Consider the following 134,744-nt stretch of genomic DNA (forward strand, 5'->3'; position numbering starts at 1 on the left):
CGCGGGGTGATCGCGATGAAATTCCAACTAACTAAAGCTCGACTAACGGCCGTTTCCAATAACCTATCTTCAGTTAGCGATAGATTGGTATCCAAGATAAGCAGTATGTTTCTATCTATCTTTCAATTACGTCTCACGAACTTAGGTAACGTTAGTGACAAATGGTCAAATATCTGTTTTAAATAGCACAACGTACAGCAAAAAAATCTCTTTTAAATGTTTATAAAAGAGAATTTTTTTAAATTTGTTAAAATTAGTTACGTGTTTGACTTATCGAAACTAGCCCTAACGGTACATCGTTGAAATACCATCAAATAATATCAATATTCTAAAACTGGGTTATGGTTTCTTGTGATATCTCAAATAAATATTTTGTCACTTAGCCGCGGTCTTAGTCAGCGGACGGCAGTATATTTCTCCCTCTTTTTCCCTTGCTCATTATTGCCAGCTTACGACCTTTATTCTCACTACCTTGAGTCGGCTGGAAGAGATCTCTTTTAGGGATAAGTCCGCCTAATTTTTCTGTTGTATTTTTTTGGTGCAATAAAGAATACATAGAAATTGCAACAACTAAGTATGAACTGATATATTTTGAACAAAAAGTACAGTTAGTAAGAAACAAAGAATGAAATACTCGTTGAAACGTCGAGTTAAAATTCAACACGTTCTTGTTGTTGTCAAGGACGTATTGCTCCTGTTACGTGCCGCGACAACAGATATTTGATGCTCGGAACAAGAAAACATCTGAATGTCGTCGACGTTAGTCCATTGAAAGTATTCGATTAAAACAGTATCTTCCTTGTGGAATAGATCCATAATAGATCTCAGGTGAGAACGATAGCATCATGTTGGGCGCCATTTCTACTTTCGCATACTATCAGGGTTCGAAATAATAATTGTCATTGAGAAGTTTTTTTCGTGTTTATTTACTTTAATAATAATAATAATAATAACGCACACACTCAACATAGCCCCGCACTAGGGAAACCCTGTGTCGCGGGTGCCATGGACACACACATAGACAACCTCAAATTACACCCAAACTCACGAGAAAAATAAATGTAGGCCATACAAATATTTCTCTCGGCCCGGGAATCGAACCTGGGACCTTTGCGTCGCAGTCCGGCATGGTAACCGTTCGGCCACAGAGGCAGTTAAAGTTTAGTGATAGTTTGTCATTTTTAATAAAAAATTTAAAGAGAACACTATGAATCAGCATGGATAATCAGAAATATACGTATTGATAATTTTGAAATTCAATTTCAATTTACATTACAATTTTATTAGCTTATTTTACACTACAATTTTTGCTTAAAATTCCTCTGAAGCTGTAGTAACATAATATTCATGCATCCAGGAACCTTAATTATTCGAGCCCACTCACTGTTTAATGCGATGTTAAATACGATGCGACATGCGTAGCGCGTAAGCGACTTCTTCAATTAAAATTATTATCAACTGTTACCCCCAATTTGACGCTTCTGTGAGCAATAACTTGAAACGTCAATCTGTTACTGGTAAACAATAATAATATATTTTTCACCTCACTAGCTCGGAGAGGCTTTCTTTCTCATTATAAATCTGCGTGCGTTTTTTTAGCTAGCGTGGAAAAGGTTGACTAAAACTGAACTTCGACACCCGCGGCTCCGACAACATGTTACATCGACATGATTTTACTCAACATTACGTTATTACAAAAAAAAAAAACAAAATCATATAATCAAAAAATTCTTTTATTAGTTATATAAACTGTAACAAAAAACTTACTTTACTTTACTACACTATTTCATGTATATACAAAAACCTAATTACAGTAAACAGAAAAACATAAATTATTATTTTCGGGACGGAAGAAAATTTGAAACTGCTTTTCGAAGCACAATTTTGGACAATGGATTGGACTTTTAAAATAGTATATTTTATTTAATTTTAATATTTTTTTTTTGTTTCACTTTATACAGAGTGTTTTTTTTAATGGGACAATTGGGGAAATCCGAAACCGTACAAGAAAACTGTCTTAGGAACCATAAAGTTCTTTTTATGAAATCCATTTCGGCATTTTTTTAAGTCAAGCGTGGTTTGTCCATAATAATTAATAAAATTGATCAAAATTTTGTTTAGTGCTGATCGACTCAGTACTAAACCGTAGTCTTAGAACGTAACATTTTCGGAATGAAAATGGGCCACACACAAGTACTTTGTTTCCTGGTAATGTTCGTCCACATCATAACAACTCTTAGAGAATATATTTTTTTATGTTTTTATGAATTTATTAATGTTTAGTTCTGTTTTTAAATATTCTGGTATTATTTTATAGATTTTATTGACATAGGACGAGGTCCGGAACTTAATATCGGCTTAAATTTTTTTCCGATTACGCATATGTTTCTTTAACGTATAAATTTGATTAACCACGACGTTGACTACATACCATTTTAAGTACATAAGGAGGGAATTAAATAATGATAGCAAACATTATTTTAACCTTAGGGATGCAAGAAAAAATACATCGAGCAAATTCCGCACTACAATTGCGTTGTTGGTCTACATTGTTAGTTTTAAATTTCCTCGCAGACTTCTATATAGGCCAACGAGGTCCGCTCTTGTTCTACATTGTTTGTAATGTAATATCTTTTGAAACAGTGGAAACTGACGACTTGTTTGCTTGTACATGTCGAACGGGAATTTCAAAGTTGAGATATTTTTTAACCAGATGTTATGAAATTTTAACGGACACGGGATTTAATTCAGAACTCGAGAAAATATTACAAAAATAGGATAGGTTCACTGTGTCTATACAATATACAAACAAAATAATTTAATTTTGTATAAATAATTATAATAAACTAGTGGAATAATTTCACAAAAAAGAAATTAATATCGTGGTAGTAAAACATCATATTATTCAATAAAATAATAATTGTAATACGTTGTTTTATATTAATTTCATATTGCCAGCCCCGGAGAACAAAAAGATAACCGCCATTATCACAGTTTTAGTGTTATATATATTTAAGATCTTCAGGTAACCAATACATGTTTTCAATTTTTTTCGTGATTTTTAAGCAGTTACTTGCGGAATAACAGAATATAATAAAAATTAAATATAACAAATATTATTCAAATTATCTACCCATGCCCAAGTGCACAAGAATAAGGTTATATGATAATATTAAACTAAATGAGTTACGTTTCTTAATATGACAAATGACAATAGAATTATGTGTACAAAATATAATTTAGACGTTTAGAGTAATTAGCACGCTCCAGTATTGGCTCGTTGTCGCTTGCTTTACCATGCGGCAATTTAGCCGAATACAAAAAAATGTTTTAGGTTTTTTTTATATTTTTCTTTCCAGTATTAAAAAAATATAAGAATTGACAGTCAGTGTTAATGACTTTGTTTTCATTTTATTGTCGATTATATATGTTTTCGTAACTGGTTGGGCTTTTGTTCGCAATATTACAATTTTATAAAACATAAACCAACAATAGTCAATAAAATAACAATTCGCCGTAAACAATGTATATAAAGAAAAGTTAACTTTATTTCATTGGCTCAGCAAAAATCTTTTATTCAAAAAATGAATTAATTTTGTATTTATTTATTCAATAAATACAAAGCTATTCGTCGCTTCTAATAACACCCTCTGTACATATTTTAAAATAATTGCTTTATATTGTTCTATAAAACAAATAAGACATGCAGGGATTCCATAAAATTATTAAATGAACAAACATTGTTGTATTTAAAATTTGTGTCATCAGCAAACGTGCCTGTGTCAACACCATGTATTATACGTTATCGTACTTAGCCAATATTTTTGCCACGCTGGTATTATGTAATTCTAGGAATTGTACATCAATGTTATGTTTTTTAAAGTATTTTAAAGCAAAGTCGATAAAACTGGTGTTGCTGTAATTATATAGTGCCTATTTATTATGCTACATGCCTATGTACATTATTGTAAACATTGTTTATGTAATTTTTTCTTGTTTAACAATTGCTATGGCTATAAATTGTACTTATTATATTAGAAAGCTTATATCCATAATTGTACATTTTGTTACGTAATGTTTTTTGTGTTTTACGCATTGGTATAGCTATAAAGAGGAATTGTCATCGTCAGCACCGTGGCGGGAGGAATCAATTGCATTAATAATGGAATGATTCTTAAGGTGATTTTCTACCGGCGAGGCGAGACAGGACGAGGAGAGACGAGAATTGAAATCTCGCCGGCCTATTTCCGCCAAAAATTGCCATTAATAGCTCGCGCGAACATCACAATCTCGCGCTGTGATTGTGGATAGTGAAGATCCAGTGCTGTTCAGTTCATCCAGCGATAAATACGCGGTTAAAGTAACATGTCCTGTAAATTATTATTATTAAAATGTTAACGGAAGACGAATCAGATGAAACCATTTTTTTTTTATCTAAAATCGTAAGTATCCCACAATCTTGCGGTTAATGTCAATAGCCATCGCGAGATTGCGCGAGCTCGCGCTAGACTGTGCGAGCACTCGCGAGAAAGTGTTTCCGTTGTAGAGTATAATACTCTATGTAGGCAGCAATACGATTCAATATTACATCAACAAATATTTTAATTCTTGCCTCATCCATCCTCGTCAATCCAGACCATTTCCACCGAATATGAGCTAGGAGAGAATTGATATTTTGTCATTCAAATTTCAATTCTTAGCTCGCCTCGTCTCGTCTCGCCTCACTGGTGGAAAACCACCTTTATTCACTTTCGCGTTGCATTATACTTTTCAAAAAAAGAATAAACGCTATTAAACACTTTTCCTTCCTTAAATCACGTAGCCTATCGAGGCTGACTGGAGAACAACGAGTCACCAATCAGCTTTAAACACGGCCAATACAACCTGGCCGAAATGTCGGGCCATGTGCAACCTATTAAATATTATGTATACCGGAGCCAGTTATGACTTTAAACGTAATGTAACAGAATTCGATTTATTGTTTACGTAATGTGGTTTACGAAAAGATAAACATTCGTTAATATTTATACGTGTTGTTTTCTAATGTTTAGAGAAACGATTTATTAAGCCATCTATGAACCATATTAACTAGTCTCGATCGTCGGCTTTTTGTGCGAGTTACTTGGAAAGTGAACAAGCGCGGCCGCGCCCTGTGAACTTGCCGAGTGATATTTAAAATCCGTTTCAACCTGATCCATCTTTTCGATTTAAAAAAAAATAATTACTGTGAAAAGTGATAGTCGAATTTATTGCAATCAGCTGACGTTACGAACGAATCGTGAATAGGTCAAATTATGAAATAATTTCTGACTAAATCAGTAACAGGGGTATTTTTTCCTCAACGTCTACCTCACGGTTATATTCTGACATATGTACACATATAATACCTGTTAAATTGTTTAATCGCGTATACATTATCATTATTGTATATTTTTTCATTAACGATTTGTTAATGTTGTGTATTATGCTGCCGCTGTTAGTTGAAAGGCCGCATGTGACATTTAAAAAAATTATGTGTATTGCTGTGATCATTAAAAGAAGCCCGATCTGTCACTATATTTTCCTAGGTGGATAAGGTATGAAGGTACTACAAGAGAAAAGTGCATATTTTCTTGATTTCATTTCTTTAAACGTTATTTTCTCGATTTTGAGTTTTTGTCACAAGCCCTTCCTCCTGTTTGTTTTTGGTTAAAGGAGAATGGGCAAAATACAAGGGCCTTGGACCTGGAAGCGGCCACTTCAAAAACATAGTTTTTATAATTCTTTATGTTACGACAAACAATACTTAGTATGGAGTCAGAGTCGTATTTTGTGTGTAAAAAAAGTTATGACCAATACAATTGTCCAAGTAATAAATGAACACGTGTTACATTTTTGACAAATATTCCTTTGTCTACTGGATATTTCTATAAAATAAAACAATGCTTTGTGGAGTCATGCCGCCGGGACCTAAACTAGCCCCCCCCCTCCCTCCTACCCTCTTATGTGCACGTGCATCCAGGTGCATGCGTGTTTAATTAACTTAGTTTAGTTGTTTGTTGACTTGCTTCACTAACAACTGTTCTGTGCTGTCGATTCTTTGCTGATCCTCATAAGACCTTGATTACTGTTTACCGGACTACTGATTTTGCTTTGCGATTTGTATCGGTGTTATATTCTTGGATAACAACTAGGCTTGATCTTGGACATTCTTGTTTAGTAAAGTGGTGTGTGCGTGACTGAAATGGAAACTTGCATTACATGTCACGTTTCAGTTCGAAACAGAAGACGTTATTCTCTCTCACAAGAAGTTCTTGATGCTAATCCATTTTTAATGGATTATATTGGTGACCGCGTGGATCCTAATCCTATATTTGAAAATAGAAGAAACTACATCTGTCGCCCTTGCTGGCAAAGAGCTGAACGTGCTCAATCAAGAAACCAACCACAAGAATCGGCTCGTGATGAAATCTCGACAGATCAGGTCCCTGTTTCTATACCTAATTATTACCGTCTGCCAAACACTGCTTCACGTTGTTTGTTTCCGGGATGTGAATCAGAAACGCACTTGAGGATTCCACATGGCATTAAAACTAAAGTTTTTTGTGATCACAATATATACATACCTGACGAGGCTAGAATATGCCCAGAACATATACGATCAAACCATTGGGAGATATTAATTGGTTCGCCTATTTTATTAAATTCATTTACCATAGAACAAGTCACGGATGTATTTGAAATGGTTAAGAGATCTTTACAAAAGTCTGCACATTTTAATTTCGAAAATATCGAAAATATTGATGCTGATGAATTATTTTTCTGGACTGGAGTTACACCGGCGCAGTTTCAACAAATTATAGAAGAGACACCTTTATTGACTCAAAGGTGTAAACGACCTAAAGTTGCTCTGGGCATCTACCTTAGTAAGCTAAGAACGGGAGAGTCAAATACAAAACTGTCTGATCTTTTTAATATATCTCGACGCACCTTTGAGCGCTTATTAAAACAATCAAGAGAATGTTTAAGCAACGATTTTGTAACGCGTCACCTCGGAATTGACCATATTACGAGAGGAGAAACCTTTTAATACCTAATGCTATTTTTGGGAATCCAGAATCTGAAGAAGATAGAAGATTAATCTTTATATTTGATGGCACGTACATTTATATACAAAAGAGTTCTAATTTTTCATTCCAACGTCTTACATACAGCTTACATAAGTTTCAAAACTTGCTAAAACCATTTATTATTACGTGTAGTGACGGATACATAATTGACGTAGTTGGACCTTTTGCGGCAACAACATCTGACTCAACTATTATGACACAATTAATGTCAGAAGACTCGGTATTTCATTGGTTTTTTAAAGCAGGGGATGTATTTATCTTGGACAGGGGTTTTAGGGATTCATTACCAGTTATTGAATCTTGTGGTTACACAGCTCATATGCCAGCGTCAAAGCAAAACAATGAAACGCAGCTCTCAACTAGTCAAGCAAACAAGTCGCGGCTTGTTACAATTTGTCGATGGGTAATTGAAGCCATTAACGGGCGTTTTAAAAGAGATTTTAAATTGTTACGGCAGAAGTATTTTAATAGGGCCGTACCACACATGTTCCAAGATTTTAAAAATGCCGCAGCCATTCTTAATGCTTTTCGGGAACCTTTTACCGATGGACCTTACGCAAATGATATATTAAATGAAATTCATTTGAAAATTAATCTTTTGAGAGGACGTATTCAATCAAGACACACCAGAGCACGAGTATATTATGTATATATAGTAGTAAATAGGGAAGGCGTTGGAAGAGCGCGCATAATACAACACTATTGTACGTGCCTTACTGGTAGACGGACCTTGGGTTGCTGTGCTCACGTCATGTCGATTGTATGGTATTTAGGGTGGGCACGGCACCAAGGAGCTCTTAATCTTCCAGCATCATATTTAGATGAAGTGATAATAGACGAAGTAAATGAGTTTTGAAACAATATATTTTATTTTATTTCATATCTTTTATATTCCCTAAAAAATATTATAACAAGAAATACTGGACCAGATTCCAAAATTGTGTCATAATTCCACAGCTCACAGAACCCTTTTAAACTTAAGACACCATTTGGGTAATCATTTTTAACATACACACCACACAAACAAAATTCCAGACAGAAGTTCAAATATTAAGTATCTACATTAAAAAATAAACATTTTTCAAGATATTTCGAAAACTTGATGACTTACGTATTGGTGCCCATAATATTTTTTGATCGTATTAATGATATCTATTGATTGAAAGTAGTTTTTGAAGTGGCCGCTCCCAGGTCCATTTTGCCCATTCTCCTTTATTTTTCTTCCGACACAGTCAGGGATCGTGTCGAAAGAAAACTGCTATTTAAATAAATAAATAAATGTTTGCATTGATTCCAAAGTAAGTAACTAAAGCACTTGTGTTAAGGAAATCGGAAATAATATAGAAAAGTTAGTTTTTCTGCATTGACCCGGTCGGGGATTGAGCCCGGGGCCTTAAGAGTGACACTGTGAAAACCGATGTGCAAGCCACTCGACCAGGAAGGTCGTCATAGTTATGGAAATGAAAAAATAAAAATACTATGAACAGTAAAATTATTGTAATCTTGTTACAGACGTGGACGTCCTGCATGTAATACCGAACCCGTTCCCGCCCGTATGGCACACGCCCGGTGACGACCTTTCCGCCTTGGACTTCAACACAATCGAAAACCTCAACAAGGTCTTCCGCGTGTTCGTGGCCGCGTATTTAAACATCTTCTAGCACACGATCCCACTTCGCGAGGGCCCGAAGCGCCTTCGTGCGAAGCCCCCACTCCGGCCGAAGCGACTTCGCGTACCACCGCACCAAGTACGTGCAACACAGCGCACGTACTGGACGTTACACAGGGTTATTGTTACTTAAAAAACAACGATACTTAAAAACAAAGGTTGTGACGTCACGAACGAACATTGGTCGTAACGTCATAGCAAAGTTAGTGACTGCGTTCCTAAAAATAAAAAAGACATTTATTTAAGACAAAAAGGGCATTCCACACGGTCAACGATGATATTTATTTAACAATAATGATAAATAATGCATATGTAAACTCCTTGTCCTGTCCCTGATCGAATATGATTTATCACAGAATTTATACAATAATATCTACAGAAATTATAAATAGGTGGAGGTAGTTACCCTATGTAATGTAAAATAAAACATTTGATATAATTTCTGTGTCGAGTTGTAACTGTAAAATCAATCTAATGTCCCCTGTAATGAAATACAAATAATTTATTTTAAATGATACGGTATATTTTTTTTAAATTATATACTAGATTATTTTTTTATTACAAAAAAGAGTAACTGTGAAAAGGACTATTAAGTTTACAAAGACAGTGGCGGTATATCGCGTTACAGCTTAATAATTTAATATGCCATGTCCGATTTTTAATTAGAGATAAGAAACTGACAAACATTAGTAACACTTTACACAAAAATAAAGTTGCTATGATGCTATGTTTATTGCATAGTGATGCGTTTGGTTGTTTTTCTTTTTTTATTCATTTATAAACATAACAGAATTGATTGGGTGTGATATAATTGTACTGTGTCACAAAAACCAAGTTTGGTTGTACGGTACTGCCACTCGTCAGCTAGTACAAAGTATACATTATATTTAACAGTAAGTTGTAGCTGTTATAAAGTATTCTAAATTATCAACTCGGCAAACTCTTCTTAATTTAGTTGTCTTGATGAACTCAGTGAAACAGAATCACTTCAAATTAATTGTTTAGATTCTTAACTATTAATCTGGTAAATAATGTTTAAGAGTTCTATTGAATGTCAGGAGTTACTCCACTAGGTTGTTATAATTATGAATACAAAGATTCGAACCAACGTCTTCTAGCAAACCGTGCCAGACACTATGCCAACTAAGCCACGGAACGAATCAGCGGACCTCACGAATTTATCTATGTGCTTGTTTTGTAGGAACTTTGTATCTAGTTTTTAACGACTTTTTAGCCGTAGTATCTATGAGAAATCTTCCGAACCGCCAAGATCGAAGGAATTTTTTCTAAGTATTCGATTTCTGTATTAATAATTATAACTAATATTTAATTTACTTAGTCTTTATGATATTTGAGGCTATCAGCGAAAATGAGTGTAATCCTCATTTAATTTTTTTTTATACAATATTATTTTAAATGATACTAAAGTACATAATTAATTTACCTATATTTGGATGCTATTTTCATATAAAAAATAATAATAATTATGTCCTTTAATATCATTTAAAGTATATTGTAGAAAAAAAAGTGGGTTACACCATATTTTTGCGCTGATAGCCCCATTTAGTCTATATACACTTCTATCATTATATATTTCCGGTATTCGTGATTTTTTTTACAAATAATATTTGCATCGATTAATAATAATAATTACTTTGATTACTTACAGAGTGAATCAGTGAAGTCGATTCTTTAAGACGCTATTTTTAGTTAAATTAAAAACTGGCAACCCATTAAACGTCAGTTTACTATCTCTAATTAAAGAAAGTATGTAGCGTGTCTTAAGTTATGACGCTTTTCAACGTTGTGGCGTTAGTTATTTTTGCTATCGCATCACATGTGGCACAGAAGTATTTATTTATATTTCTTTGCCATGCCTTGTTTTATTTTATTTTGATTAAGTACAATTATACAAAATAAATGAAATTAATATATATGTATATACGACGAAGAGATATTATATAATAGGCATCACATTTATATTTTTAAATATAACGACCTTATTTACTGTGAATTTTAATGCTATTTACTACTGGTTACTTGTATTTTATTGGGTGTTTAAATTATATTGTTTATAGTTTTAATAACTTATATATTGTTGTTTATATTGATGTTAATACTATTCTGCGTATACTTTTATGGCTATTTAAAGCCTATGCCTTTAGGTTTATAATTTTTTTTTTATTTCAACAAATTTTGCTATAATTGGACCCAAATGATTACAGAAGAATTACATCTATTTTCTTATAACTTTTTCAGTTTTTCAGAGTTCAAATGTAGTAAAAACCACATGCTTGCTTTTATAACATTCCTGTGTTGTATATTGGCGTATAGATATAGCGTGTAGTTGCCTCTTATTTGTATTACCATACAATCTCACGCATGTCCATCTTTTTAATAGGTTTTTACCTAATATCTTTGTGAGTGGACTTTGTTTTCCACAAATCACCACTTCGTAGTGGGAATGGGGATTTGTGGAATAAACCACCTCTTTCACTTCCCCCGCTTGCCGCAATGTTTTCTACGCCCGTTTATTCTGGCCCTTTTTAAACGCGTACTCCGTTGTTTAAATATGTACGAGGTCGAACTTTCCCCGTTTCCCTTTTTTTCGCCATATTTTTATTATTATAAGACCTTCTTATGTATAGTACTATTTTCTTGTTGAAGTAATAAAGACAATAGTACATTTATTTGTTCCTAACTCAGGTTGTGTGAATTATGTATGCGATTTTATTAATTACTATATTTTCTGAGATTTTTATAATAGTAAGCTTAAATTGTAAATAGTAATGTTGATTATGTAACGTATATTTCTAAACAGAAACAAATTAAATATGTGATTTCATTATTATAGATTGACCAACACCAGCGGTACGTCAAAGATTTATGTCTAAACTTGCAACTTGGAATTCCTTTTCCTAAACCTTCCCAAAATCCCCATACGTGGTACGCCAGAGCCGCATCAACAATGGCGCCCATAGACAACATTTTTTCTTTAGTTATCTATGAATTCTTCTAGAGACACTATGGGTTCATAAATTGTTTGATGATGTTATGATTCCTTTCCTTATTTCCTTACGAGCTCACTCTTTCCTGCAGCTCTGAATGAGCTATAGGAGGTAAAAAATTAATTTTCAAATGCGCCGTCCATAACAATATAGCCACAACATATTGACGTTTTCTTTTTCCACGTTTTCGTCAACATACTGACGACAGAGAGCTTTAATCATTTGTTCCCTCATTGGACCCTCAGTCCACACACACAGTTCAATTAGTTTATTTTAGAAATACCCGTTGCAGAATGGACTGTATTATATTTATTAAAGAAACTAGATGCTGACTTTAAAGTTTTTATTATAAAATCCACATTCCATTAAAAAGTACTTAATACATAAAGTTGTCTTTATTATTTGATCTATTCTTCCACCTTTATTTGATCTATTCTGCCACCTGTGAAGTTCCTGCATAATGGATCGATGAGTGATAGAGTGAGTATAGATCATAGCGAATGCGCCGCAAACACAAATCGTACTACATAATGTATGCGCGCAGCTCGCGAGCCTTTCACAAACGGGCATTTGTGGCGAATTCGCTAGATCTGTACGCACCCTTAGATTACATCTCCCTGTTTTTTGACTAATTTGGCGGGTTATAATCGGTTTTAGCGTCAGTGTTACCGTTTTATATTACTACCAAAAGTATTTCATTTGTGAGAGTGGTAGAAATAAATTAAATGGTAATACTGGCGAAACGTATCAGTCACAAAACGAAGATTTCTCTTGTTTGGAAATACTTATTCATTATTAGCTAAAGTACAACGCTTACGTCATTGTAATTTAGCTCATGAACACGCATAATATGCAAATACAATTAAGACAGCAGTTATAGTATCAAGTTATTTACTCGATGCAGGGGGTCTACTCTCGATCTCCGTCCGAAACAATTACTGTCAAATAAGTAATATTCGACAAAATTAAAAGACAATTATCAAGTGTGAAGCTTCATTCACATCACGCGTGTTTTCATTTGGTCAAGTATTGCTTATTTGGCAGTAATTGTTTCGGACGGAGATCGAGAGTAGACCCCCCGACTCGGTCATAAATCATAGTTAAAATTATTGCCGGAAATTAAATTAAATCAGTGTTAATAATTTGATCTCAATTAGTAATATACATTTTCTGTGATGTACATTAAGAAATGCAAATAAATAAGAATCCCGTGAAGGAAGTATTAATTTCGCACGCCTTCATGATTTTACTAGTTTTTAATATTGTAAATTTGTATAGTATTGTAAATCTATATCGATAGCACTTATCAACTGCAGTAATGCACAGCCCTGCCATTACACAAAATGCCCGTACCTGCCCGTATCCTACTGTTAAGTGGGGAAGAGAGTGCAATACTGCTCCGATAATTTATAGCCTATAACGAGAAAATAATATCACTATATTGGTATTATAGATTTTATTGCACCGAAAACCCAATTTCATAGTTCTTTATCTCTCACCAACGATATCTATGCACCGAACCAATGATCTTAGAACTAATTTAGATAGAGATATGAAGAGCACGCTATAAAATACAATACAATTTATCACAAAAATACAAGATGTAATTAATACACATCGAAAAAATTCGGAAACCACGAATTATGCTGCTGCCGCATCTTTAACTAACAACGAGGCATTCGCTTCTGAAGTAAGTACACAAATGATAAAAAGTTAATAAAAAATGGAAAGGGCGTAATTCTGCTCACATGTTATTTCTTTTAAATACGCAAATAATTAAATTTTTCATTTTAATTTGATGTACGTAATTTTCAGGTTAGTTTATTGTACCTGTTTCGTTTTTTATTTCACGCCAAATAATTCTTCCAAAAATATTTCTAAACGAAAGAACATAATATGAGCCGTCGAATTATATTTTTCCAATATTTAAAAAAAAAACCAATTTCTAAGAAAAATAAATCCCAAAAACGTTTCCTCTACGTATATGATAACCGTCAATTTGTCTAATAACCGCTAAAGTATTTTAATAACCGGCAATCTTATCTCACCATCTCACTGAATCTTTATTAGTTTAGGGCAGTTTTTCAACCCTGACGTTGGCCAAATAATGCATACGACAAGTTGACCTTTTTTGGACGTAGTTTTAAATGCCATAGATCTTTTTTTATTAAAAATTACAAAACAAACTTACATAATTCGTGAACTTGAAGTTTGGAGTCACGAACAGAATAATACATCTAAATCCCAATTAATAGTTAATAAAAAAATTTCACTGTATTAAACATACAATAATTTTAAAAGTTACAAATTTCAAACACTGACAATTTCTAAATAGAATTCGACAAAGATTACTAGTTAATTACTCTTACGTCAAACTTATTTCCTGCTTTGCCTAAATTCCTGTTTAAGATACACTACACGCTGTTGTCACATTTCGATATTGGTTTTGAATTACATTATACACATGTACATCAATGGTGAAGACTAGACATCGGAAGACGGCAACCCTAAGTAGAAGGTTCGCAGAAAATATTAGTTGCAAGCCAATGGGAATTGTGAATCAAATTTCGTTGAAAACGATGGGAATCGTGGATTCTCTTAGTCAAGCCGATGGGAATCGTGAATAATTTTCTTAGTCAAGCCGTTGGGAATCGTGAACGAATTTCTTAGGCAAGAAAGAAATGAAAAGAGTATGGAAATGACAGCGGATAGGGGAGAATGGAAGAAAAAAATACATATTGTGCCGACCCCACCTAGCGTGAGGTAAGAACAGGAAGAAAAGAGTTAACTGGCAGCAATCATTTGTGTCAGTCCATTGCCACTGATGTACATATATTGAATAAAAACAAATAACGTATAGGTACTCAAGATATAATTTTCAACAATAAATATTTCACAGTCTTATTAATTTTGTGACGTTTTAAGTCAACATTTATTGAAATAAAAATGTTTTCAACACGGACGCCATAAAACTAGTGCCCGTATTTAAATATTGTATAATAGTTGTATAATAAAAAACAGAAAATTAACCATTCAAAGCAATCCATAAGTAGTATTGTCTTAATTATGTATTTAGAAACTTTTATAAAATACATCATTAGGTATATCTATAGTTCATCTCCATACTAACTGTCCGATATTATGTCGTCATAGATTAAGGGAGCCACCACACTTACTATCGCAGAATCGGCTTGAGCCGGTGAAAAAAGTCTTTACGTCCATGTAATATGAGTTAAAATTGGTTACGCATTAAGACCTTTTTGGAATATACAGTAGAGGTCTGCTCTTTAGTCGGCCGCGTAAAAAATAATCATTTCCTCGCCGCAATTTTCAATTAAGTAAATATAAACAGTTTCACAAATGGGCAAGCGCACGGGTTTTAACCCGGCGTTTTGTTAACGCCGGGATTTAATGAGGTTAAAACCCATTAACGCCCAAAATCGAGTGCAAAAACTATTTACAACTAATTGAGTTTTGTTCAAATGTTATTACAAAATGTATAATGCTTCTTATTTTGCCTTCTATAGAATGGATTCGCTTGAAAATAGCATAGCAACGAATCGATACAAAAACTCGTTACCGATATGCATTGAAAATCGATTTTCATAAAAACGGAACGGTAATGTGTACCACTAGTAGTAAGTGAGAGTACACAGGATTGCAATGTGGGTGTTATATGGAATTGCCTCTTTTTCGTCTAAAAAGATTTTTTATATCAGAATTTCTAATAAGTATGGAATTATACCAAATTCAGTATTTGCCGTTTCTGCCCACAATTTAGGACAGAAACGGGCTAAACCCTGGCGCTTTGGATAAAAACCCGAGCCATTAATCGAGTTTTAACCCATTACCCATTTCTGAACAGTTTTGTGTGTCCCGCATTGTAATTCATTGTCAGTGCGCGGCTATGGTCAGGATTATTTTCTCGCTCCAGACTCTCCCGTAAATCATCGGAGCAAAAGTGTCAAGATAATTTAACCATAAATGTAAAAAAAAGTACCACAAAACTAAAATATTTTTTTACAGAGTTTAAATGTACCTAACCATGTATTTTAAAACTTCAGTCTTGTTGTAGGTACTCAAAATTATGCGTCGTAAAGAGTATTGGATATATAGTAGTTATAGGTACTATAGTGAGACCGTTTAAACTTTGCTGTCTCCACCGATCATTGGTTGTAAATTTTCTGTACTATAGTTATAACAACAACTAGGTACGACAAAAAGTTTCAAAAATGCATTTTCCTACCCTTTCCCTCGTTGCATTTCTGCCTAAGCCTAAACAGTCACACTACCTTCCTACAACCTATTAAATACTAAGTCAACATTATAATATTACAATAAAAACATCTCATTACCATTTATAAACTAGACATATATAACATCGAATCCACAAAATATTAAGCTTATTTTTATTAGCTTTAAGGTAATATGAAAGCTTGATATTTATATGTAGGGCCCGGATTAATATGTAATCACATATTTTTGATATCATTAATTGACGATCTTTAATTTGTTTTCTTCTTATATGTATAATGATACTTAGAGAATAACAAATTTCAACTTTTCCATAATTTCAAAAATCTCATTTCACATATTTTTACAGGTTTGCACCATATTTCTACACGAAACTTGCAATAATCCATATTTTCAATATTGCGTGATATTTTATTTAATTAAAACAAATAAAGGTGCGTGCGTGCTTGAAAAAAAAAAAATTTTAATACACTAAAAAAAATTAACAGTGTACTGGATTCGCTCTGGACCTTTTGGAGGGAAAAGTGTCGTTTTTATTTTGACTTTCAATTATTTTGTGAAATCTAGTTTAAAGTGGAATAGGATAGTGCTAATGTGCCTTAATCGAAGATTAAAACGCGAAATTATACGAATCTCGAACTAAAATACCCGTATCGGCCCGTTTTAAGGAATCCCGAGTCAATCCAAGCACGCCGCCTCAAATTGCCTATCCTCTTTGTGGCGGCCATATTTACAGAAACATATTTAAACTTCATGTTTAGGTTGATGGCTTTGCCAAAGCCTTAATAAATAAAAAAAAAAAAAAACAGTGTACTGTGCGGAAGATTAGAAGACAACCTAGACGTGACATATTCACCTGTGGACTTGTGCAAATTTAAGTTTGCTCTAGTCACATTCTGTGACGTCGAAAGGTCATTCAGCCAGTACAAAGCGTTGTTCGGACCAAATATGCAAATTTTAATTTTGAAAATTAAAAATAACATGTACATGTGTTTTCTAACAATAACAGTAAAGAAAATATAATTGAAGTGGAATAAAATGTGTTGATTTTTTTTTTTAATAAAGCGTAGTCCATGTGACAACAGTTGTTTTTCATCTCCATGTTTATTCCATATGTTAAGATTTTTTGCCCATACTATATGTACATATTTTGTAGTTTATACTACATATATAACCGAGCCCTATTTATATGACTTATCGACTGTGTACTGGTAATCGGTACTATCTCAATTTTGACAACTTTACGGGATGAAGAATAAAATCATTTATCTGGTTTATTAAATAAAAATACGTACATGTGTAATAAAAATATTTAAAAACTACGTGTTTTTATTTAATAAACCAAATGCTATATAAATGACGCAAGCAATTTTTTTCTTCACCTGTAATGTTGTCAAAATTGAGATAGTACCTAATGCCAGTTCACAGTCATTATGTTAACATAATGTCGTGCAAATTTACTATTTTAAATAGCATTATAATTATCGTAAAATAGCGTAATCCCCTGCTTTTCACGATTTAAGTATTTTACTAAGCACAATTTTGTTGCAAAACACCGTTTTCGATATCCAATGACGACATAATAAAAAATAAAAAAATTAAATTCTCATGTGACCTGTAAAGGGCCCGAAATGTTGGTTTGTTTGAAAAAAACAATTTTCCCGCGATTTAATTCCGGATATTAATAGTTTGATTAATAGTTTCATTTCCTATGTGTAACAATCGCGAAAACCCAAGAACTTGATTCATAAGCATTTTTAATTAAAGTCTGCCTTTATTGAAGACGGAGTAAAATGACCGTTCATTACGCAAGTGTTGCCCGCTTGTGAGCAACTAGCGATTGCAGTCGATAAATATTCTGTCAACAGAACGTTGCTTTCGCTGATGAAGTAAATAGGCGAAATTGTTTAATTTGATTCATCATCGAACCATTATACGTCCAACTGTTGGGCACAGGCTCATTTGAATTGTTGATTTTTGAAAATTCATTAATGCATACATTAAATTTAGAAGTATGTGTATTAAAAATGCAAATAGGAGACATATTTTAAAAAATCATTTTAGTTTAAGATACGTGTCGTTATTAAAATGTGTGTATATAAAAAATGATTTTGATAATATACCAACTGTCAAAATAAGAATAAATAATACAGTAATGCAATTAGTAATCAGTCACAATTCAATCATTTTTGACAAAATTCGTCCTACATTCACAATCTATCAATAAAACTGTCGATAACTACTACATGACCATTTCAAATTTTACGAAAGCAGGCAACCCTGCAAATGTCGTTTTACTCCATCTTAAAAAAGACAGATTATAGAAAACCACCATGAGTCTCAGACATATAGGTACTGCGTCTTTGGTTAGTGTGGATGAGATTTTAGAAAGTGACGTTGTTAGTGTAGTGTGCAATCTTGCGTACGACTTTAATAAAAATAAAACAAACGAGGGTAGTTCCTCGCCGCCGCCGCCGCCGCCGCCGCCGCCTGCACCCGCAGCCGTACTGAGTGACCGGGCTGTCAGGGCTTTGGCGCGCAGTTTCGGTCGAGTTACCGCCGCGGAATCGCATGACTAAGAACCACAGACTGGTTCAAAACATGTCGAGCAAAAATTCGACTTAAATACGTGAGTTATCCGTTAGTTTAGTTAACGTTCATAAACATATCATTAACCTAATTTCACGTTATAATTACAACATTCTGTCCAACAATGACCCCTTAAACTGATCCAATACTTGCTTTTCTAATTCTAACAGTTTTCTTTCTACGTCATCACTTTCTTCGCTTTTTGCTTCTGGAACATTCGAATCTTCAGTTTTTGTTGCATTTTTGTTGTTTGCATTATTGTCTCCAGGTTTGCAATGTACAATACTAATATCTTCATCTACTTTGACAGTTTCTGGAACCTTCAATTCATCGTCCGATTCTGTGGTATCGGACACGTTATTAGACTTTTGTTTATTATTTGAACATTCTTCGACGTGGTTTTTTACTTTTCCACTGTCGATAGATACATCTACATATTTCATTTTGTCACTCTTCGCGGAGGTATTTATTTTAATCGTAGATGTATTGTCTCTTATTCCATCTTTTAAAGTTTGTATAGGAACAACTGCATTAACTTCAATCATTGGTATATCAAATTCATCACTATTGCTTAACTTTTGCGTATCACTTTGGCTATAATTTAAATTTGTGATATTATCATTCACTTCATTAATTATCACATTCATTTCAGAATTATTTGTGTTACCTTCATGTTGAGAAGCGTTATCTGCTTGAACTAATTCATTAACTGCATTTTGAAATTCTAAGGTAAACGATTCTTCAGTATCTTCAGTTTTAAATGCGTTTTCAGGTAAATTGTTGTCATGTATATATTTCATTGTACCTTTGCAAAAATTACCTTCAGTGTTATTAGTAAAGTTAAACATTTCGTTGCTCACATCATAAGTGTTTGTGTCGTTGTTATGAATACTGGGTACCTTTTGTTCTAGAGCTTCCTGGTTCGCCACTTCGTTATCTAATCTCCTTTTCTTGGTGCTCTTCACTTTAGTCCCGGTGGGATCTTTATTTTTACGCGATACTTTTGTAGATTCCACCACTGGTGACTCTATTATTTCATGAACCTGAAATATTGTAAAAAAGACTGAAAATCGTTTTCAAAAATCATGTGATCACAATGCCAAACCAAATTTATCAAAGTTGGCCCAAAAACCAGAGCATTAGACCTCTACTATGACATTGACGATGATTAGCAATAACGTAAACAAATTTATTATTATTTATTACAGCGCCACCTAGCATAGGAACTAAGACATTGTTGCGGAACTTGAATGCATTTGCATAGAGTTACCCTACTTGTGTTATTATACTAATGGTACTACTTCTAAAGCAATTGTATTGAAAAACGAGGTTTTACTTTGCGTTAAACTTACTTGAGGCTTGACAAAAAGCGGGCAAAAGTCATTTCTTCTAATAAGAAAATCTTCCAAATAGGCGTCCAGCAGAAGAGATTTAGTGAGCATGTCTAAGTAATCTTTTGGCTCTGTTTTGAAGTTATCAAGATTTATTTCGCTGTTCGGGTGTAGCCATTGGTAAATTAGAGACAGTTTGTGTAGTTCTTCCTGAAAAGTTGATGTATTTTCATTACAATACAATACAACATTATTTCAATTGTCATTTTCCACCTTAACAATACTTTTTAAAGCAAGGAACATCGTACATTTACATTGCGAGGTGGAACACTGGTGCCTAAACTAGGTTGGACCTGTATACTATAGGTCACTATTATTATTATATAGATTTTAAGACTTTCGTGGTTATTCACTAAATGATTATCACTAGTATCAGGTTTCTTACCACGGTATGACTTCTTTTTATTTTCCCGATATTCCCGATATTTATTATAAAAAGAAGTCATACCGTGGTAAGAAGCCTGATACTAGTGATAACTATTATTATTGTTAGAGTGGGTTACTCCGTCGCTCTAACGATGTTTTATGTAATAATAATAATAATAAAGCATAAGTAACAAGCACCAGGATCTCGGTTCCGACTACCTATTTACAGCCTTTGCAGTCGAAACCCTTCATTTGTACAAAATTTTATTCAGAAAAATTAATAGACTGTCTGGGAAACCTAAGGGCCGGGTACCTTGCCCAACGCATAGCAATAAGTCTTTTTTACCTTACCTGTACATTATCAAAAAAAAAAAAATAAAAAAAATAAAGTCTTATTTAAATTCCAACAAACATTACATATTTCTTATAAAATAAAAATTGTGACACGTAATAAACATAACTTAATTGAATTCAAATCATAATTATAAGATTATGTGAAAATTACAATATTAAAGATTAATATTTTCTTTAAACGCGAACCATTCATGATGTTTGTTTTCCATTACGAGTTTACAATTATAGCATGCGGTGTTTACCTGTAATTAACTGTTGCACTTAGCATTAAGGCAATATTGTACTTTCCTAGTTGTAGTTTTTGTTTGTCTAGTTGGTGAACCAATAAAAAAAATTCAAACTTGTAATTATGACGTTTGAAGACGCTAAAGAATTGTTTTAACAATAATTCTGCCACTGTTCTTTTATCATATCAGGCATATATTTTTTCCCTCACCTTTAAATTCATAGAAGTGACCCAAATCTTGTAATCGGCGTTAAAATTTATCTGCAGCATTTCCTTGGCGATGTGATTGTCGTGCACCACCACCATTCCCCAGGTGCGCCGCGAGAACGAGGCCCCGTCTTTCTTGCTGTTTATGTAGATAGAATTCTTTGCAAATGGATTCGAGGTTCGAACTGCAACTTCTGGAATAATATAAAAGGAACAATTCGCACATGACAACTAACATGGTATTATATAAAAATGGTTTTAATTTATATTCATATTACCTATTTAGTTTCAAAGCGACAGTATTGTCCTATGACTTTGAAATTAAATCGTATATGAATGACACATCAATATAGCGAAATTTTGTATATAAATTATTAATATAACGCAATTTTGAGATAAAATATAATTTAACGCCATTTTTGAGGTTATACTATGTTAGTGGTCAAGTGCGAATTGTAAAAACGATGCCTTACTTTCTCAAATATTACAGAGAGATTATTCAGGAGATGGCTGTCATGGCCAAATTTTCTATTTATTTTAAATTTCTTATCAAGGGTGTTAATTTGCATGCATTACTTTAACAATATAGCTTTTTACCAAAGCTAATGTGTGAATATGAAGGAAATTGATATGAAATCAGCCTGCAAAATTTGCATATACAATCCATTCTTTGCATTTCAGTAATTTTGTGCTTTATGATACGAGATTGAGAAAATAAGGCGACGATAAGTAGAGCTAGCAAGAGCTTGGGTAGTGTGTTGTGCAATCACAGCGAGTATATAACCAGAAATAGAGACGAAATAAGGGCCATCCATCCCTGGCAACTCATCAGGCAAATGGGCCTTATATCACACTTTTAAATATCAACTCTCGTTTGCACTTAAATCACTAATTAGAAAGCTGAAATAGTACAGCGCCAACAACTTGTGACGGTGTGACCTCCTTACACCGTCATCTCACCTCTTTGTATCGCCTCTCTCCTCTTGTATCTTATAATTTTTTTTATTTTACTTGTATTTAAATTTTAAATTTGAATTGTTTCATCTTCCTTCACTTTCTCATTTTGTTTTCGTACCACGGTCACTCCCAGCTCGACCGCCACAACAGTCAGAGCTGTTAATAAGCTAATCATGTGTAATAATTTATAAGTCTACACCCTTCATGTATCTATTTCTGTAATTCAGTTTCTCGGCCCATTTAGGGATTAAGTGCCTTAATAATAAAGTGTAGGGAGTGTTTTATACTGTTATCCGCTCACGCGATGCGCTCCTCCTACCGCAAAATGGCGGCTATTTGGTTTCGCAAATTAGAAAAGCATTCAGTTTAAATACAAGTTTTTATAAATATTTTTTTTTATTCTGCATTGCTAAATAAATACCCTCCGCACTACCAACAAAAACATCTCAAATAAAATGCAGTAATACACCGCAAATCCTGCACTTAAAAAGCACTAATGAAATTTTTGGTGTACTTGGATAAATATGATAATATTCCGTTTGAGTGGTTCTAACGTTTACCATGAAATTACTCCTTAAAGTATAGTTTATAAACATTTATATTCAGGGTAAACTTAAAAAACGCTACTTACGGTATGTTTACAATAAATAAACACCGAAATCACCAGCCCAAACAATAACACACACGATTCTCGTGACGTATTTTTGAAGTTGTTTATTTTTTTAAATGACAGACCCAGGCATTAAAAACTTTATGGTTTGCTAGAGTAGTTACCGAAATAGCAATTAATATTAGTTCTTTTACCTGTTATAACTTCGATATCCGATAAATCGGTATAAAATCATCACCTCTAGGTGTGGTATGCGTCTACGGCTGCATGTATCGCGTGAGCGGATACCTTTATATTGTTACAGCCTTTCGTTAAACTTTACTTCTTTAATAAATTTTGTGGACCGGAAGTTTCCCATTTCATTGCCGTGAACCTGTTCACGGCTAGTTAGGGTTACAACCCTTTCAAACTGACCCGTGTGTAAGTCTCTGTATATTCCAAAAATTTTCTGTATCTATTGTAACAAAGATAATATCTGTAACAATGGGGGCTGTTCCATTCGGTGGTGTGGGAGAAACAGCAAAACATTTAATTACAAAACAAACAGAATCACATTTCATCGGTAATTAAATATTTAATTTTTCAATTTTCGTCCATTACAGCAAAGCTCAAGTTAAACTGGACAATTTGAATTGAAACAATTGACGATACTCGTCAATTGTTTCGAATTCGGACTGGCCAATCAGAGCGCGCGCAGTTGTCATGGTAATGATTAGGCAGAATAGTTTTCAAACAAATTAAATGACATTTCGTCTCTATTTCTGGTTTATATACTCGATGAGCAATCATGACTTGGATGTTGATATATACAATTGTAATGTTGATGTGCAAAACCGTAAACTCACGGTCATTCTATTTAATTTTATTGAATAATTTGTGACTGTTGGCGCAGGTATTGGGTTATATTAATGTCGTGATATATGAATGTTCGTATGCTTAATACGCGTGTTTGATTTGTCTGAAACTATAGGTGGAAACCTGTAAATAGCTTTATGTTTCTATTCCTGTTTTTATTTTTATTATTTTATAATATCAAGTGACGGGACTAACAAGTCGTGCGCCTGATGGTAAGATACACGCCTGTCCATAACGGTTGCAGTGCCGCGCAGAGCTTTAAATCGCAAAGATTTGAGGGGCACTGCCACTGCGCCCGTCACCCTGAGACATAAGTTGACAAGTCCCATGTACCTGTAATTTCACCAGCACCCTTACCCTTGTAAACCGGAACGCAGTAATACGCATTACATATACATTACTGCTTTGTGGCAGAAATAGGTAAGGATCTACTACTGCTAATTAAATGTTTTTGTTGGTTTTCCATGAATAAATAAATAAATATGTTATTCACGTAAATTCAAACAAATTGGTATACTCCAGACAGAAGCTAAAGGCAAAACTAAGAAACCTATTTCAATTAAATATAATTTCATATAAACAAATAGAGTCTGTAGTTTCACGTATTTTACGTAGAAGTGCAAGTGACAAAACTATTTCTTTTTCAATTCAAAGGAACTGGATCGTGACGACAATTGATCGGTTCACGGCAGCCGCCTTGTCGTATAACAGAATCGTTTGATGCACAGCCGAGGGCGCGGGGACCGAGAGGGGAGACCACACGTGCAGACAACAATAAATAAAACTAGACGACGATAGTAGCTGCGATTATTTGTCGTCACGTTTTTATCCAACGTTTTATTTATCGTCAGACGACTGTCGTTCTAGCTCTTCCCGTTGTCTCGACAGTCTGTCATCGTAACGTCAAAAAAGCCGTGAACGACAGTTAATTGTGTTGTAATGTGAACAACTTCATTTAAATATACAAGCCACAACACTTTAAACTGCACGGTTATCTATCGTCACGACATAATGGGAACGCGCTTTTACAATGTGCAGTTAGCACGACAGTAAAATGAAATATAGTTTACTGTTTGGGTAAAATTGTAAATTCTTCCCTCACCATGAAAGCAATTGGTCCATATCTCAAAGTGTTCCTTCCAGTTCTGCACGGCGTTGTCGTCGCACAGAATGAGAATGGGTTTGTTCAGTGTGGGCCGCATGGCGTGGACGAATAGTACCACTTGGAGGCATTTGCCGTAGCCTGATGGGTCGTTCAGGATCACTCCTGGGTTTCTCTGTAAAAGTAAATAGAAGAAATTTTATTCAAATTAAACTTAAATGTGTATTTTAAGAAAGGCCTTGGCAGCCTAAGACTAAGAGTATCAGGGGGTCGATTCCGAATCTTACGATAACTCTGTTGTCAACCGATTCGATTAGACATCGTACGATTTCTTTTAATTTTTATTCGCAATAACCGAATCGAACATCACACGATCGTATTCGAAACCGAACCGAAATGACGTCACACCCGTACGATTACTCGAACTTCTCGACCGGCAAAGGCTACAAACGTTATTCAGAACACTGTTATTGAAAGAAAGTTACCGAACGTCCTATTGTTTATAAAGCAAGAATGTAATATGGAAATCTCTTATATTTTAAATAAAGTCTGGATTTTGTTCAATTTTATTAGTTTATTTTAATGTACGACTAATACATTCCTATATTTTAGGTTTTTAAAGTGTTAAAAATGTATATAAAAGGATTTTCATTTTTCTTATAATCTATTTATTAATAAGCGCTGTTGGATAACGATATCGTGTCCATAATCCGATCGAACGTTTAACTCGAATGTTCTGAAGACCTCGGAAAGCGCCCTTCGATTCGAGAACGATATCCAATCTAACGATTAAAAAAAAATTCAAAATATTTCATTGCTTCACTGTACGTGGCATCATTCAGGGGCTGATGTTTCCTTTTAAGCTTGATAGGGCCTGTGTTAGGAAACATCGCTCTTCTTTACAATTAATAATTAAACATTGCTCTTACATTAACCTTAATAAACTAAGACTAAATTAACCTATGTGTTACTTTGTGTGAGTTCATGTCCGTGATATATGCATGAAGTGTGTGTGAATGAGTGTTTGTGTGTGTAAATGAGTGTTTGTGTATGTATGTGTGTGCGTGTGTGTGTAAATGAGTGTTTGTGTATCGATTTCGGTTGAAATATCGAAGAAAATCCTTTTATGTACATTTTTAAGACTTTAAATTGCATTAAAATAACTTAATAAAATGGAACATAATCCAGACTTTATTCAAAATAATAAAAGATTTCCATATTACATTCTTGCTTTGCAAACAATAGGACGTTCGGTCACTTTCATTCGATAACTGAGTTCTGAATAACGTTGGTAGCCTTTGCTGGCCGAGAAGTTCGAGTAATCGTACGGGTGTTGTGAATATAAATGAAATGAAATCGTACGATATCAAATCGAATTGATCGACAAACTTATCGTAAGGTTTTGAATCGACCACCAATTCCGAATCCGAGAAATGACGGTCCGAAATGTCACGGATCATTTTATCTCTAGGTGTACATGCAATATTCGAATCGAAGAATCACAACACTCGGGGAAAATGCGAAGTCCCCAACCCGTATTAGGCCAGCGTGGAGAGTGGCGGACTATAGCTTAAAACCTTGCCTGTGAGGATACCCGTGCCCAACAGTGGGCTTGGTCCCCTCGTGTGTGATTTATACGTATAAATGGGTTAATGACGAGGATGTATTTTAAAAACACGGAACAATTTTTTTTAAATCAAGTTTTATTATAGTATTGTAATATAAAGGCGTCAAAATGGGTGTATAATGTTTATCTATCACTGTAGATTGCCCTATTTGTAATTGTAAGGCATTCTAGTGGCGGATGTTCATAATAAGAGACACGACCGCACCCAGGAGTGTCGATTTTCATCTGTCCCACGGTTTTTTTTATATAATACCATGTGATTATTTACTATTGAGAGTTTTCTCTCACACTAGGTCTATGAATGACTAAGGCCTCGTGCAGCGTGGCGGCGATATTTCGCGACTGCGGTCGCACTTAATCGTCGTAAGTCGCTTGCGACTACTACTAGATGATCAATTAGGCTCAACTCACACTGGCGTCGCGTCCTGTTTTTCAATTACAACGCATGGCGACGCGGGTAGTCGCGCGACGACGGCCGAATCAGTGTGGTCGGCATCTGACGCCTCACTGCGCGCAAGGAACGCACGGCGACGCGCGATTCCATATTTGCATAACACAAATTTGTACCTTAATGATGGGAAAATAGAGATGAATATGCTATAGGCGAAAAACTTGACGCGTCGCGACGCTTCGACTCTGCGCCAGTAGAGTTGAGCCTAAGTCATTTCTAGTTAGTGTGGTGTCGTCAAACTTTGGCTTTTATGGAGAACTATCTTCGAAAATACCAAATTCCTTTTAACACAGATTTTACTACATTTTTACATATTTTCGAGTTTTAATTAATTCTTTGACAGTAATTGTTTCGGACGAAGAACGGGAGCAGAACCCCCTGAACTGTGGTACTGTTGGGACCACAGTACAGTTGTAGCCCCTTTCCAACAAAGAAAAAAGAATCATCGAAATCGGTCCACAAATGTCGGAGGAATCGCGTAACAGACACACAAAAAAATACAGTCGAAATAAAAACCTCCTTCTTTTTAACAGACTTCAAACAAGGGGGACGTTCTTAATTTGACTGTTTTTCTTTTTAGTATGTATGTTACGCATTTGTGAACCGATTTTGATGATTCTTTCTTTCCTTAGTCCCTAGTCCTTCAGTATTGGTCCCATTTGAATTTCAAGAAAATGTTCCATCTCTAATGGTGGCAAACTAGGGAATGAATCCGGTTTCGCGCACTTTCAGGTAACCGATTTCAATAAAACTTGGCAAATAGATGTAGTTCCACGAACTTTTAAGGTCGGTTTTATTTAGTACTCTGTACTGAGACTATTATTTTGAAGTCGGTTAATAAATAAATTTAAGAAATATTACCTTCTTGAACTGCCTGTAAAGGTATCGGATGCCGTCAAGCTGGTGCTGCGGCAGGAGCTGCGGTAGATCGATGTATATGTCCTGTTTGTCATCGCGGACGAGGTAGAGTCGCTCGTACGAGTCGCGGTCTATCATTCTCAGAACACTGCTGGTGATTAATAAGAAGTAATAGCACTATTACGAAATTTTAAAATTATGCATGTGTTAAAGAAATACTGACAACCTAGGTGGCCTAGGTTGGCGTTGTGGGTGCTATGTGAGCCGGACTCGGTTTAACTTCCCATTAGAACCAATTTGCGAAATGAACTAACTTAAATGGTTTTATCTGTTGGTCTGGGTGTTCGGGGTAATGACGGTCTGTTAAATTTGAAACCTCGTAACTCCGTTTTTGGACAAAATCCTTTTTTTACTCTTCAAGCGCAATTTTGTATGATAATGTATGAATATATATCTTTATTGTATTACTAAAAAAGGGCCTACAAATTCTATTTTAAGCTTTAATTATATAACAAGAGTTTCGAGCTTTAAATTTAGCTAATGCATTGCTTATGTAACACAATAAAAGCCATTGACATAACTTAAAACGTGAAATTCAGGCATATAATTTTGAACATTTACAATTATAAAAATGTGATTTTAACAACATGTGATTTTTATGTCGAGGCAATTGTGGCTGTAAGTACTATCACAGAAAAAATGTCAAATGTGGGTTACACCACAGGTTTTGTGCTGATAGCCTCAATTAGAAATGTAATTTATAACATTTTAATTACATAGAATTGATTAAAATAAATCTAATATTTAAAACACACATATACAAAACAACATAACCAAATGCCTTCAGAGCATTCCTAACCAGCGAAACCTTTTTCTTTCAATTTATTTCTTACTTAATATTTCAAGATTAGACTAATAACTATGTAGTCTATTCACCACATTAATTTCAAGTGTTAGTAATGTACAGTTGCGCCGAACCGTTTTCATAAATAATATATACAGTGGAAAGGGTGATAGATCGCTAATGACATGCTAATTTGTGTGTGGTATAATTGAGGAGCAACAAAACAAAAACTTGTTCACATTTTGACTTGTTTTTTAAAGCCAAACAGCAGATTTTGTATGTTTCTAGAATTGACTTTTTATTTGTAAGTCAATGGTTTCTAGGAATATTTTATCCAACCCGAACACCAATAGCAAAATCCGTGTTAAAAATATATTACAAATGCATGAATTTGAACACGTTTCAATTAGACTAGACGAAATTAGAATGAAAATTTACCATTTTCTGTTCTAAAGCTTCTCAATTAATATAACTAATACTTAATGAGTTATGAGTCAATACAACCTTATCTCGAATTCAATGTTTTCCCATACTAATATGGTTCATTTTGCTAGGGTTGAGTGACAGCATCGAGTATATAACCAGAAATAGAGATGAAATAAGGGCCATATATACCCGGTAACACATTAGCGATTCAGCTCTTATAAATATCAACTCCCGTTTGCATTGAAATATACGGGCTAACTACTAACCTGTGTGTATGTCTCCATATATTCCAAAAAATATTCTGTATTTATTGTAATAAAGCCCTGCCATGATAACAATGCCGTGATGTTCTATTCGGTGGTGTGGGAAAAACAGCAAAATATGTAACATCTAAAAATTTACAAAACAAATGGAATCAAATTTCATTGGTAATTAAATGTCATTTTGTCATTTTCGTCCATTATAGCAAAGCTTAAGTTAACTGGCTGATTTGAAGTGAACAGTGAAAGTGATCAGACAGTCAATTGTTTTCAATTCAGGGCCAGCCAATTGGAGCGCAGTTGTCACAGTAATGATATGGCAGAACAGTTTTCAAACAAATTAAATGACATTTGACAATGACAATGCCATCAAGCACTCATGGAGGTATGTATACAAAACCACGTAACTCTTCAGTGGATTAAAGGACATAGCGGCTCACGTGGCTATGATGCAGCAGATGAACTAGCCAGGAAAGGGTCGGAGACGGACGCTGTAGGACCAGAACCGATAGTGTCCCTCCCCTCCCAATGGTCCAGAACAACTATACACAAAGGTACAAAATCTTCACATAATAATACATGGACCACCCTTACGGTTTGTAGACAGGCGAGGGAAGCACTCCCAACGCTCAATGCCAGTCTATCTCGAATACTAATTAAACTTAAAAGGCAAGAGCTTCGCACTCTAACTGCCGCCCTAACAGGTCATGGTCCATATAATAAACACCTTTTCAATTTAGGTATCACAGACAGCCCTCTATGCAGAGCGTGCATGGAGGGGGAGGAAACGGCTGCGCACATCCTACTTCAGTGCTCCGGCGTGGCCAACTACAGGGCAAAATACCTTGGAGTGCCAAGGTCGCTCCCCGAAGTCTTCAGCAAACCAAGGAGGCTGCTGAGATTCCTGGAGGAGCTTGGGTGGCACGAGTAGGACCCTGCACCCACCACACGCAAAATAGGCGCTTTGTCGTCGAGTTGCGGATACCAGCCCGTTGCACCAAGTACCAAGTACCAAGTAAATGACATTTAGTCTCTATTTCTGGTTATATACTCGATGAGCGACAGGGACACTGGCTTTATTTCAGAATTTATTTTTTTACAAACGAAATTAAAGCAATTTGAAAAACGCACATTGTATACTACTTATACATGTTCCAGTTAATCAGTTAATATAAAAAAAAAATCATTAGTATATTGTAAGTAAAAGTACCTAATGAATACAGCAGTGTTCTTGTAAAATTGAAAGGTAAGTTTTTATTAGGTAAATTTTTAGGAATTGTGTTTCCACACCATATACTAATCAGTGAATATCTTCAATTTTGCTATATATTTTCCCAAGGTCATTTGAGGTTGTCTCGACCCCTAATATGTTTTAACAGACATGTTCAAACCTGTTACCATAAGTTCATAAGTAATAATAATAATCTATAATCATATGTGGCAGAATAGACTCTTCCAAACTAAAGAGTGTTTATAGTATTAAATTAATACAAATATACAAATTTTGCACCCATTCATATCCCCGCACAGGTAAGCTCTGTATTCCATATGGCAAGGGCATGCACATAGACATCCACAAATTACACCCAAATTCATGAGATAAATAAATGTAGGCCACACAAATATTTCTCCCGGCCCGGGAATCGAACCCGAGATCCCTCTCGAGCCTGGCAGATCAGCTTGGTGACCAACCAACTTGGGCCATGGAGGCACATAAGTACTGAAATAAAGAAGTTAATTTTACAGGGAAATTGTGAATTAAATTGAAGAGTTATCGTCTATAACTATAGTCTATACGCCAAAATTAACAGAAACATAATAGCAATAGATACTTACAACTGATATGCAGTGTTAAATCGAGCAATTTAGGAAAGTAAGTTTTGATTCAATCTATTGAGAATTGATAGCGTCATTATCAAAATATACAGCATTTCCAGATAGAATAGAGCTACGAACACAGACACGCTAGTTTTGTGCACCTCTACATCTTCAAACTCCTGCATAATCTGCCTGTTTCTGTATACATGATCCCAAAACATGGAAATTTACTTCTAACACGACTTGCACTTAAAAAAACTAAGATATACATCTAATACGAACTTCGGACTTATCTACATATTTATATATATCACCATGGAACAGTGAATCATATTCATGCAAATTAATAAGTGTAAAAGGTAAAAAACTTATTGCTTTTCGATAAACTTCTTTTTGACACATCAATTCCCTTGATGAATTAAAGATGTCGTTTCGTTATTTCAAATTGCGACTAGTTTCTACAGATTTGTTACTAAGGTTTGTTAGTTCTTGCACAAACCCTCGAACAACTCGATTGGGTTGGGTTATAATTTGACAGTTCTCACTTCTTTTTTTATTAATTTTCGCCCATTTGGGTAGGCAAAGGTTTTACCATACACAGTTCTCACAATATTGACAGATATGTGTCAAACTTGTAGCTAGTGTAGCGTAGTAAGTGGAGTTTATCGATAATACAATATATCATAATAGTCGACGATGTGGGTAGTTGTATAGGGCAATGGAGCTACTCACATTATGAAGTATATTTTACTGTGACTGCCATCTTGATTCGAGTAATTATGTTGTGATAAATAACAATAATAATAAGTATTTATTTCGGACTTGAATCCATGTATAATAAATTAGTAACAGGCTAAATTATGGTAAGTGGGTACGTTAATTATATTATATTTATTTGGCAGCCAATCAGAGGGCACTACACGCAGTGTCAGGAGATTATTGGTACTTGCGCGTACCCGCTGCATCAAGGAGAGTTGTCGCTTTCCTATTATAGAATGGAAGCTATCCGAATGTGCCTCCGTTTACGTTATTGATGCGCTGCAGTAGCGTGATAGCCCCAACAGCATCTTGAACGCATTGTCATGTCGGACACGTAGGGCGCTGTAGGCTTTTTGAGTAAATTCATCCACATATTGTAAAACGATTGGCAGTAAGTTTTGAATAAAGTGACCTTCACGTCTACCATACACTCGCAAATCTATGGATCAGCGTATTAATCCTTGATTAAGATGAAACATTTTTTATTTGTTTATTACTTACGGTGGGTGGGTAATAATAACTTATGTCTAATATACAGAAAAACCGGTGAAGAATGGCATTGATTAAAAAGATATGTTGCAACGACCGAAAGGATACAAAAGTTAAGGTTTATTTTTCAAATTTTAAAGACTAAAATATTATTTAAACAAAAATAAAAAGGTCTGATTTTTTTTCTGTGTTCTCTATCCGTGCTTAGAATATTGACTTGACTTTGAATAATTTAATCTCAATGTAAGGTAATGTTATAATGTTTTTTCTTTGCTGTTAAAGCAATTTAGTAAATAATATAACAATTGCAAGCTAAGCATAATAATATAATAATCGATATCATGCATCCCTAAGTTTGTAAGAAAACTGTAAAATTAGATGTTTTGTCAAAAAAATATATTTACTATATTCTAACAATATCAAAATCATCATAAAAGCGAAGAGTCGCTAATCAATATTTATTTAATTTAATTAAGGTGCTTTCATTGTATAACTGAATAAAATTTATCAATGGCAGTTAATTTGTAATGCCAGCAGTAAAAATAACTCCGCGTAGGAGGGAAAGCTGAAAATCAATGGAAATAATACTTTCATACAACCTTCAGACTATTGATTCCCATTCGGCTGTTGCTGTGCTAAAAATAACTTGAGCGAAAGTTATTAATGGGAAAACGGGATGTAGGCTCAAGAACCATCATTTGTAGTATTAAGAGACATATCGACTAAAAGAAGCTAGTTCTTTTTACTTTCAGAATATTACAATTGTCCAGCATCTAAATTAATAATATATCAATACTAGCGGATAGTCAAATATGTGTTGAATTAATGTGTCACATACACAAGACGCGTTTCGTTGGCTAGGCTTTAAGCAACACTTGTACGTTTAATACAATAAACCAGTTTTTTAAACGGGAACATAACGGGGGCATAACTAACAATTTGATCATTTTCACTTATGTGAAATAAAGCATTTCCCACAAAGAAGTGAAAATGATGAAATTGTTAGTTTGGCCCTTATACTTAGGACCTGTAGAAATGCTTTGTGCAAGGCGTTTTGTGTCATGGATGGTATTTAAGGCTGTGCTTTATCGTTGTCCATAACACGAAGGTTATGTTGATGCCAGTCACGGAAGAAAGAAAAGAATGGAAATGGCATCAACCAACATTTGTATCAAAACCGGTGTCGTCACACGCACACATTTGAAAACCTAATATTACATTAGTATTGTACTAAGATAATATAATTTTGATTGGTTAAAAATTATCAAACGAAAATAGACTATAATAAAAAACTTTTGGTAAAAAAAATTGAAACTTATTTGGATCTAATAAGGTTTTATTATTACTAGTCACTTAGAAGCTAAGAATCCTATGAACATAAACTTTTTGGAACAAAAACAAAAGTTGACAATCTACAGCTTAATCTACAGATAGGGATATGACATTTAATTGACATCGACATTATGTTTCATAACTAGCGGAATATTGAACTAGGCATTGCTTTATACTTGCTATAATTAGGGTTAAGTACGGAGTATATGGAAACGGCTTTTAAAGCAATTTCAAGCAAGAACTAGCGTAGCTGACTTTTACACGCACACATTTGTTACCAAATACGCATAAGGTTTTACGGTTTTACGCTAATATTAATTGATATTAGCTACGCAGGCGTGTGCGTATACGTAGCTACATGCTACAATCACAGTATTAATGATAATACTGTCATCGTACTTTCATTAACCTACTAGATTTCAAGCCAATCCGATCACTGGAAGGGTTGAAATATTAAAACACAGTCATCATAAAAATCTTTATTCTCCCTGAAATATGATAGATATATTTGTTCAACAATTACCTCTTTCTGAACTGATTGAACATGACTACACCTATAGCGTCGACGAGCTTGTCAAGAAAATGAAGATACTTATTTCCGAAGGCGAAGAAGCGAATAATTTGTTTCATGAAAACTTGACGAAAAATAACTGACAATGCTCCAGAAACGTTTTCACATTTAGATGTGGTCTATAATTTGTGAAGGCGACTTTGAGTTTCAGGTCCACCTGATTAACCAAATGATTTATTTCTTAATGAATTTTTCGGTTGTTATTCATATGTACATAATTTAATGTGATATCATAAAATGCCTTACAGCAAATGCAAATTTTATTATTACATAATTATATTAATTTATTAATAGCAAATGGTGCTACATTTAGTAGGGACCCAGCTTTTACTGCCTGTTGCTTCAGCCCATTTCTCCCTTAAAGAGGATTCGGCGTGAAACTAAAAAATCAATACAAAAACTGCAAAATAATCATATATCACATTTGAACGACGACTGACGCGCTGTTGACTTTCACATGAACGTCTGTTCATAAGCTAGGTAATGCGGACCCCGCCACACCAGTCTATTACTTATTATTTATATTAGTATTTATGCGGTCTGTGATGCCAGGCATTGCCGCTGTATAACATAAATGCATTTTTAGTGTGAAGTGCGCCTTATTAATGAGATGTGTCTTAATTATGAGCGATGTTATTTGTCCATCAGCGTCTGCGGCCGCGGTGGTAATCGATTATGTAGATTTGAAAATTGCGGTGGAGTGTGGTGATGAACGAAAAACATATTCTCCAAAGTATAATTAAGCGTTACATTTTTTCCCGAGCATTTCGTAGCTATTTACTTAGATATTGGCATAAAGTAGTCTCATACTATTAAAAAAAACTTACCGCTTTCTTGAATATCGGTGCAGTTACAAGCACCCCACATAACTATTTATCTCGCGTATGTAATAATATATCGATACACTCAGCACTAGTCTAAGGTTAAGCTATTTGTGGTCGTATTCCAGAACTCTACTCAATGCTCCTATAGCCCTGTGTCGGTCGATCACTTTTGAAAACCTGGGTCGATCATGACCCATGCGTAGTATGATCGGGTCAAATGATACGAATGCTCGATATTTTATCGGGTCACCCGTCCATCATGACACTTCCATAAGGCGTTTAAAAATGTCAAATTATACAACTAGCTTTTATTCTTTCCTGCTGATGGGTAATGTGTCTATAGTTAAAAGCATCATTGATAAACTACACTTAGGACACTAAAATTTCTTTCTAGAAAAGTAACAGTGTTACAAAACAAAAATACATAATAAAATACTTATGAGTATTCAAAACTACTAATTATTATACATTAATATTTTAATATTAGCTAGTACACTCTTAAATAAACACAACATACCGTGAATCAAATCAAACTTACAAAATTACCTTGTAGTGGACACCATGAATAAGGATGAATGAACGATTGATAGACTCATTGATCCGTTAACCCATTGACTCGTTGGTCGAACTAAGGTTCTATTGAACGAATGCTCTATCGAACAAATGTTCGGCCCAAACGAAGAGTGAGAAGGCGAACCGTGTCGTGAGCGGGGACTTCACGTGAGAGTGAACGAGACAACAATAATATTGTCAATTGTTGAATAAACGCTTAAACTTTTTTCTAAACGACTTTTTAAGCGTCAAACTAAAAAGCGTTTTCTAATACAGTTGCTCAAAACGTGGTATTTTTCGTACTACAAATAATGCCGAAAGTTGGAATTTTCGCACTAGTGCTTTTTACTTTTACATATTTTTTTTTAATTTACTGTTGTTTCAAATCTTAAGCACAGAACTAAAGAAGTTGTATATTTATTTAATATTTACGTGCTTTGTGACGTAAGTCATTCGTCATTAAAACTTATATTTATTTACAAATACTATATAATGAACGTATCGAGTGGAGGTCCACAGTCTCTGCCTACCCCTGAATGGGTGACAGGCGAGATTTTTATGTATAAATTTGTTTTATGTATTACAGATAAATTGTATCTCACTACCGTGCACGGGTTCCTAAAGAAGTTTAAACAAAAGTACCAGGACGTCATAATAAGAAAAGTGGTTACAGACCGATTTTACAGAAAATAAACAAAAACAGCACGTTAGAACTGGATTTCCATAGACTTTTAACTAATGGTTGCAGTGGTTGTATTTCATTATTTTAATTTACTAGCAGAAAATGAGTTTTGTTTAAATACTGTTTTATTTTACTTTCAATGTAGTTTTTTCGCAAATGTATTAAAAAACGTCGTTTGATACACGTGCGGATTTGTCATTTTCACTTGTCTCGCGTCTTGACCCTCGCCTCTGGCTCGGGCCAAGAAGCCTCGAAACTCGTGAATAATGACTAACTTTCCGCACTTATATCAAAAATAACTATACTTTTACAAGTACGCTTTTTAAACATACTTTTTAACGTTAACAAATTGAGAAGTTTTTTCCATTTCAACGGTTAACAACTACAAAAGTTAAATAATTTATGTTTTTGAACGCTTTTAAATGCCAATGAACGCCTTACTTATCTTAAAACCTTTAGTGATCTACTCTTGCGTTTCGCTATCAACACAAACGTTGCAAGCTTTTTTTAACATAAAAGTGTATGCGCTTAAACGTTTTTTAAACGGTTTTGTTAGCTTCCAAGTAAAAAGCGTTTAAAAAAGCACGCTTTTTTAAAAAAGCATAACGCTTAAACGTTTAAAAAAATAAGCAGTTTTTCCCATCTCTAGTCACAGGTGCAGAATCATTTTGATTCGATCGAACATGATCAACACACATCTAATGCTCAAGTCAGGACTTGAGTATGATTTCTAGTGCTTGAAATCATGCTCAAGTCATGACTAGAGCATTGAGTAGAGTTCTGGAATACGACCCCTAGACACTTAAGGTCAGTATTTTAAATTGGCGGGATGTCGATTACTTACCGAATTACTCATGTGCCGATGCCCAGCAGTCTTGTATCTGTTTTTTATTTTTATTTTTTCACAGTTGTGTACACTTGTACACGCAAAATTTTACATGAACGTTTTCCCATAGACCATTACCAAGGTGAACCTTGCTTAGAGGATGGAAGACCCTTGCCCTCTGGTCAAAGACCGAAATTAAAAATGTAAACTTCCAGATTTGCCGTTGGCTGTTCTAGCGTAGATGTGGCCGTTTTGGCGTCTCGACGCGGGCCGTTCACGCGTCGGTTTCTGATCGTGAGAGGTATTAACTGCGGCCTTCGCACCTTCGGAGTCGATCGGACGCCAAACCGCCCACCCATTCGGATTTTGAAGCAACCTTTGGGTGTCCACGCTGCCGATCAGTCATCATCGGCTGCAATGGCTCAATTTACATTGCGGCGGAACGGAATGGAAGCGAATTTTAGTAACGATATTATACATAGCGTAATACTTTATGGTCAATTGTGTAACGTGTAAATTATATACGTGCCAAAAATCACGTCGCGCGCCTTTCGTGGAATTCTGCGCGTGCTTGAGAATGCTCGCGCATTTGCGAGAATTCCACCGTTGCCGTCGGCGGAAAGTCGCGCGAAGGCAGGCGCAGTGTGATGTCAAACGTCGAAATACTACAGCCTCAAGGTGCAGTCGCGAGAAAGCTCGCGAATTCTCGAACAATCCAGCGACACCTTTCCTTCTCGCGCAGCGGGGCGAAATTGGCGTACCGTTCCATTCCGTTCCGCCGCAATGTCAATTGAGCCATAGGCACGCGATTGCAAGTTCGCTGAAATCAAATGCGAAACATCTTTTTCGCTCTTAAGTTTACGGACAATACAGTATTGTGCGATTACCGGCTTATTTGCGTGGTGACTCCCTTACTTGGACGCATTAGACGGCTTTCCACAGACACTCCGTCGCGCATGATACGGCAATCGTTGGATAGAAAAGGGAAAGACTGCGCGATTGCACTCATCAGTCGCGCGCGTAATCGTGTCAAAGTTGCCTTTTACACGAACGCTCTTCCTTTTTTAATAAAACTTAGACTAGCAATCGCGCGTGAAAGGAGGTTAGCTTAAAAAACTTCAAGCAGGCAATCGCGTACGACTGCGCGTGCAGGCTTTCCTGAGCGCAATCCTGTAAGTTCCAAGATCACGCACGATAGAGTTTGTAAAGGGGGCTAATGTTTGGGTTTATTATGGTTAGGTACTTTCAGTCGGTCTCATCCACAGATGGTGTATCGGCGAGTGGTTCTTTAGAGAATAAATTTAAGCAAATAAATTGAAAAATAAAATGTATATTCAGACATTATATGATTCAATATCAACAATTTTCTATTCTTGTAAACGACGCTCAATCATTCTTGAAACGGGGCGCTCTCTTTTCAACAAATGCAGTCATTCCTTCTTTGCGATCGTTCTGAAACAGAAAATGTAAAACATATATCAAAGTGGTAAAGACAAAATAACATTTAAGGTGGATTTAAGGATCTTTGTATTAATAATTATTATTATAACAAACTAGTGGAATAATTTCACAAAAAACAATTGAATATCAATTCAATAAAAATTTAAAATACAGCGAATAGCGACATATCTCGCCAGGACTGGTAGCTGTAAAGGTACTAACTGGGTAATAAATCTGTAATAGATTTCTCATAGACGGCGCTATGACTAAAAAGTCGTTGAAAAACCAAATACAAAGACACGACGCAAGCACATAGAAAAATTCGTGAGGACCGCTGGTTCGTTCCGTGTCTTAGTTGGTATAGCGTTTGGCACGGTAAGCTAGAAGACGTCGGTTCGACTACGGCCGGATCGAAGGAATGTTTTCTGAGTGTTCGATCTTTGTATATTATTTATATAACATTATATGTTCCTTTATGAAACAAATCTAATGTGATATGATCAATATTAGAGCCCTCGCAGACTGTAGACTCTTTATCGGCCTATAGTTCAGTCAGATTCTTAATTTATATGAAGGTGTAAGTAAATGTGCACATTATGACGCTGGCACTCGCTTCGAACTGAGTTTTCGGGTAACAATCGGCCGACAGCTAAATCAATATGGCCTCCTTGTGAGTGTAGTGTTCTGTGAGTATAACGGCGCTCTTCCACGCGCGCATATTTGCCGATTATTTAGTCTGCCGTTGCACCCAATACTCTCGGTATTTTTGCTTGATCCTTTTCCTTAATTCTATAAAAGCAACACATAACATTTAATTTTCTGAGCAATTTAATTTTCACTACGTAGTTGACCTCTTCAAGAGCAGATTATTAACTAGCAAAATTTTTCGAGAACAATCGGCTGACTTTTCGCTGGTCTGCGCTCTAACCATCAACCAGACTCTTTAACCGGCCCAGTGTGTGCCCTAATAGCCCTAATTATCGGGCGGATAGAAAGGCTGTATGTAGTTTGTGGGAGCCCTTAGTGTTTAATTGGAGCAAATGTACGAAGTTGTAATAAGCTCTAAGTTAAGCTTAAGTTAAGCTCTCTATAAGATAAAATATTTTGCAGAAAAAATATTGGGGTTAATTGTAAAACTTACACTTTTACATCTGTGCATATGAGGCACTGGATAGATCTATTACTCATTGCTGCTTTTGCAGAAACGATTGAATATTCATTTTTACATGATGTTTCACATAATATAAATGTTCCTTTATATTAATTATTTAGTTAACGTACCGTGGCAAATGTGCCGTAGAATATGGACTTTTCATACAGTAGACCAGCTGCAAGATTGGTCTCATAGGCCTGGTTGACGGCTTGCTTGGCCAACTTGACGATAAGCGGCGAGTGCGTGCCGATGCGCTCGGCCAGCTTGATTGTTTCTTCCAAGAGTTTCTCTACAGGGAACACGCGGGCCACTAGACCTGGATGGAGATTGATTTTCTTTATAATTTTGTTCATTATTTAAGTTGTAAATATCATACGGATCAAAAAATATTTTGGATGGAATTGTATTCTTGCGACCTAAGATTGCGGCATTTGTGATGTGTACGATATACCTGCTGAGGTAGTATCATAGTGCATAACAATTTAGACATTTCTGTTTGCCCATTTAACACAGCTATTTAAGGGTCGTATTACAGAACTCTACTCAATGCAGCACTGGAAATACGACCCTAATGGCAATGACTTGAGTATGATTTCCAGTGCTTTAAATCATACTCACGTTCTGACTTGAGCATTGAGTCAGGAATACGACCCTTAGGGTCGTATTCTAGAACTCTACTCAATACTCAAGTCAGGACTTGAGTATTGCAGTGAGCACTGAAAATCATACTCAAGTCCTTGCCATTAGGGTCGTATTTCCAGTGCTTGAAATCATACTCAAGTCTGCTCAAATCCTGACTTGAGCATTGAGCAGAGTTCTGGAATACGACCCTGAGTCTTATAATATCAGATTGTTTTAATTGGCGTTAGTACTCAAATTTCATAAACAATATTTTAATTTTATTATGAACATAATCCAATTCATTAAATGTGCTACTTTTTTATGAATAAGATGAGGTTTCCATTGGTTAAATCATAGTTTCCCAAAGTGGTACTCATCACCCTCCAGTGGGAGCTGAAGAGTCCTAGGGGTGCATCGGAAGCAATTTTGGGGGGTTAATGCTGTCCAGAGGGTGCTACCGCATTTGAAAACAAACCCTGAATTATCTATATAAACTACACTACACAATATATATACATTTTTTCTTTGTGATTTTTATGTTAGATTTAAATAAAAAAAAAGTGTTTTCAATTATTCTTTGTGGTGGTGAGCGTTGAAATTTTTTATTTAGCTTCAGTGGGCGGTGAGCCAAAAAGATTGCGAACCTATGGGTTAAATTGATCATGTATTGGGCTGGTATGCGATTCATCGGCTTTGTGCACCAGATGCCTCTCAGTTTCTTTAACTATAATCCTGATAAATTATAAAAAAAATAGGTAAGTATTTTCGAGATCGCTATTCTAGAAAGCTTTCTTTCATAATTAAGGCTGTTTTATTGTCATACCCATTTTCTCCGCCTCTTGCGCACTGAAAAAGTTGCCAGTGAGCACGATCTCCATGGCTTTAGACTTGCCGACGTAGCGTGGCAGGCGCTGGGTGCCGCCGGCGCCGGGGATGGTGCCGATGTTGATCTCTGGTTGACCGAACTGGGCCTTCTCGCCTGCGTAGATTATGTCACAGAGCATGGCTAGCTCGCAGCCGGCACCTAGCTGTCGAAAAGGTGATAGATAAATTTTTTCTCTGCTTGGTTTGGTTGGTGATACTTTGGTACCATTAAGGGCCTTAACACACTGGCAATTCACGAACAACTTCAAGGTGACGCGGCTGCGCGAAGAGTTCAAAAATTTAGTAGCATTCGAGTTCCTTGTGAAAGAGTTCGTCCAGGCAAGTAACTGCCTCCTTATCTATTTCTGTCGCCAAGCAGTAATGTGAGGATTATTGCGTTCCGGTTTTGAAGGGTAAGGGCGCTGGTGAAATTACAGGCACATGGGACTTGTCAACTTATGTCTCATGGCGACGGGCAAGTGGCAGTGCTCCTCAGAGCTTAGTGATTGAAAGCTCTGAGTGGCACTGCAACTGTTATGGACAGGCGTGTCGCTCACCATCAGGCGCACGACTTGTTCGTCACTCGGTAACATAAAAAAAAACGTAATGTTCTCGTGCAACTGCTAGTGTTAAAGCACCGTAAAGACGATTATTATTTTTTCTTGTTGTCATTATACTTCTAATTTATTTTTTTCATGATTACCTATAGATAAAGGAGTGATGAAATGTTTATTATTATCCGTTGTGTATTTAGTTTTACACAGTTTACGGTCGTTGACCGACCAGCGGTAAATGACAGTTTTAAAAACTTTTTAAAAACGTTTTGTCTACCTCTTATATAGAGTATGAAAAAAAATACAAAACGTCCTACCCTTAGAGGACGAAAAAAAAAAGGAAAGGATGTCTACCCTTTCGCTGTCAGCGACTTCTCTCATGTCGATTAGGTACTTGCGGCGTTACCATTGTAATCTCAGATTACAAAACAATTGTAATCTGAGATTGCAATTAACTTTTTTCAACAAACCACACTCACTGTAAAAGTTGCGAAATACGTATCGAGAAAATAAAAAGAAAACATATCGTCGTCAGAAACCTGTTTATTACCATTAGTGATAACTTACAGCGATCCCGTTGATAGCTGCAATGACAGGCTTGCCGCAGTTGGAGACTTCGTCCCACCCCTTAAGGGTTCCAGCTCTCTGAAGTGAACTGTATGTCTGATTTTGCATGTCTTTGATGTCAGCGCCAGCTGCGAAAACCTTCTCATTGCCTGGAATTTATAGATCAGATTTCTTTCTTTTTTCTTTGATAACATAACGCGAAACGTTTAGCGATTCAGTCACGACACGATTTTTGACATTTGTCTTTAAAACGGGAATATTTATAACGAAAAGGAAAGTTGGAATCGCGATTAGTAATGGGGATATACATAGATAGAGTATGTATATAAATTCAATATTACATTGGCAATAAGACTCAATAGGCATAAAGGGCAAAATGTCAAAAATGGGTTAGAAATGCAGTTTTGGTCAGTTTTTTGAGCTCTTTCGAACTGTATTATATATATTATATATTTTGATATGTCTAAAAAACGTACTTTATACTCCATTATCTTTTGTTGTCTAGAATCAAAATTGTCACCCCGAAATCGCAATATTTTTACGTGAAACTTTTTTAATTAGGGTGTACTAGACACAGGTATATGTTACTTTTGTGCAGTGTAAAGGACATTCAACTGCTAAATGCTCGTAATGGCAATTTAATTATGGTAAAAAATCAAGAATGGTTAGTTTTTCTAATAAACTTTAAAAAAAAAATAGGTAGATGAAGAAACAAAAAAGTTATAACAAGTTTTCGGAAGAAAAAAGTTTTTACTTTTCCTAAAATGTTGCTATTTTGTCTTTTACACGAATTGATTCTTAAGGTATCGATGAATAATTAAGTGTTGGTTTAGTTAAATCAGCCACAAGTATTTTGAGTATCACTGACGTTCTTCATAGTACCTACTCAATAACCGATATAATGTACAATTAAATACGTGAGCGCATTTTGTGCGTGGTTGGAAGCAGAACTAAATTTTGTTACCCTAGCTGCTTCGGCAAATATGAGCAGCTACTGGCTGGATGTGGCTTAAGAGCAGACTTACCAGTAATAATTATGGCAGAAATGGTACCGTCGGCGTCGAAGTCTTTGACGGCTTTTCCGAGCTCGATAAACAGCGGCATGCATAGGGCATTCAGGGCCTTGGGCCTATTCAGTTGGATCAGACCTACATTCTTCTTTGACCCCACTACATTTATTTTAATGTTTTCGTATGTTGGTGCTGCGAAAATAAATAAATAACAATACTTAGTTGATGAGCAAAACAAAAATTTACTCGCTGTTGGATTACAATTAGCAAAATTAAACAATAAGAAATGGTAACACCCCAATGAGTTCCGCGGAGTCGGCGGCGTCGACGGTGCTCACGTTCCGCAGCGTTGGCATTAACCCCATGTCGCAATATTTAGTTAATACCTAAACTATATGCTCACCATTGTTTCGAGCCTACTAACAACCTGTGTAAATGTCCAGAGATTGCTATTACTAACAAGATAAAGTATTTAGGTGTTATATTAGATGATAACCTATCCTTTAAACACCATATCGAAGCACTAAGCGCCCGACTCCGTAAGTTAATGTTTGTGTTTAAAAAACTACGCGTTTCTGCTGATTTTAAAATAATCAGGCAAGTTTATTATGCAATATGCCACTCGTTAATTACTTACTGCATTACATCATGGGGTGGTATAGCTAAAACTACTTTACTAATCGTTGAAAGAGCCCAGCGAGCTGTCCTAAAGGTTTCTACCTACCGCCCTTTCCGTTACCCCACTGACCTTCTGTATAAGTCATGTAAAGTATTAACTGTAAGGCAATTATTTATTAAGTCCACAGTCATCAAACAGCACGTATTGCTCCCATATATTACTGAAAACACTGATAAAAGACGAAAAGATATTGTTTGCCCCAAAATTATATCATCAAAACATACTTTTATTTCAAGATTTTTTGTGTTTCTTGGACCATTTTTGTACAATAAATTAAACGCGAAATATTCCATTTATAATTTCTGTTGCTTTAAGGTAAAGAAAATTCTCAGAAGCTCTTCAAAATATGTCCTGTGAGGATACAGAGAATTTATTTATTATCGTAAAATAAATGTTGTCTTGTTTAAGTGTATATTTTTTTGATTGGCAATTTATTGTTTAATTGTTTAATTTTATTTCATAAGATTCTCCTAAAAAGTATTTATAATATTAATAGTATCCACGTTTATAATTAGTAGTACTTTTTACCTGAAATACAGGAATTTCCTAGTTCAGGTACATGTGTTATTTTTACATTAAATCGCATAAGTAGTCTTTAGTTTTCTCTGTACATTATGTTAGTGAATAAACAATTTTATTTTTATTTTTTATTTTTTTTAGTTGCTAAGACGGCATCATTGATCTTCATATACCCAGTATGTGTAATTCACGTGTACCTACTTACCAAAAGTTTACATTGCCAGATTCGGTGTGCAAGTAATCAATTTTTGAAACTTATTTTAATTCAGTGTATATTCTAACATTGGGCCAGTGTGGAGGACTGTGACCTAAACACTCGCCTGAGATCCGTGCCCAGCAGTGGGATGTATAAATGGGTTGATAATGATGAATTGTTTAAGAGCGCATAGAAGTACACAACAAACAATGCTTGTGTAAGTCAAGAGAAAAACATTCTGAAGTATTTATTTTTCTATTTATCTCGACACCGATCTCATACTGACAACTGCAGAGCTGTTGATAATATAACCGGATAATAAAAGATGACTTTGGAATCAACGTAACCCGATGACGTAATAGACATACCTACTACTTACTACATGTAAATTTGTACTAAGTACGCGATTACGACTTTGTACTAAGTTGTAGCTTAGGTACTAAGTACGATTTGATAAATTAAAATCAAAATCATTCTTGTAGGTACGGTGTCTAGGGTAATGGGTGAAAAAGACGAGCTTTTCGTGACGTCGGTCTGAGGTTGAGCTAAACGCGCAACATCTTTTTCATTCTTATTGCATGATACATAGTTTTTTCTAACCGGCTCAAGCCGATTCTGCGTGAACAAGTGTGGTAGCTCTTTTAGCCGAAAGACTTCCACATCTAGACATAACGTCAGGGATAGTGCAATTACGTAAATGTCAAAATTAAGTAAATGTCGTGGCAACCAAATTAGCGTGATTTACGGGAATCTGTTGTTATCAGTCCGTAGACAACATACATTAATGCATACTGTGCAAAAATAAAAGTCGTAGCTATTGGAATAATAACAACAACAACAATGACTCTCCTGTAAAATTTGGTTTGGTGTAGATACGCGCTTCTTACAGTATTGGTAACATATGCGGATTTGCACTATCTCCGACGATAAGCCTGTTTCAAAAATCGCCACTAGGACCGGTCTTGCGCTGCTCGCATTCAATGATTTCCAGCAACCTTCTTCTCATCTTTCCAACCTGCGCATTTCGGTACGTGCTCATCACATCGGCCATCCACGTGTGTGCTCCTTCCACAGACACATTTAGATTAGGTATAGGCAGATTTTCACTAAATTTATAGACTTGAGATATGTTTAAATTGGGTTTTGATCTTTATTCAAATTGAAATTAAATATTCTCAGACCAATTAGTCCATATTTGTTAGTAACAATCTTACAAGCTAAGTTAGTATAGAAACATGAAGGACAATTACAATATATTAAATTAAGTTACGTTATTACATTATTATTATAAATACATTAATATATGTTCACGTGCAATTCGGTGAAACTACGGAAAACAGCAGAATCCATTCTTCATGATATCATCCTCAGGATACCATTGGTGCTCCCACGCAATCGCAACATCTGTGACGCACTTTTTTTGCACATGATTGCGTAAAAATCATCAACACACGCATCCGTAAACACGCCAGAGGCGCTGCAAAAGCAAGGAAGCCTCGATAGAACTCTAAAGATGTACATTACACGTACCTAAGGCGTTGTACGCTCGCTGTATTAAGTTGGTCCACAGTGCACCTGTATAAAAATTCTGGCAGTATGCTCTAAAAAGAGTTATTTTTAACCGTTACCGCGTAACGCCCTGCGCTCCCTCTCAATATCATCATCAAGATCTCCAAGATTTTCACTAATAATGTGTCCTAGGCACTTAAACCGAGAAACACGATTCAAGGGTACATCATTTAGAAGAAGTGGTGGAATGTTATTTAGGTCTTTATATTCAAAAACAAGAAACTCGCTCTTCTTTTTATTGTGCCTTAATCCATGCCTCACAGCATAAATTTCACACACATTCAGCATCCTTCTCAGACCACTGAACGATGGATCGACCGATCTTTATATGTTTACCTACCTAAGATAAAGATGTTTAAAAACACACTGAATAAATAAGCAATGTCATTTTAGTTAATATTTGTGCAAGTAATTTAGATTACAGACTGATTATTTTTATCGGCTTGGACTTTGTTCTCTTTGTTTAATTTGGACATTGATCTTTGAGTGTTTAGCTTGGACTTTAATCTTTACACGGTTGCCTAAGATAAATATGTTTCAATAACATATATTATATAAGGTAACAAGAGTTTAGGCTGTAATTTAAAGTATGAAAAAGCTGTGGCAGCCTGTGGGCTCATTCAGAATGCAGGCCGGGCGCGGGGCGGCGAGTGCGGGCGCGCGGGCCTTGGCGTCTTCCCTGTCACAGTGCCGAAGAGGCTACGAGCGGGTAGACCCACACGTCGAAATTGCAAATAGACATTAGACGCTAGACCAAGCACTGTGAAAGGTACGGGCGGACCGAGCCAATAGATCTACCCGAGAGGCGCGCGCGCACCCGCGCCCTGGCCACTGTGAACGCAACGAGCGTCTACGTACATTTGATTTACACGCACCCGCGCCCGCCGCTACTCTGAATAAGGCCTAATAGCCGACCTGCCGCCTCTCACGGAGAGTTCTCTGAGTTTTTCGGAATTTACCCATGTGGGAAATTTACTATAAGCTTTTCGGTGAAGGAAAACATCGTGGTAAAACTTACACGTCGAAGAAGGTTCACAACCCTCGGAAAACGTGTGAATTTGTAACTAATTGCAATCCGCATTGGGCCAGTGTGGTGGACTCTGGCCTAAACCCTCGCCTGAGAGATCCGTGCCCAGCAGTGAGACGTATAAATGGGTTGATGATTGCATGTACATACACTAAAGTAAAAACTACGACCGTATTATATACTTTAAGAGAAGTAATCTGCAGTAGAACAGGGCTTAGAACCAAAATGAATCAACCGGTTACTTTTGATTTGTTTTTAAATTGGTTGATTGATTAATTAACCACATGTTTTAAAGGACGTTAACCGGTACTGAACCTAAATAGTTAGCCGCCACCTTCAATGAATTTTCTCTGCTTGACTCTCACTTATGCTGTGCTAGATTGAGTGAGAAGGTGAAGTAGCGATTTTTTCATGCAACCAAACCGTAGTTGATGAAGTGCTTGACTGAGGGACAGGTAAAGTAAAGCAAGAATATTTAGGTATAGCGTCAAAAAGGAGATTTTATATGGTGTCTGTCATAGTGTTTCCGTCGCCGCCTAATCGGGTCGTTGCGTTTTTTATTTTTTATTTTATTTATTCGGTTTATTATTCATCGTTCATAAAGCACCTGTACACGCTAACCACCACAGACAATATATAAATTAATTAAAAAAGAAATTAATTAAAAAAACTTTAATTTATAATTTTTTATCGAGTTCTTAGGTATTCGCGATTGTTACACATAGGAAATGAAACGGTTGACTTGACCTGTAAAGGGCCCGAAACGTCGGTTTGTTTAAAAAACACGATCTAAATCCGGAAAAATAGTTTCATTAAAACTTTTTGATTTATTATCCAAAACAAAATAATTTACAGTGGTTTTTGAATCTAACCATCCTACTGATTGTAGTTAAGTGAGGGTTTGCCCTTTAACGGTTTATGTATGTAAGTGTGGTGGTCAATCATTGAATTGCATAATGCGATTTCTTTTTAGAAAAAATATTGAATTAGAAGTAAAATATGAAACGAAAGAAATTACAATAGTTAACTAGTACTACTAATAATGATCTTTACTTTACCTTTTGTCATACTTATCTATTATTTAATTGTAAGGTTTGATACAACTAGACAATATGTAAAGTCATTATCACGAACACGAAATTTTTATATTTAATATCAACATTTATTTATTAGGTATAGAAATGTATAAGTACAATAGACAACAAGTTGCTTATCAATGTCAAAGGAGCTAAAAGATTAAACACATATAAAAAGCTACTGAAGAACTTGAATTCAAAGAAATTAAACTAAAGAAATTAAAATTAATAGGAATTTTTTTTTTAATTTATCATTTTCATAATCAAACTTTTTTTACCATTCCATGCCAGTGAAAGTGAATAAATCAGTCAAGTATTTTTTTTGAATTATTTACAAGTTGTCACATAAATGTCAACTATTTCTTTAACCGGTTTACATTTATTTGTGTAATATTTTAATGTCGAGACAAAAGTATTATAAAACTTCAATAACAAATAACTAATAACAGAAAACTTAATTGGAAACCAATTTCTAGAGAATATTGTACTAACCTGCGCTGTAGAACTTCACAAAACCCGTATTGGGTAGAGCAGCCACACGCCCGTTTTTAAGCAGGTTTTTTCTGAGCAAAATGCGGGTTACTGCGCCGGCTGAAGTCATTTTTAAACAATACCACTTAGTAGTAGTTTTCTCACTGAATCAATAATGAAATGGCGAGTAATAATTTTAAAAACTCGGCTTAAATACTCGTTTCAACATCGATACAGTGTTGATAAGAACAGTTAAACTGTTTATGTGACCAAATTTAAAGTGGATTTGCGTTAATTGGCCTGGAAAACAAAATTTGTATTCTAAATTTGACTGAGTAATACTTCACCTGAAATTTCACATTAAGTTTTGTTGATCAATTCATAAAAAGATATCTTGTGGTGAATTTATCACTAAGAAATTATAATGGTTGATTGAGGTGGGTTAAGCTACTTGACTTCGAAAATGTAGGTTTCCTTAGGTTCAATTTTATACTGCGGTGGAACGGAATAGAAGCGAATTTTTGTAACAATAGGATTATTATATATAGCGTAATGAACTTTATGGTCAATTGTTAACGTACAAACTAGATACGAGCCAAAAATCACTTCGCGCGTCTTCCGCGGAATTCTCGCGCATGCTCGTGAATGCTGAAATGCTCACGCATTCGCGAACTGGAAGTGGCGCGAAAGCAGGCGCAGTGTGACGTCAAAAGTTGACGTAATCATAACAGCCTCAAGGCGCAGTCACGAGGATGCTCGAGCAGTGCTCGGGTATTCCAGCGACCGCGGGCGCCTTCTCACGCAGCGAGGCGAAATTGACGCTTCCGTTCCGCCGCAATGTAAATTGAACCTTACAATCGTACCTTTTACTGTTAAAACATTTTAGTATTAAGTATATTTAATTGAATGAAAATACTTAATGTGCAGGTGATATGGCACATTTACAATAGGTCGAGAGGTCGCCTGCGCTTGCCCGCCGAAGACGGCAACGTACTTAGTGTAAATACTGAGTTGACGGCTGACGTTCCTATACGTATCCGATCAGTTTGTTGAACGTGTCTCTGTGCGTAAACTTGTATTTATAATGATTTAGTGTTTTCAGCGAAGTCGTCATTTAACCCGATGTAAACAAACGTCGACTTTTGAGGTAGATTGGTTTGAGTCGGTAGGTATTCTCCACAAACAAAATAAAACAATACATTCAAAAATAAAATATATATTTTGGCGTGAAAAAGTATAGTAAGTATAGAAAACGTTAAAAAGGAATTGATTGCACTTTCTCTTACAAAACTACATAACTTAATGTCAACAAGTTTTAAATTCTTGTATAAGACTTTTAATCATTCTTGAAGTTGGGCGCTCTCTTCTCAATGAATGCTGTCATGCCTTCTTTGCGATCGTTCTGCAACAGAAAATGGAAAATTATAATAAAGTAGTGAAATAGAATGTTAACATATACTGTAACAGTACAGCTCCTTGTGAAAGAGTTCGTCCAGGGAAGTACTGCCACCTTACCTATTTCTGCCGCCAAGCAGTAGTGAGCATTACTGCATTCCGGTTTGGAAGGGTAAGGGTGCTGGTGAAATTACAGGCACATGGGACTTGTCAACTTATGTCTCAGGTTGGCGGGAGGAATGGTGGGTGTGGATTTAGAGCTCTGAGTGGCACTGCAATATGGACAGGCGTGTAGTTTACCATCAGGTGCACGACTTGTTCGTCCCGTCACTAGATATTAAAAAAAAGGCCAAGAGTAGCCTCATGTCCTTCTCCACGGCCTATACTAAAATTCATCAATGTTGTTTCAGTTGTAATTTGTGGAAGATATAGGATTATTGGAATGAAAGTGGAGTTTTAATAAGATTTATATTTTCTATAAAGATGTATATTTGAAACTGTATAAGAATGACAGAAGAGAGATTTTATTTTTCCTATGACACTATTGTCTATTTAGAAAACAAACTACGTTTATTGAAATACCAACAAGTTCAGGGGAATGTGAAAACGTAACAGTTACTTTCGCATTTATAATATTACTTTGGATATTACAAATCCAGCCTAATGACATTTTTACTTATTTAAAGTAAAGAAGCGTCGGTAATGTTTCTGTCGTACGAACGGGTTTGCTGTTTTGCTTAGAAAGGTAGCACTATAGCTTTTATAGCTCACAGTAGCCACTTGTCCATACTGCTGGATGTTACATTTTGTTAATGTCATTTAATTTGGAATTCTAAATGATGTCATTTTATGGATTTATGTCTATGCCTGAAATAAATGTTTATTATAATTATTAATACAAAGATCGAACACTCTGAAAAAAATCCTTCGACCCGGCCCGATCCGTACCGACGTCTTCTAGCACACTGTGCCAGACGCTATACCAACTAAGCCACTGAACGAACCAGCGGACCTTATGAATTTCTCTATGTGCTTGCGTCGTATCTTGTATTTGGTTTTTCAACGACTTTTTAGCCGTAGCGCCATCTATGAGAAATGTATGATATTTCGTCACCCAGTTAGATACCTTTACAGCTACCAGCCCCGGCTAGAGATGTCGCTAATAATATTATTTAAATCTTTATTGAATTGATGTTCAATTATTTTTATGTGAAATTACTCCACTAGTTATTAAAAAAATCCGGATTGAAGGAATTTTTTCTGAGTATTCGATCTTTGTATTAATAATTATAACAAACTAGTAGAGTAATTTCACATAAAAATAATTGAACATCAATTCAATAAAAATTTAAAAGTTTATTTTTATAATTTTACGTACCGTGGCAAAAGTGCCGTAGAATAAGGACTTCTCATATAGCAGACCAGCCCTAAGGTTGGTCTCGTAGGCCTGGTTGACGGCTTGCTTGGCCATTTTGACGATGAGTGGCGAGTGTGTGCCGATGCGCTCGGCTAGCTTGATTGTTTCTTCCAGAAGTTTCTCTACAGGGAACACGCGGGCCACTAGACCTGGGTGGAGATTGATTTTCTTTATAATTTCATGTATTTTGTTCGTCATTATTATCATTCATAATTTAAGATGTAAATGTCGTAAGGATGGAGAAAAGTTTTGAATTAATGCTACCCTGAATACTTAAGCGCGCCCTACGTGTAATAGGGATACAAGAATTATAAAAAAATAATGACCGCAACAGTTCGTGGAATTGCATATATTTGAAAAGTTTTATTGTAATTGGTTATCGGAAAGTGCGTGAAACCAGATTCAGAGCCTAGTTTGCTTTACTCTTAGAGGTGGAATATTTCCTTCAAATTTAAATGGGACCAAAACTAAGGTACTCTTTTTCCAACAGAACAAGAGTCATCGAAATCGGTAACCATCGAGTTATCGCGGAACATGCATACGAAAAAAAATGTAATTAAATTAAAAACCTCCTCCTTTTTTTCAAGTCGGTTAAAAAGTATAGACAATTTTTGGCATCGAGTACCTACTTTCTTTTTGATACCGATACAATTGTACTCGATATTTTTCTTTTGACAAGTACCGTACAGTTTCGTAGGAATAACTCTAAGGCATAAGATTTCAATTAAAGACAGTTGTACAATAAATGACAATTGACAGACATAACTCATCATGTCACGCTTGGGCAACTTTCGCAACAATATTAAATTTAATCTAATAAATATCGTTGATTTATTATTATGCGCTTTATTCTGTGTTTGAGTGGGGAAAATATGTAGGACAAAAGTATAGATACTTTTATGAGTACTATAATTTTTATTCGATACTAGTTATTAATACAGTATTCGATACCGCATCCCTACATGTGATGTGCCTTAGCCTTAGATCACTCTACAGTTTATTTCACAATCCATTCATTCACCATCAATTTTTTAAACCAAATGATATACCCATTTTCTCCGCCTCTTGTGCGTCAATAAAGTTGCCAGTGAGCACGATCTCCATAGCTTTAGACTTGCCGACGTAGCGTGGCAGGCGCTGGGTGCCGCCGGCGCCGGGGATCGTGCCGATGTTGATCTCTGGTTGACCGAACTTGGCCTTCTCGCCTGCGTAGATTATATCACACAGCATGGCTAGCTCGCAACCACCACCTAGCTGTAGAATAAGATGATTGGTTACTTCATGATATTGACGATTAGTCGGTATGTTCGTGGTGAAGGAGCTTGTCGAAGCTACAAACTTTCTTATTTAATATTATAAAATACAAATTATGTGAATATTTAGTAACTATCCCTCAATTACTGTAATACTGTCATACTGGACCCATAAATGTACTTAAACTGATTGTAACATCCATTCTATTTACGGAGAGCAATAAAATTATTGAGTATTGAGTGTTGTTTTGGTACTCACAGTAGTGGAAATCTAGCCGATTGTGTGGAACTGCTCTATAATAATAACGCACACACTCAACATAGCATTATAATGAAATGCTTCATTTCATTATAATCTATAAGGTAGCGTTACAAACAAAATCAAACATATTCAATGTCAATGTCAGATTGAAAGTTTGGAAGCCTCTCCTGTAAAAATTGTGATTCTGCGTTTTGGCCCTTATACATAGGACCCTTCGATATAATCTCTGCTCTATAGAATCTGTATATAAAATAGTTGATTACTGATTATAAAAATATCGAGTAGTAGGTTTATTCGCTAAATAAATGACTCTAGCTATTATTATTAGAGCGAGTAAGGGCGCGTTCCCATTATGTTGGACGACTGTCGCGTCTAGCCTGTTCCCATATTACGACTATCAGTCGTGACTGTGTCGTGGACGTTTGTTATATCGTTGAACGACTGTCGTGTCTAGCTGTTCCCAGTAGATCGTGACGACAATTTATCGGTTCACGGCAGCCGGCTTGTCACTTGTGACAGAATCGTTTGAAGCTGCGATTATCTGTAGTCACATTTTTAGGAAGTTTTATTTATCATCGGACGACTGTCGTTCTAGCTATTCTTATTGTCACGACAGACTGTCGTCGTAACATTAAAAAAGTCGTGAACGACAGTTAATAGTGTTGTATTATACGTGAACAACTTCATTTAAATATACAAGCCATGATACTTTAAACTGCACGACGACATAATGGGAACGCGCCCGGAAAACAATGAAGTTGTAAGTGTCACTTTTTCGGCGGGAAAAAAGAAGTTTGACAGGTCGCCGGTTGTGATGTGCACTTACTGATGGCACTTAAAAACCCATTGGCTCTAAATTTTACTAATTTGACATTATTATTCACCGCCGGTTTAATGAACTGATAACAAAGAATGAATAGACCAATTACAAAATATTGCTATATAATATAAATATTCCACAATCAGTGACGAGGGAGTTTCCGTCAACGTATCCCTTTACGGTTATTATACTCCGACTCTCCGATTATAAAAGAATATAAATTATCAATTAAATATATTTTGAGTCCTATAATGTACATTATAGGACGCATGCAAGCTTTGCAATATCGGTATTTTCAGGAACCGGTACAACTAAGCTTGCTGCAATACCGGTGCTTCCATGCTATAATACGGTACCAATTATTCCTGTATTTCCATGAACTGGTACCACTAACCTTACTACAGTACCTGTATATTCAACAAATGGTTTCACTGACCTTATGATATCGATATCAATCATACAGTATTATATAGGTTATCGTAAGAACTGTATACTAGTACACACATCAAAAAAAGTTTGCGATCAATAGCATAAACTCCTATAATTCTTTAAATTTAACTTTATCAAGAAAAAATCTATGTTGTATGCTTTCTTTAAATAGGAATACCCTGTTTGAAATTAAAATATAAAACTATTTTTTATTATTTATTTTAAAAAATTGAGCCATTAATCGTAATGTAATAGTGATAGAAATTTCATAGAAAGAAAAAGACTGTTTAATTAAACTTAAACAACAATTTATTATTAAAAGGTGTGAATTCAATATAAAATAACTCCTCCCCTGGCTCGAATACATGCGAAGATCCTCCTGGGCATGCTGAGGATCAAGTTATCCAGCATTTCCTGGGGTAACCTATCCCATTCTTCAATAGCGGCTTCCCTGAGCTCTGGAACTGTCTGGGGACGTGGCTCACCGTTCCATACTGCTCGTTTAAGAGCATCCCACGCATGCTCTATTGGGTTTAAGTCGGGCGAGCCGGCAGGCCAGTCTAATCGTGTGATATCGTATTCTTGAAGAGCAGCATTGACTCGTTGAGCTCGATGTGCGGGCGCATTATCATCGACCAGTACAAATTGGTGCCCATGGTTTACTCGGAATGGTCTGACGATATCATCAATAGCAACTGCTTTGTACATGTCTGCTGTCATGAAGCCCCGATACGGGATCAAAGGCGTTCTAGCTCCAATCATAATGCCACCCGAAAAGGACACCGATTTTCCGCCTTGCTGAACTGTTCCAGTGGCAGATCTTTGTCTTTCACGGTCGCCTGGTCTTCTCCAGACACGGACACGTCGGTTATCTGGATGAGTGCTGATTCGGGATTCGTCAACGAAGAGACAGTTTTGCCAAATGTTTTCGTCCTCACCTTCTTCATTTTGCCGAAGTCTAGCCCACTGCAATCTTCGTTGTTGACGTTGCCGGGAATTGAGCGGAGCTCGCCAAGACCTCCGTGCTCGTAATCCAGCCTGGTGCAAGCAATTGCGAACGGTCTGCGTGCTAACTTCAAGCCCAGAGGCGGCCCCGACTTCTGCTTTTATTTTAGTGGCGTTGATTGTTGGATCACGGGCTGCCAGCAATCTAATATAGCGCTTTTGGGCAGCTGTCAAAACAGTTGGGCGACCGCTGCGGGGTCGGTCAGCTAAATTCCCCATTCCGTGATACCTCTGCAACGTTGCCACGACACAGGATTGGGATATAGCAAGTCTGCGTGCTATTACTCTCGTGGTGTATCCTTCTTCCCTCAAAGTTACTATTCTAGCTCGTAAAACCTCTGATAATCCTCTTGGCATTTTTTCAATCACAACTTTCCGCGAAAAATATCTTGAATCGCTTATAATTGACTAAATCAGATTTCTGAATGAGCGTAAGCTAGGACTGAAAGCCTTTTTATATTAAAAAACAATTGAACGGGGTCATTGTTTTATGTTCTAATTTATTTTTAAATAAAGAATCTAAAAAGAAGAAAAAATCATAATATAATCTACAGTAACAAAAAAGATTCCAGTTTTTCGAAGTGATCGCAAACTTTTTTTGATGTGTGTATATTATTCTGGTACTTATTAAACTATTTAATAATAATAAATGTATTATTTTTCTGTTTTATATTCAATTAAGTATTTAAATGTAATTAAATAATCAACATGATTTGCGCCCGCAACGGAACGTAGCAAACTGTTGTTTGAACCTTCTTTCTCAAGTGGCCATTGTCCGTTCATGAACTGTTGTTTTGGTGAACTTACAGCGAAGCCATTAACAGCTGCGATGATAGGCTTGCCGCAGTTAGAGACGTCCTCCCACTCCTGCAGGAAGCCGTTTCTTTGGTTAGAACTGTATGAGTTGTTTTGCATTTCTTTGATGTCCGCACCAGCTGCGAACGCCTTTTCATTTCCTGTAATATTTGTACAAGAATTATGGATTTCTAGTAGCAGTGTTGCTTATGTAAACAAGTGAGTCCCGCTCTCAAACCAGAGAATTCACTGATCTATTGAATTCACAGAAGTGGACACAACAATTCCAATTTGATCTTTTTTAATATACCAAGCGACGGGACGAACAAGCGCTTCGTGGTAAGCGATACGCCTGTCCATAACAGTTGCACTGCCACTCAGAGCTTTAAATCACAAATATCTTTAGGGTACTGCTACTGCGCCCGTCACCCTGAGACAGAAGTTGACAAGTCCCAAGTGCTAGTAATTTCACCACCACCCTTCAAGACCTAAACGTAGTGCGGCAGAAATAGGTAAAATGACAGTATTTCCCTAAGTTTTTTTTCTTTATTTTAATAATTGTTCAAAGCGCGAAGCGATGCATTAGTGGTAGTTGGAAAAACTTATTTTTTTATTTTAAGTTTATAAAATACTGTTTGATGTACAGTCAATTCGGTTAACTTTGAACATTTTTTGCGTTTTTCTAATAATTTCAAATTTAATTGTTTCTTAACAATTACTTTATTAACTGAATAGTGTTCTTTTAAGCCCTTTTTTCGTTCTTATAGAAGGAATTTAGTAATTATTCAACAAAACTGTTCTAGATTTGCTCCAAAAGTCACATTCAAAGTTGCCTTGAATTTTGGGTAACTTTGAATAAGATTAGCCTTCGATATGGAAACCGTATATTTTCTAGATATTTTACAGTTTGTGTAAGATTATACGACATATTCATATTTTTTAGATGTGAATCTGTCCAAATATTCCTGACAGTGCGTTCAAAAACAACATTTGACTTGGTATTGCCATAATAAAACGAGACGAACTAATTTAGTTGAAATGAAAAACTTGTTTTTTTTTTAGATTTTTTAATTAATGCGAATAAAAATGAAAATTTTCTGTTTAATAATAAATTCTACGCTTATTTAGCTATCAAACGAGATCAAAATGAATCACCTATAACAATTATTTTAGGCAAAGTAAATACATAACAAAAATCTATTCACCCCATTCCTTGAATAAAATGTCGTCATCAATATAAATACGGCCGCCTTTTCTAGATAGCTGTTGCTCTTTTATAATATTCACAATATCGGCTTTATTAACTTGACATGTCTCAACGTTAGAGGGCCAAGACCAACCTCCTAAAAAGCATTTTTGGAGCACTGAGACAGTAATTTCCAAAGGAGTAACTTTTAGAACTCTCCTTGGAAACAGACTACCTTCTTCTCTAAAAACACAGTCAAACACGTTCTACCCAAATTTCTCTGTTTGGTAACATCGTCAAAATCTAATTCGTTTTACGCGTAAATACAAAACCAAATTAAATTATTCTTTAAAAAAGCGATATATAAACCTCTATTTAAGTGTGGAAACCAAAACTTACCAGTCAATAATCAGATTTATATATTTAATTCCGATTCTAAAACTGAGCAACAAATCACACCAAACTACTTTCGCCAAGAAAAAACCCCGAAAGTTTAAAAAAATACAATTTAACATTACTTTTTTCTTTCATAACTTTCGTTTAACAATTTTGTTCCGATTTACACAGTTTCAATACTAAAAATAAAAGATCGCCATACATAAAATAAATTTTTAAATCTTTTACGCAACTTCGTTCCTTCGCGTTTGGATACCACTTTCCACTTAACATCAGGTGGAGTGGAGTCATTTGCCTGTCAAGTATAAAAAAAAAAAAAAAAAACTACGTTCAAAGTTACACCACGATTCAAAGTTACCCGAATTGACTGTAATGTAATTAATTGTATTTAAATTTTTATTGAATGTCAGACTGTTTCACCACCGTAATATTAATTTTTTTTTTTGTGAAATTACACCAATAGTTTTTTATAATTATTAATAATTGTAATTTTATTGTTAATATATATGAATAAATAAAAAAATAAATAAACCTACCGGGTTCGACCTACCGCCTCTCAAGCAAAAGTCGTGGATCGAATCCGTGCTCCCAATTCTGAGGTTCCAGGAACTTATGTCCTTTGTTGCCCATGGTGAAACAAAAATAAAACAAAGGGTTTTCCTTTTTTTTTTCACCATTTCATCGTGATGAAACCTGCACGTCGAAGAAAGTTCACAACCCTCGGAAAACGTGTGTAGTCCCCAACCCGCATTGAGCCAGAGTGGCGGACTACAGCCTAAACCCTCGCCTGAGAGACCCTTGCCCAGCAGTGAGACGTATAAATGGGTTGATGATACTTCCCCGGACGAATAAGGAGCTCTACTGCTACAAAGTCGAATTTTGTTTAAAATTTTACTCACCAGTAATAACGATGGCCGCAATGCTGTCGTCGGCATCGTAGTCTTTGACGGCTTTGCCAACCTCGATGAATAGCGCCTTGCACAGGGCATTCAGGGCCTTGGGCCTGTTCAATTGGATCAGGCCAACATTCTTCTTTGCACCCACTGTTTCGATTTTAATGTTCTCGTACGTTGGTGCTGTTAAAATAACGGAATAACAATAGTAAAATGAAATGAAAAAATAATAGCTGCTGTAACATCCCAACTTTGACGACCTCCAAGGTCGAGTGGCTTGCATACCGGTTTTCATGGTGCCACCATCTCTGAGGTCCCGGGTTCGATCTACAGCCGGGTCAATGTAGAAATCAGATAATTCTATCGATTTGCGGGTGTTGGTAGGTACCGTTGGTATTTCCGATTAACACAAGTGCAATAGTTACTTTGGGGTCAGAGCAACGTACGCGATGCAGTTTAACCGCATGTTTGCAGTTAACGAGTGAAGTCGTAATTAACTTATATGCAGTCGAGTTGATCACGCATTAACTGCATGCGATTTCGGCTGCATGCAGTAAATGCGTGAAGTCGTTATCATGCAGTCGAGGTGTCGGATAACATGCATTAACTGCATGCAGTCAAAACCGACTTCATTATTTGGCGTTTAGTATAATTCCACAGTATTACATTATTTGTGGTAATAGTAGTGATCCGTAATTTTTTTCGGTACATTATTATCTAGCCTAATATTTATTTATGGTAAGTCTATATTTCTTTATTCAATATTACGTGCCTGTACAACAAATAAAAGAATTGTATGTACATAAATAACGAGTTTATTGTTCTTTAGTCCATAACGTATTGTTGTTGTGGTCTATTTATTACAGCTGCAAATCAGGTAGTTGCTAGGGTATCAAGAGGTGATTGTTCTTTATTATATTTAATAAAGAAATGGAATAATTTGTGTATTAAACAATTATGGATTCACAAATTAGGACAAATAATCAACAATTATGTATTATCAGTTGTGAATTCTGTTTATCGTTTAAATTATATCAAAATTTATCACAATGTATTTAAAAAGTTATGCAAGCCTCAAAACATGTGACAACGTAATCTAGTAAGTGATAACATAATTTATGAAAATAGAATGTATATTTGTATGTTATTATATGTATTTTCGTTTGGTTTTTTAATAGGTTCAAAAACCTGGATACAATTCCAAAAGTAAGTACGAGTAGGTTCTAGTACACGTCACTGGACAGGAATGGCATCAGAATGCTGACTAGAACCTTAACAGGATATTGTGGCTTGAATAAGCACATGTCAAATATTGGGCAGAGAGATAATTGAGAGTGTAGATTCTGCCACGAGGCGGATGAAACTCCTGTGCATCTCCTCACCCAGTGCTGCCCTCTGATGGGCGTGAGAAGTTCCATACTGGGTAGGTACAGGCCACACCCACAGTACATAAAGACTGTTGGAGCCAGGAAAGTCCTTCAGTTCCTTAATTCTGTTGGTCTTGGTTATGAGCTGTGATTAGTGGTGATCACAATAGATCATTTATGGTCGCAGTGATGAGAGGCCTCATAGGCCCCAAATGAAGCCACCCTACTAATAAGAATAAGAAGAAAGTACTTCATCAAAATTATGATATAGTTAGATACTTTGTTGTTAAATAATTCGTTCTAGATGTTTATTTAAGCCTGTTTTCAGGATTTTATATGATCGGGTAATGTACATCCTATCGTGTAACAAATTAGCACATTCTTGAGACAAAGGCGTATCGTGATTTTTGTAAGACCGTTATTTAATAATAAATACCTAAGTTTCTCCTCCGATGAACGGCTTAAGACCTGGCAACCTATGGCTCAACCCACACTGGCGCAGAGTCGAAGCGTCGCGTCCTGTTTTTCAATTACAATGCTTGGCGACGCGCGACGACTCTCGCATTAGTGCGCCTGTATCACAGTGTGGTCGGAGTCTGACGTAGACGTGCGCAAAACAGTACCTCGAAAAGTAATGTGATATCACATCACCTTTCCGTAAAAGTAATATTACTCTGTGATATTACTATTACCCACAACATCACACAGTGTAACACACACAACCAAAAAAAAAAAAAAACCGACTAATTGACAACCTCCTCCTTTTTTTGAAGTCGGTTAAAAAAGCGATGCGTTTTAAAACAACCTATAAAACGCATTTCTAGAACATAAACTTGCATTATAAACAAGATCTACTTACATATTACTAGAGAGAATCAAACAAAAATTACGAAATATTACGAACCGTCTGGCAACCCACACTCACCCTGGTTAAATTTTACATTATAAATTGCCACGTAATCAAGCAATGATTAACAAGTTATGCAATTTCATTTTAAATGTCTACTGTTTAATTCGTTTACACCATCTAGTAAGTTGTAAAATAACAAATGCACTCCAAAAATCAGACGTTAATTATAAGTTGTTACATAACCTCACTTTTACTAAATCTCTTATAGCTCTGCTTTCAGTTCAATTCGCAGAATTTTCAGTGATGGTACATCAATACCTACGCAATTAACTGATACTACCTTCATGTTTTTACATCTTGGATTGATTGTATGAAAGCGTATCCATCTCCTTCTAGATTACCAAGAAAGATCGAAATATATTTAACCAAGCACAAGCACTGATTAACAAATTATGCAATTTCATTTTAAATTGTCTACGGTTCCATCCTTTTACACCATTTAGTAAATTATGAAATAATTGGGGTATTAATACAAACATCGTTCTACTGCAATATTCCAAATTAGATGCATTTACATTGCATTTCGCATAATAGTATTAAACAAACATCACTCCGTGATGTTCTAAGCATCACGCGTAATATAAGCATCACGTGTACTGTTTCAGGTAATATCACGCGGGTAATGTTTCGGGTAATGCATCACGCGCGTACTGTTTCCGAGCGATGCATCACGCGGGTAATGTGTAATGCTAACATCACTCCGTGATGCTAACATCACGCGTAATGCTAACATCACGCGTAATGCTAACATCACGCGTAATGAGAACATCACGCGTGATGTTAGCATTACATTGCATCATAGCATCACAGTATTGCATCACGCCGAGTACTGTTTCGCGTAATGAGTGTTAGTAGCGACACCTGGCAGCAGCGCTACGTAACCCTACGGCACGGTTAGCAATGTCCGATCAAGTAGTACGTCGAAAATTTGCTGGGTGGCGCTATTAATATAGATATTTACTATATTTAGTTCATTTTGGGAAACTCCCAGAGCACCCCGACATGGTCTATGTAATGGGTAATGTTATGAGTAATGCATATTTTTCCGAAGTGATGCGTGATATAACAGTACCCTGTCGCGTGATATTACCTTTGTAATATTACTCACATTACTTACACATGTCTAGTCTGACGCCACACTGCGCTCAAGTGACGCGGGTCGACGCCCGTTTTTTTTTAATTGCATAACACAAATTTTTACCTTAATAATGGGAAAATGGAGATGAATATACTACAGGCGAAAAACAAGACGCGTCGCGACGCTTCGACGCTGCGCCAGTGTGAGTTGAGCCTAAATGCTGATGTAATATAATGATTTATATAGTTTAAATGAAAACATCAGAGAAAGTGTTTTTCAGCAAACACATTTATTTGTTACATTTGTACCTTTCAAAATCTGAATTGCAACAGTAAGGTATTCAATATAAACACAACTTCAAAACCTTAATACTATCCTTTGGAATTTGCCACCTAAATAAATATAAGATATGAAATGTAACATAATAATAAAGTGTTCTTTGTTGTGTGTGTTCCCACACACACAAAGTCATGGACAAAAACGAGTAAATGATATGATAACAATTCAGGTGTGTGCCAGTTGAAGCTAGGCAGTTTTGATTGATACCAATAACATGTAGCAACAGGGCAAAGAATGATCTCTATTCCACACAGTGTAAGATTTAAATTCAATTGTGTAATAGTCTGGTTATCTTGGAAGGTGGCCTTGGAGAGTTTATTAAAGGATCAAGTGATATTTTCACATTTTAAACTTAGTTTTAACAAGTCAGTCAACTTTTATCAAATAAATGTTGACTGACAATTACAGAAGAGCATGTTACACATTTATTCTGAATTTCCAAAAGAAATATAAGGCCTGTAATATTTGCATTCCATTTAATTTTCTTTTTCATGACCTTGGATTCAAGTCGTGAATATCAAACAATAATAGTAAAACTTAGTAATAGAACAAAATAAATTAAATATTTTCAATAGCATTGACAATTAATTTAAATACAAGAATGAAATAATCTGCATTCATTCAATAACAGATCTCAGGAACTATTTTGAATATAGTTGCTTAGCTCATGGATTCAAGAAGCATGTTTTTTAATTTATTCATGACTTTGGAATCAATGTAAATGTCGCCAGTAGAAGAAATATGTTTTTTAAAATTGCAACAGTATAAAATAGTCTAAGGACGGACGGCTTTGTACTGCACAAGTATAATATAGCCCTAGGATAAGGAAGTCTTGAACCACTATGAATGGAGATTCAAAATTTTGGTTATGAAAAAAATTTAATTTCTTTTTATTTTGGCTCACTTTTTATACTTTCAGTAAATATTTAATACCTGTCTGGCATGCAACAGCCCAAGTAAACATATTCAATGTTTAAGCTATGGATTTGAAGACAACACGTGGAGTGTGCTGCTTTCCTTTCATAATTAAAGTATACTGTAACATATACTGTACATATACAAAAGAATATTATTACAAAGACAATGTGACTCTGTGAAATATTGGTGTAATTAGTGTATAATAATATGTACAGACACCAGCACATCAAGCTACACATTGACAAATCTTATTCTGTTGCACTGGAGGCGATAATTGAAATATGTATAGTTTGATGTGCTATGATTGTACTATGAATGAATTTAAATCAAGGTCATTCTGGTTACAATTTTCGACAAGCAAACGGTGCATTTAGAATACAGACTGATTAATTATACTGGCTTGAACTTTGATCTTCATATATTTAGCTAAATATAAAAATGTTTCACCAAAAATGTTTCAATAAAAAACATTATAAGGCAAAAAGTTCGAAATTTAAAAATTGTACAAAGTTTGGATAAGTTTGGTTGTACACAAAAATACATAAATACAGTAGTTAATGTAGACTTCGGACACGTACTAGCTACTGTGCATTAGTATTTAAAACCGCCGTGGTAAGCAAAAAAGTTCAAGTGAACAAATAAATGATATCTTCAACTATTCGACGGTAAATGAGTATGGAAGTCTGTACCAACCTGCGCTGTAGAACTTCACAAAACCGGTATTGGGAAGAACAGCTACACGCCCGCTGTTAAGCAGGTTTTTTCCGAGCAAAATGCGGGTTACAGCAGCGACTGAAGCCATTTTTAGCAATAAGACTAATTAGCCGTCTCCCTGAATCAGAAATGAAATAAAAAAGCACAGCTAGTAACTAAAAACCCGGCAAAAATAACTTGCGTGAACTTTGATACCGTATTGATAAAAGTTGATAAGAAAATAAGACTTACTACGTGACAAAATTTGATGTGGACTTGTATTAATTGGACTGCAAGTGAAAAAGTGTATTCTTAATTTGACTGTGTTATACCTCACCTGACATTTCATTATTACGTTTTGTTGATTGATGCTTAAAATTGAAAGAATATTTTGTGTTTATTTTATCACTAATAATTAATTACTAAGGTTCCAAATTTATAATATTTACTCAAGTTAAATTGTGCTCGTATACTTTAATCATGTAGGACTTTTTGTTATAACACTTGATCTGCATAGGAACTAAACGTGATTGGCAGTTGGCAATGGCAGTCAAAGTCAAACTCGTTCGCTCGAGGAATTATCAAAACAGCTGTGTACGTAAATAAACAAACTATAGTTATCGGAAAATAGTATTTTTTATTTAATTTGTGAAGCTAAAATACGTTTCAAGTCGTCCACAAGTTCACCTAAGGATTATGGCTAGCAATAAGCTTAAATATTTCATCCTCACTGGAGAACCGGGTTAGATATTACGTTTTGAAAATTAGCTTTTATTATGTTATTTTGCGCAATATATTGTCCAATTCAAATTTTATTTCGTCATTCCAGGTGTAGGAAAGACAACTCTGACTAAAAAATTAATTGGTGTTTTGAATGAGAAAGGCGTAAAAACATCAGGATTCTATACTGAAGAAGTTAGGAAAAACCGGGTGCGGGAAGGGTTCGATGTTGTTGATTTAAACGGGAAAAGAGGTAGACTGGCAAGAGACCAAAGCCTTTTATCAGGTCCTATAAAGTATAAAGTTGGAAAGTATGTTGTTTTAATTCAGGAATTTGAAAAAATTGCACTTCCTTCCCTATATAAGGTATAGTAAGTTTAAACGTTTAAATAAGTTTGTGAAATTACAGGCACATGAGACTTGACAACTTATGTCTCAGGGTGACAGACGCAGTGGCAGTGCTCCTTCGGATTTTTGCGATTTAAAGCTCTGAGTGACACTGCAAGTGCTTTGGATAGACATGTGGCTTACCACCAGGCGCGAGCCTTGTTCAACCCGTCCCTTGATATTATAAAAAAGTACCTATCTAAATGTATTTTGAAGAACTATCACCAACTTAGTGTTTGTGATGTTCGACATAGCTAAATTTGTTTTGCCAAACTAACAGAGACTTATATTTTGAAAATTTTTAATACTTCTCTGCTGTATATGTCTGTGGCTGTATCTAATAAGCATATGTCCGAAAAAGGTGTTCCAAATATATAGATTAATGATTAATGTATAGGTATAGATATAGCTACAAGGAGTGACATAATAAATCTCCTCTTCCCCCCGGACCGCCGCAAGGTGTAGACGTTTTACTGCTCTGTTGCCATTTTAATCCAAAAAAGTTTAAATTTAAATTTGTAAATTAAATCCGAAGTGAAATTAGGGATTCATAAGTGTCTAGGAGTTACGTGACCAGTTCTCACTTGGATCGATGTGTGCGTAGTGCTTTCAATAGTAAATTGTGATAGTGTGCAAATTTGCGCAGCCGCAGGTGGATTTACTCCTACTAGTGCAACATATCGAACTTGTTACCCGCCCTTAACGCTACCGACTCCTCCCTCAACTGTGACGTCGATCAATTAAGTTGTGTGGGCGGTGCCTTCTTAAGACTGTCTCCACCTATGTGCAAGCGCTTACGCAGCTTGTAATACAAAGTGCTTACGCAGCTTGTAACAAATTGTTGATTGCTTCTATATTCCTAGTACAATATGGAAGAAAATCGCAACTCAACCGTATCTGACTTTGACATGTCGATTTGTATATCGGAAGGAGACAAAAATTCATCTCCTACTGGTCATGGAATCCTCCGCCAGCAATGTGATCAGCAAACACAACTGGATGAGCTATACTTTGATGACAAGACGACACCTCCGAACTTTGTAACTTTGCGCCAACAAAATAAGGATACACAACCGAATGACTTACTGAGGGACCAATTAAATGATTTTAAGGAGGAGATGAGAAGATTAATGACATTTTTTACAAATACTCAAAAAAGTGAACTCGCCGATATGAACTCCACTATGAAAGAAGTACAAAAATCGAATATTAACATTGAGAACTCAATTGAGTTCCTAGCCTCGCAAAATCAAGAATTGAAAAGCCGTATTACGGTGCTAGAAAATAATGCTAAGGACGACAGGCAGTATATTTCGTATTTGGAAAATAAAGTGGAGGACCTTCAACTGGGTAGCCGCAAAGCTAACTTCGAGATAAAAAATGTCCCTAAAAAAGAAAATGAGAATAAAGATGATTTAATTGAAATGATTGCTTGCCTATCAAAAACGGTTAACTGCGAAATTAAGAAAACGGACATCAGGGATATTTACAGAGTACGTGGAAAGCCTGAACAAAGGAATACACCAATAATTATTGAAACTAACTCGGCTTTACTGAAAGCTGACTTCCTGAGAATGACTAAGATCTTTAACGTGAAAAATAAAAATAAGATATGTGCCAAGCATTTGGGAATCAAGACTCAAGAGGACACTCCAGTTTATGTATCCGAGCACCTAACTGCCCATGCTTCACGTCTGTTTTTTCTGGCTCGAGACCTCAAAAAGACTAAAGGATACAAATTTTGCTGGACTAGTTACGGTAAGGTGTACGTTAGAAAATCTGAGCAATCACCAGTAATCGTAATTAGAAGCGAAGATCAAGTACACCAACTTATATCGCAATCCTGACTATCTGCTAGATTTCTATATTTTATCTCTCTATTCAATTGTTTGCTCATACAGTCATTTGTAAACTTATACCACATCAACTCACGAACAAATCCCCACATTCTCTCATTATCATTCTTACTTTACTCTCGTCTCTCTCATACTCACACAAACACATTACTTAAAAATACATTACACCTCTACATCCTCGACCTACAGACTGATACATTAATCTTTTTCCTTTGTACGATTAAAATTAATAATAACCCTAATCTACTGCTTTGCCCCTTCTCTTTTGACGTTCTAATTCTTCAGCTAGATAGATATGAATGATACTTTACTAACAATAAATGACATTGATAGCTTAGAGATCGCACACTCTTTGGAATGTGATATTACGGCGCTTAATAAATATTTAAATGTAAAGAAATGTGACTTTACTGTGATCTCTCAAAACATTAGAAGTATCTATTGCAACTTTGACGACTTTTTACTTAATATTTCCCGACTCAGTTTTAACACGGATGTTATAATATTAACTGAATGTAGGATTAACTTGAACAAACAGCTACCATTGTTACCTAATTATTACTCTTATTTCACGACATGTCAGCGTAACCAAAACGACGGGGTGGTTATTTATGTAAAGAATACATTGAAGCATAAAACTACTGAAATTAATTTAGAACAGGCATCTTGTTTACAGCTTGAAATTTTGAACTGCATAGTTTTAGGTATATACAGATCCCCAGCAAATAACAATGCGGAATGTTTTATTAACTCACTAAGCACTCACCTTGAAAGTTTAAACACAAGTAGCGGAAGTATTATAATAGCGGGTGATATAAATATTAACATAACTCCTAAACATGAAGTACCACCATATGAGCAAAGAAATATGTTGTGCTATTTAAATATGTTGTCTATGCATGGTATACTATCAGGCCACACTATACCAACTCGTGGTAAAAATTGTCTGGACCATATCATGTTAAGGATAAACACTAAAATGCTTAGAGCAACAGTGGCTGTATTGAACACTACTACCACTGACCATTATACAACGCTTTTATCACTTTCTAAAATTAAAAATAGTTACACTGTGAAAAAAACTAAAACAACTATAAACTTTGAAGAAGCTTTAAAACAATTAAAAATGAAAATTCTAGCAAGTCCTTTCTATTGTGATGACCCAAATAAGGTCATAAATGACTTGATTCACGCTTTGTCAGAAACATTAAATAATAACACGAAAATCACCAATATACCAAGTAATCACCGCATAATAAAACCATGGATCACACCGGGTGTCCTGCGTTGTATTAGAACCCGAAATAAACTTCAACAAAAATGCCGTAGTAATCCATTTGATGAAGATAATAAACGAATCTACAATAGATACAGAAATTACTGTAATAATCTTATAAAGAAGCTAAAAAGAAACTACGAAAAAGAAATACTAAAAAATTCAGTCAAAAATAATAAACTATTATGGAAAAATATTAAAAATATTACGTATACTAGTAACAATAAATCCACCAACACAGAACTGACGAATTTGAAATTGACTCCCTCTGCCTCTGCGGATTATGTAAATAAGTTTTTTGTTAATATTGGCAAGCAACTTGCTCAGCAAATACAAACACCGAATGATGAACTGAAAACTTATCTAAAAAACTTACCAACACAAATCAACTCCTTCGTTCTCCTGCATACTGACGAACATGAAGTAAACAGTATAATTAGGAACCTAAAATCGAGTAGTGCGCCAGGCTGGGACAATATCCCTACAGCATTTTTAAAATCTGCAAATTCCGTAGTTGTTCCCATTATTACCTATGCTGCAAACCTCTGTTTTGATAAAGGAATTTTTCCGACACTTCTTAAGTTGTCAACTATAACTCCTGTGTATAAGAGTGGAGACAGAGACGATGTCAATAATTACAGGCCTATATCCGTATTATCAGTGATATCTAAAATACTGGAAAAATTACTCAATAAAAGATTACTAGACTATTTAAATAAAAACAATATATTGTCTGTAAACCAATTTGGTTTTCAGCGTGGAAGATCTGCGGAGGATGCAGTAATCTCCTTGAGTTCTCTGGTTACAGAAAAACTTGACAAACGTAAGAAATGTTTGTCAGTATTTTTGGACTTAAAAAAAGCATTTGACACTGTCTCTCTCTCCATACTGGTACACAAATTAGAAAAGATAGGTATAAGAGGTACTCCACTTTGTATATTCATTGATTACTTGACAAATAGGAAGCAAACAGTGAAATTAGATAACCACATCAGTAGGTGCGAAGAGGTTTTGTATGGCGTACCCCAAGGTAGCGTTCTTGGTCCTACGCTTTTTCTTATATATATAAATGACCTATGTGATTTACAGATCAAGAACGCTAATATTTTCTCTTATGCTGATGATACAGCCATTGTATTCACTGATAATTCTTGGGATACTCTTAAGTCTAGTGCAGAACGGGGACTGGAGCGTGTAAACAGATGGTTAATTAACAATTCTCTTACCTTAAATACTAATAAAACAAACTACATCTGTTTTAGTATAAATAATGATACTCAGCCTAAAAATAATTTTCACTTAAAGATTCATAATTGCAAAACCACAGGTAACACCAGTAACTGCACATGCCCTTCTATCATTAAAGTTGCACAATCAAAATATTTGGGTGTTCTTGTGGACCAGCGACTCTCGTGGTATCCACACCTCGAACATGTCATTAAAAGAGTAAGAAAACTTAATTGGATTTTTAAAACACTAAGATATGTAGTGCCAGGACCAGTCGCTGGTCCGCGAGGCTCATCGTCTAGGGATATACTTAAGGAAATTTACGTGAGTTTGGTTCAATCTGTACTGATTTATTGTATTCCTGTATGGGGTGGAGCTGCTAAAACTCGTTTTCTCGAGTTGGAACGTGCGCAACGCAATTTGCTTAAAATAATGTATTTTAAAAAAAGACGATTTGCCACTAGCAATTTGTATCAACTATCAAATTTAGCCACTGTAAGGAAACTCTACATCACTCAAACTGTACTCAGACAACATAGGTCTCTAAAATATGATCTAAATATTTCGAAGAGAAGAAGGAAAGACATTGTGGCACAAGTACCAAAAGTAAATACAACATTTGCAAACAGACAATTCAGCAAACGATCGGCCCATTTGTACAATTTAATTAATAAGGAATTAGAAATATACGCCAAAAGTTATAGAGACTGCAAAAAAGTTACATCAAAATGGCTACAGTCGAAATCGTATGAGGAAACCGAAGATCTATTAGAACAGTTGCTTTAAAAACACTACTTTCCTAATCTATGGCAACAGGTTAACACACATACACACAGACACCCCCCCACACACACACATACATACACACACTCACACTCACTCACTCACACATACATACATACACACACTCGCACATACATACATACACACACTCACACTCACACAGACACACACACACACACACACACACACACACACACACACACACACACACACACACACACACACACGCACACACACATAATTTTTCATATACAAATGCACACACATACGTTTTAAGATTCATATTAAATTTAAAATTAGAAGTTAAGAAAATTGAAAATTGTTAAAAAAAAAAAAATTGTTTGTTTTGTTTTTGTCGATGTTTGGAAATGTAAAAATTAAACACTACATTAAGTATAAGTTAAAAATGTTAAATATGTATTTATAGCTATGGAAGAGCGGTGCCTTCTGACACAGGCTTGATAAGCTTAATAGGAGGTACCATCCACTGTTAATGTAAAGTTAATTGTATTACTGAAATAAACATTTATTATTATTATTATTATTATTATTATTAATAAAGTTGTTAAAACCACCAAATATTAATTAATTACTTTTTCGATTTCCCGAAAGGGTTATACTGTATCATAAGACAAAACTACTGACCTAGGAAGTCAAAGTTAGATTTTAAAGAAATTTTAATGGTGCCATGTAAAAAAATGCAGTAGATAAGTGACCTTATACCAAAGCAGAGAATAAAAAAGTAGAGAGAGTGACCACTCTCCGCCCCTCCTTAGCTTTAAATACCGCACCGAGCCCCGCATATTGCCGATCATTGCAACCTGGCTGTCAGTTATCTTCTGCTTTTTTTACAAGACACTTAGAATTACTTTCCAATCCAACTTCGACTTCCTAGGTCAGTACGACAGCTTAGGGGCACTGTTACTTTGAGACATAAATTGACAAGTTTCTTGCGCCTGTAATTTCACCCTCACCTCACAAACTGGAACGCAGTAATGCGCACATTACCGCTTGGCGGCAAAAATAGTCTGATTACACAAGGTGTCGTAAAACAGCGACACCACTGCCGCTGCGGCGCCGCAGCTGTAGTTGCCTTTGCATTTGTTTACACAATTTCATACACGACCGCGGCGGCGGCATTACTTGAAACTGCGGCGGCAAGCGTTGCTGCAATTGTCTACTCATTTATGATTTCAGGTGATCACGCCGCATGGGCTGCAGTTGCGCCCCTGATACTGAGGTATGATGCTGCAGTTGTACCGAGTATGGTGTATAATCAGCCTTAGGTGGCAATACTTCCCTGGACGAACAGTTTTTAGAAGCACTAGTTCCTTGTGAAAGAGTTCGTCCAGGGTAGTACTGCCACCTTATCTATTTCTGCCGCCATGCAGGTATGTAAGCATTTCTGCGTTCCGGTTTTGAAGGGTAAGGGTACTTGCTAGTGAAATATAGTTACAGGCACATAGGACTTGTCAACTTATGTCCCAGGGCGCAGTGGTAGTGCCCCTCAGATCTATGAGATTTAAGCTCTGAGTGGCACTGCAATTGTTATGGATAGGCGTGCGCTTACACCATTGCACCACGGCACTAGCTGGTTCCGACACTTTGTGTTATAAAAAAACTTTCACAAGGAGCTCTACTACTACTAAATTCTAATATCATATTTAATTCGCTATCAATGTAATTTGATGGTTATCTGTTTTTAACCGACTTAAAAAATGCGGATTTTCAATTCGACTGTATTTTATAAAAGTGTGTTACATTGACGTTTGTGAATTGACTGATGATTTTTTTTTATTGGATTTTTGTTGGGTACCTACCTTAGTTGGTCCCATTTAAACTATATGGCAAACTAGGGGATGAATTCGGTTTCGCGCACTTATCGGTAATCAATTTCAATAAAACAAGAAACTATAAGTACATCTATTTGAGATGTAATTCCACGAACTTTTGAGGTTGGTTTTTTTTTATAATATTGTATTATGTAAGAAATAAATAAATCTCTTCCATTTCATTACTTTCTCCTCTCATATTTTTTTACAGCCAGAAAATCCCTGCGCACATCTTATAGTAATAGATGAAATAGGTAAAATGGAGTTCTTCAGTGACCTTTTCAAGAGCAGAATAAAAGATATTTTCAGCCAAACTTCGGATAATGTTGTATTGGCAACTATACCTTTGAGGAAAGGAGACCTGCTTATCGAGTCCATTAGGAATAACAGCAGAGGTAAAGTTTGGATGGTAAGTTGTTTTATTAATTTATTGAAAGAAAGGCAGCCATTGGCTGATGTGCTTGCATTGGAGTATTCGTTGTGAAACAAAGATCTGAGTGAAGAAAAGGACTTTATGCCATAGAGTTAATTCAATGCCAAGTAATATTTTCTCGTCATTGTCTATACAACAAGACAGAAACTAAAACAAGAATTTAATTTTTTTTTACATAATAAGTACCAAGTGACGGGACGAACAAGTGCTCCTGGTGGCAAGCGACACGCCTATCCATAACAGTTGCAGTGCCACTCGGAGCTTTAAATCGCAAAGATCTTAGGGGCACAGCCACTGCGCTCGTTACCCCGAGGCATAAGTTGACAAGTCTCACTTGCCTGTAATTTCACCAGCACCCTTACCAGCTTACATTATTGCTTGGCGGCAGAAATAGGTAAGGTGGCAGTACTTCCCCGGACGAACTGTTTCACAAAGAGCTCTACTGTTACTGAATAGAATATAATTTATTGCAACCATGGTATACACATTTACAAGTAAATATCACATGGACCCTGGCAGGGTATTTAGCTTAGGCATCTCTATATGTATAGGTATGAGCAAGCTAGGATTCTTCATATTCTCGGAAAATTAAGATGGAAGCAGCCAAAGTGTATCTATTAAAAAACTTCCAGGGCGCAGACGGTAGGCAGTATCTTCCCATGTGCATGTGTGGTCTATAGACCATAATATTATTTAATTCTAAAATTTTTGGTAGTCTTGCCTTTGGCATGGTATCCCTAAATTAATGTTATTATTATATATTAGTTGTTAAAACCACCAAATATTCATTAATTACTTTTTCGAATTAGGGATGCCGGAAATGGTTTTACTACATCGTAGGACAAAACTACTGACCTAGGAAGTCGAAGTTGGATTTTAAAGTAGTTCGAATGGTGCCATGTAAAAAAATGCAGCAGATAATTTACCAAAGCAGAGAATAAAAAAGAGTTGTATTATTCTTGTCCTACGACGCAGTAAAACCATTTTCGGAATTCCTAATTCCAAAAAGTATTTCATTAATATTTAGTGGTTTTAACAACTCTGTGTCGCTCCCTGTAGCTATATCTATACATGTATCTATATATGTGGAACACCCTTTCCGACCGATGGTTATACGCACTGTCAATACAATAATTCTATTAACTCAAAAAGTATATTTTTTCAGAATCTATAAATAACGAATTACTCATTTGCATATTGAATATTGTTAAAACTTATATATAGTTTAAAGTTTATTACAGACGTCTAAACAATTTCCTACTTCCGAAATATTATATTTAAAAATAAAAGGGAAAAATAATTTCATATTTTTTAGTAAGGACAAAACAGTGAGTTAAATAGACATATATTAATTGTTCTTGCAATACTCAAACGACGGTTTTATTGACTTCAAGAGAATCAAATTTTACTAATAATCTTGAATTTCACATATTTTGAGTTACAACACTATTGTAATAGCAGTGCCATATATATCTAGATATACATTTTATGTAGCTTCTTTTTGCAGGTTACTCGTGAAAATAGGAACAACATCCATGAAGAAATATCAAAAGAAATTGAAAAAGCTTTGAATTTGACATAGTTTATTATTACATTTCTGTAATGTTATTTGTTCAGAACGATTGTTGTTTTGTATATTTATAAGTGAAATTAAAAAGCGTGTTTCTGTCTGCATTCTGTGTATTTATAAACTTGATTACAAATTAATTAATATTTGGTAAGTTAATTAATGAAAATGATCATGTATCTACAACAAACTGAGAAAACAAGAAATTATTACCAGATATATACCAAAATAATTCATATCAAAATAATAGTCAACTGTTAACATGATATACAAAAATAGAAAACATTAAATAAGACCGCTAATACATCGGTTCGCTCATTGGTCAGTTAGGGCGCCTTCAAATTAGTAATTTTTAGTTCTCTAATTGTGGCTGCAAAAGAAACGTGTCCGTGACAGTGGCGCTGCAACTGCGCTTCTAAATATTGTATGAAAATCTAATTTGAAGGCACCTTTATCTCATCACTAAATACTGTATCTGCCTAATTCGGTAAGATATAATATGATCTTATTCGGCTGTTAATAAAAAAAAAATTTCTTCACCATTCCTTATATATGAATAAAGAGTTTGAAATGAGTTACAACTTGAAATTTTAAGTACTAAGCCGAATATACAGAATTATAAAAAACCACTGACCATTTTAATTTTAAAGGAGCATACTGTATAATGGAAATAAAAAATACTTTTTTTTTTCAAATACTTAACTAATAAATAAGTTGTGACCTCTCAAGGTTTTCCGAAAAATTGTTAACAATATTGACACACGACGATTAACAGACGCCCTTGATATAGCAACAACAATGGTGTGGGGGCAGTGGGCGGAGTCAGCGCGCTAGTTTATGTATTTGAGAGGAAACTATCGCGCGATGCGTTAGCGCAGGTCTGTCGTCACGCGGCGCGATGTGCTGTCGCCTAGGCGTTTAAACAACTCCGCGCCGATCGCTCAATTTTATTTACTATTTTAAGGTAACCATGCGTTAGAATTTATTGGGAAATATTTACCTCAAAAAATGTTTTTTTTTTGTTTTATTTCACTAACGTGTTCTATTACTGAATGTTATGCACAAATAAAAAAAACTGGACAGTGATTTTTTTTATCACTCATAGATTGCGGAGACGATAATTATGTGGGTAATTTTCAAGTTAGTTTTCTTTGCCTAATTCCGGTGACAATTTTCATTAATTAAGTATACAACTATATTATCGTGAAATATTAAATAATATGTCAGGATACCATCTTACTTACTTCATAATAATATTCTTGATTATTTATATAATAAAAATTACCACCAAAATTAGATGAAGAAAACTAACTTAAATATTACCCGTGTAATACACCGTTTTACAATTTCGCACCATTGTTTTAATAAAGCCAGATGTCACCATACGTCAAAAATACTACGGGAAGAAATAATTGCCCGTTAAACCAGACAAACCGGAGAGGTGGTCCACGGGCAACAAGCGGCTTTTCGTTATCGCATGAGTCATAAAAACATTACGAACTGCATGAAACAAATCATGTCAATCATACGTGAAACCTTATAACTCTTCCATTCAAGCATAAAAAAACGAACAATTTCGTTCGTATAATCTTTAAAGTTCTTTTCTGAAAAGTTGTCGTTTTAGACATATATGGCGTCATTACCTACACCAAAAGTGCGATTTGGTCAAACACAACTGTGTAATTTAAAAAAAAAGGTGTAAACAAAACAGGCTTTGTTGATTCTATAAAAAACATGAGTTCAATGAAGTGGACGTAAAGTATGTGCTTACTCTAACAGCGTGTCTTTACCAAAATTACGTAGTCACTTGATACATTGACCGCGCTATTTATGGGGAACCAGAAATTAAAGTTATGAATTGCCTAAACCAATTTATTGTAATGAGTCCAATCACGAGCCCTATTTCCTGTCGGATTTTTGTAACAGCTTATAAATGTTGAATAAGTAGTTGAAACCAATGATTGCGGCATTGATTTCTTACTGGGCTCCGGCACTTGATTGGCCATGGAGTAATGTAAATACGTTTCTAGTGTCTACTACACCACATATTCCGTCTGAGGCATCTGTTGGTACCAGAGTTGTTGCGAATATTACCATCCGCAACAGAGCATAATTTGCATAATTTAAGATATCTGCATCCGCCGATTATCTGCATAAATAAGATATCTGCATCCGCATCAGCCTCCGCATTGATTGATGCTGATATCAATTACGGATGTTCAAGTCGTGACATGACTTAAAAGGTACAATGGAACAAACCGTACAGAAACAGACTGCCAGATGAAAAGCAGCTCAGCTTTTGTTTTTAAAATACAACTGTTATAAAAATCTGATTGATTCTTTTATTAATAAATGTCATAAAATCATTTAAACTATATTTTATTACAATATCTAAAAAAATAGAAAGCTTTTTCATGTACACATTCAGTAAAGATTTTTTTTATGAAATCAAGTGACGAGACGAACAAGTCGGTACTTGGTGGTAAGTGACACGCCTGTCCATAACTGTTGCAGTACCACTCAAAGACATAGATCTGAGGGGCACTGCCACTGCGTCCGTCACCTTGAGACATAAGTTGACAAATCTCATGTGCCTAAAATTTCACCAGTATTATAACTGGAACGCACTATTGCTGATATAACTGCTTGGCACCAGAAATAGGTAAGGTGGCAGTTCCCTGGACGAACTCTTTCACAAGGAGCTGTACTGCACATAAGGATATAACAAAATCAAGGCAAAAAATCAGCATCCACTGATGTGTTCAAAACTTGCATCAGCAACAACCCTAGTACCTACATTACTCTACAGCTAAACTTCACTACAAAAATTATTGGAACCTGTACGTACATAGCTACTAGGACAATGTGTATAATGCGTACAAGCCTTATCTGTTCAAATCCATAATCAAATTCTTCCTTCATCAATTGAAAATCATAAATCATACAAAGTAAATAAGTAATCATACAAAAATCTATCTATAATAATATTATGAAAAAGAGAATTGCTTGCAAAAGTTTTTATCCCAAGGCAAATAGAGTTCAATTTAAATTTTAAGTTTGAAGCTTGATGTTTGACCCTGTACAACACAACGCAGTTAATGGTTACAATTTGTACTATCAATAAATTTGTACCATAGAATTATTTGTTAGAGTTATCTTTGTTATAATACAAATATTTGAATGTCAGTCAAAAAGACCTGCAATTATTAAATACTGCTATCATCTACCTATAGTTATTAAAGTTGCTCACATAGAAGCTGGATTTGGTTATAGCATTACTATAATAGAAATGAAATAAAAAAGAATAAATGTATATGGCAATCCCAATAGCATGCACAATTTTAAGTTAATTAAGCCAATTTCGCTAGTTTCAATTTACACATTTATGTAGAGAAGTTGCCACTTAGAAAAATAATAATTTTCAGCATATTTTAGAATATCTACAATAACACAATTATTTATATAATTATTTGTCAGATGAAGGGAGTTAACAATGCACAATTATCAAGGCGGTTTTCTCTAATTAGTCTAGATTGACAACATAAATTTTTCTCATTTGTCATGAGGTTGTACTAGAATAACCACTGACAGGCCGGGATTCCTCATAACATATTGTATAAGCAAATTCATTATCAAAATCAAAGTCACATAAAGTATCTGATAAAGAGTGCAAAATGAAATGATAATAATAAAGTTCTAAAGAATAAAAGTTAAGTACCAATCAGCTTTCATCACTAGAATAATCATCAAACTGTCCTTCAACCTCTATGAATGGAGTAGGGTTTGTCAACTTTTCATATTTTACTTGTTCACTAATTGACACAATGTGTAAATCCATTGGGCAGAAGTTACCTTCCTGCATTTTTCGCTTGACAAAATGGATCCATTGCATTTGTGGAGGTGGTCTGGGTTTTATATAATGAGGGACCCAGTATTCGTCTGAATCCCAGTCTTCTGATGACATATTACCATCATCATCATTTTGACTTGGACGTGTAGGTTCTGAAATGCATGAGTTTAAAAAACTTATGAATAAAATATTAAATACAATTTACTTAAGTAACTACTACGTACTTAAGTAAGCAAGCACGCACGCAAACACATATGTGAAAGTAAAGTTGTTTTTTTTATGTAATTTTTTTCATTTGGCGTACAAGCAAATTTTGATTATACAGGTTCTTTTTTTTTTACCTGTCTCTTCGATCTTTAAGTAGTTTAATAATTCTTCATCATCAGTTGTGTTTATTGACTGCTCACTTTCAGATCTTTCTACTTCCACCTTCCTGAAATTCATTAAAATATAAATTACATAAAAATAGTGATACGAGTATTATAACTTGCAAAACCTGCCACTTGCCGGGTTTTATGTTGCTGAGATTTTATTCCTCATTTCATATGTTACTATGGCTAAAGGGGTTACTTATATAGATATGCAAGTGTGCAGACACCATTAGTAGCAGCGGATGTCCGGGCCAATCTATTTTATAAAAAAATTTAAGTCATGAAAATTTTTCAATAAACTTTGATATTAGAAAACTGGCAGGCATTTATTGTTAAAATAGCGGAGGGTATTCAAGTATCCTTCCTTGTCTTTAACTAACTTCATAAGAGATGGAGGTTCTCTTTTTGACCGCATATTTTTGTGTGTATAATATTAGGCGCCGATATTTGTGAACCGATCTCAATGATTTTTTTTGTTGGAAAGGGGGTACCTCATTAGTGGTCCCATTCATATTTGTACAAAATATTCACCCTCTAAGGATGGCAAATTAGGAGATGAATCCGGTTTATTGGACTTTTATTCGATTTACCCATTTTACACTAACCAATTTTGATAAAAGTTGGTCTAAATGGGTATAATTCCACAAATTTTTGAAGTCAGGTTTTTTATAAAAAAATTATACTTATCTGTAAGTATATTATAGGTAATTAATAATGCAATGCTCCCTTACTTTCCATTTCCTCTTTCTGTTGTATTTAGTCTCAATTTCCCTTTTTTCTCCAAATAATCATCACTGTTCGGTTCGTCCATGTAATTTAGAGCTAAATCTAATTCCTGTAGGCTTAGAACAGATTCAGGTATTTCATATAATGCATTGTCGTATAGATCTAATATTTTGAGATTTTCCAATGCACTAAAGTTATCAGGAAGCGTACACAGTTCATTACAATCAATTCTTAAGCAAACCAGCCGTTTCATTGTTACAAAGGTATCTGGCAAGATCAATATGCAATTGCTAGATAATATACAAATTTTCAAATTTGTTAAATTGCAGAACTCGTTGGGTAAAGACCGTATATGGTTCTGAGACAAGTTTATCTCAACTATATCCTTGAAAACTTCTATACTTTTATCTATATTGTATATGTGAGTATTGCTTGCGTTCAGTCTTTCAATATCACGGCAATTGTCTAAGCCTTGAAAAGGGATTTGGTCAAATTTATTTGACATTAAACAGCTAAAGTCGTCTGTGCCAATTTCCATCTGTTTTGCTTTAGGAAAAGTCTGTAATAGAGCCCTATGTGTTCTTAAGCTACAGTTTGTCATCTTTACGACAGTTATCGAGGTATTGCACTGAAGTAGTTGTTCAAAGTAGTCTCCTCTAAGAACAGAAGTAAGATTAATGTTGTAACTTAAGTTCAATTCTTTCAGTTGATTTGGAAATTCAAACCATACCCAGTACGGCGGACCGGCCAGCTTGTTATTCGCCAGATTCAATTCTTCAATAGTATGCAAAAAGTCGGGTACGTCATCGAAATATTCGATGTTGTTGAACGACAAATTTAACACTTTTAAATGCCTTAAACATCGCACTGAAGCCGGAAGTTCCAAAAACTTATTGTTAGATAAATTTAGTTCCATTAATTTAGGAGGAAAGTCTATTTTATCGTTCAATTCAGACAAGTTTTTATTTCTCAAATCTATTGAGGTAACATTTTTCGACCAAGAGACTGTGATGGTTTTCACCATTCCGTTTGTTGTACCATTTATTTTTACGTTTTTCTGTTTTTCTAAATCAACGTCCATTATGCGAATTTATTTAAATTCGGTGGTTTGTAAAATCTTAGTATGAAATCAACAACAACATAACCTCGTTTTTTCTGACAATTGACATGCTGACATGACATGACAGCTTGCTTGATGACATGACGTGTTTGTTGTTTGGCAGCTCGAATATGGGAATGCGGTTTACTAATTAATATTTATGTTGTTTTCGTTAATTAAAATTGTATTTTTAAATTGACTATTTCTAACCATATCTTTCGTTACTTTAAAAATCTTGACATAATTTATTGTAATATACATTTTTCTAATAACGCCTTAAAAGATATATAGAGCAATCGCTATCATTATACAATACAATACAATACAATATGCTTTATTTTCTCTCATTAAGGTTGTAGTTACAGTGTATGAATACATTAAAAATACAATTATTAATTACAAAAAATAAAAATAACAAATATCAAGTGCCTTAGTGAGAGCTGGAGTCTGTACTAGGTTGGGAACCTGTGTTACAGATCACCAGGCTCACTCCCTCTTAGTGTAAGAAAACGTGACATAAACTTAATACAAAAAATACAAATAAATTACAAAATAAAGCATGGGCTGTCTAGTGCAAAAATGTGTGTGTGCGCGTGTGTGCGTATGTGGGTGTGTGCGTGGGTGCGTACATGTGTGTGTGTGTGTGTGTGTGTGTGTGTGTGTGTGTGTGTGTGTGTAAGTGTGTGTAAGTGTGTGTGTGAATGCTACCTATTTCAGTAAAGTAAGTATGTTTTCAGTCGACTCGTAGTCGAGAGTGGTCAGCCAATAAGTAAGTAATCATTGCTACGTTGTGTAGTACAGGCGCTATTATGTGAGTGGAACGAGTGTATGAGGCAAACCAACCGATAAGGTTGTTCTCCTACTCATTGGCAATTGGCTGCTGCAGGCAATTGGATTATTATTTTTCAACAACTACATAAGACCGGAACACTAAAATCAATAACAATTACTGTTATTTTCCAAACTTTCAAAGAAGTACTTTTGAATAGCTATTTCTTTCAATAATTTCCACAGGCGTGATCGGTAACGCCGGAATCAGTGATAATGGTTTCATTAAAGCATTTTTTAATTAATTTTGTTTGTACAGTAGTTATATTTAGTTTTGTAGATGGTAGCAATTCGGGAGAATACAGTAAACCTGAAATAGGCAGACTCGGGAAAACGAGAAGAAACAAAATGGGTACGTTGTAATTTAATTTTTAACTGAGAGCAAAAAATAATCAGGTTTTCAATTCCACTGTATTTTTTTGTATATGTTACGCGATTATTCCGAAATTTTGATTTTTACTTTTGATTTCGATGATTACTTTTTTGTTGGAAAAGGACTGTCTCAGTAACGATCATATACAAATTTTAAGAAAATTTCCACCCTTAGGGAGTGGCAAATTAGGGGATGAATTCGTTTTATTGGATTTCACTCACTTTCAGTTAAGATTTCAACAAAACTTGGCGAATAGATGTAATTCCACAAACCTTTGAGGTCGATTTTTTTAATAAAAAAGTTATGATTAGCGCATATTTTTCACCTTTATAATGTTTAAATATGTCCTATGTTAACACTTTATTAAAAAGGAATCTCGTTTTAAGCGACTATATATAATTTAAATTAAATTTACAGCTCAAAAGACCGCAGTGAACACTCTATCGAACGTTATCACACAGATTCAGAATCTCCCCACAATGGAACTAGGGCGGAAGTTCAGAACGCCTTGTAAGACCGGAAATAAATGTGGAAAGGTAAGAATTCAATTAGCACAAGTGCACATTTTTAATTATGACGATCACCTTTTCATTACCTAAACCTTTTTAATTCTTTTCTTCAGGTAATAAAACGGCTTATGGTACCAAAGCTGGCGCAGCTGGAGAACACAATCATGGGTATCTTCAAAGATCTAGCGAAGATGCCACCTGGGTCACGACTTCCCGATAAGTCCACGAAGACTGAGCCCATCAATTTGTTGCTTGATCAGAATTATAAGTAAGGTTTTTCAAGAATTTTAGGTGTCCGTCTATGTTTACGGGTCTATGTTTCACATTACAAGTCTTGTATAATCGAGTTCTTAGGTTTTCGCGATTGTTACACATAGGAAATGAAACTATTTTTCCGGATTTAAATCGCGTATATTTGTTTTTCAAACAAACCGACGTTTCGGGCCCTTTACAGGTTCCCTGGTCACGGTTGACAGTCAACCGTGAAAAGATAAGTTGACAGTCAACCGTGATCATGGGACCAACAATTGCGAAAACCTAAGAACTCGATAATTAAAGTTCTAAGTCTAAGTCTTTTATTATTAAATTTATAAAAATAATTGTTTCTAATAATCAATACTGTAAATGTACTTATCTAGTATTTACTTATGAAACGTCATTGAGTGGCGATGAGAGAGGTGTAATTTTTACTAATTCAAATTGAATTGTTTTTGTCTTATTTCCAGAGAGGATGTTTGTATGGATAAATTGGAAAGTTGTCTGAAGGAAGACAAGCGTCGCAAGCGTATCTTAAAGAAGTTGTTCTTCAAGAAATACAACGCTCTACGGCTCGAGCTGATAGGATACGGCGGCAGAAGGCTGTGGGGTGGGGAAGGCAACCTTTTCTATAGGAGATAGTTGTACTATAATGTTTACAGTTAGGTTTTAAGTTTCTTTAATTGTATTAAATGCAAGAAACATAATTGTGGTTTTGTTTTGGCTTTTTTTTGTAATATCAAGTGACGGGACGAACACGTCGTGCGCCTGATGGAAAGATACACGCCTGTCCATAATAGTTACAGTGCCACCCAGAGCTTTAAATCGCAAAGACAAGTCCCATGTACCTGTAACACTAACACCTTTATCCTTCAAAATCTGAACACAGTAGTGCTGACACTAATGCTTGGCGGCAGAAATAGATAAGGTGGCAGTACTTCCCTGGGAGAACACCTTCACAAAAAGCTCTACTGCTACTTTTTATAATAATTATAACGCACACACTCAACTTAGCCCCGCACTAGGAAGACCCTGTGTCATAGTTGCCCCATGGCAACATGGCATGTGTGTCCATACACACACATGGACAACCACAAGTTACACATAAACTCTCGAGAGAAATAAATGTAGGCCATACAAATATGTCTCTCGGCCCGGGAATCTAACCTGAGAACTTTGCGTAGCAGTCCAGGATGGTAACCGTGCGGCCATGGAGGCAGCTACTAAACGTTATCAACATATTATTAACGTATCGTGCTATGATACGTTGTTATTGCAAGAAGACAACGATGAATAAGCTACAACTATACAAATAAATTCATAAGGAAACAATCCTTTCTCGAGATATCTTATAGGGAAATATATCTTTCTTCATGCATGCACCTCTCCCGACAACCTTACCCTGTTACTACCTAATACGGTAGGAATATTTTGTAGGTATCGACGGATTTACCTATTCATTATTTCATTCCTGTATTTAACTACATCGAAAATGCTATAGAATTGAGTACTGGTCAATTAGGTAATATCATCGTCGCCTTCCTTTCTCAAACTCGTATCTTAAAGCACAAAGTTACTGCAATGCAAAAAATATATTGTATACACGGATTTTGCAGGCTGATTCTTTATATTTGCACACTGGCTTTTAACTAGTCATAAAGTAATGAATCCAAATTAATACCCTTGATAATAAATTTAAAATAAATAGTTAAATGACACAACAGTTTTGCCATCGCCTGAATAATGACTCTTTATAAGATACGAGTTTAAGAACGATTCAAGCTATAAGAATACAAGTCAAGAAATGAATTAAAAATCTATCTAATTTCGCCTTTCCCTTTCCATCATGTCGGGGGACAAAGCGTAGGCTGGGGTTGCACTCCTACGTCGTGGATATTCCAAGGGTTAGCACGAAGCGTTACGCTTCCAGATTTGTATGGCGAACGGGTATAGAGTAGAATTCCCTGCCTGCGGATTTATTCCCTGAATAATATAACTTGGATGGATCGATGTGTGGAGTGACGAGAAAGGATAAGATAAGGAATGAGTACATCAGGGGAAGTTAAAGTGGCGCCAGTGAGGGAAGAGATGAGGAGTAATAGGTTAGCGTGGTATGGACATGTCATGCGAAGGGAAGAATGTCATGTGACGAGAGGAGTGCCAGGTATGAATGTGGATGGATATAAGGGGAAAGGAAGGCCAAAGAAAAGATGGATGGATTGTGTGAAAGATGACATGGATAAGAAAGGTGTGAGTATAAAAATGACGGCTGATAGGGGAGAGTGGAAGAAAAATACATGTTGTGCCGACCCCACCTAGCGTGGGATAAGGACAGGAAGAAGAAGAATAGTACTTGGAAGGCGACAGTAAATAGACATTGTTCAGGTGTGCATGCTCCATAGTCACTTTTCATCAGGTGAGATAGAGATCAAATATGCCACCTTTAGTTGAAAGGGCTTGTGACAAAAACTCAAAACCGAGAACTTACTTATTTTTAAAAGCTTACTCAAAGCGTACTTGCTTAATATTCAGCAATCTCAACGTGGCTGTTGATGTGTCGGAGTCGTCTACATATTGTTAGTTTTTAAGCGTTTAGTTAAATTTTATTAAATTATTCACCATCCCAATTTTATTTTTTAACAGCTAGTGACGTGATAAGACATTGATAAAATTATTATTTGCTATTACACAAATTTTTACAATTATATTTTATTTACGATGCTATTTACAATTCAAATGTTTATTCATGTTTTATGAAATTAATTGCCTATACAATAATACCTACACATTGTAACTCATGCATAATTGTACGTTACCATTACCTTTGCATCCATTATTGTACCTTAATGGAATAGACTGAATACGTTTTGTGTTTAAAGTAATATGTGCTTGTTTCATTCAATGCTTTTAGTGTCAATTTGTGACGGCTACTATGTTCCGTGTCATGTGTGTTCTGTTGTCGGATCCGTTGAAAATCAGAGTCGTATCACCATTGACCTTTGCGTATCACTTTTAGTGACACGAAACATGCTCAGTGGGTCACGGTTTCCTTGGCAGCACAGCACACATTATTATGTTAAAATGCACGTGTACTGCGTTAATTGTTCAAGGAATAAATGATTTCTATTTGTATTAAAAACAAAAAAGTTTAAAGAAATGAAATAAAAAAATATCTACTTTTCTCTTGCTGTAACTTCATACCTTATCCACCTAGGAACAAATTAAAATAGTGACAGATCTGCCTTTTTTAGAGATCACATCAGATGAATTTAAAAAAGTCACAGGTGCCCTTTAGAAATGCGCAATTATTTTTTAATAAAACAAGAATGGAAGGTGGATAAAAGCGTATAATTTTTAATTTTCTCATGGCTTGTTGCGGTTAGCTCTTCAGGCATTTACAAGGTTTTTGACTTTTGTATTTAAAAACTGGGATACTTATAAAAAGACAATTTGGGAACGGGATTAGGAAGGAGGAGATAAAACGAAAAAAGTTAAGTTCAAAGTTACATTCATATATTAATACAAAGATAAAACACAAAGAAAAATTCCATCGATCTGATAGGACACGAACCTGCGTCTGTACGCCAAATGCCTTACAATGTTTGTTAGAGATCTTTTCTATTAGTTTTTTCGGCTTTTATCATCGCAAATGCCGAATTAACCCAATATGAATAATGACTTGAATATTTACAATGATTCCATTGCATTACTACATAGATTAATAAAATCAGTGTTACTTTCGTTAATTCCATAATATCACTATCAGAGAATGACGTTCACTTATGAAAAGCATGATGGCATGTTTTGTCGTTACTATGATACGAGATTTAGATATCATAGAGTTCTAATTTAAAATCTGGGTCCTAGATGAAAATCAATTCTGGGAACGCACTGCGTTTGGTAACAAATGCTGATTAACGGACTCTTTTGCTACCGCATCTAGCACCACACCAAATATCTTTGTTTTTGTGAATATAATTAGTGTTTTATATTTTATTTTTGTTCTGTTGTGATTTTGTTTTGTACGTATTTTTTTTTACTTTTCGATGTTAATTTCAAATTGTATTTTTCTGTTCGTTTTTTTTATCTTTTATCTAATTATTAGCTTTGGTTTTTTCTTCCGTGGTGCCATTTGTGGTAATCAAATAAAAGCCCTTTGTTTCTTTCGTTCTTTCTTATACCTACTTACATAATTTAATCACCGTCTCAATTTCTTGTGTAGGTTCAATTCACGTGTTAACAACATTGTGTAAGTTATCGCACTTTTTACCTGTTTAACTCACGTTTTTCAAACAATACCCTAATTAGTAAACTATATGATTATTTTCAAAACTTATTAAGCAATGCAAGTTTCTGCTAGCTACAATTTTTGTTCCACATTCCGTCGGGCAAGCAACCTAAACATATTAAAGTTTACAGTGAAAAATATTCCATCTAACGGCATGACACCGATTTCGAAACATAAAATTTTCTTGATTTATTAAGCAGTTTAGATTTGACAAAGTAGTTCATAAAAAAGGACATTCAAAAATGTGTGAATCAAAGTTGAAATTACATGTTGTTTTAATAGTTTTATGTTTAGCTTTTAAAAGTATACACGGAGTCGATGACTGTGAGTATATTAATCATCCTTTCTAATCCTATACTTTAACCTGTTATTTAAAATTTCAACAACCATATCACAAAGCCGCTCTTTTTAGTTCTGAATCAAAATTATGTTGTCTATTATACTCGCTACTAAACTGAATTTCATTGTAGTTCTAGAACGTCGTATTTTTGCTAATTAAATTATTGAATTGATTGGTTAAATTGGCCTAAAGGTCCAACCAAGCCATAAACCTTTATAAAAAAATGGTTTAAATTTGTGCGGTACTTGGTCAGTTATTTGTATCTCTTTGGGTTTTTGTTTTGTAGCATTTCTTCGGCTTTCGTTTCAATTTGTTGTCATGTTAGTTATTAAAATATACATTAAATATTGGTTTCATTATTTTATTTACTTCTATAAATAATATCATACCTATTATTTAGGCCTTTGGTCACTCGGCAAAGCTTCATAGCCTAACTACGGTACTCGATTTTAAAACACTCATTACGCAACGATTGCTTGAAATACTGCTTTTAATTTAAAAACGCAGCCTGCGCTCAGAATGTTACGTTGTGCAATATCGAATAATGACGGAAGTTGGTCGCTGAAAGCATTTAAAAGAAAGAATTGGTTTAAATGAATTGAAATTCTTCAATGGTAACATTGTTATATGTTACAAGTCAGTGATTATCATCAATCTTGTAAAACGAACATTGTTTGAAAAAACTTTCAACGAATTTGTCGAGTATCGGACCCACATTAGATGTGCAATGGATACTCCTTAACACTTTCTCCGTAACGGAAACCCGTACAAATATAAATCAGTGATACAAATAGTCTATACATGTAAGTAGCAGTAGAGCTCCTTGTGAAAGAGTTCGTCCAGCCAGGTACTACCAGCATACCTATTACTGCTGCCAAGCATTAATTTGACTATTAGGTAGTGAATTTTAGGTTTTTTATACTAACAAGTGACGGGACGAACAACTCATGCGCTGTCCATAACAGTTGCAGTGTCATTTAGAGCATTGAATCGCAAAGATCTTAGGGGCACTGCCACTGCGCCCGTCACCCTGAGACATAAGTTGACAATCCCATGTGCCTGTAATTTCACCAGCACCCTTACCCTTCAAAACCGGAACGCGGAAATTATTTGCTCACATTACTGCTTGGCCGCAGAAATAAGTAAGGTGGCATTACTTCCCTGGAGTTACTGTTTCACAAGGATCTACTGCTACTGAATAAATGCATAATATTGTGTTCTCTTCCATTAGGGTACATTCTGTGTTCAAAATATTAGGTAGATACCGCGGTAGAATTAGGTATATCCAATTTCGTAAACAGATTAAAAAAAAACTCAATAATTAATGGTAACGCTTACGGTAGCCCTTTTCGTAATTAAGCTCCGCACTCTGCCTTATTACACATGTGACTTACCGGTAACAAACTACATAAAAATGTGTGATCTGCTGTCTATGGTCTAGAGGAAATATATATACCGGTACTGCTAGGCAGTGTTTGTTCGTCTCTTTAGGTCAAATTTGAAAAAAGAAAAATATCGACTGTCATTTTATTCATTCATTTGTTTTAATTTTTTTTTCTTCTTTCCATAAAGGAAAGGTTTTACACCATACAGCCAAGTCTTGGTACATTATTCTTTTTTGGTACATGAAGTTGAATTATGTTTCTGTAAATATGGCCGCCACAAAGAGGATAGGCAATTTGAGGCGGCGTGATTGATTGACTCGGGATTCCTTAGAACGGGCCGATACGGGTATTTTAGTTCGAGATTCGTATAATTTCGCGTTTTAATCTTCGATTAAGGCACAATAGCACTATCCTGTTCCACTTTAAACTAGATTTCACAAAATAATTGAAAGTCAAAATAAAAACGACACTCTTCCCTCCAAAAGGTCCAGAGCGAATTCATTTGTTTTAATTTCCCATTAGTACAGATTAGTCAAGTGGATTGAGGTTGATTAGGAGTACCTGTAAATGTCGTTAAACTTTGTTGAAAACGTTTTTTTATTTATTAAAGTTTGATTTAGTCAATATAATAGTTAAGCTGTTACAATTTTTAAATTTTCAACAATTTCAACTTTGTCACAAATCGTAGAAAAAAGTATTTAATTTAATATGAAATAATTTGGATTGTGTTGAGTAAGGCTGTACTAAGTCGATGAGAAAAGATGTTAATAAAATTTTTGCCACTTTATGTTTCATTTTTATTTAAAGGTTACGTCCATCCTCAACGGTTTCCTAATACTTTCCCCTGTGGCGTCATTTATTATATAGTAATGGTTTTTCCAGCTTTACTGTTCACGGTGACGCGTGCGCCGCGCTACTTCGGCATTCTACAGGACCACCGCGGCCAGCCGCTCTCAGTTGAGGTCTCCGAAGAGTACATGGACCAGGATTACATCGCCACTAATAGGTATAATAAATTAAAGATGAGACATAATTAATATGATAGCTCGTAGGTACGCTAGGTGCCCGCGTGAAGTGAAAATAATATTGTTTAGATCATTCTGAACAATTTTTACACGTGCACAGCCGTTGCGCATATGAAGCTCACTGCGTCCAGTATAATAACGCGTTGAGGGCAGTACTAGGGTTGCCCCGCTGCTGCAGCGCCTTGGGTATGTTCTGCGAGGCGAGCGGGGCGGCTTCCATGCCATTATGCGCAAGCGCGCCCCCTCCGTGGTGATCATCTTGAATATGATTGTCAATGGACTGGACTGTGCATACATAAATAATGCGTGTGCACTACACGTAATCATTAATTATTTAAAACTTCTAGTTCATAAGCTATTTACTAACACAAATATGAGTCATGTAAAAGTTGTAAGTAAACAGTCGTATTATATTTTGTATGCCATCATCCTATTCAAGAGCCAGGTTCTTGTATGTGTAGTCTCCTCCACTGCTCACGGTCCATAGCCAGCTCCTTGAGGTCTTTATAGATGCTCAGTGGTGATCTCCCTCTTTATTTGTTCAGCAGTCTTGGTTTTCCTCTTTTTCTTTTCCCTTCTATCTTCTCCGTAATTATTACTCTGTCACTAATGTCCAAACATTTTTCCCCTTCTGTTCTCTATTATAAGCACAAGCATATAATTTTAAAATGAAACTACATACCTGTAACATATATTAACTGTAATCTGGTATGAAAACCCTTAAAACCCACAAAAACATACATTTTATTTGAACAATTCCACCAATATTTTTTAGAGTTGCAATTTTGTCTTTTTTTATTGATTATACCCAAACCAAATCGGCAACCTATTCTACAAAATTTGATAGTTATTGCAAGCAACAATAAGCATTTCAAATCAAATAACCGACTATATAGCTTTTGCTAACACTATTGTATTCTAAAGATTTCTCTTTTACCTAACCTTTTTCAAAACTTACTCATTTGATATCTTCTCAATCCATTTTACTTTTTAATATTAAGTAAATTCCGAATTTCGATTATATCAGCAAATTATCAAATTAAATTATAAATTATCTGCTTATCGCTGTTTTTCAAGAATGTTGGCCTATACAAAATGAGTTAGTTTTGACTTTTTTATGGTATGGTGTAACGGTTGGTCCGTAATTCGACGTCTAGGTGCATATTTTGCGTATAATAGGTGCAGAGTCTTATTCGGGTACCCCAAATAAAACCTTCGGGTCTTTTTTATTCTCAATACACGACCATGTCTGTAACGAGAAGAAAAAAGGCACTGGGGTTTTATTTTTGGGCATTATAATCAAGTTAGCCCGCAAGCAATGCAATGCAACGCAATACCATTTACGTGCAAGTGTGATGAAAACCATTGAATGTTTCACGAGGGTAGCGGTACGGGAGTTACGAATCTCGTTTCTATAATAGAGTCTCGCTCGTAATTATTTAACGTCTTTAATACACAATGTACTATTAAAACGAAAACCTCAAGTTATTTTTTTAAATATATTTACAGGAAACGGCACAAGATCGATTGGAACAAGTAAGTTTATTTACAGTATTTTAGTTTCTGCTAACTAAGGCTTACATTCTCGCTGCGTTTCTGCGTTCCGGGAAAAAATTTAAGATTTGTGCGATTTCGAAATTCCCGGGAAAAATGACACTTTCGAGACTACTTTACAAGTGACATTTCCATATTTAAAGTGTACCTAAAGGTATTTAGGGAATCAGAGCATGTAATTATAATCAAGTTCTTTAAAAACTCAAACTATAAAATAAAAAATAAATGATTTTTTTTTAATTTTGTAGTGGGCACAGAAGAAACAAGGGGCGTTTGATATAGTTTCAGATACAGAGGACTTATTATTAACGAAGAGTCTTAACCAATTTTCTTAAATCTCAAGTCTTGAAATTCCCGAGACTGAAAATATTAGTTAGTTTCGAGTCTCGAAAATGATAAAATATTGTCGAGACACTCGAAATTTCCACTAACTAAATTTCTGCTAGCATGAAAGTTTGTCTTTATAAAGTCCCGAATTCATTTAAGGGGTAATGTCTTCTAAGTGACGTAAGTTTATGAAACAATTTTTTCGGACCATAAATCGTGTAGTGTTATGTTTGTCGTTTGTGTATTAATATTTGACATCGTTTAATTTCAGGAATCCCTTGGACATGGACGATTTCGACGACGACGACACCGAAGAGACACTCGATGATAAAGATAAAGACGTCAAAGTGCCCAATAAGTACAATTTGCAGGCTGGACCGGTGTAAGAGTAATTTTATTTATGTAACATTGGGAACTTGAAATGATTTTTTGTGATTTATTAACTCATAGTAATTTTTTTTCTAATTATTTGACGTTAAAAGTTATTATGATCATACCGAAAGTGCTTTTATCAGGTGAAAGTCATAAAACTACTATTTAAACCTACATAAAATATATTATATCGACTCTACTTTTATTTGTAATATGGAAAAGATGAAGCTGTCTAGTTTTCAATACAACAAATAAAATTATTGTTATGTAGTTCTTTTTCTTAAAAAAAACTTTAAACCGCTTTCCTGTAATATTTCCCAAATGCACGTTGGACGTTTTACACTGGAAAGCAGTGTCGATATATATTTGTGAAATTTCATGAAGTCACGGTAGCCTAACAGTTTGACTTACTGCCACTCAAGCAAAAGCCGGTTCGAATGCGGTCTCGTTTTGCAGAAGTTACGTGCGAAATTTAATTGGAAATTTTCATGAGCTTTTCAGGGTAATCTATCACAAAGTCGAATTTTTTTTTGTCCGAAATGACGTTTGTTCGAATTTTCATTACACTGAAAACCGAATTATAACGAAACAGTTGTTCTTTCACGATAATTTGAATGTTACGTGTAATGACACGATTAGGTTCGGTTAAAGTTAGGTTAAGTTAGGTTTAAAAGAAAAAACATTTTCCTGTCAAAATTATTTTCGAGGTTATGAAATTTCGACCAAACGTTATTTCTGGCAAATGTCATTTCGGCTACTGATAGGTAACCGCTTTTCAGCGAAGGAAAACATCGTGATGAAATTTGCACGTCGAATACGTTCCCTTAAGAGAAAAAGCGATAAAAAAAGTGTACGAACCTCAGCGAATAAGTTCTATTTTTCAATATATTCTAAGAACAATATATTTGTAAGTAACGGAAATTGGTTCTACCATGTGGCGCACGATACAGGGCTGCCTTAGTGTGGTAGCCACTGGTAATTTATGCGTTTTGAATAACTGTATTTAGCCTAATTGTAGATGTTGACCTTTATTGTAATTATGTATAGCTAATAAAGATATTTGTATTTGTAAAGGTATTGAATTTAATTAATTTATTCCACTTCCTATCAGGTGGACAGTTTTTTTTTAATGAAATGTAAGTGCGCATTTGACCTCCATCTCATCTGATGGAAAGTGACGACGAGGTCGACGATGGAGCGTGCACACCTAAATAATGCCTATTCACTCTCGCATTGAAAAGGTCCAAGTTTTAACGTTCAGGGACAAGTCTGCAGGCAGGGAATTCCACTCCTTAGCCGTTCGCCATTTATATGTGGAGGCGTAACGCTTCGTGCGAATTTTTATTGTTTGCCGTTTTAAATAACACAAAAGAAAAAGAAGAGCAGAGAATATACTTTCGATTGACGCAATTTTTCTTGATTGGTTTACACTTATTCGTTACTGATGTTTATGCAATTTGGATTGGTAACAGTCCAAAATATTGTCAAGTTATGCGTAAACAATTTTAATTTTTTCTAAGTTCTTATTGTGCTTTAATAAATAATGGCGAACCATTTCAAGGTCCCAATTTGTTGAGGGTTGTTTATTTATAATTAAAATCGAGTTAAATGAGACCGAGACAATGTTAAGCTTGTTAATATGGAGAGTAGTTCATACTAAGTGAATAAATAAATACTTATAAGGATTATCAATTTGTTTTATTATCTAATAGGAAAGTAACCTGTGTCAGTGACATAACTTTCCCTAGGGACTGTGAGAGTGTTCGGTAAAAAAAGAAAAACTTTGATAATCTAGTATTTCCGGGTACCTACTTGGCAAAAAGAGACCTTTCTATTTTATGGAATTATATCGAAAGCGTTCCCTAAATGTATTTCTCGATGGTGTTCTACTGTCATTTCCTTTGTTTTGCTACGTGCGTTTGTCATTACGATGTTTGCACAAGATTTGCACAATTTTTAACCGAGTTTAAAAAAAGGAGAAGGTTCTGGATTCGATTGTATTTTTTTCCTCTCTTTTTTAGTGCGTATGTTCCGCGATTTTTTTTGAGACTTTTTTGCTGCAAAGGAGATGTCTCTGTAGTGGGTCCATTCAAATTTGAAGAAATTAGTCCACTTCTAAGGGTGACAAATTAGGGGATGAAACCGAACCGAATGCGAAACCGAATCTCGAACAGGTCCAGGACTTAAAAAATATTGCCGTAAGGCAGTCTCCATTTTCTGTCTATGTTCCTAGAAGTTTAGGTAAAAAAACTATACCTATTCCGATCCCTGGTTATTATAGCGTGATTTTTTTTAACTATGCAATTTAAAACATCAAATTTATTTCATCTGATCTTCGTCTTCTTTTCATATCGACGGTATAAACCACAGACAAGCTATAAATAATAATGTCAATACAGAGTACTAGAAAACCGACCTCAAAAGTGCGTGGTATTACATCTATTTGCCAAGTTTTAGTGAAATCGGTTACCGGAAAGGGCACGAAGCCGGACTCATCCCCTGGTTTGCCACCCTTAAAGGTGGAAAATTTTCTTCAAATTTAAATGGAATTACTTATGAGGTACCCTGTGGTTCACAATTATCACAGTTATCGTGTAACATACTTACAAAAAAGATATATACGAGTCGAATTGAGAACCTCCTCCTTTTTATGAAGTCGGTTAATAATGCTTGTCCAAGCGCGGTGAAAGGATTTGTATATCGGCGTAAAGTGAGCTAGACGTATAGGAAAGAAATGGATGAAATGGTATGGAATCATCTCATAAGTTCAAATGATAGAGAAGGTGTATAGTGTAGGAACTTAATGACCCTTGTTCAATAGTCGATGCGTACTGTTGTTTCTCCATATCGCCCTGACGCCGCAATTGTTTCGTATGGACTTAGGGCGCCTTTCAATGTTATTAATAATATTCATTCGAATGGGTAAGTTATCAATCAAACACAATCACTCGCCTCAAATCAGGTGCGCGATTCGAAAGATTAAAATAAGTAACGCATACACTCAACATAGCCCCGCACTAGGGAAACCCTGTGTCGCGGGTGTCATGGGCACACATTGACAACCACAAATTACATCCAAACTCACGAGAGAAATAAATGTAGGCCATACAAATATTTCTCCCGGCCCGGGAATCGAACCTAGCCACGTAGAGGTGGCAGTTCGGCAAGGTAACCGTTCGGTCAAGGAGGCAGTTAGATTATTACGTCGGAAGTACTTGGAACTCCACCAGATCATTCTGCATGTCCATATCAAAATATCCCTGTCCGCGTCACATTTACGGTATTTACTATGGTAACGAGTAGTAATATTACTATTATTACCCGTTAGTAATCACTAATCTTGTCATTCGAATGACAAATTAGTAACCTACAAATTTTCGCATTCGAATGATCATTCATTACTACATAGTATATTACTAATGCATAGATTCCATAGAGTTTTTGTGCCTAGCCTTTTCTGACACATATGTCTGACATTTTATGCCTTGTGACTGTTATTTAATTCCAAAAATTAAGAACCAGTTACGCGGTCAACGATTTTCATCACCTGAAGAGGCTGTCGAAGAGTATTGAAAAATATGTTTCAGAGATTGTTACGGAGGAGTGGCATAAATGTTTTTAAAATTGGTTCATTCGTATGAAAAAGTGCATTAACGCTAACGGAGAATATTTTGAGAAACAATAAATTCATTTCTGATCATTTGTAGTATTTTTTTTCTTATTCATTCCGGAAACTTATAGTTCGCTCCACGTATTAGGGCACAAATGTGTGTGTAATGGGTCATCGTTTGGACCCAGGGGGTCTATTCCCGTTCTCTGTTCGACATCCATCCGAAACAACTACTATCAAATAAGCAATAGGTACTCGACTAAATCAAAGGACAATCTCAAGCATGACGCTTCATTGGCATCATGCGTTAGTTATGCGCTAACAGTCGCTTGTTCGAGTCCTGCAAGATCAAAGAAATTTGGCTTTGTGTTTGTAAGATATTTGTGTCAATAATATTCAATTTAGTTTTGAAAAAAAAACCGACCTCAAAAGTACGAGGAATTACATCTATTTGCCAAGTTTTATTGAAATATCTCCTAGTTCGCCACTATACAGGACTTGACACTGGAGATAATAAAAATTGGTTCTCACTATTCAAAGTATATTGAGAGAGAAAAACGCCTTGAATTGGAGAATAGCAAAACCAACCATTAAAATAACTGCTCCTTAGGTAAAATTTAGGCGCTATGTATAAAAATGAATATTCATGCGTGACCAGCGACCCTTAGAGGTGGATGATTTTCTTCAAAATGAAATGGGACTACTATGGAGGTACCCTCTGTCCAACAAAAAAATAATCATGAAAATCGGTTCACAAATACCGGAGTTATCGCGTAACATGCATACAAAAAAAAACATACAGTCGAATTGAGAACCTCCTCCTTTTTTTAAAATCGGTTAAAAAGTGAAATTTCCGAAAACCTTTAAACTACGTTGAAAAAAAGTGTTTATTTATTTGTTTATTTATTTATTATTATATTAAATAACAGTTTATTATAAAAAATACAAAAATGTAAAAATATTTGTTTTGTCTAGCCATTTCATCTTTTTTCCGAGTGGTTGAATATTATATTATATTAAGACAGTGTAAAGTCCAAAGCCGTTGACTGAACGATGACATGGTTTTTGCAATATGTAGCATACACATGATGAAGACAATCGTAAAATTGGTAAAGTAATCCCCGGTTAAATCACAAACATCGTTTCGTTCTAAGTAATCTTGTTTGTCGACAGAGTTAAAGGAAGACACCTGCAAAGTGGAAGTGCTGCATAATTCTTATGCATTTGAAATCAATTAGTGAATATGTTGACTTGATATTGCTACGAAATACACAAAAATATGGTAAGTACCTCTCAAAATTTATCTTAGAAGTTTTGCGTATCCATACCTACTTATTCATAACAAGCTTTGGACGACTGAAGTAACCCAAAAAGGTATAGTGAACAAATATTGAAGAGAAAGCTCAAAAGGCAGTCTGTTTCTTTTCCATTTGTAGTTATTAGTATTTCTTGCCTCTTTCTTGATCATAAACTCATGTCGGCGTACATTCCTGCCAGTTCTACTGAGTTCAGTGGTGGTTGAGTGCCGGCTGGAGGGTACAAGGGTACTCGTGCCACTTCCAAGGACTCTTCGGAGAAGTCCGTTGTTTCATCAGAGTATGCTTCTGCTATGTGATCCTGGTAGCGGATAAAAAAGTAATTAAAGTTAATGTTTTGCGATTTATTTGGAGGTGATCCATATAATAAACTGCTTTCAGAAACGCTTCATCACTGTTTGTTTAAAAAAAACGTTCAAAGAGTATTTGTTAAAGTTTCTCTATTGTCTCTTGTGGTAAATGTGATAAAATATGAGAAAAGTATTCAGAAAAATATGAATTTTCAAAATGGAAATTTTTCCATGACCCAACACTAACCGCAACTGTGAATGGTATGTGTAAATTGTTTAAAAAATTTGTACTATACGAGAGCAGATTTGGTATGTGATCCCTGGAGCGCGATCCAATATGATTTAATATGAACGAAATTGCAACTGTGTTCGGTACGGGCCAAAATCCATTCTACTGTTCCGTCGAGGTACAAAGATAAATAAATAGAAGGGAAAAAAAACCATAAATGCACAGGCTATCAGCTCAAAAGTGATGTAATCTACGTTCATTATTTTTCTACAATATAACTTTAAATGATTCTAAGGCATATAATTATTTTATATTTCGATGCTATTCATGTATGAATGCCGATAAACATTTAAATGCCGATAAGAGTTATCGGCATTATACACTTCCGGACACGTAAGTCGAGCCACCTTGCATTTTCAGATTAATCGGCATAAGCTTAAACAATGTTTGATTGATCGAAAACTACTAAGCTGTTTTGAAATTGGTATACTAAACGTCATTTCCATGAGTCCTTGTTGAAAATTTGAATTTATAAAACCGGGAAAAACTGTTTTCTTCAGTGATAACAATACTTTTGTATTCAGCCTTTTAACAACAAAAATGCAAGGTGGCTCGATTTACGTGTCCGGGAGTATATTATAAAGTCATGGACTTTTTTAAAGGAACGCTAAAAATGTTGAATTATGACAGCAATGTTCGTATGAGCCATTGGCTACCATATACCCGAACGTTTGATTTGAGAAAAGAATTACTTCAAATACCAGTCCCAAAGCTTTCTACGTACGTTTTGTTTCTAGTCCCTATCAATCCCTCTTGGTTATGCGGGAACAGCACTATGACCTGTGCGAGGGAACCCGCACAGGGACCATCTAAGTCAGGTTCTAACTCCAGATCAGCACGTTTGCACGGACTTCACCCGGTTCTCTGTAAGGCTAGTGCCTGAGGTGAGCCGCCCCGGGTGCACGTGCAGCACCCTCCCTATTTTCCAGATAGGTACCGGAGCTGTCAGTAGGCATGGTCACTTCCCATCGCGCTCAGTACGACTAACGGTTGCCACCGCTGAGCCGCGGACTCTAAATTCACTACTAAATCTCCTTATTGGTGGCGGAGCTGTAAGGCACGCTCACTTCCCGACGCCGAATGGACGGCGTCTCTCCAGGGCCCTGATTTTAATTCAATCGGAATCGATCCAATCGGGTAGCCCATCCGCAATATTATACGCCTCGATTCGGAAAAGACGCAGTTTCCGATTGGGGAAGGCAATCAAAATCAAGCTGCTGTTCCCAGATTCCTACGCGGCCGGAGGGACCGAAAGCTGGCTCATCCTTTACTAGCTTTCCGGGCTAGTGCCGGAGATGCCAAGTAGCAGTGCCCTGCGACAATATCCGGACATAGCTACCGACTTAAAGGGCAACTCACGTGCCCCGCGCGTCTCCTCGCCTCAGGCCCTCAACTAGACCGCTACTAAGACGCGCAACCGGGGCAGACGAACGTGTCCGTTCCCTGCAGCTAACCACAAACGCTGGCGAGTCCATATCCAAATCCGGGTACGCCAGAGACGCCCGTGAAAGCGTATGGCTGACGGAGGGCTTGGCCCGAACGCCCGCCGTACCCTGGTCTTGCTGTCGAGCGCGTAGTTTCTCCGGAAAACCCTATCTCTCGGGTCGGTAGATAGGGACACCGTACCACATACCACATTGGGCAGTCTACAGCGTATCGCGTGCCTGCTAGCAACGAGAGCCATGTCCACCACGGCAGTCAGATTCAATAATGTATTTAGGGTGGGGAGGCCCTAAATGCATTATTGAAAAATCTACAATTCAGCAGTGGAATCTGACTTCTCTGTATACATACATACAGAGGGAGGTCAGTACCAGCATGTACAGGCTTACCACTAGGTTAAGATGAGATGTCTCTCCCAGACATTGAGATCAGTCCAACACATAATTCTGGAACACTCTGTTTTGGGAATGACTTCTGATATCATGCTTACCAAGCAAAACTTTAAAAAACTCTACCATGTAGAATTTCCAAGCCGAGAAGACTGGGAAACTAACAGTCTCACCTGGAAGGACGGTAGCCTTCTTTGGTATACCGCTGGGTCTAAGATGGGACCGAACGTAAGCTGTGGTATACATGGCGCGAGCCCCAGGTTCAGCTACAAGCTGAATATGAGACGACACTCGTCTATTTTTCTGGCTGAAATATACGCCATAATTGCTTCTACGGATTTGAACCTGAAGAGAGGCTACGTTGACAAGTATTATGGATTTTTGTGCATTTTTATGAGATACAACCTGGGCAATTTCCGCGGGACGTAAAAAATGTTCGAAATTCAAATAAACATGATGGCCGCCATAGAAATTTCAAAGCCTCCTATCACGGAAACTATTAGAGATAGGTAGGAGGTGCTCGAAAGAATGTCATAGAGGGTAACACTGGACAACTGCCTGGGTTAAAAAATCAAGATGGCGATTTCAAAATGGCAGCCGAAGAAAAACTTGCTTCGATCCGGCTGAAAATTGGCATGCGAGGGTCTTTAGGAGTCCTTAATCATAGTTTGGGGTCAAAAATTTCTTTTCGCCATTTTTTAATGAGGCTGCCACGTAAGTGTTTTTTTCGTTATAAATAGATGCCGAAAGAGATTTGCTCTGTCATTCGACTGAAAATTGGCATGTGAAGGCCACTCGAAATATAAAGATAATAATTTGTGCTCAAAATTTGTTTTTCGCTATTTTCAAATATGGCCGTCATAGAAGCGTTCGTTGGCGGCAGAAAAAAAATTACTCAGATCCCTTTGAAAATTGGCATATGGGGGTCTCTAGGAGCGCTTGATAATAATTTGTGATCAAAATTAGTTTCTCGCTATTTTTAAATATCGCCGTCATACAAACTCTTTTAGCGGCAGATAAAAATGTGCACTAATTCGATTGAAAATGGACATGTCGGGGTCTTTACGAGTGTTTAATAATAATTAGCGGTTAAAATTTATTTTTCACCATTTTTGAATATGGCTACCATACAAACTTTTTTGGCGATGGATACAAATTTCTTCTAATTCGACTGAAAATGACATGGCATCATAATTTGGGTTAAAAATTTTGTTTCGGCGAAAAGATTTCTAAGATTGTTTGATAATAATTAGTGGTCATAATATATTTTTGTAATTTTCAAATATGGCCGCCATTAAAGAGCTATTTAATTTTTTTTAAAACAAAGTCCTAAGTACCTAGGCCCCAGGCTGAGGTTCGCGGAGGGCGAAGCCCGAAGCGTTCCCACGCCTTCGTATGGAGGTAATTATACACGGAGGCGTAATAGATTACGAGCACAAGATCTTACAATTGTAAAAATGTAAGGCTTACTTCCCGATGTAGTGGAAATGAGATACTTTAGCGATACTATAGAGAGATATTATAGCGTTGTTGTATCTCAACCACATCTGTTGGATTCCATTTTCTTGAAAGCTATGCCAAAGAGAATTATTTAGGGGGAAAAAATGCCAAACTACTGCCGAATTTCCTGTACTATGAATACCAAAACAACGATAATTCAGAATACTCAGACCAAAACCAACTTAAAAATGTTCGTTTCTTAAATTGGCCCAAATCGGGAATCGACCTCCTCATCAAGCGCCCATAGTACTAACTGCTGTGCCACCGAAGAGCATGAGCACACCCCGTAAACTGAACCCGACAACGCGCCGCAGGCCGAGCCCGACCCCACCGTAGGTAGGGGTACAGGGCTCGTATTTATATAAACTCAGATAGCCAAGCTGCTCTTTAAGTAATAACCTCAGTCACTCAAACATCGAGGTTAGTAGAGAACTGTGTAACTATAATGAATACTCTCGGGAAAAGGTATAAAGTGGTCCTGCGTTGGGTTCCAGAACAGTCTGACGTCGAGGGTAATGAGTCAGCGGATGAACTGGCAAAAGCTGGTGCTAGGGAAACCTTTATTGGACCCGAACCCTTTATAGGGGTAGCATACAGCCTGGCTAAGCTCATGCCGGCTAAGTTTCAAACACTGTAGAGAAGACCTGTCCTTGGACAGGAACGGCATCAGAATGCTTACTAGAATCTTAACAAGTCATTGTGGCTTGAACAAGCACGTGTCAAATATGGGGCAGAGAGATAATTGAGAGTGTAGATTCAGCCACGAGGCGGATGCAACTCCTGTGCGTCTCCTCACCCAATGCTCGTACGGAGTTCCATACCGGGAAGGCATAGGCCACAACCAGAGGACATAAAAACTAAATGATTATCACTAGTATCAGGTTTCTTACCACGGTATGACTTCTTTTTATTTTCCCGATATTTCGGAACGGTTGTACGCTCCATGGTCACGGGTTGACTGACTGACGGGTTGCAGTCAACCCGTGACCATGGAGCGTGCAACCGTTCCGAAATATCGGGAAAATAAAAAGAAGTCATACCGTGGTAAGAAACCTGATACTAGTGATAATCATTTAGTGAATAACCACGAAAGTCTTAAAATCGACATAAAAACTGTCGGAGCCAGGAAAGTCCTTCAGTTCTGTAATGCTGTCGGCCTTAGCCCTGAACTGTAATTACTGCTGATCACAACAGATCAGTCAATGGTCGCGGTGATGAGGGGCCGCATATGCCCTGAATGAAGCCACCGTAATAATAATAACATCAGTCGTCCTTATATTTTGATTAAACTATCGTTGCCAGCGCCCTTGACTCGAAAATTACGCTTCATTATCGGAAAAGTTAATTTTTCCCGCAAAAGTTACATTAAAAAAACTCAACACGCAATGTTTACAACGGTGACTGTAAAATACGTGCGCGCGTGTCACGACAGTGGCGCTGCAACTGCGCTTTTAAATATTGTGCGAGAATTAGAAGTGGCGTTGCTGCAGCGCTGCAGTGGTGCTATGCAGCGCTTCTTTAAGCGTCTAATTTGAAGGCACTTAAGCATTGAATGTTGCTTGGTAAAAAAATACAACAAGTAGAATGTTGCTTATAGAGTACAGCCGCTGAATAAAATAGAATTCTCTGAGCTTTAGCCAGCAGCGGATACTAATATAAAATATAAGCAATTTGTACCTGGTAAATCTTCTCGCATTCGGGAGGGTGTTCACTCTTTATTGTGCTGGGATGGTAGCCGATGCCATCGATTAGTCCCACAGTTAAATATGGCACTTGCGTGGTCACTTCGAAATGTTTGTCTGGTGGAAATAAATAGGTACACTGTGTATCGAATGGTTTACTTTTTTCTTCCTTGTTTTTACATTTTGTAATTCTATATATCTGTATATAGGTAATCCATTCATTCATTCATATGCTTTCGCAATTGCTGCATATTGCAAATAAAATAATATAATATATTTCGATCTAAAATCGCGTATATTTGTTTTTTTAAAAAGTCAATTTTTTAGGTTTTTTACGGGTTACGGCTGACAATTTATTTGAAAAAGCAAATAAGCGCGATTTTAAATGCGAATATACTTTAATTTTCATTTGAATCCATTGTGTAGGCCAAAAAGTCACACTACAAAAAGCACTGCAGTGCTTCGGGCAAGTTTGCCGATGCGCACACAGACGACTTTTTTGCGCTTATGCGTAAAAAAGTTGCTTCTCTAATTCAAAGAGTGAGGGGAAGCTCCAACAGTCTTTTACAGGTAGTTGAAGGAAGGCTGGATGGTGCAGTGCTCGGCAGGTTCAACGAGCTGCACGCTACTCGTGCACCTCGGTGACTCTGCCGACAGCGGTGTACCCTTTAGCAAGTATTCTTCTTCTTATTATTATTATTATTATTATTATTATAGTACTAACATCGTTATTAAGGTTTTTCTGTTTACTAACAATCTATGGACCCTGTAGTCTAAAATAAAGATATTTTATTTTATTTTTTTTATTTAATAACAATTTTAAAGATTTGAAATAATCGCCTGTCTGAACCGGGTATCGAACCCGCCAAATGTGAGAAAAAAGCACCTGTAATTTTACTATATTGATCGAAAGCCTCAAATAAGGATTGTTTTTTTCTAAATAACAAAGCATCTTAAACAAAAGGATGACCAAAATTGCCACCAAAATTAGGTAGAGAAAACTAACCTGAAAATTACCCTGAAATGAGCTGTTCTTCTTCTTCTATTTCATAGAAATCATAACCTGTTATGAGCAGTTAAGAGTCGATATTACCTCAGCTCCAATTAAATTTTTCATTTTGCTTGGTTCGAGCGGCATGGACACTGGCTTTATTTCAGAATATATTTTTTAAACCATTTGAAAAATGTATATCGTATACTATACAACATGTTCTAAATAGTTCAGTTGATATATAAAAAAAAAATCATTGGTATATGTAAAGTACCTATAGAATATGGCGGTTTTCTTGTAAAATTTCGAGGTAACTTTGTGTTTTTTTTCCATCGTGAAAATTTTTAGCAATCTTTTTTCACACCGTGTATATCCTCAATTTTACTATGTATTTTTTCCAAAGCGACTGATTCAACACTTTCGTTGTTATGCGGAATCAACCAAAGCCATTTCAAGTTGTAATACACTCAGTGAAATAAAATAAAACTTACGATCAATATGGTCCGGAAAGATAATAGTAGCCACTGTTCTCATTCCAGCATCATCATAATATTCCTGAGCTAAGTGGATTTTGCCTCCCTCCCAGACTTGTTTGCCTTCTGGTTGCTTCGTACAATCATCGTCCAAATGTCTGCGGCCGTTTGGGTGATAGTGGAGTGGCTGGTGTGGTGGTGGGATCTCCGTTAGCGGCAGAAAGTTCTTATGCATCGGCGCCCCTACTGGTTTTACTTTGCTTAACCTGTTCAAGAAATAGATATTTCACTTCTCATCCTCTATAATCTCGGTACAGCGTACTAAAAAAATCGACCTCACGAGTACGTGGAATTACATATAATTACCAAGTTTTATTGAAATCGGTTACCGGAAAGTGCGCAAACCCGGATTCATCCCTTAGTTCGCCACTATAAGGGATCTTGACACAGTAGATAATAAAAAGCGGTTCTCACTATATTGAGAGAGAAAAACGCCGTAAATTGGAGAATAGCAAAATCAACCATTAAAATAATTGCTTATTATAATAAACTTTAGGCGCTATTTATAAAAATGAATCTTCATGCGTGCACTCTTAGAGGTGGGTGATTTTCTTCAGAATTAAATGGGACCACTATGGAGGTACCCTCTTTCCAACTAAAAAGAATCATGAAAATCGGTTCACAAATACCGGAGTTATCGCGTAACATACATAGCAAAAAACATAGTCGAATTGAGAACCTCCTCCTTTTTTGAAATCGGTTGAAAAATACGTCAATGTAGCTTTACGCAGCGTAAGTAAAGTGCATCATGTAAACCAGGGAGTAAAACGTATCTAGTATTTGAATTTACTTCAAGTGACCTAGACAAACTCAAACAGTCAGTAGTACGCTCGGTTTTATTTCCGTGCCGTTTCCGCATAGACGGCGGCGCCATATTTTCCCGCGATAGAGCGTTTGTGTATCTATGGATATTAGTGACGCGACGTAGCATTTAAATCGTTCGAAAGACGCTCTTGATTGGCGTTTTGTTGCGTTTGTACCTGTGTCTGGTTGGAAAAAAATACCGCGAAATCTTTAGACTTTTGATTCGTGATTTTGTTGTAGAGAGATTGAAATTTCTTTTCCCGCAATCGATGTGAAAAGTCAAGTTTTCACCTCAAGACTAAAAGCCAATATAAACCCTCTTAGTAATCCTCGGGTTGTTACCACATTGGCGATTTAGCCCCTCGATAAAAAATATACTATTTCGTCTCAAGAACCTTGTACTTTATAAATTGGGAGAAGGAAATGGGAGGAGACGAGAATTGATAGTCACAAAGTGACAAATGGTCAAATAACCGTTATAAGTAGCAAAAAATTGAGTGAAAAATTATCTTCTAAAAACAGTTAAAATTAGTTAACGTGATCGACTTATCTGAACTTACCTTAACGATGCATAGCTGAAATATCATCAAACAATTTTAATATTCTAAAACTGAGCTATGGTTTTTTTATGATATCTCAAAAAATATTTTGTCACTTAGCGTTTTAGTTTGCGGACGGCAGCAATTGGACGAGTAAGAGATAAAATAATGATGTCTTTATTGTCACATACCACGTCTTACAATCTTGTCTGATTCTGATATTGATAACCCTGTGTTTGAACAACCGTTAGGTATTTTTTCCTGTCATCTGAGTTAGGGTATAGATAGTGTTACTGTTAAGCGTGATACCAGATATAGCGGTATACGTTCGAAAGTGATGCACCAAACAGTTAGGCAGTTATCATACTTATTGACGTAGCTTCTGTTTGAGCCGATAATAGCTTAATGTCCATGCATTAATGTTGTTAGGGTTACCGCGCTACTATAGCGCTTCGGGAATGTTTAACGAGGCGCCACTTGACGGCTTTAGTGCCATTTTGCGGAAGCGGGTAGCATCCCTTATGGCAGAGTGTAGAGTGCGCCAATGGCCTAGACGTGTGTTGATCGTGTTCGATCGAATCAAAATGATTCCAACTGCTTTTGTGACCTGATAACCCGGGTTACAAGCTTCTAAATAACCCGATCATTTTACAGTTTCATGGGTCATGCGCTCAATATTCGACTTTATCACTATAATTTTAGAGATTATTCAACAATTCACATGCTCAGTCTGGAACTGACAATATAATTGTTATCGCGTTCACTCACACGTGAACACTCACGACACGGTTCGCCTTCTAATTCTTCGTTTAGGCCGAAGATTTGTTCGACAGAATGTTCGTTCGAACCAAAAAGTTAGGCAATCGATCAACGAGTTAACAGGTCAACGGGTTAACGGATCAACGGATCAATGAGTCTATGAATAATTCATCCTAATTACTCCGTGGCGTACGTAGTGTCTTATGTATTTATGAGTACACTAACTAACGTTAAAACTTTAAATAGAAAACCACCGTGAGACTCAGACATATGAACTAAAAATCACTCATGTATTTAAGTCGAATTTTTGTCCGACATGTTTCGAACCAATTCGTGGTCCTTAATCATGAGATTCCGCGGCGGTGACTCGACGGAAATCGCGCGCTAAAGCTCTGGCATATGGCAGCCCGATCACACAGTACGGCAGCGGGCGCAGGCGGCGTCGGCGAGAAACTACCCTCGTTTACTTCATTTTTATTAAGGTCATATGCAGGATGGCACACTACACTAACAACGTCACTTTCTAAAGTCTCGTCTACGCTATCCACTGACGTAGTACCTAAAACTGTTTTCCAACGGGGAGGTACCGACCATTCACTATCACAATGAAATGTTTTTCTCTCGCAAGTACGAACACTTTATCAAAACGAATATAGTGCGTCGAATCCGAATCCAATGAGTGTTCCGTCAATGCAGAGCCCCGATTGTCCCGGTTCTTCATACTACGTATGTGTTCCGTCAGTCGTGTGGATGTGTTACGGCCGGTCTCTCCTATGTAACTTTTGCCACAAGAGCAGGCAATCTTATATACACCGGGAACAATTAAATGGCTCTTTATCCTTCGGTGAATGCACCGCCGAATCTCATGACTAAGAACCACGAATTGGTTCGAAATAAGTCGAGTAAAAATTTGACTTAAATACGTGAGTTATCCGTTATTTTTAGTCAATGTTAAAATATTAATGAATAATTAATTAGTAATTTTGAATGCTCATAACTTTTTTGTTATGTATTTTTGTTTTCTAGGTGTTACATTTCTTAGAAAGATATTTTAGTGTCGTAAGTGTGGTTTATCAATGATGCATTTAACTATAAACACATTATCCGTCAGCAGGAAATAATAAAAGCTAATTGTATAACGCTATATGGAAGTATCGTGTGGGACGAGTGACCCGCTAAAAGATCGAATATATTATCGAACCATTTGACCCGAACACATTACGTATGTATGGGTCATGAGTGACCCGGGTTATTAAATATGATCGACCGACACAGGTCTATGATGGCCTTCTTTGTACAGTGGCCGATAGGAACGATAGGCCCATATTATATCAATGGGTACGGGTACATGTCAACGTTTAGATGATTTATATTAACATAGTTTGTATTTTGTTACTAACACTATATGGATATTTTGTCCAAAATAAAGATTTGAAATGAATTGAATTGAGATTAAGAGGCAAAAGGCAAAAGTCGCACGTAGCAAGGATCTATTTGGCTTGCTGCTTTTATAAAAGTGACGAGCCGAACAAGTCATGCGCCTGATCGTAAGCGACAAGCCTGTCCATAACAGTTGCTAGCCACTCAGAGCTTTAAATCGTAAATATCTTAGGGGCACTGCGCCCGTCGCCCTGAGACATAAGTTGACAAGTCCCATGTGCCTGTAATTTCACCAGCACCCTTGCCCTTCCAAACCGGAACCGTTGTCGCACATCGACGCACGATTCCATATTTGCATAACACATATTTGTACCTTAATAACGGGAAAAGAGAGATGAATACGCTGTAGGTGAAAAACAGGACGCGTCGCGACGCTTCGACTCTGCGCCTGTGTGAGTTGAACCTATAAATTTTTGACCGACTCCAGCCGATTCTGCGTCGATAAGTGCGGTAATTCCCCTACTAGTGATCGACACTACAGATTTAAGCACATGAAGTTAAATCCTCGTTATTGGAAAATGTACCTAATAGGAGGAAATCAATCTTACCATTTGAATCTTAATCCCTTGGCAAATGTTGACTCTGGAGTCCCAGTGATTCCAAGACCACGTTTTAAAGTCGAATCATGATCCATCTGTTGGTTTGAGTTCGGAGCATATAACCTGTATTTTTAATTTGACTCTTAATTCCATCGAGTATATAACCAGAAATGGAGGCGAAATTCGTTTAATTTGTTTGAAAACTATTCTGCCAAATCATCACTGTGACAACTGCGCTCTGATTGGTCAGTCCGAATTCGAAACAATTGACGGGTGTCGTCAATTGTTTCACTTCAAAACGAGCGAAAACTTTAAGTTGAGTTTGTCTATAATGGACGAAAATGCAAACAGCCCCCATTGTCAGAGATATTATCTTTATTACAATAGATACAGAACATTTTTGGAATATACGAAGATGTACACACAGGTCAGTTGCTAGCGCTGTACTATTTCAGATTTCTAAATTTGTGATTTCAGCGCAAAGAAAGTTGATATGTCAAAGTGATATAAGGCGCATTTACCTGATGGGTTGAATGGGATGGATTTTGTACTTTGTGATGGATTTGGTTTTGTAAGTAAAGATTTTTGAATGATTCCATTTTGTTCTCCTTTTAATGAGATTTTTTCCATTTTGCATCAAATAGTTTGTAAAATACGCGTAACATGCGACTTTAAAACGTGGTGGTTTATATTTAGGTGATTGTGAAAGCGTAATTATTAAAAAAAGTTTTGAAGAGCAGCGGTACAACGGCTGCTTCTCAAGAGATCCAAGAGTTGAATCCCTTTGGTGGCAGGCACATGGGACCTGTCAACTTATGTCTCAGGGTGACAAGTGCCATCTACACTTTGCGATGTAAAGCTCGAGTGGCATAGCAACTGTTATAAATAGACGTGTAGCTTACCATCAGTCACTCGATATTATAAAACAAAAAACAAACTTTAAATCACATTCTTGGTCTAATGAAGCCACATCGCAAAATCACAACTTTTCGGCAGAAAGGGTTAAAGATTCTATTAACGAAATTAGTCGATAACATTTTTAAGCCTAAATCATTGAGCATATATATAACCAGAAATAGAGACGAAATGTCATTTAATTTGTTTGAAAACTATTCTGCCATATCATCACTGTGACAACTGCGCTCCGATTGGTTAGCCCGAGTTCGAAACAATTGACGGGTGTCGTCAATGGGTGTCGTCAACTGTTTCACTTAAAATCGACCAATTAACTTGAGTTTGCTATGATGGACGAAAATTACAAAATTACATATTTAATATTTAATTACCGATGTAATGGGATTCCGTTCGCTTTGTAATTAAATGTTTTGCTGTTTTTCCTACACCACTGAGTAGAACAGCACGGCATTGTTAGAGATATTATCTTTATTACAATAAATACAGAATATTTTTGGAATATACGGAGACGTACACACAGTCAGTAGTTGGCCTGCCTATATTTCAGTGCAAACGAGAGTTGATATTTATAAGAGCTGTATCGCTAATGTGTGCTAATGTTACCAGGAATATATGGCCCTTATTTCGTCTCTTTTTCTGGTTATGTACTCGATGGCCTAAATACTAGAGTTATAAAATTGCATATGTACATAATTTAATCATGTACTTCGTATTATTGTAACGACTTTCATGTGGTATAATAATTTTTACGTAATTTGATCAATTACGTACGCTAATCGCCAATTTTAGACACGCGCGCGATTTTAAGCAGTGATGCAAATGCGATACAAGCTTGCGGCTGCATCGATACAAACGGGCGATTGCATCGCCACACTTGGGACTTATAGGCAATTGCGCGGCAAATTCAATCGCACTCTTAAGTTACATACAGAGAATGAAACTATTTTTTCGGATTTCATTTCATATTTCGGAATCCAACGTTTTGGGCAGTTTACACTTGTTTTCGATCCAGTATTTCCTCTGATGAAAAATCCCAAGCAGACATAAGACTACAATAATAATTAATATGTTATAATTGATTCTAATTACCATTATTACTTATTAATAAAATTAAATTTAATACTTATAGTGTTAAAAGAAAATAATTTAGTAATGTGTTTTTGTAGCGTAAATTGGAAAGCTTCTTTAAAAAAATTTTTTTTTGGTTTGCATTAATGTTAGACATAACTTGTTGATGACTGTACCACCTCAGTCAACCGTGACCATGGGACCTGTAAAGGGCCCGAAATATTGGGTTGTATGAAAAAAACAAGTAAATGCGATCTAGATCCGAAATAATAGTTTCATTTCCTATACTTAATTTTGTGCACAGTTGTAAATGATAAAGGTAAACAGCTTCTCTGCCGTCTCGTCATAACTAACGAATATGCATTTTGGTAGCTTTCAAACGGAAGTAGTTTTTCTTTGATATAATCTTAGTACAGAGTATTAAATAACCGACCTCAAAAGTCATTCATATAGTTTGCCACCCTTAGAGATGGAATATTTTTACAAATTTAAATGGGACCAATACTGAGGGTACCCTTTTTCCAAGAAAAAAGAAACGTAAGTCAGCGTAACATACATACAAAAAAAATACAGTCGAATTCAGAACCTCCTCCTTTTTTAAAGTCGATTAAAAATGGAGGTAAATTAATTAGCTACTCCTCGTAGAGAGGCGAAACACGTGTCGAGTAACTATATTTGTACCCTCTTTTTAAAAAAAAAATCATCAAAATCAGTTCCAAATTATCCGGAGTTATCGCGTAATACACATTTAAAAAAAAACCACTTTTTTTAAGTAGGTTAAAAAATGTCAATTACGCTGATTGCGCTTAACATAAAACGGAAACTAAATAAGATTAAAAAAAGCTTATAATGGGTCGTTCTGTTGTTTGCAGATATGTTAACATCTCAACTAGGGAAACCCTGCGTCGCGGGTGCCATGGACACACACATAAACAACCACAAATTACATACAAACTCACGAGAGAAATAAATGTGAGCTATACAAAGATTTCTCCCGGCCCGGGAATCGAACCTGGGACCTCGGCGTGGCAGTCCGGCATGGTAAACTTTCGGCCACGGAGGCAGTCAGTGTTGTCAAAACGAGTTATATGCCGACTCACGGGCGTAATGACGACTGACTTTCGGTCGCATCGTGTGACGCGCTGGCGCGGGTGGAGGTAGGGGTGAGGAAAGGGGATCAGTTTGGTATAAACGCTTAAAAGCAACTGAATAAAATACGTTCGTCTGGCGTTCCAACCGAATTTCGGTCGAGGGCAAACAGCGCAACTCAAAAAACACAACCCACAAAATTATGCTCGTCTGTCCTCACTCTTACTGTGTTCCGGTTTTGAAGGGGAAGGGTGCTGATGAAATTACAGGTACATGGGACTAGCCAACTTACGTCTCAGGGTGACGGGCGCAGTGGCAGTGCCCTTTGCGATTTAAAGCTCTGAGTGGCACTGTTGTACCAGGCGCACGACTTGTTCGTTCCATCACTTAATATCATAAAAAAATATATAAGAAGCAAGTTTTATTTAAATATTTATCGTGAGTTAAAATTACTTTCTGAACTTTGATAAATATGCGTGTCAATAACTGGCATTGTGTGTTACAAACTAATTTATAAATTAACGTTTCCTAATATTAGTAGATGGCGCTAATCCTAAACAAAATAAAATAACAACTGGTGCTATGCATAAAAATCTGTGCAATAAGCGCCATGTAGTTGATTTGTTTGTTATAACTAGAAATTAGAGTAGCTTTAATAAATTGCAGCTTGTCTACTGGATACTGGCAGAAAACCAGCACTGTTTGGCTTCTCTCGGTCTACAGAATTTACGCTGAGTCAGGGCCATTTCAGCACAAACTGTAGTCATAGTTACATTAAATTTTATTATTTCTCACAGTATTTATTCGTTTTTCTCATAGTATTTGTTTTTCTCGCAGTATGTGTTTTATATATAAACGTCTATTAAATTAATAATGTGTGTTATACTTTGTGAAGCGATTGTAAATGTTTTGTTTGTTTGTATTTGTGTTGAATAGACGTGTTATCATCTATCTATCAGGAAAAAAAATTAAAGTACCGTCACGCTATAACGGCCGTTTTGACGTTTGTCCGCTCATCAAGTTTCGTATTAATTCATAACTACGTTGAAGGAGCTAATTGCTATACGTTGTTGTCAATAGTGGCGAGCGGTAAAATTTATGGATACCTATATAATTTTACGACACAACTCGGCATTTGCTTTTCCAAATAAAAATTAAAAAAAAATAACATCTAATACGACCGTCACTTACAGATTCGCTGTCCAGCATAATTTGTACCTTCGGCAAACTAGCGTCAAAGCTTAATGCAAATTAAGTAAACATTTTTATTTTCGAGTTCATAGGTTTTCGCGCTTGTTATACATAGGAAATGAAACTATTTTTCTGGATTTATTTATTTATTTGTTTTTTCAAACAAACCACAAACGTTTCGGGCCCTTTACAGGTCCTATGGTCACGGTTGATTCAATCATGCCACGGTTGACACACACGTGTGTGTTGAAAAACAAATATACGCGATTAAAATCCGGAAAAATAGTTTCATTTCCTATTTTTATTTTCATTTTATTGAAACTTTTTAATCAACTACCCCTTGCAATACTCGTTGTAAATCTAAAAAATTATAGGCGCGACTCCAATTTGATTATATTTTTTTCGATATAGAACTGAGATTGGACCTCACTATTGTAATCTGTCAAAACGGCGATCATAGCGCTTAGAGGATGGATAAAACATAGCTTGCCGGTACTGTAATTACAAAAATAGCTATTTCGTACTTGTCACGACATCTGGCGCACCAAAAGCTACTAAATACTCGACTGCACTGTCTTGTAACGTGATCAGCAGGCTCTTGAGTTATTGGTTCATGGTTAGGATAAGCAGGGCTGTTGTTCTACTAGGTACTCACATAATGCTTAATAGTAGATGGATGGAAGACCGGGTGTTTAAGACTCGTGAAAAGTATATAAAAGAATTACTCACTTATTGAAGAATGTACCAGAATTTATTTCGGCAACGGCATCATAAGAGTTTAAAAACAAAAATGTGATCACAAAGACTATTGACTCCATCCTGAGCACATCCAGCAGCGACTTTTTTCTTCGTTTTCCAAATTATCAACACTATGTTCGCCGACCATCTGGAGAGTGGTCTTTTAAAGCTTATGCTATAGAATTTTGTATTTTTTGTACTGTGTCCACACTTGAGGTGTAAACGAATAACGGAATTTGTATTTGCATTAATATACCAAATCGAGCCGAACTTAGAAATATAAATTTCTATTGCATGTTGACTCTGTACTACCTCTTACTACACGAAATATGTCTAATAATATAACTAATATTATAAGTTCGTACCGCTGGTATAATACAGCCATATTTGATCATACGCCAAAAGTGGTTATATCACATCAAAGTCATTCAAATAATAATACCTATAACTTTTTTATAAAAAAGAAACCGATCTCAAAATTATTTATATTTGCCAAGTTTTAATATTGAAACTGGTTTCCGGAAAGTGCGCGAAACCGGATTCATCCCTTAGTTTGCCACTCTTAGAGGTGGAATATTTTCTTCAAATTGAAATGGGACAAATACTGAGGTATCCTCTTTCAAATAAAAAAAGAATCATCGAAATCTGTTCAGAAATGCCGGAGTAATCACACACAAAAAAAATACAGTCCAAATGAAAACCTTTTTCTATCGAGTTCTTGATTTTCAAGATTGTAAATGGTGAAAAACTCATTAGAACTCAGTGGCCAGCTGTGAGCATGGAATCTGTAAACAAGCCCAAAGCTTTGGCGTTATTAAAAAAAAAAAATTGTCAACCTCTGGTAGCTGTAATGGTACCTAGGTGCGTGAAGAAAAAAATTCCATGAATTTCTCGCAGGTGGCGTTACGGCAAAAAATCAGTTAAACCCAAAAACCACGATCTGCAATAAAAGCATCTCTGAGTTTCTTAGAAGTTATGTGCAAATTTAATTTCAAGTTTATGACTTTTCGTTGAAGGAAAATGTTGTGATGAACTCCGCACATAGAAGAAGGTTCACAACACTCGGAAAACGTGTGAAGTCCCAAAGTGGCAGTGGGACTTATAAAGGAGTTGATGATGATAATAAGAAGAGAGTACGGTTACTCTGACTACAAAAAATTAAAACTGCAAAATAATTCGCTCACATATGAACACACCACAATTAATATCAGGATAGTAGTAACAATGCGTTAGGCGCTATTGTTTGGGACAATGCAACAGGTGGTCATGAAGGTACTCGTTTTAGTCTATTTAGCTTGAGAATCGTGTGTCGATTGTTTTCATTCGTTCATTCCTGTAATGCGGTAGTGATTACGGATACCTTGTTCAATAAAAATAGATCGTTGTTGTTTCACGTTGATGACGTTATGTAACGCGGTTTTTCGGTTCTCTTGTTTTGCTTTGGGTTTTGGAAGAAAGTTTTTAAGAATGAACTTAGCCAAACTTGTGTAACAAATTTATAGTCTTTATTTGGTGATGAGGAGGGCTGGTTAATGGGATATCAAAAGGTCAAGTTATCGCTTTTTAAGCTTTTTCATTACCTTCATTCATTAGGGCCGCAGTCATTTATTTGCCATTATGTAATGTGCATTGACATTTAAAGTTCTTAGGTTTTCGCGATTGTTACTTATAGGAGATTAAACAATTTGTTTTCGTTAAAATACCTTACCTATTTCTGCCGCAAAGCAGTATAGTCAGCATTACTGTGTTCCGGTTTGGAAAGGTAAGGGTGCTGGTGAAATTCAGGCATATGGGATTCATCAACTTATGTCTCAGGGTGACGGGAGCAGTGACAGTGCCCCACAGATCTTTGCGATTTAAAGCTCTGAGTGGCATTGCACCTGTTATGGACAAGCGTATAGCGTACCATCAGGCGTACGACTTGTTCGTCCCGTATGGTCCCGTCACTTATTATAAAATAAAACAATTTTTTGGATCTAAATGTAATATATTTTGGAACTACCTATATTGAAATATCAGTACAGAGTACTAAAAAACCGACCTCAAAAGTCATTCATCACTTAGTTTGTCATCCTTAGAGGTGGAATACTTTCTTCAAATTTAAATGGGACCACATTTGAGGTACTATCTTTCCAACAAAAAAAAAAGAATCATCAAAATCGGTTCACAAATGAGTTATCGCGTAACACACATAAAAAAAAACATACTGTCGAATCGAAAACCTCGTTTTTTTGAAGCCGGTTACAAAATATGGTGGTTTGCATTAAGACGAGTCGTGGGAAGAGAAGCGGGAAACCCTATTTTGTTAGATCATGTTTAAGGCATTTACTGGTAAATTCTAAAGGTCTTACAAAAAATATACGATACACGTTAGCACATTGTCCAAACAATATGCTAATGCCAGGATCGAAGGATTTTTCCTGAGTGTTCGATTTTTGTATTAAAAATAACAAACTAGTGGAATAATTTCACAAAAAATAATTGAATATCAATTCAAGAAAAAATTTAAAATACTGTGAATAGCGACGTCTCTCGCCTGGGCGGGTAAGCTAGAAGACGTCGGTTCGAATCCGGCTGGATCGAAGGATTTTTTCTGTGTGTTCGATCTTTGTATTAATAATAATTATAACAAACTAGTGGAATAATTTCACAAAATATAATTGAATATTTATTCAATTATATTTATTCAATCAATTATATCAATTCAATAAAAATTTAAAATATGGTAATTTGTTTCACGATACGACGTATTGTATCCGATTACATAAAATCGAATTGAAAATAGGCTAAAATAAAAGTTTAAAACGAATTATTAAAGAATAAAGTATATAACTTTGTACATAATTTTCATATGGAGATATTTCGCTTTGCGTATAGAGAACCTGCTAAGTTTTGGTTTGAAACTGAAGCCCTATAGTTATTAAATACACATTTTTGTTGTGGGATACCACAACTTGAAAATTGTCCAGCGGTAGCTATCCCGTCAGTCGCCAATAGATGTTGCGGTTGAGCCTGCCAACAGATCCGCCGCGGGGGCTGGGGGAGCAGCCACTGAACTTCACAGTTGAATGGATGCTGTCCTGGCCCCCCATAGCCCCTGGGTAGCGGACTCGAGGGAGTTTGTTGCCCAGCATAGAGGGCTCCGGGATGGAACGCTCGGAGCCTCGAGCTCGAACCTACAGCGGAGAGGAGGAACTCTCCGGGGTTTAGTGCGGTCGGGCTGCTCCCCTTCAGGGTTCAGCCCAGGCCCACATAACCCCGGCTCTGCCCCCGCGGGGCCGGAGTATCCGTAAGCAGAATCCCCCGGATTAACAAAAAAAAGGGTAGTACTGCCAGTTTATTTCTGCCGCCAAGTAGTAATGTAAGCATTACTGTGTTCTTGGGTTTTGAATGGTAAGGGTGCTGGTGAAATTACAGGTACATGGGATTTGTCAACTTATGTCTCAGGGTGACGGACGCAGTGGCAGTGCCTCTCAGATCTTTGCAATTTAAAGCTCTGAGTGGCACTGTAACTGTCATGGACAGGCGTGTAGCTTACCATCAGGTGCACGATTCGTTCGTCCCGTCACATGATATAATAAAAAAAAATAGTATTATTACTAATCCATAAATTCCATAGAGCATTTCTGCTTAGCCCTCTCTGACATATGATAAATACCGTAAATGTCACGGGGACAGGAATATGGACATGGTGAATGATCTGGTGGAGTTCAGTTTACAATAAATTGACTTGTTTGTAAAAGGAAAGTAATTCAGATGGTTACATTTAGCTCCATTGTTTTGGTAGTTTAGTACAAAAAATCTTGCAAGTTCTTTCTTTAGGAATAGAAAACTATAATTAAACAGATTTTCTAAAGGAATCTTTTCCTTTTCTTCGTGTCGACGACAGGATCCAGATACCAGGTTACGTTGCCCCCACAAGAGATCAGCACGTAGCAGCCACCGAAAACTATTGGCGGGTCCGTGTCAAGCACGCAGAGGTTTTCTTGGCAGAAGGTAGCCGTGCCTGAAATACAGATATTAATATTTCGTGTTTTCAGTTATAGTAGCTATATTCATGTCCACTTACACTAAATTCAAGTACGTCCTAAACCAATTATTAAATTGAGTGTCTTTTGCATTGCAAGAATTGGTATAAGCATGGTATAAGTGTCAAACACTGTAGAGAAGCTCTGTCATTGGACAGGAATGGCATCACACTGCCCACTAGAGTCTAACAGGACATTGTGGCTTGAACAAGCACATGTCAAATATTGGGCAGAGAGAGAATAGACAGTGTAGATTCTGCCACGATTAGGATGAAACTCCTGTTTATCTTCTCACCCAATACTACCCTCTGATGGGCGCACGAAGCTCCATACTGGGAAGGCACATGCCATAAGCAGAGGAGATTAAATCAGATCTCCTTCTCACCTGATGGAAAGTGACGATGAGGTCGACGATGTAGCATGCACATCTGAATAATACCTATTCACTTTCGTCCTGAAAAGGTCCAACTCATAGCGTTCGGGAAATAAGTCCGCAGGCAGGGAATTCCATTCTCTAGTCACTCGCTATATAAATGCGGAACGCTTCGTACGAATCCTGGGAATGTCCACAACATATGGGATTTAACCCCAACCCACGTGTAGTCCCCCGACGATGGAAAGGGGAAAGGCGGAATTAAATTATGCAATTCCATCGCATACTCTCCGTGATATTATCCTCTCTAGGTGTCCTAATAACCTCTCGATTACATCGCCCGACTATAGTGTTTGAAATCTATTCGCGCGAACTTAGTTCGTACGAACGCACGATCAAACATATTGATGCCGGAATAGGTGTACTGATTTATAATCGCGTCGCGTCATCCTAAGCGGGCTCCGCGGTTGCACCCATGATCGCGCGAAGACGGGCTCGCGCGACTATATCGCGATATTAGGACACCCGCTTTTTGTCATTGCGCGATGATCGCGTATTCGAGTTCAATTACGACGACCCTTTAGAATGATCTATTTAAAAATTCATATATTCGTATGAAACTAAAATCTTCGCCATGAATTATTATTATAGTACTTACCAACATATCCAGTTGGCCTCGCCTGTCGTCTATTCTTTACATAGTCCACGACTGCTTTAGCCAGCGCATAAAAATGTTTACTAGCTTTATATCTCATCTTAGCCAGAGCAGCATCACAGTCACTCTTGTCAGCTCGACAGTGATAGACCAAGTTACGTGTGTTGGTTTTCACCATCTCCTCGCGAAGGACCTGGTATTTGCTGTCGGTGTGTAGCAGTTGAGCGAAGCGGACATTCACTGCAGTACAAAAAGATAGTTATTGTTTCCTTAAAATATTCTGGAGAAATTTTAAGTAGCATTTTAATCCCGATCTGTGAGATGTAATCACATGGCGCGTTATGCGACCTCTTTCATCGTCAGCCCATCTTTTTATCATCATTTTCTCTGGTTCCTGGCCACCTACTATGAAATTTTGAATCGTTGTTTAATTCCTTTTATTCGTCATTCTTACATTGACTTACAATTATATGGACGTCGGGTCCGCGCTAAAAAGTGTCCGCACTTGTAAGGCGCTAAAATCGTATACAGAGCGCCAAACTCCGCTTTAGTCTTCATTTGTTCGACTGACAGCGCGATACTGCGATGACATTACAATTTAAATTTCGAATAGGTTGACTTGGGACATTTTTTTCGTGATTTTTGTATTAGACCCGTCGTCCATTTATTTGTAAGTCAATGCATTCTTAGTTTTCTTTGTTTCGTCGCCACTCTGCGCTAAATTTTCGTTTTTACATGATTGTACCCATCGATTTACCATTTATTAAATCTATGATTGTACCTCTGTTTATACCGTTTTTTTGTTTTGTTACAGCCTTTTCCTTTTTCTGTTCTTTATCTGTTTCTATTTTACAATAAATGATATGGACCGAGCCTTTAATTTGAATGATATGAACAGTAGGCATACAGTAGGTGTCAATAATGTTATATTTTACTCTGGATCACAAAACGACTCAAAGCTTTCTCCTTATTTCAGTTGATTGTTTTACAACCCATAAAGTTATGCAGGCCTGTCATATTACTCACTTTATTGTTGCAATTGTACCCTAGCGTTGGCAATTAAACTGATATTATCCACAGGTACAAAGCGAGAGCTCCTAGTTTCGAATCTTTGTGGAAAAGATGTTGGCAGCGTTTGTATAGCTATGCTAATGCGTTGAACAAAGTATCTGCTGACCCTTGGGTTTCCTAGACAGTCTATTAATTTTGGATAAAATTTTGTTCAGATGAAGGGTCCCCGGGACCCCACGGACCAAGGGTTTCGACTCCAAAGAGCACGAATATCCAGCTCAGCTGCGGAGCCAGCCCTCTTGCTGGCGTGCAGGAGATGGGATGGGGCAAACTTATCAGCACATGTGTAAAAACACCAGTGCCCGGCCCATACTCCAAGGGATGAGTGTCGTTCCGTCATGTTTGCCATCATTTCCCAACATATCGCTTGGCTCGAGTATTTTTCGAGTTTCGAAACCTGAATTGTAAACTACGTCTAAGTTAAAAGTTTTTTTTGTCTTTTTGTGGTTTTATACACTTACATCCAGCGCCAACGATGTATCCTTCAGACCATCCAGCGTAGTTGGTTAATTGTACCAATACAAAAGTCAATAGGGCTCCCTTCATGCTGGCACCTTGACGGACTGAATATTCGCAGGTATTGTGATCGTTACGGGCCAATTAGAATAACCAGAATGGTCGTAAAACACAATTGGCGATCGAGAAAGTACATGAGAAAGATGAGGTGTAATAAAATTCCTATATAAAATTGTTAAGAGTTAATAAATTGGTTTCAGTTGATAACCCGTTCGAGTGAGTACGACATTCAGATGTTTCTATTTAACTTGCATACTGTTAGGTTGCAATCAAGATCAGGGGGCCTACCATGAGCTCTTATAGTAATGTTTTGGCTCATAAGTTGGATAGTCTGTCAAATTCGTATTATGACCTCACATTCCCCATCCGAATTCCGTTCACCTTTTCTTTCATAGTAAAATCTTATCACGACGCGTCATTTGCCATGCACATGGTGGTCTCATCTGTCGAAATAAGCAGTTCAAAGAAAGTTACTCCGTGACTAACATTTTTTTTAAATGTCGAGAGTTTGTTACATTTTTAAGAAATTTCGTTTAAGGTTTATTATATTTTCAGTTTCATAATTATTTGTTATCTTTTTAGGCTATATAGTCAATTGTCAATAAATAAATACTATTAACTGTTGAACTTTTTTGGTCAATTTAGTTCGAGTTTCCCATCTACAGAGTATTGTTGATAAATAAATAATAATAAATAATAATAATAACGCACGCGCTCAACGTAGCCCCGCACTATATTTATTTTTGTATCAAAGTAAAAACTGAAAGAATTTTTATTAAGTCTCTGAAACAAAACTTATTGTTTATGTTCCACGTGCTTGAATGACAAAAACTTTTGATAGTGAACCGTGTAGTTCCTGTAAGTTATCTCGATAAATTATCACGTAAGATTTTTGAAATAAGTATTGTAAATAACAATAAAATATCGCAGGTACTCAACATAGCCCCGCACTAGGGAAACCTTGTGTCGCGGGTGCCATGGACTCACTCACGAGAGAAATAAATGTAGGCCATACAACTATTTCTCCCGGCCCGGGAATAGAACCTGGGACCTCTGCGTGGCCGTTCGGCATGGTAACCGTTCGGTCACAGAGGCAGTATAAATTATTAGCATCAATGGAATTGCAATTTTTTAAATTGTATTTTAATCCTTTTAAGAATTTTATTGACGTAGCGAAAATCGTAAAATAACTTTTAAACCAACAAATAAATATAATAAATAGGGCCAAATTTGACGTTAACGGATTCAAAAGTACAACTCATCATAATATCATGCCATTCCCGTTCAACTTTGTGTACGTTATGATAGGAATTTAAGCAATTAAGTTTTTTTACCACGTCAAGTGAATTGCATGGAACTTGGCTGGCTGTTTATAAGCTCATAGTAGGCTCCCTTCGTTGAGCCTAGTCTTTTTTGATATTTACATACTTTGTTACTGTGTAGTCAGAACACTCTGTTGCTTATTAATCTATGATTCATGTTTTGTCTTGTTAACACGGGTCATTACATGCTTGCTAAACGAAATGAATAATGTGACATTTTGTATACTATTTCGCGATTATAATACACAAATTGAACAAAAACCACGACATTACTTACCGAATCAACGTCAGTAATTTAAAACTTTAAATTTATGTTCACATTATTAGACAAAAAGCAACACACCGATATAAATTAATTATCAAAGAGGACCGCATCTGCGTCCGCCATCTTGAGTGTTTGACAACCAACTCAATGATGTGTAGCGCCTTCACCGTACATCATTGAAACACCGCTTGTGTATGGAGCATCTAGTACTCTACTACATAGATATCGTTGATACTCAAGGACATATTTAGAGGAATGCTAAAAAAGGCTGAATTATGGTAATAATGTTCACATGAGTCGAAAATTACATTCCGCGTCTTGAAAATGTTAAATTCTACCACATAATATACTAGAACGTTTAATCGACATCAAAAAACGAGTCTATTCGTTCTATTTTCAAATTTTCTGGTGCCTGTGGCCAGAAGTATGAACATTGTTATCATAAAATTTTTATTAAACTTTTATTAAAAGCTGTGTTTCACCACCATGTTATGCAATTATTTTTTTTTAGAAATTACTTCGTTTGTTCGTTATAATTATAACGAATTATATTAATATTTTTTAGCGTTTCTCATACAGGTACGTATATTCATTAGTGTATACTACTTTTGTATGTAAAATTGCATTTGGTCGGTATAGTATAATGCAATATATGCAATATAATATTTTACATATACAATCAAAATGCCAAACTAAAATATACCTTTATTTTTAAGTAAATAAATTACTCTTGAAATCGTCACATTGATTACAATTAACTACTTAAGCTCCTGTCCGCCATTTTGATATACTGTGTAAACAGTACCTACATCAAAATGGCGGACAGGAATTGGTCAAGTATCAAAACCCTTTTAATACTCTTATAAATAGTGCAAAAGATCAACAGAACAGAATAGAATTTAATTGAAATAATTGAATTATGGCGCCATAATAGTGCTCTTGGGTATCAGGACGTGATAAGCAATTCCACTGGACAATTAAGGCATTGTACTAACAAAATGGTGGATATGTTGCATTTGAGGTGGTATGATGTGTAATACATATTAATATTATTATACTAAACGCTAACTAGGACGATCCCTGTGAGACTTCATTTGACGTTTGAAAAGGGTTGAGGTTAACAAAAGTTGAAGCAAAAGTTCTCTCTTATAGTTCAGTTTTTCTGATTCAATGAATTCAATAGATCTTTTAGTAAATTTCAAAAAACATTTATCATGTCATTAATTGTGAATTAATGACATAACAAATGTTTTTTGTTTCGGGCCCTTTACAGGTCCCATGGTCGGGCCCGAAACGTCGGTTTGTTTGAAAAAACAAATATACGCGATTTAAATCCGGAAAAATAGTTTAATTTCCTATGTGTAACAATCGCGAAAATCTAAGAACTCGATAATGAAATCTTGAAAAAAAAAAATGGTTTTCCTCTCATTTCTTACAAATAAACATTGATTTGGTGGAATTTTTCCTTTAGTTTAATGTAATAACTAAAATGAAGGCTATTTATTTCAAAGCAAAGCTTTTAAAAATAGTTTATGAAATACATAAATTAGTGCACGTCGTTACAAGGTTGTGACATTTTATGAACTATCACAGGAACGATATTCATATGTTTCTTGTGAAAATAATCCATTAGTTTGTTATTATTATTGATATATTTTCGATCTTTCGAACCGACTCGAACCAGTGCATATTGTCTCACCGTAGCTACCACTCTTACCGAGTTACAGATCGAGTCGACAGACCTTACGAATTTCTCTGTGTGCTCGTTGCAGATCTTTATGTTTAGTTTAAACGTTGTTTGTTCGATGTTTATAGCAGTAGAGCTCCTTATGAATGAGTTAATTCAGGGAAGTACTGTCAACTTACCTATTTCTGCCGGCAAGGAGTAACGTGAACATCACTGCGTTCCGGTTTTGAAGCGTAAGGGTGCTGGTGAAATTGCAGGCAAATGAGACTTGTCAACTTATGTCTCAGAGTCCCAGGCGTGGTGGCAGTGCCCCTCAGATCTTTGCGATTTAAAGCTCTGAGTGACATTGCAACTGTTACGGACAGGCGTGTAAGAACACGACATAATCGTCCCGTCACTTGATATTATAAAAAGATACCTATCTAAGCTAGTTATTTGTTTATTAAGAAATAGACACAAAGAAACTTTAATCTGGGTTGCTAACGGTGTGACAAAAACCAGCCTCGGTTTGACTGTACACCGGCATTGACCATCTAGGTAATCAATAAATTAAAAAAAAAGAATGAAAAGAATACAAAAAATTAAACATAACTATGTTATTTATAGGGCTATTATTCAGATTAGGAAAAAAACGATTCCAAAAAACTTCCGCTTCTTTTTAATCTACTCTAATTTCATACGTTAAAAATTAGACTTTAACCCGTTATGAATAAAGAAAAATAAATGTTTATAGAAACGCGGCGCCGATAAGTGTTATAATGATTCATTTCTTAAACGATTGCTCAATATCAACTCTGCATTTTGATCAGATCATTTATGACACTAATAACTCGACAATATCTATTCAGCAGCTTAGTCTGTCTACCATAAAAGGCGTGCCATAGATTACTTTGGAAGCGTGAAATCTGAATATAATTCGGTGCTATCTTTAGTTCGGAATAATGCAAGCCGTGTTGCAAACGGCTAGCCGGTGACTCACGAACTGACCGTTGCCCATTGTCAGTAAATTAATTGCTCTCATTGATTATCTTCCGTCTGTCTTTCGTGTAATTAATGCCGTGGTCTTGTGTACTAACTTTCGGTAAATGGAGTAGTAATCTTAAGTAGATACTTGCTGTAACTATTTATAGAATATCAGTGTTTTGGACACTCTATTCAATTTTCTATTTCATCTAGCCCATAGGTTCCCAAACTTTTTTTAGAGCTTTAAATGACAACTGAAGGGCACTGTCACAGCGCCCGACACCCTGAGACATAAGTTGACAAGCCCCATGTGCCTGTAATTTCACCAGCACCCTTACCCTTGTAAACTGGAACACCGTAATGCTTACATTACATTGTTGCTTGCTGGCAGAAATTGTAAGGTGGCAGTTAATTCCCTGGAGGAGCTCTTTCATAAAGATCTCTACTACTTTGTTATAATTATTAATACAAAGATCGAACACTCAGAAAAAATTCCTTCGATCCGGCCGGATTCGACTCTATTATTAACTTAACTAACTACTATTAACTTAACACAATAGTGTATATAGATATATACTATACAATAGTGTAGTTTATATAGATAATTGAGGTTTTTTTCAATTGCGGTAACACCTCCTGAACATCATCAACGCCCCTCAATTGCTTCCGAGACCCCTACCTTAAGAATCTTCAGCGCCCACTGGGCGGCAGGGACCACTTTGGAAACTACTTAGCATATTTTTAATAGTATCTCATTTTTAACCGACTTCAAAATAGGAGGTGTTCAATCCGACTATACGGTTTGATAAGTTCATGACTTTGAGAAGAAAAAAAACTTGTGTTTTTTAATATGGTTTATTTCCACGTATTCTCCTTTTAACTCTATGGCAAATAGATGTAGTTCCACAAACTTTTGAGTTAATTTTTTTATTTTTCCGATATTTCGGAACATGCTTGTGACATGCTCTATAATCACAGGTTGATAAGAAAAGAGGTAACATCGTGGTAAAAAACTAGTGATATTTATGTACAGGTTATCTATTTGATTTAACACTGGAGCATTAAATAACTGCAGTTAACGTAATTCTAGTAAGACAACTACGTCTGTGATTCATTCCAGATAAAACAACATTCACTATTAAAGTCATTTCTTGTAAAAAACGCATATTATTCTCGCAAAATTTAGACAGGATAGTGAACTCTAACAAAATGATCACGATGTTTAACCATTATTAACCGACTTGAAAAAAGGAGGAGGTTCTTAATTCAACTGTATGTTTTTTTTTGTATGTATGTTACGTGATAACTTCGGTATTTGTGCACCGATTTTCATGATTCTTTTTTGTTGAAAAGAGGGTACCTCCATAGTGGTCCCAATTAATTTTGAAGAGAATCACCCACCTGTAAGAGTGACTGTTGACGCATGAAGATTCATTTTTATAAATAGCGCCTAAATTTTATTATAATGAGCAATTATTTTAATGGTTGATTTTGCTATTCTCTAATTCAAGGCGTTTTTCTCTCTCAATATACTTTGAGTGGTAAGAACCGATTTTTATTATCTCCTGTGTCAAGTTCCGTATAGTGGCGAACTAGGGGATGAATCCGAGTTTGCGCACTTTTCGGTAACCGATTTCAAAAAAACTTGGCAAATAGACGTAATTTTACGTACTTTTGAGGTCGGTTTTTTTAGTATTCTGTACTGAGATTATTTATATTTAGTATTTACCTAATTCAAACATACATTGGAATGGAGGAAATTAATATTACAAGTTATTACAAGTGTCAGAATTGTCATAACGAAAACAGAAACGGAAACAGATGTCAAAAGTAAATCTTAGCGGAAATGGAAACGGAAGCGAATGCGGAAGTGTTGGTTTCATGGTTTAAGATTATTACATAACACAAAACTATTAAAAAACTTATTAATCCGCACCAATACGCAAACGTTATAAACTTCCGATTAAAGTTTCATTATAAATGTTGCGGAAGCAGAAACGGAAACAGATGTGAAAAAGCATGCGGAACTTCCGCAGTTGCGGCAGCAGAAGCAGAGTTCTGGTGCATCACTAATTATAACACAAACTATCTTTAAGTACCTATAATTTGCTATACCCTGCCAGGGTTCATCAAATACTATTATTTATTTATAACAACTGTATTTATACCATGATTGCAATTAACCATATTCTGTTCTAGTTTAATCCACGTAACTACACCATTAGACTTCTAAGATTATTTATTTGTATGTTCGATAAACCTTTGTTTTAGTTGTGTTTAGATAAAGCACAATGACGTAAATTTATCTTTATTAACATTTCTTGCAAATTTGATTCCAGGAAGTAGCAGCCTATAATTCCTCTTGGCATTTGATCATCAGATCGCATTTTTATGATTTCAGAAATCTTGTTGAAACACTCATCTTAACAAAAGCACGACTAGCATAAAATTTAACAACATATCGGCGCGCGCGCAAAGAGCAGCGGCCATATTGTACAATCTGACAGAAGCATTGTTCCAACTACATCAGTTAGTGTACGAGCTGCCTTTATTGCCAATAAATATACTGTTTACTACGGAGAAACCTCTTATTAATTGTTTTGTTCTACCAGCGGAGTGAGACTTCGTAATATTTTAGAATCAGCTTAACGTTTAATGTTTAAACTTGCCTTCATACTTTTTGTCTTTTGACTAACTGCCATAAACAGCTTCACAGACTTTTTTTATAATATCAAGTGACAGGATGATCAAGTCGCGCGCCTGATGGTAAGCTACACGCCTGTCTACAACAGTTGCAGTGCCACTCGGGAGCTTTATATCGTAAAGGTCTGAGGGGCACTGTCACTGCACCCGTTGCTCTGAGGCATAAGTAGACAAGTCCGATGTGTCTGTATTTTCACTTTCGCTGATATTATATTACTTGGCGGCAGAAATAGGTAAGGTGGCAGTCCTTCCCTGGACGAATTCTTCCACAAAACAAAACTTTTTTTTAAGTCCAACCGGATGGAAGTGATTTTTTTCTAAGTGCCCGATCTTTGTTTAATAATTACAACAAATTAGTGTAGTAATTTCACAAAAAATAATTCAATATCACGGTCGTGAAACATTCTGTCATTCAATAAAAACTTAATTTCTTACTACTGTTTTTTTTTGTATTTTCTTCATTTTATTATATTATTCCTACCATGATTTGTCGTTTTATACTTCCTTAAATATTGGTTTTTGAAGAATAGAGAACAGAGACTGTGGTAGGCTTTGCTTAGACGTGAACATACATTACCTAACTCTTTGCGTCTGAACAAAAACAAAAGACAATTTTGACATGTTAGTCACTGAGTAATAAAAAAAACCGACCTTAAGAGTCACTCTTCCCCGAGTTTGCCACTCTTAGTGTCGTATTCCAGAACTCTACGCAATACTCAAGTCAGGACTTGAGTATTGCAGTGAGCACTGAAAATCATACTCAAGGCCTTGCCATTAGGGTCGTATTTCCAGTGCTTGAAATCATACTCAAGTCTGCTCAAATCCTGACTTGAGCATTGAGTAGAGTTCTGGAATACGAGCATTAGAGGTGGAATATTTTCTTCAACTTTAAATGGGACCACTTCTGACGCACCTTCTTTCCAACAACAACAGAATCATCAAAATCGGTTCAGAAATTATCAGCCGGAGTTATCGCGTAACATACATACAAAAAAACATACTGTCGAATTGAGAGCCTCCTATTTTATTGAAGTCGGTTCAAAATAAAAACTAGGCAGAGTTACTTACCTAAGCAAAATTGTAACATTTCTTTTACGCCGAGATTGAGTTAATTTTGTAAGGGCTGTGACCCTTCTTTAAATTCGTTCAGATAAATGTATGGTACTCAGGTGCCATCAGTTTCTGGTATACTTATATGTTTGTAGGTGAAGGTAGGTAATGCAAACATTGGTTTTATTTTTTACCGTAATTATCTCTAGTAACGAGAGTTATGCATTAAAATTTCGCAGCACTAGGCGGATTGTGCGCAATAGGGTTGCATTTATTTAAATTCCCGCTATTAAGTAGATTAATTTACTGCAATGGTTTGTTTGTGAAGTTTCACATTATGTGATTTAACTTATAGCTATGTATGGATGTGCGCGTTAATGGATGTTACATTGTTGCCATACAATCATTTGTTTTATAGTTTTTCTTTTAAGAGCCGATGCTACCACGAATGAAATTTTTTCCCATACTGAATCGGTTCTATTGCGCGGGTCGAGCGGTTTTATTTTAGAATGTGTTTTTTTTTACAAACGAAATTAAAGATATTTGAAAAATGTATATATATGTAAAATCATTGATATAATGTAACGCACCTATTGAATACAGCGGTTTCCTTGTAAAATTCCGAGGTAAGTTTGTGTTTACTTTCTATCGTGAAAATGTTTAAGAATCGTGTTTTCACACCAAATAGTATTCAGTGCATATCCTTAATTTTACTATATATTTATTCCAAAGTGATTTATTCAACACTCGCTGCTATGCGCAGCCATCCAAACTTTTTTGAAATTGTATCGATTCTTAAGTGTAGTTTTTGAAAATGAGCAATTTTTCAAGTTGTTGCGTTGTCTTTTTAACCCCCGACGTTAGCCCTGTTTGATGAACATCCGTTAAGCTGTTTAAAGATCACCAGTTTTTGTCCCAGTTACAGTAGAGATGAAACGGATATCCGGTAACTATCCGGTATCCGGCTTATTCGCAAATTTCTACTATCCGGCCGGATACCGGATAGTTACCGGATATCCGTTTCATCTCTACTATGATATTTAAAACTGAGAAAAATCATTATCGAGTAACGATAAAAAATTGATAGTAATTAGATAAACAGCAACTACAGGATCGTTGACAATCTGTTTATTACTTGTAACTGAAAGAACTGTGCAGATAAGTAACATTATCTGTAAATTTAGTACTCAAATTCCAATAAAGGCAAATTATGGTGGATGAAGACCAGTTTCAGTTTTTCTGCATTAAGTGGTAAAAATTGGTTTTATTTATTTTCATAAACGAGGCCAGCTTGAAAGGACTAGTTAAATTTTAAGTACTAAGTACTTGTCATTGCCAGACGATCAAATAAAAGGATAGTGAACACGATCTATTTGATCTATCTTCAAATACAATGTGTACCTATAATAATGTAACGTGTAAGTAGATTAAAATATTTGTTTTTGGCCAATTTGGTATCAGGGCTCAGAATTAGCTAGGTCACAAGCAAATTAATGAAATCAAATTGAAACGAAATAATTAAAGGTATATCAAATGCTGGGCTATAGTTTCCCAAAGTGGTCCCTGCCAGTGGGCGCTGAAGAGTTCTAGGGCGGTAGGGGCCTCGGAAGCAATTGGCGTTCATGCTGTCCAGAGGGAAAAACACCACACCCACACACCACATTGGAAAAAAAAATGAATTTCTTATATAAACTTCATTACTTTTTTTCCCTTCTGATTTTTCGTATTATGTTAACATAAAAAATACGAGTTTTCAATAATTTTTTGTGGCGGTGAGCGCTGAAATTTTATTTTTTCCTAAGTCGGCAGTGTGCCAAAAAGTTTGGAAACCTTTGTGCTTGGCTTACACTTATAAAAACTAAACATTTTAATATAGCTAAAGGATGACGTAATTGCTCTTTTCCGTCTCCACCGCGCGAAATGTGTATGTGCCAAATTTGCGATTATTTTCACTGTTAATATTTTTCTGTTATGTATTTGTTAGTATTATCGAATAAATTAATTGTTTTTACAAAAGCCAAGCGATCACAACAAATCAAATCGTCAATGTGAAAGAGCAATCATTCACTATTCAATCGATCACGGCGATGCGCGCCGTAGATCGGTCGCTACATGTTTACGGCAGTAGATCAAATATCCGGCGGCAAGGGTAAGGTATCCGGTATCCGGCCAAATCACAATTTCTAGATTTTAGTAATAAAATGAATACCGACAGTGGAAATTTAAAATGTCGTAAGGAACATTTTGTCGTAATGGAAAATGTCCCTTAAAAAATTCTTTCAAAATTCAATACATTGACAAAATTATTACTCTTATGTAGACGGTAGAAATTTGAAATGTCCTAAGAGACATTTTGTCGTAAGGTCATTTTCCCTTACGACAAAATGTCCCTTGCGAAATTTCAAATTTCCACTGTTGAATTATTAACTTTACATTCAGTTCGATCGGACGATCGACTTGAAGTTTGTTATCCTGTGGAAACCCTACGACATTACAATAGGTTACCTTGATCTGATCCTGTAACCAGGACAGCTTGCAGATTATTTTTTCAAGATACCTAGTGATGGGATGAACAATTTGTGCGCCTGGTTGCAAGAGACACACCTGTCCATAATAGCGATGTGCCACTTTGAATGTTACTAATACTAATCGTTCGAATGAGCAAATCGTTCGCCTAAACTGAATCCAAGCATAATCATTCGCCTCAAGTCGGGTGCACGATTGGAATTATTATTATGTTGAAACTACTTGAAACTCCACCAGATCATTCATCATGTCCATATCAAAATATTCCCATCCCCGTCACATTTACGGTATTTACTATATGTCAGAGAGGGCTAAGCAGAAATGCTTTATAGAATCTATGGATTAGTAATACTATTTTTTTTATTATATCAAGGGACGGGATGAACAAGTCGTGTGCCTGATGGTAAGCTACACGCCTGTCCATAACAGTTGCAGTGCCATTAAGCTCTATAAATCGCAAAAATCTTATGGCCACTGCCACAGCGTACGTCACCCAGAGACATATGTTGACAAGTCCCATGTGCCTGTAATTTCACCAGCACCCTTAAAACCGAAAAACAGTAATGCTGGTATTACTGCTTGGCGGCAGAAATAGATAAGGTGGTAGTACTTCTCTGGACGAACTCTTTCACAAAGAGCTCTATTGCTACTAAGTTGTAATTAATGATCATTTTGATCATTCGTATGCGAAAATTTGTAGGTTACTAATTTGTCATTTGAATGACACAATTAGTAATTACTAATGAGTCGAATACCGAAATTATTCGCTATTAGACGAACTCTTTCACAAGGAGTTCTACTGCTACTCTACTATCCTACTCTTCAAGTACTTACAGTAGACCTATCATACTATCACCCCCATCATCAGGTTCTGGAGATTTTAATTTTAATTTAAGCGCTACATATTTTTGTATTTGGTTTTTTGTTCAATAAAGTGTGTTATTGTTTTTCATTTCAAATTTCCTACCACTATGCCAACTATGAGTATTGCGTATTTGAGTGTTTATTTAAACCATTGTGTATATAACCAGAAATAGAGACGAAATGTCATTTAATTTGTTTGAAAACTATTTCGAAATTCGAAACGAATGACGGGTGTCGTCAATTGTTTACTTTCAAATCGATCAGTTTAACTTGAGCTTTGTTATAATAGACGAATACTGAAAAATTACATAATCTAATATTTAATTACCGATGAAATGCGATTCTATTTGTTTTGTAATTAGGTGATCTGCTGTTTTTCACAATAGTCCCCATTGTTAGAGATACTATCTTTATTACAATAAATACAGAATACAGGTAAGTTGTTGGCACTGTCAAATTTCAGCTTTCTAATTTGTGATTTCAGGGCAAACGAGAGTTGATATTTAAAAGTGTGATATAAGGCCCACATGCCTGATGAGTTGCCAGGGATGGATGGCCCTTATTTCGTCTCTATTTCTGGTTATATACTTGATGATTTATACAAATCACGTAATCACAACACGAGCACTCATTCAAAATATTACGCGAAGCATTACACTCAGATTGCGATATTTAGTGGGATACGGTATATTAGTACTACCTATAGGTTGTTAAAAAAAAATCTTCCTTCGATTTATATTATTAATATGAAATGCATTTTTTTTCCAAGCCACAAAGAAGAATACTGGAAAGTTCGGGTGTTTTTCTTTTAATATCTCGTTGCTTTCTTTGATCTTAGCTGTATACTTAAATAAAATTGGCTTTAAGACGAAGCCATTAGGCAGAATGCCGATGCTTTACCGAAGGCAAGTTTTATTTTATTGTTATAATTCTCTTTTCAAAGTTTCAAAAGAGGGAGCAGAGGAAAAATTTCTAATCTTCGATTTGGTTTTAGAGGGGTATATTCACTTTAAAATTAAAAATAAAATATTGTATGAGTAACTACACGATATATTCAAGCATAGACATTAATCAGAAACATAAAACAATAAAGTTTCCTCGATAGATAAAAATCACGACATTACCTCTAATTTTCAAATTTTTTCGATTTATCCTTGAAATGCTACAGGTTATTAGAAAAATTAGATAATTAATTATATTTATGCATGATCGACAACTGTCACTACGGATTTTTTTTAATCCCTTTAGGTTTAGAGTTATTCCGCTAAAACGAATTTGGTACTTTTAATGCGCAAAATTCAACATCTCCTGTAGCATGTCACGCGAACTTTAGGCATATATTTGTTTCACAAATTTGGGCGGAGCCAACGTCAAAACTTTTTTGGCATGAGAGCTCTTAAGCACGTTTCACGCATAAATTTGAAAACAGTTTTTTTTAAAGTTTTGAGCTTAATTACGAACTGTACAAATTGTATTTCTATGCTAGTTATAAATAACTAAAAAAAAACATCAGTTAGCGAATGGCTGAGTAATTTCATTCATAGATTGTGTAATTTGAGCGAATGTCAAAAGAGAGTAATTGTAATCATTGACTTACAATTATATGGACGTCGGGTCCGCGCTAAAAATACAGTATACAGAGCGCCAAACTCCGCTTTAGTCTTTATTTGTTCTACTGACAGCGCGATACTGCGATGACATTACAATTTAAATTTCGAATAGGTTGACTTGGGACATTTTTTTCGTGGTTTTTGTATTAGACCCGTCGTCCATTTATTTGTAAGTCAATGATTGTAATAGTAATAAAACATATATGCTTTATAAAGCATGTGAAAAGTTGTGTTGTTTGAAAAATATACGCGATTTTAGAGCCGCAAAAAACAGTTTAATTTCCAATGTTTGGAAATGTCAAAAACCTAAGACCTCGGCCATTTTATAATGTGGATTTTAATTTTATCATCACCCTGTGTAACAGTTGATACAAAGTAGTAACGTCAGTAATGGCGCCTTAATACCAGCTCTACCAAATGAGCGCATAGCTACGGCTGAGCGACTAAAAAGTCGTTAGGCGACTTGGTTGCTCTGGAACACCCAGACACGCGATTTATGTTACGTCTTCAATGATTTTGTGTATGGTCTAAATAGAAAGAAACATTTTAAATTTTTGAATTTAGGTAATATATCTTTGATTAAAATTACATGTGATCGATCTATACGCCAAAAGTGCTTAATCACATGAAAGTCATACAAATGATGCAAAGTATAGTATGAATCATAATTAGGTGTCCTAAATTAAACAATGGGGATAACCGAACAAAAAATATATTTTAAATGGTATTCTTCTATTTTGGACGATAATAAATGTTTAGAAACTCTTTATATTTAATTTATATTTCGGTGGAACGGAATAGAAGCGAATTTATGTAACGGTGTTGTACATAGCATTATGAACTTTATGGTTAGTAATGTAACGTACAAACTAGATACACAAAGGAAGTGGTTTGAAGGCAGGCGCAGTGTGACGTCAAACGTCGATGAAATACTATAGCCTCCAGGCGCAGTCGCGGGAATTCTCGAGCATTCTAGCGACCGCGCGCGTCTTCTCGCGCATTGAGGCGAAATTGCCGATTCCGTTCGGTCACAATGTAAATTGAGCCTTAAGCTGTAATTTAATAAAACTTAGAACAATCAAATTTTGCAATATACATTTTTACTTAATTTTGTTCACTACAATAAAATACTATATTCGTAAGATCGTAAATAATTTTGTGAACCTGGTAACACATTCGGGATCAAAAACATTTCGGATTCGCTCTGGACCTTTTGGAGGGAAAAGTGTCGTTTTTATTTTGACTTTCAATTATTTTGTGAAATCTAGTTTAAAGTGGAATAGGATAGTGCTATTGTGTCTTAATCGAAGATTAAAACGCGAAATTATACGAATCTCGAACTAAAATACCCGTATCGGCCCGTTCTAATCCCGAGTCAATTCCAAGCACGCCGCCTCAATTTTTTGCCTATCGTCTTTGTGGCGGCCATATTTACAGAAAAACTTATTTTTATGTTTTCGGCTGAAGGACTTTGTTTCCATGGCCAGAAATAAATTAATAAAAAAAAATTTCCTGGTCCGCCATTTTGTGGTGTCATAGATGTCATTCTTGCTTCGTTTCTTGTATTCGATTGTTTTCTTGTCTCCGAAAAACGCACGCACTATTTTATTCAATTATTGTGTTGCTGTTAAAGTATTTGTTTAGTGTTCATATTTTGTAATAGTTAATTTGAAATTGTAAAAAATAAGAAACTTCTCCTTTTCCAGTTCCGTTAAAAATAGAAGGTTTAGCAATGCAGGTGGCATTTACACTTTGACAATGACTTTACATGACATTTGTTTGTTTACATTTTGATTCATACTTTCTGGTTATATACTCGATGTTCATACTTTACAAGAAACATATTACGTATATGTGAAATTTTATAACTTTGCTATTTGAGCATAAAAAAGTTATTCACTGGTTTCGTTCGTAGAATCTTTAGACCACTCTCCTGAAAATTTATTATTTCGCATGTGTGACCTTATTATTATACCAAGGGTGTGACTTGCATGTTTGAAGATGTTTACAACGAATGTTGTGAATTTTCTAAGAAATGACGGTGTTATCACAATGTTTTTTATTAAAAACTAATAATGTGTGTAACTTAGAAATTAAAGTACATACCGCCTTAGGGAGTCGAACCGTCGACTTTATAATGGCAAAGTAATCGTTCTATAAATAAACGAATAAAAAATAAATAAAAATAAAATAACTACAGTTCATAATTAGTATACAATATGTTTATGATGAACCACACTTCATCTGTCATCTTCATATGTGAAAACTTTGCTGGAAACTGTATTTTTTTGCTGAATGTACGTATTGTTCAGTAGTCAAAAAGCAAAACTTCGCAGCTCATGAAGACAGGATTCTAAAATTTTAAGTTTGAAATTTTTATACGTAGGTACATTTTTTAAACAAGATACTCATTGAGCTCTTAGGTTTTCACGATCCTATGTGTAACACATAGGAAATGAGACCGTTTTTGGGATTTACATCGCGTATATTTGTTTTTTCAAACAAACCAACGTTTCGGGCCCTTTACAGGTCAAAAATAGTTTCATTTCCTAAGAACCTTATTTGCAACACAAATGTAAATTCGCATGAACGTTTGTTCGTTTATAACTTAAGCTTATGCCCGTCTGACGAGCGCGATGCGATAGTAAAGTATGTGCGGCGAAGAAGCGCGTGCGCAACATTTGT

At 35.9% G+C, this 134,744-nt stretch overlaps 10 protein-coding genes across 10 annotated transcripts in view; 4 read left to right on the forward strand and 6 right to left on the reverse strand.

The window, feature by feature from the left end:
* Positions 1 to 9,949, forward strand: part of LOC113240038 (glutaminyl-peptide cyclotransferase) — a 46,799-nt gene extending 36,850 nt beyond the window's left edge. The window contains exon 5 of the mRNA XM_026477243.1: positions 8,622 to 9,949. Coding sequence (XP_026333028.1) covers positions 8,622 to 8,770 — 149 coding nt within the window. The 3' untranslated portion in view covers positions 8,771 to 9,949. The remainder of the gene's footprint in view (positions 1 to 8,621) is intronic.
* Positions 9,950 to 17,461: 7,512 nt separating this feature from the next.
* LOC113240052 lies at positions 17,462 to 31,265 on the reverse strand. The gene is made up of 6 exons (XM_026477259.1): positions 31,000 to 31,265; positions 27,637 to 27,784; positions 24,698 to 24,872; positions 21,177 to 21,367; positions 19,982 to 20,170; positions 17,462 to 19,672 (listed from the first exon to the last, which is right to left on the reverse strand). The coding sequence occupies exons 2-6, from the start codon at positions 27,769 to 27,771 to the stop codon at positions 18,734 to 18,736; spliced, it is 1,629 nt and encodes a 542-aa protein (XP_026333044.1). The 5' UTR covers positions 27,772 to 27,784; positions 31,000 to 31,265; the 3' UTR covers positions 17,462 to 18,733.
* A 7,072-nt stretch (positions 31,266 to 38,337) lies between these two features.
* Positions 38,338 to 48,941, reverse strand: LOC113240037 (enoyl-CoA hydratase, mitochondrial-like). Its single transcript, XM_026477242.1, has 6 exons — positions 48,784 to 48,941; positions 43,241 to 43,417; positions 42,216 to 42,364; positions 41,054 to 41,258; positions 39,738 to 39,925; positions 38,338 to 38,468 (listed from the first exon to the last, which is right to left on the reverse strand). The coding sequence occupies exons 1-6, from the start codon at positions 48,890 to 48,892 to the stop codon at positions 38,403 to 38,405; spliced, it is 894 nt and encodes a 297-aa protein (XP_026333027.1). The 5' UTR covers positions 48,893 to 48,941; the 3' UTR covers positions 38,338 to 38,402.
* Positions 48,942 to 49,977: 1,036 nt separating this feature from the next.
* LOC113240036 (probable enoyl-CoA hydratase, mitochondrial) lies at positions 49,978 to 64,115 on the reverse strand. Its single transcript, XM_026477241.1, has 6 exons — positions 63,919 to 64,115; positions 58,620 to 58,796; positions 56,151 to 56,299; positions 52,624 to 52,828; positions 51,536 to 51,723; positions 49,978 to 50,164 (listed from the first exon to the last, which is right to left on the reverse strand). Exons 1-6 carry the CDS (start codon positions 64,025 to 64,027, stop codon positions 50,099 to 50,101), a joined length of 894 nt encoding a protein of 297 aa, XP_026333026.1. The 5' UTR covers positions 64,028 to 64,115; the 3' UTR covers positions 49,978 to 50,098.
* A 380-nt stretch (positions 64,116 to 64,495) lies between these two features.
* Positions 64,496 to 74,099, forward strand: LOC113240058 (cancer-related nucleoside-triphosphatase). The gene is made up of 4 exons (XM_026477266.1): positions 64,496 to 64,660; positions 64,748 to 65,004; positions 72,211 to 72,408; positions 73,940 to 74,099. Exons 1-4 carry the CDS (start codon positions 64,615 to 64,617, stop codon positions 74,012 to 74,014), a joined length of 576 nt encoding a protein of 191 aa, XP_026333051.1. The 5' UTR covers positions 64,496 to 64,614; the 3' UTR covers positions 74,015 to 74,099.
* A 2,383-nt stretch (positions 74,100 to 76,482) lies between these two features.
* Positions 76,483 to 80,049, reverse strand: LOC113239998 (malignant fibrous histiocytoma-amplified sequence 1 homolog). The gene is made up of 3 exons (XM_026477190.1): positions 78,952 to 80,049; positions 78,191 to 78,282; positions 76,483 to 78,001 (listed from the first exon to the last, which is right to left on the reverse strand). Exons 1-3 carry the CDS (start codon positions 80,025 to 80,027, stop codon positions 77,721 to 77,723), a joined length of 1,449 nt encoding a protein of 482 aa, XP_026332975.1. The 5' UTR covers positions 80,028 to 80,049; the 3' UTR covers positions 76,483 to 77,720.
* A 997-nt stretch (positions 80,050 to 81,046) lies between these two features.
* LOC113240071 lies at positions 81,047 to 82,709 on the forward strand. The gene is made up of 4 exons (XM_026477277.1): positions 81,047 to 81,225; positions 81,664 to 81,782; positions 81,869 to 82,023; positions 82,481 to 82,709. Exons 1-4 carry the CDS (start codon positions 81,090 to 81,092, stop codon positions 82,650 to 82,652), a joined length of 582 nt encoding a protein of 193 aa, XP_026333062.1. The 5' UTR covers positions 81,047 to 81,089; the 3' UTR covers positions 82,653 to 82,709.
* A 3,664-nt stretch (positions 82,710 to 86,373) lies between these two features.
* On the forward strand, positions 86,374 to 91,869 carry LOC113240042. Its single transcript, XM_026477246.1, has 4 exons — positions 86,374 to 86,622; positions 88,906 to 89,029; positions 90,558 to 90,584; positions 91,201 to 91,869. The coding sequence occupies exons 1-4, from the start codon at positions 86,541 to 86,543 to the stop codon at positions 91,313 to 91,315; spliced, it is 348 nt and encodes a 115-aa protein (XP_026333031.1). The 5' UTR covers positions 86,374 to 86,540; the 3' UTR covers positions 91,316 to 91,869.
* A 4,038-nt stretch (positions 91,870 to 95,907) lies between these two features.
* Positions 95,908 to 107,534, reverse strand: LOC113240022. The gene is made up of 4 exons (XM_026477223.1): positions 107,435 to 107,534; positions 103,303 to 103,550; positions 101,816 to 101,937; positions 95,908 to 96,528 (listed from the first exon to the last, which is right to left on the reverse strand). The coding sequence occupies exons 1-4, from the start codon at positions 107,518 to 107,520 to the stop codon at positions 96,376 to 96,378; spliced, it is 609 nt and encodes a 202-aa protein (XP_026333008.1). The 5' UTR covers positions 107,521 to 107,534; the 3' UTR covers positions 95,908 to 96,375.
* Positions 107,535 to 116,236: 8,702 nt separating this feature from the next.
* On the reverse strand, positions 116,237 to 119,172 carry LOC113240023. The gene is made up of 3 exons (XM_026477224.1): positions 119,015 to 119,172; positions 117,486 to 117,722; positions 116,237 to 116,432 (listed from the first exon to the last, which is right to left on the reverse strand). The coding sequence occupies exons 1-3, from the start codon at positions 119,097 to 119,099 to the stop codon at positions 116,278 to 116,280; spliced, it is 477 nt and encodes a 158-aa protein (XP_026333009.1). The 5' UTR covers positions 119,100 to 119,172; the 3' UTR covers positions 116,237 to 116,277.
* Between the last annotated feature and the right edge of the window lie 15,572 nt (positions 119,173 to 134,744).

This window comes from Hyposmocoma kahamanoa, unplaced genomic scaffold, assembly GCF_003589595.1.
Source record: "Hyposmocoma kahamanoa isolate Upper Pololo Valley unplaced genomic scaffold, ASM358959v1 119, whole genome shotgun sequence".
NCBI lineage: Eukaryota > Metazoa > Arthropoda > Insecta > Lepidoptera > Cosmopterigidae > Hyposmocoma > Hyposmocoma kahamanoa.

What these genes read in the sequence shown, in the direction of transcription:
- LOC113240036 (XM_026477241.1), bottom strand. Translation starts at nt 64,027, where the DNA reads ATGGCTTCAGTCGCTGCTGTAACCCGCATTTTGCTCGGAAAAAACCTG. An exon ending in CAGCTGTTAATGGCTTCGCT is followed by an intron (nt 52,829 to 56,150) that starts GTAAGTTCACCA and finishes CTTATTCTACAG; the next exon opens with CTAGGTGGTGGTTGCGAGCT. An exon ending in ACAAGAGGCGGAGAAAATGG is followed by an intron (nt 51,724 to 52,623) that starts GTATATCATTTG and finishes ATCTCCACCCAG; the next exon opens with GTCTAGTGGCCCGCGTGTTC.
- LOC113239998 (XM_026477190.1), bottom strand. Translation starts at nt 80,027, where the DNA reads ATGGACGTTGATTTAGAAAAACAGAAAAACGTAAAAATAAATGGTACA. An exon ending in ACAGAAAGAGGAAATGGAAA is followed by an intron (nt 78,283 to 78,951) that starts GTAAGGGAGCAT and finishes AATGAATTTCAG; the next exon opens with GAAGGTGGAAGTAGAAAGAT. An exon ending in CTTAAAGATCGAAGAGACAG is followed by an intron (nt 78,002 to 78,190) that starts GTAAAAAAAAAA and finishes CATGCATTTCAG; the next exon opens with AACCTACACGTCCAAGTCAA.
- LOC113240052 (XM_026477259.1), bottom strand. Translation starts at nt 27,771, where the DNA reads ATGATAGACCGCGACTCGTACGAGCGACTCTACCTCGTCCGCGATGAC. An exon ending in ATGGACCAATTGCTTTCATG is followed by an intron (nt 21,368 to 24,697) that starts GTGAGGGAAGAA and finishes ATATTATTCCAG; the next exon opens with AAGTTGCAGTTCGAACCTCG. An exon ending in CGCTTTTTGTCAAGCCTCAA is followed by an intron (nt 19,673 to 19,981) that starts GTAAGTTTAACG and finishes ACAATATTTCAG; the next exon opens with GTTCATGAAATAATAGAGTC.
- LOC113240058 (XM_026477266.1), top strand. Translation starts at nt 64,615, where the DNA reads ATGGCTAGCAATAAGCTTAAATATTTCATCCTCACTGGAGAACCGG. An exon ending in CATCCTCACTGGAGAACCGG is followed by an intron (nt 64,661 to 64,747) that starts GTTAGATATTAC and finishes TCGTCATTCCAG; the next exon opens with GTGTAGGAAAGACAACTCTG. An exon ending in GCAGAGGTAAAGTTTGGATG is followed by an intron (nt 72,409 to 73,939) that starts GTAAGTTGTTTT and finishes TTCTTTTTGCAG; the next exon opens with GTTACTCGTGAAAATAGGAA.
- LOC113240071 (XM_026477277.1), top strand. Translation starts at nt 81,090, where the DNA reads ATGGTTTCATTAAAGCATTTTTTAATTAATTTTGTTTGTACAGTAGTT. An exon ending in CCGGAAATAAATGTGGAAAG is followed by an intron (nt 81,783 to 81,868) that starts GTAAGAATTCAA and finishes TCTTTTCTTCAG; the next exon opens with GTAATAAAACGGCTTATGGT. An exon ending in TTGCTTGATCAGAATTATAA is followed by an intron (nt 82,024 to 82,480) that starts GTAAGGTTTTTC and finishes TCTTATTTCCAG; the next exon opens with AGAGGATGTTTGTATGGATA.
- LOC113240037 (XM_026477242.1), bottom strand. Translation starts at nt 48,892, where the DNA reads ATGACTTCAGCCGGCGCAGTAACCCGCATTTTGCTCAGAAAAAACCTG. An exon ending in GCAAGAGGCGGAGAAAATGG is followed by an intron (nt 39,926 to 41,053) that starts GTATGACAATAA and finishes ATCTCCATCCAG; the next exon opens with GTCTAGTGGCCCGCGTGTTC. An exon ending in TCTACGGCACATTTGCCACG is followed by an intron (nt 38,469 to 39,737) that starts GTACGTTAACTA and finishes TTTCTGTTTCAG; the next exon opens with AACGATCGCAAAGAAGGAAT.
- LOC113240042 (XM_026477246.1), top strand. Translation starts at nt 86,541, where the DNA reads ATGTGTGAATCAAAGTTGAAATTACATGTTGTTTTAATAGTTTTATGT. An exon ending in TATACACGGAGTCGATGACT is followed by an intron (nt 86,623 to 88,905) that starts GTGAGTATATTA and finishes TGGTTTTTCCAG; the next exon opens with CTTTACTGTTCACGGTGACG. An exon ending in GATTACATCGCCACTAATAG is followed by an intron (nt 89,030 to 90,557) that starts GTATAATAAATT and finishes ATATATTTACAG; the next exon opens with GAAACGGCACAAGATCGATT.
- LOC113240022 (XM_026477223.1), bottom strand. Translation starts at nt 107,520, where the DNA reads ATGGATCATGATTCGACTTTAAAACGTGGTCTTGGAATCACTGGGACT. An exon ending in AAGGGATTAAGATTCAAATG is followed by an intron (nt 103,551 to 107,434) that starts GTAAGATTGATT and finishes TTTCTTGAACAG; the next exon opens with GTTAAGCAAAGTAAAACCAG. An exon ending in CTTTCCGGACCATATTGATC is followed by an intron (nt 101,938 to 103,302) that starts GTAAGTTTTATT and finishes TATTTCCACCAG; the next exon opens with ACAAACATTTCGAAGTGACC.
- LOC113240023 (XM_026477224.1), bottom strand. Translation starts at nt 119,099, where the DNA reads ATGAAGGGAGCCCTATTGACTTTTGTATTGGTACAATTAACCAACTAC. An exon ending in ATACATCGTTGGCGCTGGAT is followed by an intron (nt 117,723 to 119,014) that starts GTAAGTGTATAA and finishes TTTGTACTGCAG; the next exon opens with TGAATGTCCGCTTCGCTCAA. An exon ending in GAGGCCAACTGGATATGTTG is followed by an intron (nt 116,433 to 117,485) that starts GTAAGTACTATA and finishes TCTGTATTTCAG; the next exon opens with GCACGGCTACCTTCTGCCAA.